This window comes from Nicotiana sylvestris, chromosome 6 (genome assembly GCF_000393655.2).
Source record: "Nicotiana sylvestris chromosome 6, ASM39365v2, whole genome shotgun sequence".
NCBI classification, from domain to species: Eukaryota; Viridiplantae; Streptophyta; class Magnoliopsida; order Solanales; family Solanaceae; genus Nicotiana; species Nicotiana sylvestris.
In genome coordinates, this window is record NC_091062.1 from 148,999,155 (window position 1) to 149,143,333 (window position 144,179).

Below are 144,179 nucleotides of genomic sequence, written 5' to 3' on the forward strand. Positions count from 1 at the left end.
GCCAACGATTCCTATTTCGTAGGAAAGTTCAATCTCAGTCATCCCAACTTCTGAGTCATCAACTGTCGAGGAAAATAGGATTCTGCGGCTCCGCATGATGGAAATGTGGGACGCCTGGGCCAATGGAAAAGAGCCACCAAGTGCGATCCCTGGATTCCCTGAGCTTTTTCCTAGGGCAAGTGGGACCTCCAACATCCCCACCAATTATCCAAATACCCCATTGGGATTTCCTACCATCTCAACCTACTTTACTGGAACACCTTCTGAGTCTCGCCCCCAGGTGTTAGCTTCCGGAGCGATTTCAAACATATTCACTGCTCCACCTTGTTCATCCACGGCACAACCTGTATTACCCAGGCCTAACTTCGATTCATCATCCTTCACATTTCAAGCACCACCTCTTCCATTAGAACCTAGTCAGTTCACTACCAATGCTTACCCTCAGCCGTCTCGGTACGAGTTTATCGCAGGACAGGAGAAAGCCGAGAAAACGCCTGAACAAGAGGAAATGACCAGAAAAATGAGAAGCATGGAGCAAACTCTCAAAAATATACAGGGTCTGAGCAGGCAAAAAAGCGTATCTTACGCTGACTTGTGCATGTTCCCACACGTACATCTGCCCTCGGGTTTCAAAACTCCAAAGTTTGAGAAATATGACGGGCATGGGGACCCCATAGCCCACCTCAAAAGGTAGTGCAACCAGTTGCGGGGAGCGGGCAGAAAAGAAGAACTTCTTATGGCTTACTTTGGAGAAACTTTGACTGGTATTGCTTCTGAATGGTATACGAATCAGGAAGTATCTCGTTGGCACATTTGGGACGACTTGGCTAGGGATTTTGTTAGGCAGTTTCAATATAACATCGACATTGCCCCCGACAGGAATTCATTGTCAAATCTAAAGAAGAAGCCTTCGGAGAGCTTCCGAGAATATGCTGTCAAATGGCGCGAACAAGCATCCAGAGTCAAACCTCCCATGGATGAAATAGAAATGGTCAGCGTTTTCCTTCAAGCTGAAGAGGCTGATTATTATCAAAACATGATGTCTGCAATGGGAAAGCCGTTTGCTGAAGCCATCAAAATCGGTGAAATGGTGGAAAATGGTTTAAAAACAGGGCAAATCTTGAGTCAGTCTGCTATAAGGGCCACCTCCCAAGCAATCCAAGGCAGGTATGGAGGAGGAGCAAACCGAAAGAAAAAAGGAAGAAGCAACAATGGCAACTTCGAGTGTAAGAAAACCCCATCCGTCCAGATTTCATTTCTCTGAAAGACCCCCGCAACACTACTACCCCCATCAAGATGCGGCCTATGCTATGAACCTTCAGCCCTACACAGTAATGAATGCACAACCATATATTAGGCCACAACAACAATTTTACCAAAAACGAGCTCAATTTCCAAGAAATCAACCTCATCACCAAGCTCAGTATAATCCTCGACCTCTACAAAATAATCTCCCCTACAACGCCCGCACTCGAGAGACGCCCAGGAAAATGGACTTCACACCTATTGGTGAATCATATTCCAACCTTTTCCCCAAATTGGTCCAAATGGGTTTGTTACAACCCGTACCCCCAAATAGGCAAAACCCAGAGTCACCCTCTTACCAACCTGGTGCCCGATGTGCCTATCATTCTGGAGTGGAAGGACATGACACTGAGAGCTGTTGGACTTTGAAAAGGGTTGTTGAAAACCTCATAGAACAAAAGCGAATAGTGTTAAAGGACGAAGACATTCCTAATGTGACCAACAATCCGTTACCGGCTCACAACAATGGACCGATTATTGGGATGATCTGCGAAGATAAAGAGTTTGATCCTGTCTTGAAAGCCATCATTGCCATCGCCAACTTTGAGAAAGAGCCCAAGACGTATGCAAAAGGTGGAAAAGAAGAGTAAAACCCCCCTCAAAACACAGAAAAAGCAGTGAAAACAAAAATTGAGGTAGTACCCTCGAAAGATACTGTCCTTTATGTCCCCCGAGGTTCGAAGAAAGGACAAGTGACATTGAGCCCTCCAAGAAGGTTTGAGCTGAACAAAGGATCTAAGATGTATGTGCCCAAAGGGACCTATGCGGAACGGGGGCCAATAATTTCACCAAGGCTGAATGAGCCCGTGATTATTGGACGCGCGCCGCAGAGGCCCATGACGGATCCTACTACCGTCCCATGGAATTATAACAAGGCGGTAGTAACCTACAAAGGAAAAGAAATCCTGGGAGAAGTGAATGAAACTAACCCAACTGAGAAATACCTCAACCTGGAGGAGTTGAATGATTCTACAAAGAAGCGTTTCCCACTCAAGAAACCGGTTAGCGCTGAGGAAGCGGAAGAGTTTTTCAGGAAAATGAAAACTGCAGACTACGAGATAATTGATCAACTCCGAAACTCTCCCGCTCAGGTCTCGTTGTGGTCTCTATTGATGAATTCAACTGAGCATCAAAAAGTGTTGATCAAGACCCTCAATGAAGCTTACGTCCCAATTGAAACTACCGTGGAACAGCTAGAGAGGATGGCAGAAAGATTTTTCATGATCAATCAAATTTCCTTCAGCAAAAATGATTTGCCCCCGGAAGGAGACGCTCACAACAAGGCCCTCCACCTAACAGTTAAATGTGAAGGGTACTATGTGAAGAGGGTCATGCTGGATGGCAGGTCCGGAGTGGATATCTGTCCCCTTTCGACTCTACAAAGAATGGAGATCGAAACAGGGAGAATCAGGCCCAACAACGTATGTGTTCGTGCCTTTGACGGCATCAAAAGGGACACCCTAGGCGAGATCGATTTGATTTTGACTATTGGACCTGTGGATTTTGAGGTGACCTTTCAGGTCCTAGATATGGATACTTCTTACAATTTCCTTCTAGGAAGGCCCTGGATTCATGCGACGGAAGCCATACCTTCTACTCTCCACCAGATGGTAAAATTTGTACATGAAAATCAAGAGATTATAGTCCACGGAGAGGATGAGCATTCAATTTATCGAGACCCGTCGGTTCCATGCCTCGAAGCTAAGGAGGGTAGTGAACACATAGTCTATCAAGTTTTCGAGGTTGTGGTCGCAGACCAATGCGAAGAAGGAAGCCCCTACCCTCAACCTTTTCTCTCAAAAGCGTCAGTTATGGTTGCCAAGGAAATGATCAGGCATGGTTATAAACTGGGAAAGGGACTCGGGGCATCATTGCAAGGTATCACCGAACCTATCACATTACCTGTCGCCGAAAAGTTCTTCGGTATTGGTTTTTATGCTGAAAAAGCTGACGTGATGTGGGCAAACCAACGGAAGAGCAATGGTTGGGTATTATCTCAGCCAATTCCCCTTCTTTACAAAACATTCGTCAAACCCAAGTACAATGAAGAAAGAGAGGATGAGACCTTCACGACCGAGGAAATTGAAGAAATCTGTGAGGTTATGAGGCAAATGATGTACGAAACCCATATGGTTCAGCCGGGAGAAGGCTCGAGCACCGCTGAGGTGCTTTACCCTGGTGCCAAATTGCAAAACTGGAAGGCTACTCCGTTTCCGATCAAGCGGGAATCCTGGTAGACCAGTCTTGCCACCTTTTCTGCATCACGAGTTATTTTGGGGTGTAACTCGAATGATTTCCTTTTAGTTTCCTGTCCTTAAATTCTGATGTAAACCCTATTATCTTCAAAATTCAATGAAATAAAATAAATATTTCATCTTTTATCTTATTTATTCTCTCTGATTTTTTTTTATTTTTCTGTTTTATTTCTTTCAGTTCTAATAATGCGGCTTTAAATAACATGACATGCTTGCGGACTTCATGCCCGGATTCAAACATGCGATCTAACTGCGAAATAATGAACCAAGAAATGGAATACGACGAAGAAGAGGCTTTTAAGGAAATAAATCGAGAATTGGAACACTTTGAGAACAAACCTAAGCCGAATCTGAATGACACCGAACCAGTTAATTTGGGAACTCCTGAAGAAATCCGAGAGACCAAAATAAGCATTCACACGGACGAGAGAACGCGAAACGCGATAGTTCAACTCCTTGTTGAATTTAAAGATGTGTTTGCTTGGTCATACGATGACATGCCAGGATTAAGCGTTGATCTAGTGGTGCATAAATTGCCAATTCACCCTGATTGTCTTCCAGTTCAACAAAAGCAAAGAAAGTTCAAAACTGATGTTAGTGACAAGATTAAAGAAGAAATCACCAAGCAGCTAAAAACGGGAGTAATTCGGGTAATCCAGTACACCACGTGGTTAGCGAATGTTGTTCCAGTGCCGAAAAAAGATGGGAAAACTCGGGTCTGTGTGGATTATCGAGATTTGAACAGAGCGAGTCCCAAAGACAATTTCCCATTGCCCAACATCCATATCCTTGTTGATAATTGCGCCAAACATGAGATCCAGTCTTTCGTAGATTGTTACGCTAGATATCATCGGGTGTTGATGGATGAAGAAGACGCTGAGAAGACTGCATTCACTACACCATGAGGCACTTACTGTTATCGGGTTATGCCATTCGGTCTGAAGAATGCTGGGGCAACTTACATGAGAGCCATGACTGCCATTTTTCATGACATGATGCATCAAGAAATAGAGGTGTATGTGGATGACGTGATAATCAAGTCCAGGACTCGAGACAATCATATCCAAGACTTGAGGAAATTCTTCGAGAGACTGAGAAAGTACGACTTGAAGCTGAACCCGGCCAAATGCGCCTTCGGAGTCCCATCAGGCAAGCTTTTGGGTTTCATAGTAAGCAGGAGAGGTATAGAGTTAGATCCAACAAAGATAAAATCTATCAGAGATCTACCTCCCCCAAGAACGAAGAAAGACGTGATGAGTCTGTTGGGCAGGTTAAACTATATCAGTCGATTCATTGCCCAGCTAACTAGCACGTGTGAGCCCATATTTAAGCTATTAAGGAAGGATGCAGTGATCAAATGGACGGCTGAATGTCAAGAAGCCTTTGACAAGATCAAAGAATATCTTTTAAATCCCCAGTTTTGGTCCCGCCAGAGCCAGAGAGACCCCTGTTCTTGTATCTGACAGTCTTGGAAAATTCTTTCGGTTGCGTCCTCGGGCAACATGACATAACCGGAAAGAAGGAGCAGGCGATCTACTACTTGAGCAAGAAATTTACCGGCTACGAGGCCAAGTACACTTTGTTGGAAAGAACGTGTTGTGCTTTAACATGGGTTGCCCAAAAATTGAGACATTATCTTCAAACTCACACTACTTACCTCATAAGCAGGCTGGATCCTTTGAAGTATATATTTCAGAAACCAATGCCTACTGGAAGACTGGCCAAGTGGCAAATCTTGCTTACTGAATTTGACATAGTCTATGTCACCCGTACGGCAATGAAAGCCCAGGCATTAGCAGATCATTTGGCCGAAAATCCGGTTGATGAGGAATACCAGCCATTGAGTACTTATTTTCCAGATGAAGAAATAAATACCATAGAAGTGGTCTCGGAAAATGCTCACGTTTGGAAGATGTTCTTTGATGGGGCCGTAAATGCCAAAGGTGTAGGAATAGGGGCAATCTTGATCTCACCTGCTGGTCAACATTATCCGGCTACAGCTAGGCTTCGTTTCTTTTGCACGAACAATACAGCTGAATATGAAGCCTGCATCATGGGCATGAATATGGCGATTGATCAAGATGTTGGGGATTTGTTGATTATGGGGGATTCTGATTTGATTATCCGGCAAGCCCAGGGTGAATGGGAAACTCGAGATGTCAAGCTTATTCCTTACCGGCAGCACGTAGAGGATCTCAGCAAGCGGTTCAGATCAGTAGAGTTCAGGTATATCCCGCGATGTCACAATGAATTAGCCGATGCACTTGCCACTTTAGCTTCAATGTTACCTTATCCAGGCAACGCCCACATCGATCCCTTGGAAATCCAAATCAGGGAAAGACATGGTTACTGCAACGCCATCGAGGCAGGACCAAGTATCCAGCCATGGTACCAGGATGTTAAGAGGTTCTTGAAAACACAAGCATACCCTGAACATGCTACTGGAGATCAGAAGAGAACTATTAGGCGGCAGGCAAGTGGATTCTTTTTGAGCGGGGAGATATTGTATAAAAGAACCCCTGATCTCAACTTATTAAGATGTGTTGACGCCGAAGAAGCAGGCAGGATCATGCATGAAGTACATGCAGGGGTGTGTGGACCTCATATGAACGGGTACGTTTTGGCAGAGAAAATCTTGCGAGCCGGATATTATTGGATGACCATGGAAAAGGACTGTTTCAGCTTCATTCGAAAGTGTCATCAATGTCAGGTGCATGGAGATCTGATTCACGCACCTCCCACGGAACTGCATCCCATGTCTGCACCTTGGCCATTTGTTGCCTGGGGTATGGATGTCATTGGTCCGATTGAGCCCAAAGCTTCAAATGGACACAGATTCATATTGGTCGCTATCGACTACTTCACAAAATGGGTCGAGGCTGTCACTCTCAAATCAGTCACTAAGAAAGCCGTGGTGGATTTCATACATTCAAATCTTATCTGTCGTTTCGGTATTCCTGCAACTATAATCACAGATAATGCAGCAAACCTGAATAGTCATTTGATGGAGGATGTGTGTGAACAATTCAAAATAACGCATAGGAATTCCACTCCTTATCGGCCCAAAGCCAACGGCGCTGTTGAAGCAGCGAACAAAAACATCAAAAAGATTTTGAGGAAGACAACCCAGAGTTCCAGACAATGGCATGAGCAGTTACCTTTCGCCCTACTTGGATATCGCACTACAGTACGCACCTCAGTAGGGGCAACCCCATACTTGTTGGTTTACGGGACCGAGGCTGTAATACCGGCAGAGGTAGAAATCCCTTCTCTCCGGATCATTGTTGAAGCTGAAATTGAAGACAGTGAGTGGGTCAAAACTCATTTGGAACAGTTAACGCTGATCGATGAAAAGCGAATGTCTGCGGTTTGTCACGGGCAATTATACCAACAAAGAATGGCTCGTGCTTACAACAAGAAAGTGCGACCCAGGAATTTTGAAGTAGGTCAACTGGTGTTAAAGCGCATTCTTCCACATCACCAGGAAGCGAAAGGAAAATTTGCTCCTAATTGGAAAGGTCCATACATCATCAGGAAGATATTGCCTAGGGGAGCATTATATCTAGGTGATATTGAAGGAAAAGATCCCGACACAGCTGTGAATGCAGATGCAGTAAAAAGATACTATGTTTGAACTTGCTCTGACGATGTTTTTGAACAGTTGAGAGGACGAAGGCTTTCATTCCCGCTACCCAAACACTCAAATCCTTTGCTAACCTTTTGAGCCATTTACCTTTCTTTCATTACCTTCTTTGAAACCCGGAAGTGAAGTCCTAAAAAAAAAAAATTCTTGAACTACGTTTGACTTGATTCCGAAAGGATACGTAGGCAACCTCTCTATGGGGTTCAGTCACACCAAAACCAAAATATAATTCTCCCCAAAAAATTTAAACTGGGGCAGACATTATAATAATTCGGCGATAATCCCGCCTGGACGGTTCCAAAGTTGTAATTCGATCCAAGTTCTTTTGACCCCAAACATGTTACAAGTCCTTCTGATCAATCGGCAAAAGTTTCTTCAAAATCAAAAAGGCGCAGTTGCTCAGATCCGACACAGTCAGGATGAGAGAATCAAAATGAGAGAGTCTTATTGGTGAAAACCTATGGGCACCATAAGGCGATGGCGAGCAGAGAAATCAAAATGAGAGAGTCTTGTTAGTGAAAACTCATGACGAGCACTATAAGGCGACCGTGAGAAAAGAAATGAGAGAGGTCGGCTAGCGAAAACTCGCAAAGAGCGCTGTCGGCCGAAAGAGGATTTCACCACAGAAGGTTCTGGCAAGGTTCCCTGGTTTGGAAACATAGATCCGTTTGGTTCGTGAGAAAATATAGGTTCGTGAGAGCCAGGCATCTAGTCCAAAAAGCAGGTTATGTCAATTTAAAGCCAGCATGGACCAAGATAAGTCTTTCTTTTCCCAAAAAAGACGCTTTTTTTTATTTTAAAAAAAATTCATTTTTTTTTCTCGTTCTTTGTTTACTTTTCTTTGGATTCCTTTTCGGTTTAACCCTAAGCCCCAAAACATGCTAGAAAGAAAAGGTGGCAGGACCGGTTTCACAGGGCTCTGTTTTGGCAAGAGGTGGAGAACATACCCGACCTCAGTGATGCGTCAGTCCAATCCCGACTGATCATGGCGTTTGATTACCTCAAAATCCCTAAGCAGAGTGAGACGGAAGAAACAGAGCCGTACACGCACAAATCAGCGTGAAATCCTGAAATATTGAGTCTTATCAGTTTGAAAAGGAGGTTGCCTTGGAAGCCAATCAATGGCGAATTTTCTCAAAACAGAAATGAAGCTTGGGACCAAGAAAAACAATGAAGGCCACAAAACCGACCACAATTTCAAACTGACAATTTTTCTTTGTTTAGGAAAATTGAGACAGGTGCGATCCAAAGCAACCGTGCAAGAAGCAGGTGTAGCCCAAAAAAGAAATGAAGTGCACGAGCGTTGAAACAGCTTTGCAGCAAGAAAACGACCAAAAGGAAGTTTACCCAGAATTCTTTCATACATTTTGATAAATAAAAGGGCATAACCCGTGGACCTCCCTGGCATAACCCAGGGACCTCTTTCCCTTTTTCGGTATAACCCGATGATTTCCCTGGCATAACCCAGGAACCTCTTTGAATTTCCCGGCATAACCCGTGGACCTCCCTGGCATAACCCAGGGACCTCTTTCCCTTTTTCGGTATAACCCGATAATTTCCCCGGCATAACCCGAGGACTTTCTCCCTTTTCCGGCATAACCCGATGACTTCCCTGGCATAACCCGAGGACTCTATACCTTTCCCGGCATAACCCGTGGACCTCCCTGGCATAACCCAGGGACCTCTTTCCCTTTTTCGGCATAACCCGATGATTTCCCTGGCATAACCCAGGAACCTCTTTGAATTTCCCGGCATAACCCGTGGACCTCCCTGGCATAACCCAGGGACCTCTTTCCCTTTTTCGGTATAACCCGATAATTTCCCCGGCATAACCCGAGGACTTTCTCCCTTTTCCGGCATAACCCGATGACTTCCCCGGCATAACCCGAGGACTCTGTCCCTTTCCCGGCATAACCCGTGGACCTCCCTGGCATAACCCAGGGACCTCTTTCCCTTTTTCGGCATAACCCGATGATTTACCCGGCATAACCCGAGAACTCTTTTCCTTTCCCGGCATAACCCGATGACTTCCCCGGCATAACCCGAGGACTCTCTCCCTTTTCCGGCATAACCCGAGGACTCTCTCCCTTTTCCGGCATAACCCGATGACTTCCCCGGCATAACCCGAGGACTCTTTTCCTTTCCCGGCATAACCCGATGACTTCCCCGGCAAAACCTGTGGACCTCTCTGGCATAACCCAGGAACCTCTTTTCCTTTCCCGGCATAACCCGATGACTTCCCCGGCATAACCCGTGGACCTCCCTGGCATAACCCAGGGACCTCTTTTCCGGCATAACCCGATGAATCTTCCCGGCATAACCCGTGGACCCTTTCCAGCATAACCTGGCAATTCTCCCAATTTAGGGCTCCGGTCCTTAAGTTGAACAGGTTTCTATTTAGTCAGCATTAGGGCTCTAATCCCTGAACTGAGCGTTTTTTTTCCTGTTAGCCGACATTAGGGCTCCAATCCCTGAGTTGAGCAACCTTCCTCTAGCCAACATTAGGGATCCAATCCCTGAGTTGTGCACTTTTACCTTTTGCGATATTAGGGCTCCAATCCTTGAGTTGCGCTTTGTAGACTAGGGTTTTTTCCAATCCCCTCATCAGTGCTGTAAATTTTCATGACAATTAACTCACGAAATTTTCCTAGTGAAACTGGGGCAGAAATTTTGTTCGTTTGTTTTGTTGTCTCAGCGGGTCTGACCCTGAGGTGCATGGATCGAGACGACCTACGGGGTGAGTCTCAATCCAGAATAAAGAAAAGAACAAAAGAACAAAAGAAAAAAAGAAGAAGATGTTCCCACATATTGGAACAAACAAAGGGCAGGTCGCTCAAAAATTGGATCAAATTCCCGAGCTCCGCCAATCCCGTTTCATTCAATACTGCAGAAATAAACAAACGCCTACAACTTGCGAGCATCAAGATTCGGATCGAAGTCTACAAGCAGAATTAGCTGAGACCCAAGATCAAGTTGCAAAAGAATTATAGATAGGAATCTTGTAACTAGCGGTTGACAGGCATAAGTAGTTAGTTCAGTTTCAATTTCCTTTGGTTGTAATAAGGAGGTCAGTAAAGCAGTAGTGGCAACAGCAACAGCAGTAACAGCAAGCATTGCAATCCCATGGTAGTCCCAGCTACCAAAATTTCCCGAACTACATTGACCTGATTCCTGTTTAGCCCAGGATATGTAGGAAACCTTTGAAGCAAAGGTTCGGTCAAATATTTTTCAAAAAAAATGCTTCACACGGAGTGCTCGGATGGGCAAAAAATCGCTCGCTTTATCTTTGCACGAAAACCCTTCATGTCTCCGGGCAAAGAGGGGCAGCTGTAAGCACGTGATTTTTGCCCTATATGAGAATTACTCCCAAAAAAAATAATAAATAAAATGATTTTTTCTTTGGTGTGCAATTTTGTGATATTTTGAATAATTATTTGTATTTGTCTGTGCGTGTTTATTTGCTAAATTAATAAAAAATACAAAAATATGTCGCATTTTGCATGTAGGATTTAATTCTACAATTGTTAGTAATTAAATTTGTTTTACAAAAATTAAAAATTACAAAAATAGGCATCGTTTGCATTTTTAGCATTTAATGTCCAAATATACAATTTTATGCTTAATTAATACTTAATTGTGCGTTAATTGTTATTGGGAGTTAATTTGCGCCTTTATAACTTAATTTAGTTCTTAATAATAGTTTAAGTATTTTTATAATTTAGTTTTAGAAAAATAAAAGAAGAAAAGAGAGCGAAAATATAAAGAAAGTCGGAATTGGGCCTCTTCTTCAATTTCAAGCTATAGGCCCAAAAAATGGCCCAATCTTCCCTACGACCCAGTCCATTTCGAACTGGGTCGACCCAGTCCATAACCCAAAAAACCCAAACCCCTTTGTCTTACATTTTACAACACAAAACAAAAGAAAAAAAGAAGAAAAAACCCTAAAAACTAAGGAAAGCCATCTGCCCCCCTCCCCTTGTCTTCTTCTTCTCCATCTCCAAAATAGTGAGCTGCCATGGCTACCCAGCAGCCACCCCCCTTCGTCGAACACCACCCAAGCACCGTCCAAACACCACCAAATGACACAACCTCTTTCGCGACCCCAACACCAATCACGCCGGAAAAACCCTCGACCAACGAAGGAGAAACCCCATCGTTGCGGCTTCCTTTCCTCCGACCAGCTGTTCCTGTTCCGAGCACGTCGAGCTGCTGCCATGGTTGACCAGCTGCTCCTGTTCCGAACACGTCAACTGTTGCCCGCGACGAGCTGCGACGAGCAGCCATGAGTGTTCAGCTGCGACGAGCTGCGACGGGCAGCCATGAACGTTCAGCTGCGACAAGCTGCGACGAGCAGCCATGAGCGTTCAGCTGCGATGAGCTGCGACGGGCAGCCATGAGCGTTCAGCTACGACGAGCTGCGACGAGCAGCCATAAGCGTTCAGCTGCGACGAGACTGCTCCAAACGGATGATGATTGCTCCAGCTTCGGCGTAGACTTGGATACCATTGCACCACCTCAATATCGAGCAGTTGTCCGTCGACCTCCCCGTCGACTTGGTCGCCGCTGCTTCTCCTTTTCCTCCAGTGATGCTGCGTCGAACCCCCATTGTTACTGTTGCGACGTTGCTTCAGTCAAGTTCTTAAAGTCGTTTGTTCGTCGTTAAGTTCGTTGTTGAGTCCGGGCAGATTTATTCCCATTATTGAGGGTTATCGAAACAGTCTATACAATCGAATTCGTCGCTGTTCATCTCCGGTGAGTAGATTTTTGAGTTTTATTTTGTCCGTATTTTGTTTTGATATTTTCGAATCTAAAATCGGCAAATGTTTGTTTTGTTCATGTTTATGATTAGATATTTGATTTTTGGTCTTGTTCATGTTCATGTATTTTTGTTGAATTAATTTTCAGATTTCAAATGGAAGTTAATTAGTTATTTTTCATATTTATTTCATGTTTGTATTGTTGTTTAAGTGAACGTTTATTATTGTTTAAGTGAATATTTGTTAGTTTGATGTTTGTTAGATTCAAATTGAAATTTAATTAACTATTTCTTCAATTTGTTTCATGTGTTTATGTATTGTTAGAAATTGTTAATATTGTTAAGTTCAAGTTTAAGTTCATAATTGTTTCTTCGTCGATCTTGTTATTTGTCTAAAGAATTTAGTTGTGTTAGAGAAATATGTTGGTTTAATCGTTTAATCCGTCATGTTTGTTGTCTTAAAATAGATTCATTCATGTTCATACTTTGTTTGGATGATCTTGAATCCGAATTTTGTATAGTTTGATTTCTTGTTTACCATTTATGATTATTGCTTGAATTGTTCTCATAATCTTGTTTAAAGTTTAATATAAGAATTGTTTGTTGTAATGTTGTTAGAGTTGATTTTAAGTTCAATATGATTGAATTTAGAAATCTTCATACTTTGTTTGTTGTTGTTGTTGAATCCGAAAATAGGATTGTTTGTTGCTAAAATATTGTTCAATCAAATTTTAGTTGTTCTTTGTTGTTCAATTCGTGTTCATGTGATTTGTTGTTGAAATGTTGTTAAAATCGTGTTCATGTGATATTGTTGTTATGATGTTCATCCATGTTCATATTGTTGTTTGAACATTGTTAGAAATTGATCATATTGTCTATATTTTGGTTAAGTTTGATTAATTGATGTGTTATAGCTGATGGGTAGTTTGGTAAATTTGTAGTACGTTCAGGGGTAGTTTGGTAATTTCAGTAAGGTCGGAGGGGGTAGTTTAGGAATTGTACATTTTGAAATTGTTTATTTGAAGCATGGGGGACAAAATGAAATGGGGTGGGTTGTGATATGATTATTTAATATAAAGGGGGGACAAGATTTGAATTAAAGGGGAATCTTGCATTATTTTAAATAAAGCATTGGGGGACAAAATATAATGGGGTGGTGTGATATGTTTATTTAATGTAATGGGGATGAGTGGGAAGATAATGAGTTTGGTAGAGAAAATGGGTTGATTTTAATTGATTAAAAGATTTATGGGTTGGGGGATATATAGAGAGGTCTTGAATCAGATTTTAAAAAAAAAAGGAGATGGAAGAGGAAAAAAATTCCGAAAAAAAAAATACTAAGATTTTAGAAAAACAAAAGAAAAACATTCAGGAAATTCAAAAGAAGAAGAATATACACCTGATATATAGTCCAAATATTCTGAGATACGGATTGAGAAATTAAGGGTTAAACACTAACTAGTCTTTCAAAGTTCTGAAAAAGTTTCCCTTTGCTTCTGTCCGTTGGTTGTTGTTGTTTCCGGATTTTGTCTTGATTTTAAAATCTGTCACTAAGTTTCTTGTCGTTGGTTGTTACTAGTTGCTGGGATTGTTGTTGTTGTATGCTACTGAATTTCTGCTGATCTCTCACTTTTATTTTGCTTCCAATATCAGGTACACAACTGACACGCTGATTATTGTAAACTGAAACAGGAAGCATGAATACAAAAAAATGAAGAATTGAAGTTCTAAATTTATTTTGAATTATATTCTTAATTTTATTTGTATATATAAATTATTTAGCTTGCAAAAAATCGGAATCATGTAGCTATTTAATGTATATATAGTGGAACATCCAACGATAGCTTAACGGATGAACTATCTATATATTGCTTAAAAATAAATAAATGGTGTAGTAACTCCGTCTAAGTTAAAAATCAAACGAATAGACCATTTCGGAACTTGTAAGAAAATTGTTTAGTTAAATAATATTGGTTAATTCCAGCATGTAATTGTTTTAGGATTAAAATTAGATTGCCAAGTAAATAAATAAATGGTGTAGTAACTCTGTCTAAGTTAAAAATCAAACGAATAGACCATTTCGGAACTTGTAAGAAAATTGTTTAGTTAAATAATATTGGTTAATTCCAGCATGTAATTGTTTTAGGATTAAAATTAGATTGCCAAGTTTTTTTTCTTAATTTGACAAACTGAGAACATGCCTAGTATAATATAATTAGGTAGTACTACGTGAGCCTGTGCCCGTATTGGCAACAGACTGCTTTGCTTGTATCATTTTTTTTAGAATTTACGAATCATATTCGAAACTCAACTATAACAACTCAAGCATGTAAATAAATTAAGACCTTTTCTCTTTCATTTTCGTAGAGACAATTTTAATAGAAAATGTAGGCACTTTAGGATTATCCTGATAAAAATAAATGAGATGAGCCTCGCCAAATAAAACGCACAAATTGAGGGGCCCTCGATAAATGTTTAATTAAAATTACTTAGACTTCGGGATGAGCCGTTTAGCAAAATTCCACGGCCTTACCCAGAAATAATAATACGATAATTGCTTCAGGCGTGCATTTTAATAATCTTACCTTCTTAAATTCGGGTGCGCATTTATGTGACCCAAATCCAAATCTCAACGGAGTCGGAATGTATTAACAACCATGGGCGCATTGATTGTGACATGGTTCGAAATGCATTTTTACAATGTTGCAATTCCATAAAAAATAAATAATAATAAAAGCGGTTTTAAACTTAATGAAAGCACATAAGTAATAACATGTAATAAATCAGATATCTAGCCATTATAACAATTTAAGCGACCGTGCTAGAACCACGGGATTCGAGAGTGCCTAACACCTTCCCTCGGGTCAACAGAATTCCTTACTTAGAATTTCTGGTTCGCAGACTTCATTTGGAAAGTCGAATATTTTCCTCGATTTGGGATTCAAGATAAACCGGTGACTTGGGACACCAAAAGTCAAACCTTTCCCAAGTGGCGACTCTGAATTAAATAAATAATCTTATTTCGAATATTGTCACTTAAATTGGAAAAACTCTCTCGCGCATTCAACCCTTCGGGGCGGGCACGTTAAAAGGAGGTGTGACACATCTTCCTTTAATTACTGACGGAAGGTACTAGAAAAGATCCTTCCTTTTCAGAATTTTATTTTCGCACTCATCGAAAGGAGTAAGATAAAAGTTGGCTAAATGAGAAAGTTGAAGCTCTGCTTTTGTAATTCTTCCTTCTACAACATATATGTATTGAAATTATTTAACTGTCGTTACTCTATTAAGTTGATAAATAAATTGGTTGTTTCAAGAAAAGCAGAGAAATTAATAGTCCAACAAACTTATGCACAAGCTTGCTCTATGTAATTATACCTTATCAGGTCCTAGGCAGATATTTAGATTAGACCATTATGAAAAACATAAAAGATAGAAAAGGAGAGAAGAAAAAGGAAGTGGCCAAGTAGCTATTATATTATTGTAGTGATAACAAATAAGAGTAGTATTATGTAGGATCGCATAGAGGTGTTTATAACACGCAGCGGAAGATAAAAGTAATCCTAGGCAGAAATTTTTGTGTTTAAAATTTATTTACATATCAAAGATCGGATCTAAGACGTACCTTGTGAAGAGAGTCTCGTTTTTAAATTTCTTCGATAGTGCGAAGACTCTATGTGTATCCACACCGAGACTGGTCCTTGCTATCAACTCCTTGATCAATGAACCCCGTGAACAAATTGAATGAAAATATTGTGTTGAAATTTTCTCAAAAATCTCAACTCCAAGGTAGAAGAACAAGAAACAATTTTATTGTACTAGTATTTTCTATCTTGGTTTTATATTGCACTATTACTTTCTCAAAGTAATTTTTCTTCTCAAGAATAACTCTCTTGATTTCTTTACAATATGTATAAGATCTATGCCTCACTAATTCTTAATTAAGACCCACACATATATATACATAATTTCCATTGGAAAATACAAATCACATGTCTTATGGTAAATAAAAACATGTAACTTATTTATGGAATTCAATTCTAAATTGAATTCTACAACTTAGTCAATATTTTAAAATAAAAATATGTAACACATTTACGGAATTCAATTCTAAATTGAATTCTACAACTTAGTTACCATTTTAAAATAAAAACATGTAACTCATTTATAGAATTCAATTCTAAATTGAATTCTTCTTATTAATATTTTCCTATTAAAAAATTATCTCCCATATCAAATGGGTTGAAAATTGTAGACAAAACCATAAGGACTTTCCATGTTAATTAATCCAATTCAAAATTTGATTTACTAACAAGACTTTATTAATATTTTATATAACATCTTTTATATAAAATAAGTGCTATATATATATATATATTTTAACCAAGAGATATAATAACTAAATTTATTTGACTAATTAAATTCTTTAATTTAATTATCAAATAATAAAGCAATTAACCCTTTAGCAAAGATCAGAATATTCGTTAGTGTGCGACCCCATAGGTTCAATACTAAGCCAGTAGTAAATTGATCACATCAATATACTAATCAAGGGTGGCGTCTAGCAACACTCCTTAACGATCGGATAGCATGAAGTATACAATTTACTCTCAAGAACCTGTAGAAGAATAATGTATTGATTCCTACTGTCATTATAGCTCTGGGTCACCCTAGGATATGGTTCAACTGTCAAATCCTAATAAGCGATCAACTATGTGTTCATGTCAAAATATAATCAACCATTGAATGACCTAAGAAACTCTTTTCTTCTTTCATTCAATCGCCCTGGCCAATGCCTTAATTTCGTCGATTATAATTCATGACAACATGGAGCTTAAACTCATTACCAAGAGTTGACAGATTCCATCTTGATCAATCACTAATTCTACAAGTATTTAATCATACCCAATATCTTTTCAACTATCGCCCTAGGGCCATAGGTGTCTAGTACCAAAGTACAATAAATAACTTGTCAATTGCTATAGTGATATCAGGTCAAGGGAAATTCTTACATCACATTCTTCCATATAATATCCCATTGACAATTTATGGTAATTCTAACCATTAAGAATTATCCAATGAGTTTGTTCAATGATCATATCTCTATAAGCATCATCTATCTATGTGATTTAGTTAATGAGATCAACTAATCTTTATCCTATAAAGATGATCACATAGATATTGATCTAACCAGATTATAATGTCCAAATTAATAATCCTATGATCAAGAACAAAATTTAGATTAAATTATAAGAGACTTCACTCTCATTATCATGATCTCCATCACAATGTCAAATCTCAAAATTTAATCAAGGTCCTTATCAAATTAATCGAGAAATGAATAACAATGATAAAAGAATATCAAATGGCATATATATATTTTATATGAAATAACGTTCACAAAAAAATATGTTCAGATCATCAAATATGACAATGGATCTACGGCATATCTAATATATCCCTAACAATCTCCCACTTGCACTAGAGCCAATCGCTTTTGTACTGCATTCCCAATTTCCACTTGTGCTTGTCAAACTCCTTTGCTCCAAGAGCTTTAGTGAATGGGTCTGCAGCATTTTCTTTTCCATTAACCTTTTGAATCTCGACGTCGCGACGTTCAATGATTTCTCTTATCAAGTGATACCTCCGCAGAATGTGTTTGGAATTTGGTGTGATCTTAGTTCTTTTGCTTGAGCAATGGATCCAGTATTGTCACACAACAATGGAATTGCACCCTTTATTGAAGGAACCACACCAAGTTCAGTTAAGAACTTTTTCATCCATATAGCTTCCTTAGCAGCTTTACTAGTTGCTACATATTATGCTTTAGTTACTGAATCAGCTACTGTAGCTTGTTTGGAACTTTTCCAACTCATTGCACCACCATTTATGGTGAATACATAACCAGAAATAGATTTGCTATCATTTCTATCTGAAGAGAAACTTGCATTAGTATAACCTTCAAGTTTCAACTCAGAATCTCCATAAATGAGGAATTGGTCTTTAGTCCTTCTTAAGTACTTAAGAATGGTCTTGACCACCTTCCAATGTTCCTCACCGGAATTTGCCTGATATCAGCTAGTCACTATTAGTGTATAAGCCACATCGGGACCACTACTAAAAAAACCAGGGTTTAGCGACGGACAAAATCTGTAGCTAAACAGAAAAATCCGTCGCTAATCTCATTTAGCGACGGATTAGCGACGGATTATCAAAAGATTCTTCTAGCAACGAGCATTTTAGCGACAGATTAGCGACGACGTTCGTAGCTAAATCCAATTTTTTTTGTAGTGGACGTGTACATGTCATGGTATACATGATAGCTCCCACTACACTAGCGTATGGGACCCTACTCATGCGTTCTCTCTCTTCAGATGTTTTAGGACAATCCTCCCTACTGAGAGTAATTCCAGTGTCTATCGGTAGATAACCTCTTTTGGAATTATCCATGTTATACCTTTTCAAAATGGTATCAATATACAAAGACTGGGAAAGTCGAAGAAGCTTCCTCGATCTATCTCTATTGATCTTTATTCCCAATATATAAGCTGCTTCTCCCAAGTCTTTCATGGAGAACTATTCAGATAGCCAAATCTTGGTACTTTGCAGTGCCATCATTCCCTATGAGAAATATATCATCAACATATAATACTAAGAATATAATTGTGCTCCCACTAACCTTTTTGTACACACAAGGTTCTTTTTCGCATCTAACAAAATTAAACTTTTCAATTGTCTTGTTAAAGCAAATATTCCAACATCGAGAAGATTGCTTCAGTCCATAAATGGATCTTTGTAGCTTGCAAATTTTATTATGATCAGACGGAGATATGAAACCTTCAGGTTGTGTCATATACACATCCTCTTCTAGCTCACCATTAAGGAAAGTTGTTTTCACATTCATTTGCCATATTTCATAATCATAGTATGTCGCTATAGCAAGTAGAATACGAATTGATTTGAGCATTGCCACAGGAGAGAAAGTCTCATCATAGTCGATTCCTTCCTTTTGACGATATCCCTTGGCAACAAGACGAGCTTTATAGGTCTCCACCTTTCCGTCTGCTCCAATCTTTTTCTTAAAACCCCATTTACACCCTATAGGTTTTATATCCTTTGAAGGTTCAACTAAATTCCATACTTTATTTTCCTTCATGAATTCTATTTCAGATTCCATGGCCTTTTTCCATCTCTCGTAGTGAGAACTTTGTATAGCCTCTTCATATGTCTTAGGGTCATCATCATTACGATCAACCTCACTTGATACATCATCTTGTACCATAAGATTTAATCTAGTTGGTACATGACGTTCTCGGGTAGACCTTCTAAGAGGTACTTGTACAACTTGTTCACCTTGTGCTGGATTTGATTATTGTTCAATTTGGTTTGGAACTGTTTCATTAACATGTTCTTGAACTTCAACCATTGAAGATGACAACTTCCTTGGCAACTTCAAAACATCCAATAAAGGTTCTTCAACTTGGGTCTCATGATCTTTATTTTGTGTTGATTCATTAGTTTCCTGAACTTCATCAAGTTTTATATCTCCACTATAATTTCCTTCCAAAAGAAATTTCCTTTCCAAAAAGGTTTCTCCTCTAGTCACAAACTCTTTATGGTCAGAAGAGTGATAGAAATAATATCCCATTGTTTCTTTGGGATACCCAATGAACCTACACCTATCAGATCTTGAGTCAGGTTTATCAGACTACAGTCTCTTAACATAAGCTGGACAACCCCAAACTTTAATATGTTTAAGGTTAGGCTTACATCCTTTCCGTATCTCATATGGTGTTGTAGAGACTGACTTAGTGGGAACTTTATTTAGTAAGTATGTTGCTGCTTCCAAAGCATATCCCCATAAAGTTATTGGAAGATCAGTGAACCCCATCATACATCTCACCATATCTAATAAGGTTCGATTTCTCCTTTCATACACACCATTATGTTGTGGTATTCCTGGAGGTGTCCACTGTGAGAGAATTCCATTCTCTTTGAGATACTTAGTAAAATCTTCACTAAGATACTCTCCACCTCTATCAAACCTTAGTACCTTAATACTTTTACCCGTCTATTTCTCAACTTCACTACGTAACCTTTTGAACATTTCAAAAGATTTAGATTTGTGTTTCATAAGATATACAAATCCATATCTTGACATATCATCAGTGAAGTGATGAAGTAAGAATATTCACCTCTAGCTTGCATTTTCATGGGCCCACAAACATCTGTATGAATTAGTCCCAATAATTCAGTAGCGCTTTCTCAAGTTCCAGTAAATGGAGATTTGGTCATTTTTCCTTTGAGACAAGATTCACAAGTTGGATATGATTCAAAATTATATTTGTCAAGGTACCCTTCCTTGTACAACTTGTTAATTCTTTTCGCTCCAATATGACCAAGCCTACAATGCCAAAGGTATGTATGATTTACTTGATCATCTTTTTTTCGCTTAAGACTTGAAACATGCATAATCTAATTCGCACTTACATTAGGTAAGACATAAACATCATGTTGGAGATAGTCATTCACATATAAATTATCACCATAATAAATAGAGAAAATACCATTGCCTATATTTATGTAAAAACCATGTTTGTCCAACATAAAAGCTGAAATTATGTTCGAAACAAATTTAGGAACATAATAACAATCATCTAACATAAGTACTTTGCCCGAAGGCATTAGTAAGAAAATTGATCCAACAGCTATGGCTGCAACTTTTGCACCATTTTCAACTTGTAGATTAATTTCTCCATTCTTTAGTCTCCTACTTATCTTGAACCCTTACAACATATTACAGATGTTATAACCACTGCTAGTATCTAGTACCCACAGTGAAGAATTAGTAGTAGCTAAAGAAACCTTGAAAACATTTTTCATTAATGTCTCACCTTGTTTCTTGTCCTTTAAAATTGCAAGATACTCCTTGCAGTTTCTCTTCCAATACCCTTTCTTCTTATAGTGAAAACATTCATCATCATATACTGACCGCAAGATAAAATCTTTACCAAGCTTGTACCCCAACTTCTCATGTTCTTCGGCAAGAACAATCACATGATTGACAAGGGGTCCAACCGGAGAGTTTTCAATGTCCAACTGTATATCAACCATTTTCTTAAGATATTCAATAATTGCAGTTGGATCCATATTCTGATGTATCCTCTGGAGTTCAAAACTCATAGAAGCGAGAATAATGTATTTAATAGTAAGGCATTCTTCCAAGTGTTTCTGATAAACCTTGGTGTCTTGAACATCATTCTCTGGTGGGATTATCTTTGCAGGCTTATCGATCATATTAATAAGCTTTTCATGTATGAGAACAATTCTCAAATTTCTATACCAGTCATCAAAGTTTGGTCCTACCAACGTGTTGGTCTCAAGTATTTCACGCAGTGATATAATAGAAATATTGAGAAATCTAAAATATTGAAAAGAAAAGGCAATAATATAAGACCATATTTACATATATCATAAAGATATGGACTTTTATCTAAATGATATTTTCACTAATTATTTTAAACTGTTTACCCTCATTATAGTTTAAGAAATCTTTATTTCTATTAGTGGAGTAAAGAAATCCTTCAACAATATGTATGAGCCCCTTGGAAGTCAAGTCGTTTCTCACATATATCTTAAAGGTAGGTACTCTTACCAATTGTATCCCTATATAACTTCCTTAAATAACTCTATGTCAAATAGTCCACTGGTAGTCAGGTCGATCCTATTAGAATAGTTGAGTTCAACCATCATGATAGCAAAGAACTTATTAAATTTTATACTCCCACGGGTAGTCCAGGTGTCTAGTGTAAAATTGAATAATTCCTTCAATCCATAGATCTAATGCAAATAAACAATTTTAACATATTCTCGAACTATAAGTCTCCTGGTAGTCAGGCCGCTCCTTATAAACAAGAGATAAGTAAAATTATTTACTTTGATGGATAGCTCTATAATAAAATATCTTATATTTTATTATTCAAGAACTCAAATTTTACTAAGAGGGAATTGTTGCTAAAACAACTTTTAATAACATGATGATCAAATCTTTCATAGTACATGAATTTGGTTTAAGTTGTCTACATGCTTTGTCCTAAATTAATTTACATCACATGTAATAAATAATTCAAAATCATATGCCGAACAAGCATGTGACATAAAAACGAAATTCAACATACTTCTAACATGTTTATCTTATATATCACATATATCACATAAAATAATTCATGCCAGAAACTTATTATTAGTTAATACCTCATAAACTAATAATAATTTAAATAACTGTATAATCTAACAACCTATTATAGATTACCGTCGTATCTTATACGAAATTTTAAATTCAAGTTACGAACTATCTCAGTAGTTTAACTTTTATGAATACATATTTTATTCACAATAAAATAATATCAATCCATGCATTCAAACAATTTGTCTAGTGCACAAGACACATGTATTATAGTTTGAACTTTTCAAATATAATCAAAAAATATTTCATAAATAAATTTTAAACACGAGAAACCATGGCTCTGATACCACTGTAGGATCGCATAGAGTTGTTCATAACACGCAGCGGAAGATAAAAGCAATCCTAGGCAGAAATTTTCGTGTTTAAAATTTATTTACATATCAAAGATCGGATCTAAGACGTACCTTAGAGAGTCTCGTTTTTAAATTTCTTCGATAGTGCGAAGACTCTATGTGTATCCACACCGAGACTGGTCCTTGCTATCAACTCCTTGATCAATGAAACCCCATGAACAAATTGAATGAAAATATTGTGTTGAAATTTTCTCAAAAATCTCAACTCAAAGGTAGAAGAACAACAAATAATTTTCTTGTACTAGTATTTTCTAACTTGGTTTTATATTGCACTATTACTTTCTCAAAGTAATTTTTCTTCTCAAGAATAACTCTCTTGATTTCTTTACAATATGTAGAAGATCTATGCCTCACTAATTCTTAATTAAGACCCACACATATATATACATAATTTCCATTGAAAAATACAAATCACATGTCTTATGGTAAATAAAAACATGTAACTTATTTATGGAATTTAATTCTAAATTGAATTCTACAACTTAGTCAACATTTTAAAATAAAAGCGTGTAACTCATTTATGGATTTCAATTCTAAATTGAATTCTTATTATTAATATTTTCCTATTAAAAAATTATCTCTCATATCAAATGGGTTGAAAATTGTAGACAATATCATAAGGACTTTCTATGTTGATTAATCCAATTCAAAATTGGATTTACTAACAAGACTTTATTAATAATTTATATAACATCTTTTATATAAAATAAGTGTTATATATATATATATATATATATATATATATATATATATATATATATATATATATATTAACTAAGAGATATAATTTCGTTTTTCTATTCTAAATAGAATATTTTTGTTCACAATATTAATTATATCCTCTGTGCTAGCGAAGAATATAATATTATTTTATTTGGACTAATAACTAAATTTATTTGACTAATTAAATTCTTTAATTTAATTATCAAATAATAAAGCAATTAATCCTTTAACAAAGATGAGAACACTCGTTAGTGTGCGACCCCATAGGTTCAATACTAAGCCGGTAGTAAATTGATCTCATCAATATACTAATCAAGGGTGGCGTCTAGCAACACTCCTTAGCGACCGGAGAGCATGAAGTATACAATTTACTCTCAAGAACCTGTAGAAGAATAATGTATTTATTCCTTCTGTCATTATAGCTTTGGGTCACCCTAGGATATGGTTCAACTGTCAAATCCTAATAAGCGATCAACTATGTGTTCATGTCAAAATATAATCAACCATTGAATGACCTAAGAAACTCTTTTCTTCTTTCATTCAATCGCCCTGGCCAAGGTCTTAATTTGGTCAGTTATAATTCATGACAACATGGAGCTTAAACCAATTACCAAGAGTTGACAGATTCCATCTTGATCAATCACTAATTCTACAAGTATTTAATCATACCCAATATCCTTTCAACTATCGCCCTAGGGCCATAGGTGTCTAGTATCCAAGTACAATAAATAACTTGTCAATTACTATGATGATATTAGGTCAAAGGAAGTTCTTACATCACATTCTTCTAGAGAATATCTCATTGACAGTTTATGGTAATTCTAACCATTAGGAATTATCCAATGAGTCGGTTCAATGATCATATCTCTATATGCATCATCTATCTATGTGATTTAGTTAATGAGATCAACTAATCTTTATCCTATAAATATGATCGCATGATATTGATCTAACCGGATTATTAATGTCCAAATTAATAATCCTATGATCAAGAACAAAATTTAGAGTAAATTATAAGAGACTTCACTCTCATTATCATGATCTCCATCACAATATCAAGTCTCAAAATTTAATCAAGGACCTTATCAAATTAATCAAGCAATTAATAACAATGATAAAAGAATATCAAATGCCATATATATATTTTATATGAAATAACGTTCACAAAAAATTATGTTCAGATCATCAAATATGACATTGGATCGATGGCATATCTAATATATCCCTAACATATTAATCTTTCTAATTAAATTGGACCTACTAGCTTTATCAAATTAAAGCTTCTGATGAATCAGAAACCAGCATCACCCTTGCAAAGTCACGATCAATTAACTCCTCTAAAACATTGCATAGTGGCAGTTGCTTGTTGCTTAGGAGCCTAAGGAGTATGACGACTGTGAACCCATGTACTTTTCCCGTCCCCCTTTGCTGCAAAGTAACAGCTATTAGAAAATTCAACACATAAATCCCTTAATCATCTTTTGTCACAAGATCATAGTATACCATGCAAATAGCCAGCGATCAACGGGGAGAGGAGTCATGGCTCTTAACATATATTGTTGCATTCTATCTGAAGTAGTATAATTGAAATGAAATTGTCCTGCCAGAATTACTTGCCCCATCTACACAAGCAGTTGACAACCTCTGTGTTCATATGAACAATGGATTTATTTGTAGCTAGAACCTATCTATTGTTAATGAATTTAATAAACTTAGGCATGTAATTGCCTTTTATGTGACTTGTAGTGTATATATATCTTTATACTCGTCAGCCTATATTAGTTAATCCCGGAAAACTAATTATATTGAACTCTATTCTTAAGTACCCTTTTTGGTTTAATTCAGGTAAACATCTGATTACTTGTGTGGAATCTTTGCTTCATTTTCTTTAGTATTCTCTAGTCCAATTAAATTGCTAGGGAAAGATGTGCTTAAGTGCTAGCAGTTGTCAAAATTATTAATATTTGTTTTAATGCAAAATCACTAATATTTGTTTCAATGCTTTTGTGCAAAATAATGTTGAAAAAAAAGAAGAAGAATTATCCCAAAGTGCATATGTTGATGGAGAAACTAATTCAGCTAGCGAGCTTTCTCAATTAAGTGAAATGGATATTTGGGTGCTATCAGTTGGTGGAAAGAAAAAAGGAAGAATTGTAGGTCTTGGCTCTTTGGGTCGATCTGTAAAAGTACCTAAGCAAATAACATCTGATGTGTCGGAAGAAGTTGATGATCGGATTAGAGCCCAAGTTCATGCATTAAATGTTGAGTTATATAATCAGTTGGAAGAAGCACAACACCAAAATGAAGAGATGAGGCGCCAAAATAAAAGATGAGACGCCAAAACAAAAAAAATGAGGAAGGAGTTTGGTGACACAAATGAGAAATTAGCAACACTGATAAGGCATGTGGGTTACCCGGCATCATCTTCCAATGCACAACCATCATCTTCGGAAGACAATCAAGATTCATCGAGTGATAATGATGATAACAACAACTCGGTAGATGAGTATGATTATGATTGAGATACTTGGTAGTACTATTTAAGATTTCCAGTTTAGACTTTTAAGTTTTTTCATTTAGGAATTATTCATTATTATTTATTAAATTATGGATCATTTTTTGGCTATATATTATTTCAGATTTGTGCAGAGTTGTTTGTTTGGAAAAAAAAAAGGATGAATATCATACGTCCATTGATTGTGTAGAATATAATTTGGGACTAAATACAAACAAATTTACTTTTGAAAAATGTACAGGTTACTTATTTATTTTCATCAGGAAGTGCCCTGAGCGGATCAATCTTTGTTGGGATTTTACTTGCAAATATAGAGTACATGGGGATTTTGTTAGAAATTCTCCTGCAGAATTATCACATCAAATTCCCACGAAATTCCCTTTTTCACGAAATTTTTATTGAATATTTCCTGCAAATTTACTTGGAGGTTTTGCTGCGGAATTACATGCAAATATTTGCCCATGAAAATCCCTAGGAAAGCTCCTTTCTTTCACAATTCTTTACCAAATTTACTTACGATTTTTTGGTATTTTTTGCGAAAAAATCCGCAAGTAAGTTACATATGGATTTAACATTCCCAGATAATGCACCTGCGGCCAATTTATCCCCAGGTAACGTACCTGGGGAATTTAAAATTCGCAGGTAATATGTGACGACCCGACCCGTCGTCTCATGAGTTACTGTCTCGTTCATCCCATTTTCTGCTTCCTCATGTTTCATTATCGGTATTGGGTGCATTAGAATTTATTTGGAGCGATTTTGATAAGAAATGAGACATTTAGTCTCTTTTAAGAAGGCTTAAGTTGGAAAAGTCAACCGGACGTTGACTTATGAGTTAGAGGGCTCGGATATGAATTTCGACGGTTCGGTTAGTTCCGGGAGGTGATTTGTGACTTAGGAGCAGGACCGGAAGTAATTTTGGAGGTCCGGTGTTGAATTAGGCTTGAATTGGCGAAGTTAGTATTTTGGCAAATTCCGGTTGATAGGTGAGATTTTGATCCGGCTGTCGGAATGAAATTCCGACAGTTGTTGTAGCTTCATTGTGTCATTTGGGATATGTGTGCAAAATTTCAGGTCACTCGAACATCGTTTGGTCGGGTTTTTGATCGAATGTGTGTTTTAGAAGTTTTAAAAGAACTTAGGCTTGAATTCGATATAATTTGATGATTTTGGCGTTAGTTGAGGTGTTTTGACGATTGGAGCAAGTTTGGATAATGTTTTAAGACATGTTGGTGCTTTTAGTTGAGGTCTCGGGGGCCTCGGGTGTATTTCGGAAGGTTAACGGATCGATTAAGCACGAGAAAAATAAAGTTGCTGCATTTTTTTACATCACTGTAAACAGTAGTCATGAACAGTGTCCCTGAACAGTGCCCGTAACAGTATCCGTGAATAATGCCGTGAACAGTACCCCGTAACAGTCCGTGAATAGTGCCGTGAACAGTACCCCGTAACAGTATCCGTGAACAGTAACACGGGTGAACAGTAACACGAGTGAACAGTAACACGGGGTGAACAGCAATTCCGAAAAATTCTGGGCAGAATGTTTACATTTCATTCGCGAAAAACACCCCATTTCTCCACCATTTTTAGTCATTTTGAGAGCTTTTGGACGGGGATTGAAGGAAGTTTCAACTAAGATCGATTGGAGGTAAGTTTTATGAGTTAAATACATGATTTTATTGAAGAATCATCCTAGAAATCCATGAAAACATAGCCAAATTATAAGAAATTAGGGCTTGAGATTGAAATTCTAAATTTGGGATTTGAGGGGCCAAATGGACTCCGATTCTTGTGAATTTGGTATGTATAGACTCGTGGAGAGATAAGGAACATTTTGATGTAAAAATTTCTGGATTTCAAGACATGGGCCCGGGGCTCGGGTTTTGCAAATTTCGTGATTTTTGATATTTTTCGAGTTTTTTCGATTGGCTTATATTCCCTTAGCCTATTGTGATGTATTCGTTGTGGTTTTGGCTAGATTCGATGCGTGAGGAGGTCGATACGAAAGGAAAGGGCATCACGGAGTAGTATTTGGCCGGCTAAAGGAGAGTAATAGATGTAAATGATGTCCTGAGGGTTTGAAACCCCGGAATTTCACATCATAACGCTATATTGAGGTGACTTGCACGCCGGATAACGGGCGTGGGGTAGAGCACCGTTGGGGATTGTGACTTGGTCCGTCCCGAGAGATATTTTACTACATTTTTGGTTGAGACGTATACTTTATTATTGTGAATTGGGCTTGTTGTCATGTTTGGGGCCTTGTACCGACCTGTAGAACCCTTAGGGGATTTTTGACTGGTTTTCCTCACTTATTTTGTTAAAGAATTTATATCCTCAGTCATGTTTCCAATTGTAGGCTTCTTGCCAATTATTTGAATCCTTCAGGGATTGATATCACTGCTTTCGCATATTTTGCATATCATTTGACCTCAGTCCAAGGTTTTAAATACTGTTTTGCAAACTCAGCCATCTTTCTAAGATTTGAAAACTTAAATGATATTTCTAAATGATATTTCGGGCTGAGAACTACTGTTTTACAAATGCCCAAGGAGCTTATGATGATTTATGGACTGAGCATGGAACGGGCTGCGCGCCGCAGCAGTGTTATATTGATATTGAGGCCGAGAGCCTGGTTGATTACATTGATATTGAGGCCGAGAGCCTGGTTGATTACAATTATATTGAGGCTGAGAGCCTGGGTGATTATACTGAGATTGATATGAGGCCGAGGGCCAAGATTTGATGCCACGAGATGGCTTGATATTGCGCTTAAGCTGTAGGAGCCCCTTCGGAGTCTGTACACACCCCCAGTGAGTGTCGTCGACGATAAATAAATTTAGATGGCTCGGGCTGCACGCCGCAGTGGGTACCAGAGGGTACCGTCATATGCATTGCATTGCACTCATGCATTTATTCTTTATCTGCATTATCTGCCATAATAATAATGTGCTCTTATTTAATTGACTGGTTGCTTTATACTGTTCTGAGCCTGAGGGGCTGATACTGTTCTGAGATACTGAGCCCGAGGGGCAGATTTCTACTTATTATTTTGATACTGAGCCCGACGGGCAGATTTCTAATTATTATTTTGTTACTGAGCCCGAGGGGCAGATTTCTACTTATTATTTTGATACTGAGCCCGAGGGGCAGATTTCTACTTATTATTTTGATACTGAGCTCGAGGGGCAGATTTCTAGTTATTATTTTGATACTGAGCCCGAGTGGCAGATTTCTACTTGTTGTTTTGATATTGAGCCCGAGGGGCAGATTTCTACTCGTCATTTTACTGCCAAATTACCTGTTTTACTGGTTTAAAAGAAATTTCACATGATATTTCACTGAATTGTTATTTTAAATGATTTCACTGCTTCTGTATAGAATGTTGTGTGCCTTAACGTGTTTTCTTACCTTCAGTCATTATTTATATTTATTACTCACTGGGTCGGAGTACTCACATTACTCCATGCACCATGTGTGCAGGTACAGGTATTCCTGAGGCATAGAGCGAGTTTTCTGCTGTTCAGTTTTCATCGGAGTTATCGAGGTAGCTGCATGGCGTTCGCAGACCCGTTTTCTCCCTTATCTTCTGTTATTTATGATATCTTCAGACTTTGTTCCTAATTCCATACTTTGTAGAATTTTAGTAAACTCTGTAGTAGCTCATGACTTGTGACACCCCGGTTAGGGCTGAGTTGGGTTGGATTTCCGTATTTTATCTATACTTTCCGCTATTGGATATTATTAAACCATGTTTATACTATAATTGTGCTAAATAATTGTCTTAAAAGAATGAATTGGGTTGAATGGCTAGCCTTGTCTTCATGAGAGGCGTCATTACGACCAGGTTTGGGAATTGGGTCGTGACATAATAGTTACCCACGACCTTTATTCCTGCAGATTCCCGTTTGTATGAAAATCCCCAGGTAAATATTTTACCTGTGAATTTTACATTATAATCCCTTAAAAAATCCCCATATAAATGGCACTTTTCTTGTAGTGATACCTCTGTACCTCTTCAGGGTCGATATCAGAACCGGTCTCGTAACCGTCCTCATCAATACCTTGTGCCCTCTCCTCGGCCGTCGAAGGAATGACGACCACCCTCGAGGACGAAGGCTCGCTCGCTAACATGGAATCAGCAGCCTTAGACGGCCCTCCAGTTCCATCTCCGCCCTCGGGTGAAGACGACTTTTCTGCAACCTCCACGAACAAAAGCATCTCAGGTGGAATGGCGTCACTCTCCAGCACAGCAGTGGTCGACTCATGATCATCCCTCGATGAATCTACTGCTCGAGTAGTTCTATCTCCCACATCCACTATTCTTCTTTTGTGAGGAACCAGATCTCCGTCACTTGGAGACGACTATCAAGTGCACCATAGGAGAAACCGGGGTCTCTGCCACAGAAGCCGCTGATGGTCGGCTAGAACTAGTCAGCGTCGGGAGTTGAAATGCGGTCGGCTGGGTAGGCCTATCCGCAGCCACAACGAGAATGGAACCTGTGGTAGTACTTGATTGGCGAAATGCCGAAGTGGGGGACCTTGCCCTTCTCGAGGTCCTTCGACCTAACACCAAAAAACAAAAGGTTAGGTCGACCATCCGCAATAAAAAAAAAGGAAAAGATGTGGCAACCCAAAGGTCGAAACGATTGAAAACTCACCCGTTGTCGAAGGCTTGGGGCCAAACTTCTTGAAAAACGTCGGCCACTCGCGGATCCCCATAGTATGAGGCAAAACCTGGCTGACCCAGTCATGGATGTCCGCAACCAACGAAGTGGGCTCTTTCTCGGCTGAACACAAAAAAACATAAATAAAAATGGAGCGACCACACTACTACCGAAACAATGAAAGTAAACGATATGTACTTACGAGCAAATTTCCACTCTTCAGGAAAATCGTTAGCATTCCTCACCACGTCCTCGGTCTTGACATATAAAAAGTTATACCAGAATCGACGATTAGTCTTATCATCCATTTTCACCACCAAACTCTTGCCTCCATAATGACGGAGATGTAGCATCGTCCCTCTATGAAAACTGGGCACATGGACGTGCATCACACGGTGGATAGATATTCCGTAGTTGGCCAGTTCCGCATACTTCGTCAACATGAGAATGAGTTTATAAATATAAGGGTAAAGTTGGGACGGGCAGACACCGTAATAATGGCAGAAGTCCTCCGCCAATGAAGGAAGATGAAGTAAATAACCTACAAGGAATGGACACAAATAGAATACACAGTGTCCAGGGCAATGACTTTGTACCACATCATCACCGGTCGGGATGAGGTCGATATGGTCTGTGATTCGGAATTTAGCCCTAAGTTCAACAAGGGCCGCCACATCCATATCAGAGCTAACTGGCTCAGGATCATCTTCAGGCCGCTTCGAGAAGTCCGACCTAGCCTTCTCCGAGCATGGAATTATTTCATTCACAGTGGGGAAGCTTTCATCCTCTACAACAATGGCTTCTCTTTCATCATGAGAGGGCATGTCCACCGTCAATGGAACTAGATGAGAAGTTCCTTCAGGGTTAGAAGATGCACTAGCCATCTTTTGTCACGAATATGAGAAGGGACTGCAAATACGAAAGGGGTGATAATGGCAAAGATTGTTGAATGAAGGGGAGAAATAAGGATGCAAGAGCTCTGAGAAGAAGAGGGGAGAAGTTGAATGTTTGAAAATGCAGCAAACAAAACGGGAGGTTCTCATCCCTATTTATAAGAATACAGGCACCGTAATCGAGGATGCAAAGTGCCGCCACATTAATTTCGAAACAGAAGGAGCGCCGGAAACGACGTAACATATCGAGAACATGTGCTATAATGACACATGATGTAATGATGTCATTCCAAACTGAAGTAACGGTCGGATGTGGCTAGCTAAGCGCCACATTATCACCATGTTGTCAGAACGTTACTATTCGACCTGCACGCCGAAACTTCTCGAGCTGCAACTAGCGAAGTCCGCCCACCAAGGTCGTCCAAAAAACAACCTCGATAGACAGAGGGACTAACTGTATGGGTCAAAATCTGACTAAGAAAACTTAGCACAAGGAGAAATCACTAAGAGGCGATTAGGCAGGGTTCGAATGAACGACTAAAGGAATTCACTGTCGAACTGTTAATTATGGCCGACGCCGAATGCTTAAGTCAACAATAACGGCTAATTTTATAATAAGATATTTGAGAGAATATTCCATTGGATATTCTCTGTGTCTATACTTTAGGTCAGATTAAGGGTATGTACCATACTTTATATAAATAGAAAGGTAGGGAGAAGGTGAAAGGTATGTAATATTCTATATGATAAGAACTCTCTTGAAAAGTTGACTCTCTAGTAAAATACAAACATTGTCTTTCTATAGAGATTCGATTTGTTGTGTCTTATACATTTCCCACATCAGATTCGAGAAAGTATCCAATATTCTTTTAGTCATTTGTCTTACATCATTGTCAGAAAGAGGAATCATCCACCTCATTCAATATTGGATGAATCATTCTCTCTATTTACATTTAGTGTCATTTATTGTATTTATTACTTATTATTGTTCCTATCCCATTAACAACCATAACATTTAACGTGTATTGCATTAAATTCATTTTTATGTGGCCTCGCGTTATCCACACAAATCTATTTTAGATCCATGGTTATTATCTTTAACTAGGATTAGCCCTAATCTTTTCATTTAATTAGTTTAACAAAGAGTATATACTTTTTGGTCAAACAGGGAGTACGGTTGAATTGTACTTATATAGACAGTCACCTAATTAAAAACTTCAACGATCTTGAATATGTCCATTTAAATATATTTATTGAAATACAACATAATATCCAAATTTTTGATGAGCACTACATCAATCACATCTAATCTTTTACTTTGAAACTAACGAAGATTGCTACTCCACGTTAAAGTCAAAAATGTTGAATTTGCTATAATAATTAATTTTTGGGGGAATTTGTATTTTTGTAATCGATTAAGGGTTTTGATGCACATCGCTCAAGAGTCAATTCAGAACAATTTACAGAGAATGGAGCAAGTAAGAAAAAGGGGGAAAAGAAAAAAAAAGAGTGAATGGGAAAATAGATAATGGAATAAAAGCCTAGTTAATTGGAAAAAAGCTACCAAAAAAAAAAAAAGAGAAGAAGCAAAACTAGTCAACAGCGGCGAGAAAGCAGCAAAGAGAAGTACTACTTATTCAGCCACACAGCTCAATTTGGTATTGTAATTTTGCTTGCTCGTTTAGTCTACATTGCGATTCTTGGTAAAGTAATTCTATTTTTTTAATTACTAGAAAATGTTGAGTATTTCATATACCGGATGACGTTGTGTCTAAAGTAGCAACGGAATGGTAACCCCAAATTCTTTATATTTAACACATTCAAATTAGAATTGTGCCGTATCATAATAAAATATTATTTTTTTAAACTCGTAAATATTAAGATCAAGCACTACTATGAATGATCGCTCTAAATTGTATATAGACAATCAACTTATTATAAATTTCAACGATCTTGAATATGTCCATTAAAATACATTTATTGAAATACAACATAATATCCATATTTTGGATTTTGAGCACTACATTAATCACATCTAATCTTTTACTACTTTGCAACTAACGAAGATGTTACTCCACGTTAAAATAAAAAATGGAATTTGCTATAATATTTAATTTTAGTGTAATTTGTATTTTTTTAATCGATTAAAGGGATGCACATCACAGAAATGAAATAAGTAAGAAAAAAGGCGAAAAGAAAGAAAAAAAGAGTGAAAGGAAAAACAAAGGATGTAATAAAAACCTATGTCAATTGAAAAAAGCAAAAATAGTCCACAGCGGCGTGAAAGCAGCGAAGAGAAGTACTACTTCTTCAGCCACACAGCTCGATTTGGTACTGTAATTCTGCTTGCTCGTTTAGTCTACACTACGTTTCTTGGTAAAGTAATTCTATTTTTTTAATTACTGAAAAATGTTGAGTATTTCATATACCAGATGTCGTTGTGTCTAAAGTAGCAACGGAATGGTAACCCCAAATTCTTTATTTTTAACACATTCAAATTTGAATTGTGCCGTATCATAATAAAATATTATTTTTTTAAACTCGTAAATATTAAGATCAAGTACTACTATGAATGATCTCTCTGAATTGTATATAGACAATCAACTTATTATAAATTTCATCGATCTTGAATATGTCCATTAAAATACATTTATTGAAATACAACATAATATCCAAAATTTGGATTTTGAGCACTACATTAATTACATCTAATATTTTACTACTTTGCAACTAACGAAGATGCTACTCCACGTTAAACTAAAAAATGGAATTTGCTATAATATTTAATTTTAGTGGTAATTTTGTATTTTTTAATCGATTAGAGGGATGCACATCACAGAAATGAAATAAGTAAGAAAAAAGGGGAAAAGAAAGAGAAAAAAGAGTGAATGAGAAAACAGATGATGTAATAAAAACCTATGTCAATTGGAAAAAGAAAAAATAGTCCACAGCGGCAGGAAAGCAGCAAAGTGAAGTACTACTTCTTCAGCCGCACAACTCGATTTGGTATTGTAATTCTCCTTGCTCGTTTAGTCCACATTGTGATTCTTGGTAAAGTAATTCTATTTTTTTCATTACTGAAAATGTTGAGTATATCATATACCAGATGACATTGTGTCTAAAGTAGCAACGGAAAGTAACCCCAAATTCTTTATTTTTAACACATTCAAATTTGAATTGTGCCGTATCATAATAAAATATATTTTTTAAACTCGTAAATATTAACATCAAGTACTACTATGAATGATCTCTCTGAATTGTATATAGACAACCAACTTATTATAAATTTCAATGATCTTGAATATGTCCATTAAAATACATTTATTGAAATACAACTTAATATCCATATTTTGGATTTTGAGCACTACATTAATCACATCTAATCTTTTATTACTTTGCAACGAACGAAGATGCTACTCCACGTTAAACTAAAATATGGAATTTGCTATAATATTTAATTTTAGTGGGAATTTTTTATTTTTTTTAATCGATTAAAGGGATGCACATTAGAGAAATGGAATAAGTATGAAAAAAGGAGGAAACAAAGAAAAATAGAGCGGCGGGAAAGCAGCAAAGAGAAGTACTACTTCTTCAGCCACACAGCTTGATTTGGTACTATAATTCTGCTTGCTCGTTTAGTCTACATTGTGACTCTTGGTAAAGCAATTCTATTTTTTTAATTACTGGAAAATGTTGAGTATTTTATATACCAGATGACTTTGTGTCTAAAGTAGCAACGGAATGGTAACCCCAAATTCTTTATTTTTAACACATTCAAATTTGAATTGTGCCGTATCATAATAAAATATTATTTTTTTAAACTTGTAAATATTAAGATCAAGTACTACTTTGAATGATTTCTCTGAATTGTATATAGACAATCAACATATTATAAATTTCAACGATCTTGAATATGTCCATTAAAATACATTTATTGAAATACAACATAATATCCAAAATTTGGATTTTGAGCACTACATTAATCACATCTAATCTTTTACTACTTTGCAACTAATGGATGCAACGACCCGCTGGTCGTTTTGCCCTCTAGGACCCCGTTCCCTTAAATAAAATTTTCATAACACTTTATCATATTATTTTGATCCTAGTAAGTATCAAGTCGACCTCTCGTCTCTACTTCTTCGAGATTAGACGGGATACTTACTGGGTACATATTATTTATGTACTCATACTACACTTCTGTACTTAATTGTACAGGATCTGAGGCATGTATATCTGGTTAATAGTCTGGTGCGCGCCCCTGATTTAGTGATCAGGACTTCCACGGTGAGCTGCTTCCTTCCTATGTCGTTCAGCAGCCGGATGGAGTCTTTTCTTACTTTTGTTGTCTTTTCTATCTCAGATAGTAAGATAGAGACATTCTTTTGTATATTCTACTAGATGTCTATACTTGTGACACCAGGTCTTGGCACACACATTAGTAGACATTTATTCTGGGTTGTATAATCGGGTTATATACATTATTGATTACTCCTGGTTTTAAATCTAAATTGGAGCATCTGCTTTACTTGTTTCTGATAAAAGTAATATAAGAATTTAATTATGTTTCCGCGTTGGCTTGCCTGGCAATGGTGTCGGGCACCTTCATGACCTATTACGGAAATGGGTCGTGACAACGAAGATGCTACTACACGTTAAACTAAAAAATGGAATTTGCTATAATATTTAATTTTAGTGGGAATTTTGTATGTTTTTTATTCGATTAAAGGAATGCACATCACAAAAATGGAATAAGCAAGAAAAAAGGGGAAAAGAAAGAAAAAAAAGAGTGAATGGGAAAACAGAGGATGTAACAAAAACCTATGTCAATTGGAAAAAGCAAAATAGTCCATAGCGGCGGGAAAGCAGCAAAGAGAAGTACTACTTCTTCAACCACACAGCTCGATTTGATACTGTAATTTTGCTTGCTCGTTTAGTCTACATTGTGATTGTCACGATCCAAAATCCACTAAGGATCATGATGGCGCCGGACACTACTGTCAGGCAAGCCAACAACAATTTACTAGTAATTTCTCATTTCTTTTATTTTGAAATCATTCCTTTAAACAACTGAATAATAAATAATAAACTCCACTAAATAAATGAGGTTGTCTTTACAAAATTTAACTACTGAAAAATCGTGTGATCCTCCTAGAATCCGTTGTCACAAGTGCTTGAGCATCTACCAGTGAATGAAATAAAATACAGTGACTGTCCGAAATACAAATAGACAAAAATGAAAATACAATACAATACTGTAACGACCCGACCGGTCGTTTTGAGCTTTTGCACTTTACACACCTGTTCTCGGGCATGGCTTGCCCCGTGTGATGTATTATGACTTATGTAAATCGTTGGTTTTGGTATTCAGGGTAATCGGAATGAATTTAGAGGAACAGTTCTCAGTTGAAGCATGAAATTTGAAATGTTTGACCAAGTTTTGACTTTTTAGTATTCGATCTCGGATTTGGATTTCTATGATTTGGTTAGCTCCGTTAGGTGATTTTGGACTTGGGAGCGCGTCCGGGATGTATTTTGAAGGTCCATGGTAGATTTAGGCTCGAATTGGCGAAATTGGAAATTTGGCGTTTTCCGACCGGCAGCGAAAATTTTGATATCAGGGTCAGAATGGAATTTTGAAAATGGGAGTAGGTCCGTTGTGTCATTTCTGATGTGTGTGAAAAATTTTAGGTCATTCGGACATGGTTTGGTTGGGTTTTTGATCAAAAGCGAAATTTGGAAGTTCTTGAAATTCTTAGGCTTAAATTCGATGTGATTTTGGTTTTTAATGTTGTTTTGAGTGTGTCGAAGGTTGGGACGAGTTTAAATAAGGTTATGTGACTTGTTTATATTTTTGGTTGAGGTTCCGGGGGCCTCAGAATGATTGCGGATAGTTTTCGGGAAGGTTGAGCTTAAGAAAATGTAGTTGATGTTGTTGCTTCTGTCATATCCACACCTGCGGATTAGGGACCGCAGGTGCGAGCTCCGCAGGAGCGGAAGAAAGGCGCAGGTGCGAGGAGGACCGCAGGTGCGGCTTGTTAACCGTATCTGCAATACTGCAGTAGAGGTGAGGCGACCGCAGATGCGGGAGCTGGTGACTTAAGTTTAAACCGCAAGTGTGGCTAGTTTGGCGCAGATGCGGCCCGCAGATGCGCAATGGGGTCCACAGATGCGGACGTTCTGGGCAGAATATATATAAAGGCTCCTTCGCGATTTTCAGTCATTTGTTCATCATTTTTGTGCGATTTTGGAGCTCCAAGCTGCGATTTCAAGAGGGAATCAAGTGTTGATGATGAGGTAAGCTACTTGGGCTTTGTATCTTGTGTTTATGATGATTATTTCATTGTTTAATCATGAAATTGTAGGAAAAATTAGAGAAAGAGTTGGTGAAATTAGGGCTTGAGATCTGAGAGTTAAATTGGGAATTTGAGGGGTCATTGGACTCCGATTTCAGTGTTCTTGATATGTATGGACTCGTGAGAGGATGAGGATTTCATTGATGTTAATTTTGTCGGATTTTGAGTTATGTGCCCGGGGGTCGGGTTTGAGCAATTTTGGGATTTTCGATGTAAATTGGATAATTTCAAGTGGACTTTGTTCCCTTAGCATAATTTAATGCTTATGTACTGATTATGGCTAGATTGGAGCATCCGGAGGTTGATTCGTGAGGGCAAAAGCATTACGGGCTAGAGTTTGGATCGGATCGAGGTAAGTAATGATTGTAAATACTGCCCTGAGGGTTTGAAACCCCGGATTTCACATCTTTGTGTTGCTTTGAGGTAACGCACATGCTAGATGACGAGCGTGGAGTTGTGCACTATCGGGGATTGTGACTTGGTCCGTCTAGTACGACTATTAAGTCGCGTATATGATTTGAAATCTTATGATATTCCATGTTCTAGAGATTTGATATCATATTTTGGGTTGTATGCCATGTTTGGGGCCTTGTGCCGACTTGTTGAGACCCTTAAGGGCATTTTTACTATTTTTCCTCACTCTATTTGTTTTGAAAGCATATCCTCAGTCATGTTTTTGCTAGGTTATTGTTTAAATTGGGTTTTATCACTATATTTCTTAAAAATATGAAAGTTGTTTGGGCTGAGTTCCCTGTTTTACGGATGGTCCGAGTGATCGTGAGGTTGATGACTGAGATAGACCGAGAGTCTAATTGTGAGGTTAATGACTGAGAGAAGCCGAGGGCCTGGTTGTGAGAATTATATAATTATGGATCAGGCTGCATGCTGCAGCGATATATATACTGGATCGGGATGCGCGCCACATCGATATAGCGCTTGGGCTGAAGGAGCCCCTCCGGAGTCTGCACACCCCCAGTGAGTGTCGTCGACAAGATATATGGATCGGGTTGCACGCCGCAGCGGTTACTATATGGTACCTGTTGAGCGTGAGTGCTGAGTGTGAGTACTGATTGGTCAGAGTTGAGTCACGAATGACTGAGAGGCTAGCCCGAGGGGCGATAGAGATATACATGCATATGAGTAATGTTTTGCCTGAGAGGCCTGTTTATGAACTTATTGATTTTTACTCCTCTTTAAGTGAGTTTCTATCGAATATGTTGATTTATTGACTGCTTTCACTCATCTTTATATTGAGCCTCTGTCAAAAATGTTGAATTAATGTTTTTAAAAAATTTTCATTAAACTGGGGTTTATGAGATGTTCAGAACTTCATCACTGATTTGATTTTTGTTATTTCTACAGAGATTTTCTTTTTCTGAGGTATTTATGACTCATTTTTTGCCCGAGGGGCCAATTTTGGTTTTCACCTCTTTTATTATAAATGGTATTGAACTCCTACTGAAACCGTTGGAAGGTGTTTTAAATGATTTTTACCAAAAGCTGGATTTTAAATGAGACGATTGACTCGTATTTTGATTTGAAGGCATGTTGTGCTTATTGAGTTTAACATAAATGTAGATTCATTGTTTCCTACTACTCAGTCTTTATTTACTCTTATTACTTACTGGGTTGGAGTACTCACATTACTCCCTGCACCATCGTGTGCAGATTCCTGTATTTCAGAACCCGGTAGCGGGTGTTGGTTGCTTAGACGCGGAGTCATCAAAGTTAGCAAGGTGGCTGCACGACATTCGCAGCACTGCTTCCTTCCTTTCATTTTCATTTCTATACTTAGTACATTTTGACTGTTTTTTCTGTATTCAGACCTTGGTAGATGCTTATGGCTAGTGACACCCCGATGTCGGGCTTGCATGTTATTTCCGCACTGTTCATTCAGACTTATATTATGAAATATTGTTTAATTAAAGGTTTTAAAAAAAAGACTCTTAATAATTAAAGGGTTAATATGGATGTTGTGTCGGCTGGCCTTGTCTTCACGAGAGGCGCCATCACGATCGGGCCAGTTTGGGGTCGCGACAAATACTTTGAAGGAGACTCTGCTGGCTACAGACGTCTCGATAAATGCAACTCACCTAAGTCCCCGTATCAACCATGTTTCAATGCCACTCATAAACCTGTGCAACAAAATGCACAGCAAGTGCAGTATGAGTACGAAAACAACATGTACCCAATGAGTATCCCGTCTAATCTCGAAGAAGTAGAGACGAGAGGTCGACTTCGACACTTACTAGTGGTCCAATAATGTTATCTCAATAATATAGTAAATCGGTGATTTTTATAAACATGATTGTAATTCAGTGGAATGAAGCAAGTAAGAAATACTTTCTTTTATAGAAAATTTCCAAATTCCTTTTCATCGTCTAGACAAATATTCTCAAATCGGGAAAAGGCAATAACAACTTCAATAAGTTTCAAGTCAAGCAATGCAAGCATGTGCAAATCATGCCGAGGTCGTATGGCCCGATCCAATAATATTTAAACTGTGCACTGCCAGAGGGTCGAATGGCGCAAACCATAGATGCATCTATTTAATCTACCGAGGCATTCGGCCCGTTCCAGAATATAAACACGCACAGACAATCAATCAAGAAGTCATCAGGAAACAATTATCCAAAGAAAACCACTTCCCTTTTAACAATTTAGAAAATTGAAGTTTAATTCTTTTTTAAAAATCCATTTACCAATTCGATAGGATTTTAAGCAATTCAAATGTCAATAAGATTACAAATATTCCAAGTATAGCATGTTTTTGGGTCCTAGACTACCCGAACGTAATCATAATAGTAGTTATGCACGGAATCTCGTCACCTCGTGCGTACGTAGCCCCCACAAATAGGAGCACCTAACCAATTATTTCACTTATGGGGACAATTCCCTCTTACAAGGTTAGAAAGGAGACTCACCTCGATCCGAAGATCCATAACGAGCATTTCCACGCCCTTCCGAAGACCCAAATCGATGTTAAATGCTCCAAAGCTAGCCAATAATTATGTAAATCCATTAATATATGATCAATTACTCATTACAATCCAATTTAAGCACGTCCTAACCCCAATCGAAAAGTTGACAAAATTGCCCTCGAGCCCACGTGCCCGGATTCCTAAATTATTCGAAGATAAACTTTATCCATAACCTCACAAACTCAAATATATAATATACTCTCAATTTCATACCTAAAATCGTGGTCAAATTCCAAGAATATCGATTGTTTTCTAGGTTTTCCCTCAAACCCCAAGTTTCTACCAATTTCCATGTCCAAATCCGTATATAATAATGTATTAATCTAAAAACTTGCATAAATTACTTACCTCATGCTTGGTGGTGAAAATGGCATCTCAAAGTTGCTTCAAAATCGGCTCCAATGGAAGGGATGGGGTTGAAATGAACCCAACTCCCGATTTAAAAGAACCTCTCTACCTCTAGCATTTCCGCACCTGTGGTCCCTTGACCGCTTCTGCGGTTCCGCAAGTGCGGCCTTTGCGGTTTCTCACCAGGCCCCCATTTTCTCTTCTGCACCTCAACCACCGTAGGTGCGGTCCCGCTTCTGCGGCTACATGACCGCATTTGCGGTCTCTCCACTTCTAGTCAAAAATGTATATGCACCCCTACTAGCCGCTTCTGCGTCTCCGCACCTGCGGCCCTAGTCTCACAGGTGCGGTTACACCAGCAACCAGCAACTTCAGCCCTTTCTAAAATTCCATTTTCGATCTATTAACCTCCCGAAATCCACCTGAGGCCCCCGGGACCCCAACCATTCACAAAACACATTACGGACTTGCTTGAGGCCTCAAATCATATCAAACAACGCTAAAACCACGAATCACACTCCAATTCAAGCTTAATGAACTCTAAAATTTCAAACTTCTGCTTTCAGTGTTTAAACCTATCAAATCACGTTCGATTGACCTAAAATTTTGCACACAAGTGTGTCATTACGGACCTACTCCAACTTCCGGAATCAGAATCCGACCCTGATATCAAAAAGTCCACTTCCGGTCAAACTTCTCAAAAACCTTCAAATTTCTATCTTTAGCCAAATGACTCCAAAATGACCTACGGACCTCCGAATTCACTTCCTATCGCGCTCCCAATACCAGAATCACCATACGGAGCTACTCCCAGACTTGGAATCCCAAATGGACATCGATAACACTGAAATGCACTTCAACCCAAACTTATGAAATTTCTTCCAAAATGCTGACTTCCACAATAGGCGCCAAAATGCTCCCGGGTCATCCAAAACCCGATCCAGGCATACGCCCAGGTTTAAAATCATCATACGAACCTACTGGAACCTTCGGATCCCGATTCCAAGGTCATTTACTCTGAAATCCAATCTTAGTCAATTCTTTCAACTTAAAACTTCCGAAATGAGAATTCCCTTTCCAAATCAACTCCGAATTCCCCGGAATTCAATTCTGACTATGCCTACAAGCCATGATACCTGAAGTGAAGCTACTCATGGCCCCAAACTGTTGAACAACGCGCTAGAGCTCAAAACGACCGGTCGGATCGTTACATTCTCTCCTACTTAAACATACGTTCATCCTCGAACGTGCTAAGAACTGTGTTGGGGTTGTTCAAAATCACTGTTTAACACCTCGAGCACCTACCCGTGCTACCACAACTCAGTTGGTCACCCTAGCCCGATCAATATGAAGATATCCTTTTTCACTTAAGTAAATAAGCCTTAGAGCCCAATTCCATCATCCGGAATTCTCTGACAGGCCTGTTCCAACATACGCTCATCGTATTAATAACTACACATAGCACCAAAACATGACTGCATGCCTTAGCTGAATTCACAACTTGCACCACTTTACTCACAAGACCACAATAACATTCTCTGATCAAATTAATCAAAATTCCACGAATCTGATGCTCTCATTGCACCTCATGACCTACATAGGTCTTGCTCTAACTCTTACAATACTGCCACGACGGAAGAGATGTGTAGAAATTCATAACCGACTATTGAATCAACAAATCATTGGGTCTATACTCCCGACAAGAACCATCACCTCATTCTGAACCAAATAATGGTCTTAGCTCCTTAATATACTTCATATAATCAGATTGCACTGATCCTAAATCCAATGATCTCGTCTCACCCAGTACAAACTGCTCAGGCAATAAGCCACCCCGGACATGATCAAAAGCCTCATATGATGTCGCAATGTGCCGATAGGCTACCAATTCGAATGTGATACAAAGGAAAATGAACTCTGGAAAGAACTACTCAACTCACGCACTAATATGGACTTTCCTTAGAAAATGGGAAACAAAACATACAAAAATAGCATATAGAAAACTGTACTCAACATCACACTATTGCGGCGCGCAACCCGATCCAAATAACATACCCATGGCGGCGTGCCACCCGATCCACACATAACACTTACCTAAGGAGATGCACATCAAGCTAAATTGTTCATTACAATAAAATACCAAATTTCGGTCACAAGCACGCTAAGTGCATCATACATACCTGAGGGACATATAGCGCTAAAAGCTACAAAACTCAAGCACAACTGACGTGCGATATACGATCTGAATCTCAAGAGCCATTTTGCTCATATAACATCATCTCTACGCGGAACCTCAACACATAAGCAATTCACCAAGACGTCTTACAACTCACACGGCATAATATATCATTACATGAGATGACTGACGACGAAATATCACCCTGACTACTCTCCCATAAGGAGCACATTACTGAAATGAACACATCTGGCCTAATATAGAGTCTATATTCACATTTGAATTCATCCACAGACCTCAAGTTGATTCTGATCGCACTGAACTAGGCTAACAACCTTTCAAAAGTCCATAATAACACATAAGAACAACCATCATAACCGGGGCAATCCTCTACGGTCCACAACCCAATAAGTCGAGTGCCCTCCAGACATAAATTCTCAAATTAGTGATATTACCACGATCTTCATACTTGATTTAAATCTTTAATCAATCAAGTGACTACATGCCACACTTATACAATCTTCCTATGGGGCATGCTCCCACGACCTTCCGTAACAAACAACAAGTATGTGTATCCATACCACCAGCCGCACTAACGCTGAGAAAGCATTCAAGAATCCATAACCAAGATGCAAAGCCTCTTTCACAAAACACCGATCTCAGGTGACGCTGAGGACAATACCAACTTACTTTAGACATCGAAACTCCTTTCCTGCTCATCCGAGCCCATGACATCCTTGTCAACACCGAACTGCAACCTTGATCCTTACTTCAATTTTCATACCACTTACTGCACCCATCATGCCAATATGCGATAGAACACGATTTTCATTATAACTCCGGAACCACTAATAGGTTAACACCTCATCATATAAAACTTTTCACTTAACTCACTTCAGGAGAACTATAGCAATACACAGGTGAATTCCCATAACAGTGGAATATGCAAATCTTCAAGTAGTGGTCAAAGCCACCGTAGCCCTTCCAGGATCCGCCTACACAAAACAGGCCATAAAGTGGAATACTTCTGAATAACATCAATTATAGTGGCCGATAAGCCTCACACGTACCGCCACAAATCACTTGCATAACTTGATCACATTGAAGGAACTGATCACTACCACCAATATGCCAATTCATCTATGGCTAATCAATATGTCTTCTTCCAATTTATCCTTGATTGTCGTAGAAATAATAATAACTCCATTCAACACATAACACACCCCATCCACACTCATCCCGAATGACCTTGAATCACGAGACCACGTTGCCTCCAATTCCGTGAATTATTTCATACCTCCCAAATATTACACTGCAAGTCAAAACATTATAGAACATTCTGGGCCTCTTCTCATAAGCTTGCTACAAAAGCTTGATTCTTAACCATATCTATAGGCTAGAAATCATTAGGCACCACACTTTACCCCTTTAAATCCACTAGGATCGTTGTTGAGAGTCACCCGCTCTGACTTAGCCCTGAATATAATTAACTCCATGAATATTCTAGCACATTAATACCATCTCGACGAAGCACCCGGCAGAATCACTTTCCTTGAAACCCGCATCTATACAAGGCATAAATCCTGACTCCTTCACCAAGTCTGAGCATGAGCCAATAAGGCCAACCATAGCACACCTTTAACAATTCCTTTGCTCAATTTACCAGTTATGTTCTTTTTCCGTAGCTGAAATAGCCCATCAATATGCTAATAACTAGAAACCTCGCATGTAGTTAACCATGCAACCCAATCATAGGCGGTGGGACTCTCCCACTTAGCTTGAAGCCACTATTACACAACTCTGGAATTCACCAGGATTCTTTATCTCTTATTGATATAACCTTGCGCAATCAACCGTCAAAATTCTCGAAATCTTTCTATAAAGCCCCTTTTATACTCTGAATTATCAACCACATCCGCACGATCGATCACTTTGCTGTATAAACCATAGAATTCTTTGCATAAGCCTCGCCAACCACGCGACCGCTAACCTGCTCACACGGAATAACCCACTTGTGGAAATCACTTTCCGACATCCTCCAACACTGTTGCACGGGGTACAATCAAAGCCCATATGCAACTCCGCCACTCTCCCACTTTGGCGGAACTCACCCCCTTTAATCGACTACTCGACCTTTGCCTCTTATACCTAGCCTTTTAGAAATTTTGACCACCGCCTGACACTCCCCACATGTCCTTCCTCATCCTTTGTTGCTCAGTTGTTACCTTAAATAAAATCTATCTTCGTAATGCTTGAACCCACGAACCCCTACTAACTTTAAATCTCCCCGAGTCATCTTTCTTGGACCATCAACACTAGACATACCGATTCAATCCTGAACCACCACACATTGCGATCTTTGACAAACGCCTCTATTGATACCCAATTTTTCACTGTATATTTTTAATATGCAAAATACTCTCAAAATAAAATTTATGTGCATATATAGGTATGTCCCAAGGTTTTATTATTTTTATCTTAATTTCTAAAGATTTTTAAATCAATTTATTGCCATATTTTATCAAGAAAAACCTAGTAATTATCCCCAAAATATTCATTTTAGGTGATTCATTTATTGGATTCTCATATTTATATTACAATATATCTAGAATAATTTTTACATATTTTTACAAATTTATTTAGTATTTTTAAAGCTAGATTGCATATAATTGCAATATTGGCCTCTTTCAAGATTTAATTGTAATTATATTTATAAAATCAACTCCAGTATTTTTACTTTGATAATTATGTATTATTAATCATTTTAGTACCTTTAATATATTTCCAGAAATTAGTTTACTATTTTTTATAAAATAAATAAAGGAAACAATGGCTATTTAAATGTTAGCCCATTTGCATTTCAATTTTAGCCAGATTTGACACCCCAATTAAACCCAATTTCAAATCCAATTACCCGGCCCAAATCCTAAATCTACCCAACCCACTACGCTTTAAAATAACCCTCCCGGATTCCCCTTCAATCCAGGCCGTTGATCAAAATGATCAACGGCCACCCTTAACCCCTTCCTTTTTTAACCCGACCTAACCCCTAAACCTAATCCTTTCCTTCCTGTAGCCGCCTTGAATCCCCCCTTTCTCCCAGTTCTCTCTCATGCTCCCTTCAAACCCTAACCGCCTCCCTCCGCTTCCACCCTAAAATCACCGGAATCCATGGCTTCCAAGGCCATTGAAGTCCTATACCAGCCTCTTATAACTCCTACACGCCTGGTTACTATAGTTTTAAGGCATGACACTAAAGAAGCTTGGCCCAGACTTTGTTCGATTCAAATTCTATGGCCGTCTCCGACCTTGCTCCGGACAGCCATGGCTATTCGAGCCTAATCTCGACTTCTCCTACTTAGATCAATGACTTTCCAAGCCTTTCTCACCATCTGGGTTCTTCTGAAACCCTAACTTTTGAGGTTTTTCTGATTATCTGTTCTAGATCCGTGTTTTCCCTAAACTTTCAAAGGCTTTCTCAAAGTTTCTTTCAAAACTCTGCTTTCAAAACCATAATTTTTTCCGATTTAGGGCTTTGGCAAGATATTTAGAAGTCTCTCTAATCTTTAGCATGTTCTACTGTGTTTCTTATGTTGTTCTTCTACTATGTTTCTTATGTTGATTCTTCTACTATGTTTTAAAGTCTTAGGTTCTTTCTTAGGGTTTTTAATTTTATTTTCTTTGTTGATATTTTGGCCTCATTCTCTTGTCTTTCATCTCTACACTCGATTGTTGGCAAAAACCCTAAGATTTGGGGTTCATTCGAGTTTTGATATTATTTGCTATGTGACTTGTTTTTTCCTCATCTCTGAACTTGTTAGGTTTCAAAACCCTAATTTCTTTGAACGTGTTTGAGTTTCTGAAGTTGTTTCATCTGTTGCTCGACTGAATTTCAAAATCTTTTGTTTCTTTATATGATTTTGAATCCCTGCTAAACTCTTCTAAGGTCTTTCAACTGGACCCTCTACATGCTATTTGATACTCTCTCCCTTCTCCGTTGCTGGGTTACTAAAACTGACCTATATGACTAACATGTTCCTATAGCCCACTACTTACTGATTTTGCAATTGCATGACACTTTTCATTTTCCTAAATTCAGCCTCGCATGCCTAATACTTGTATGCTCTTTATATATGCTGAGCTTCCCCTCTAAAATGACTTTCAATTTTTGACTGATTTCAGACCTCTTTGGGTAAGTTTGACTGATTCTTTCCTTATTTTACTAATTTCCATGTTTCTTGGTTTGATTTGAAAACTTTCCTTAGCCTTTCTTACTTGGTTTATTCATGAACCAGTAATTTCGAATCTCTGACTCCTTGATTTACTATGTACTGATTGATTCTTACCTTATTTGTTTAACCGTGTATTTCAAAGATCCTTCCCTTAATTAAACTCCTATGTATTTACCCCTAATTGTCTACTTTGCACAAGATGCTTATTTCATCTCTTTCGTTAAATGATTTATGTTCATTACCGTTTAAGTTTGAACTCCTTAATTAAAGGAAGTTCTTCTACTTATTGATTTTAATTGGTACATGGTTATTTTCTTGCCTTATTCTCTACCTGTTTTCAAACTGTAAATACCATGCTCTTTCATTGACACAAACACACGAACACTCTTAGTTTTTTGAACCCACACTCATATTCAAAAGCACTCTCTTTTGTTACTTGTATTGTGGCCTGTTTTCTTCTAAGTACTACTACTGTTGTATTTTGCTTCTTTGAAACTGGTATTTCCTGATTAAGGTTTTCAGCAACCACAACAATGTGTTTCTTTAATACCTTCACTTGCATGTCTGCCTATTGCTTATGTTTAGTTCGGAATTTACTTTAGCATGCTATAATTTCCTTCCTATTATGAATCCCAAACCTCTTACCCTAATGTGTTTGATGCTAATGGTTTGTTTGAGGCATGAAAGTATTAAGTATTATTGTCTATGGCTCAAACTTGATTCCCCTGGAATCGTAACCTCCATGTCACTATCATATGTTGTGTATTCTTGTTGATTTGTAAGCATAACAGCACTATCTATTGTTGTGCATGCCCAGAATTAGCTAAATGTATAAACACATAGGCTCTCTACAACTTCCCTATTCCCATGAACCCCTTTTGTGTACTTGTTTGTAGCTGTTTCCCTCTCCTTCACCCCTTTAGAACTTTGTTCCTCACTTGCACTCTCTCTTAGACTTTAAGTTCTGCCCCCCTCTTATGAGCCTTGCCTTGGGACACTCCCTCTGAACTTGGACACTTGAGGGCTAGCCCTTCCACACTGCACTTATCCCCATTCTGATAATGCAATTTGGGTGTGAGCATTTCCCGGAGTCCCATTGAGGCTCTTAGGGAACTTTGACACACTCAGATTGGAGAAAGGCTTTGGATCAATGGTCTTTGAGTTGGGTCTATCATGTAACTCAGAGAGGAAGTCAGAACCAGGCTTCCTCTGGTTATACTTTTTTTACTTTTCCTGATGTATTTTTATTTATTCTGGTTTGTAATAATTTATAATAAATATTTGGGGCTGGTTAGTGAAAAAGGGTGGGTAACTATGTATGCAAAGGGTAGAAATCATGACTAGAGGACTACTATATTCCTTCATATTCAACCTCATATAAAAACCACGTCTATAGGATTCTGCATATTCAATTACATCTAGAAATCATGTCTATAGGGTTCTGCATATTTAACTTCATATAGAAATTATGCCTATAGGATGTTCTGAATTCTGCATGTTCAAACTTCACTTAGAAATCATGTCTATAGGATTTTGTATATTTAATTTCATATAGAAATTACGCCTATAGAAATGTTCAATTCTGCATAAGGTTTAAAACAAGGTCCGCATTTAGATACCACGTCTACAAGGTCTTAAAATCAGTAACGCCTAGAAAGCATGCCTATAGGAGTTTCTAATAAAAGATCCGATTTGCCTCACTCAGTGTTAGATATAAAACCATGGGGTTCTACAGTCGAGGCAAGAAGAAAAGGCAAGGGTAGGACCGACGAAACTGTTGACGCACAGGGTATGATAAGAACTAGTAGAGTTTATACCCTTGAACATCTAGCCGAGTCAAGCAAGCAGGCCTCCAATTGGCTGCCCATCATTGAAACGGGTCCAGATGATCTTTGGAGAAAGATACAGGCCAAGGAATACTCGGTCATCGACTAGTTGAACAAAACACCGGCGCAAATCTCCATACTTGCTTTGCTACAAAACTCAGAGGCACGCAAGAATGCTCTGTTGAGGGTGTTGAGTGAAGCCTACATACCTAGAAACATTACTGGCGGAGAAATGGCTAACATGGTCGGACAAATATTGGAGAGTCACAAAATTACTTTTCATGAGGATGAGCTACCGCTTGAAGGATTGGGGCACAACAAAGCACTGCATATCACTGTGCAATGCGAGGATTATTTTATCACTAGGATCCTGATTGATGGGGGTTCCAGCCTCAACATTTGTCCGCTGGTAATGCTTAAGAGGCTGGGTAAGGGACTGCACGGGATAAAGGATGGAGCCATCAATGTGAAAGCTTTCGACGGTTCCCAAAGGTCCACTATTGGGGAAATTAGTCTATGTTTGCAAATGGGGCCAACTTGGTTCGATGTCGATTTCCAAGTGATAGACCTGCCGACATCTTACAATCTATTTTTGGGACGGACATGGATCCATACCGCTGGGGCTATAGCATCAATACTGCATAAGGCAGTAAAGTTTGAATGGAACAACCAGGAAGTGATCATTCACGGTGACGGTAGTAACCCCATATACAGTCGTCAGACCATTCCGTCAATCAAAGGGAGAAAGAAGCTAGGTGGAGAGACTTACCATCACATTGAACGAGTGAATGCTGTTGACAAAGACAAATAATGGGACAACAAGATCGAGAGTATACTGAATTGGTGTGGGTACGAGCCTGACAAAGGGCTCGGCAAGAATCTCCAAGGAATTGCTAAGCCTAGAAAACTCAAGAAGCATGGCACTACATTCGGTTTGGGATGTGAGTATACCTGGGAGGAATTCAACAGTTGGTCGCCACCATGGCATGGTCCTTACTATCCGCTGGAGTAGCCAATACCACATTTAGAGCAGACTTTCCAACTGGCCGATATTATTTATGGGTCAGAGAAGAGTAATGCTGTATTTTGGCTCGGGCCCGGGCCTTAGTGGGCCTAACGGGCCGGGCCTCGCGGTCCCGGGCTTCGTGGTCCTGGGCTCTGGCGGTCCCGGTCTTCGTGGGCTTAATGGGTGGAACCGGCCCGTGACGGGCCTAAGCCCACATGGTCCTGTGCTTAACGGGCCGGGCTCGTGGGCTTCGCGGGCCTAGCGGGGGTTTTTTTTTTAAAGGCAATTTCTTGTAGTATCATGGCTATATTAAAAATATATATGTAGTATATATGTATATCTAATTATTAAAGTGCTTGACGAAAAAGAAAATAACAAAACAATAGTAAAACACTAAATTGTCATGCATAATATATTTTCTTGTAGTATATTATATTGTATCTTATGTATATATATTCTCTTATATATTTTCTTGTAGTATATATATTGTATCTTATGTATATATATTCGCATAATATATTGTATCTTATGTATATATATTGTATCTTATGTATATATGTTCGCATAATATATTTTCTTGTAGTATATATATTGTATATTATGTATATATTTTCGCATAATATATTTTCTTGTAGTATATTATATTGTATCTTATGTATATATATTCTCTTATATATTTTCTTGTAGTATATATATTGTATATTATGTATATATTGTAGCATAATATATTTTCTTGTAGTATATATATTGTATATTATGTATATATATTCGCATAATATATTGTCTTGTAGTATATATATTGTATATTATGTATATATTTTCGCATAATATATTTTCTTGTAGTATATTATATTGTATCTTATGTATATATATTCTCTTATATATTTTCTTGTAGTATATATATTGTATATTATGTATATATTGTAGCATAATATATTTTCTTGTAGTATATATATTGTATATTATGTATATATATTCGCATAATATATTGTCTTGTAGTATATATATTGTATATTATGTATATATTTTCGCATAATATATTTTCTTGTAGTATATTATATTGTATCTTATGTATATATATTCTCTTATATATTTTCTTGTAGTATATATATTGTATATTATGTATATATTGTAGCTTATAAATAATTCTAAGTATAGACAAAGAAATATTGCGAAAAGAAGCTCATGGGTAGAAGCAATAAATTTTATTACCAAAAAATGGCATATCTTTCTTAGTCATCCTTCCCCCAATGGAATGAGCACAACAAGGTACTAATACCACCATTAGAAGGAAAAAAACTAAGGAAGATGTGCCAAAATACAAGTTACATATTATTCTATGTATTATCTCTAACAAATCTCATAAATCCTTCAAGGTTCGGAGGAGGTTGCGTTGGTGGTGGTGGAAAAGAAGCTTGTTCATCACCACTTCCGGGCGAAGCCGAATCCTCCGCAAGTTCCGCTATCATTTCTTCATAAGCTTCATCTATCGCCGGTTGTGCTTCTGCAATTCCAAAGTTTCTTCTTTCCGAGCGGATCCAATCTCTAAACAATACTGATTTTTCCAAGCTATCCCTCATAGACGCTCTATGATCACCTATTTGCAGTCTTGCTTGACTGAAAGCGCTCTCTGATGCAACAGTTGAAGCTTGAATTGATAAAATATCCCGAGCCATCCTTGCAAGAACAGGAAAATGTTTTTCCCTTGCCTTCCACCATTCCAAAAGATCAAAAGAGCCGTCTGGATTCTCCTTTTCAAGTCCCTGAGACAAATAAACTTGAAGCTCATTTAGATGTGAAGTTTCATCATAATTTTCACCTTGAGACCCCCTGAACTCCGTCCAAGATTTAAGAGCTTTTAAGCCCGCAACTCTTTTAGAGGATTGTGAGCTAGACGAAGTAGGGGTTGGAATAGTTGGCCTAGCATGCTCTAAGGCAAGTTGATAAGCATTATAAACTGTTTGAGCGTTAATCTTAATTGAAGCTTTTGCATCTGCAAGTGTCGCAATTTCCTCATTTGAAAGATCTAAAGCCTTATAAATATTTGAATACCAAAAATGAGGACCTCCCAATTTCATTGTAGGATTTAGCATTGCAGCAAGACCATAAATAGGAGGGATAGGAAAAAAATATTTTTTAAACTTTTGTTTCATTTCATTTATAGCAAGTTCATAAATATCCCCACCCTCACTAAATTCAACAAACAAATCAGATAGTGCTGCAATATAAACTAAACAGTTTGAAATAGTAGGATAATATTGCCCAGAAAATGCATTTGTAGCAATTTGAAAATGTTCTAAAAAATCTAAAAGAATTTTAACATTAGTCCAATCTTGAGTGGTAAGCATTTCATCATCATCCTCACCACCTACCCGAGAATTAAACGTTGCATTAATTGGGTTTCTATATTCATATGCTACTACTAAACTTTCGTACATACAATTCCATCTAGTCGGGCAAGGTTTAGGAACCTTTCTTTCTCTAAGGCCATATTCATCACATTTTTTAAAATACTCTCTAAGTCTACTTCTACGGTTTGAATAAAAAAGCCAATTAAGAGCCATTCTAACCTTTTCAATTTCTATGTTTAATATTCGCATACCATCACCGACAATTAAATGATAAATATGACAAATACATCTAACATGGAAAATATTAGTAAATGCAGGATTTAGTGTTGTTGTAAGCATGCCTATAGCACTGGTGTTACTAGAAGCATTATCCATTGAAATTGCCATTATTTTATCGCTAAAGCAAAAATATCTACAAATATCTGCAACAGTGTTAGCTATAAACTTACCTGTGTGACGCGAATTAATTATTCTATATGCAATTATGCGTTTTTGCATTATCCATTCCTCATCTATCCAATGACTTGTAACAGTTAGATAATCACAATCATTACCACTTCTACCAATATCAGTAGTAATAGAAATCCGATTAGGTATATGAGTAAATAAATACCGCAAATATTGTTCATATTCATGTTTGAATTTATAAATATCACTCTTAACTGTTGCGCGAGGCCAACCTTTATAAGTAGGATTAAAAACTCTTCTAATATAATGAACCCAATTAGGATTAGATGCAAAAGTATAAGGTAAGCACATAACAGTAATCATCTTTGCTAATTCTTCACGATCTCTATTTGGATCGTAATATAAAATACCTCCGGTGACAGTGTTAATTCCTGGTTGAACTAGATTTGAACCTGTACTAGGGTTAACCGCAGAATCTACACTTGTCCCCTCTAGTTGCGCTTTCATTTGAAAAAATCTAGCCTTATCTCTAGGGTGTGTTTTTATGTGCCTAGTCAAACTACCCGTGCCGCTACGGTCTCCAGTATATTTATGCACCATTAATTTCCCACAAGTTTTACACTTAGCCTTATTTTGTTCTCTTACTTGAGTAAAAAAATTCCAAACTAATGATGTTTCTAGGCGTTTAGCAGGTTCTCTATTAAAAGTAGGAGTTTCTACAGGTGGGTCGACCGGTGCATCAGTTGGGTTATTAAGAGGACTAGTAGGTGTATCATCTAAATCCGGTGCTTGGGTTTCATCATCATCCTCATTTTCCTCATTATTTTCTAAGATGGTTTCATTAGGATAAAGAGCATTCATAATTTCATCATCTAATCTATCACCTGGTGCAACATTATGATAAAATTCACTATCGGTAAATTGAAAACAAGGGTGATCACTATCAAGAATTACGGAAGGAGGAGGACGTCTAGGTTGGCGACTACTTTCAACTTGCTTATCTTTTCTAGGTCGGGGAGCCGGGGGAAGGGTAGTTGGTTGGCCACTACTTTCACCGGTTTTATCTTTTCCTTTACCAAACATTTTTTTCAAAGTAAATGCCATATTAATTATAATTATGCAAACTAAACCACACAAAAATATATTCTAAAAACGTAAGAGTTGAAACGAGTTTACCGGATTGCCGAACAACTTCTTGAAAATTGAAAATCGTTGAACACTTGAAAACTTCAATTCAACAACTTCACAATTTTTCACGAAATTTCAACAATAAATTAAGTAATTGTAGTAGAGAGATTGAGAGAGATTGAGAGATATTGATGAATTGGTGAATAAAAATGAAAGAATGAGGGGGTATTTATAGTTGAGAAATGGGGAAAAGTGTAATTATATAAAGTTTGGGGTTAAAATAAAGTTTGGGGGCCAAATGGCCATTTTTTAAACTTAAAAACGGTCATATTTTCAGCCCAAACGGCTAGATTTTAAATATGGCCGTTGGAGAATTTTAAATTTTTTTTTTAAAAAAAAAAATAGCCGTTGGGCCCGCCAGGCCCGGCAGGACCGGCCCAGGCCCGCCTGATGGTCCCGGGCTAAACGGTCCCGGGCTCGTGGGCTCAAACTTGAAGACCGGCCCGTGACGGGCTCAGGAGGACCACCAGGACCAGCCCAAGATGTTGAAGAAGGACGTCGCTACCAAATGGACTGATGATTGCCAAAAAGCTTTCGACAGAATCAAGGAATACCTACCAACACCACCAGTCTTAGTTCTGCTTGAGCCAGGTAGACCCTTATTACTCTACCTTGCAGTATTGGATGGAGCATTCGGTTGTGTTCTGGGGAAGCATGATGAAATGGGGAGGAAGGAGCATGCCATTTATTACCTTAGTAAGAGGTTCATCCTGTACGAGGCTCGGTATTCTTTGTTAGAGTGCACCTACTATGCTTTGACTTGGGTAGCTCAGAAGTTGAGGCACTAATTCTGTGCCTATACTACATATCTCATATCAAGAATGGATCCTTTAAAATACATCTTCCAGAAGCCATGCCCACTGACAAGCTAGCCAAGTGGCAAATCCTGTTGAGTGAGTTCGACATTGTCTACATGACTTAGAAAGCAATCAAGGGTTAGGCATTGGCAGATCACCTTGTTGAAAATCCCGTAGATGGAGAATACGAACCCTTGAAAATGTATTTTCCTGACGAAGAGGTATCATTCATAGGAGAAGACATTGCAGAATCCTGTGATGGTTAGAGATTATTTTTTTGATGGAGCAGCAAATTTCAAAGAAGTTGGCATAGGAGCAGTCCTAGTATCAGAAACCGGTCAACATTATCTGGTGTCCACCAAACTCAGGTTCTCGTGCACCAACAATATGGCCGAGTACGAAGCCTGCATCTTAGGGCTCAAAATGGCTATTGACATGAACATTCAAGAGTTGCTAGTGATCGGAGATTCGGACCTACTTATACATCAGGTCCGAGAAGAATGGGCAACCAAGAACTCCAAGATACTCCTGTATCTGCATTATGTACAGGAATTGAGGAAGAGGTTCATAAAGACAGAATTCCAACATGTTCCCAGGGTCCAGAATGAATTCGCCGATGCATTGGCTACCCTGTCATCCATCATACAACATCCGGACAAGAACTTCATTGACCCCATTCCGGTAAAGATCCATGATCAGCCATCTTATTGTGCTCATGTTGAGGAAGAAGCAGACGGAAAGCCTTGGTTTCATGATATCAAGAAATACTTGGCGAAAGGAGAATACCTAGAACTTGCAAATCCTACTCAGAAACGCACCCTGCGGAGGTTGTCCAACAATTTCTTTCACAGCGGAGGGATCCTGTATAGGAGGACTCCTGATTTGGGGTTACTAAGGTGTGTCGACGCAAAGGAAGCATCTAGGCTATTAGAGGAAATTCACGATGGGACTTGCGGTCCACATATGAATGGCTTTGTCTTAGCAAAGAAGACACTCCGAGCTGGTTACTTTTGGATGACCATGGAGACGGACTACATCCAGTATGTCCAGAAATGCCACTGCTGTCAGATACATGCAGACATGATGAAAGTACCTCCAAGAAAGCTTAATGCAACAAGCTCACCATGGTCGTTCACCGCTTGGGGAATGGATGTTATCGGACCAATCGAACCTACCGCTTCCAATGGGCATAGGTTTATCCTAGTAGCAATTGACTATTTCACCAAATGGGTTGAAGCAGCATCTTACAGAGCAGTAACTAAGAAAGTTGTGGCAGACTTTCTTCGCGATCGCATCGTTTGTCGATTCGGGATTCCGGAGTCAATCATCATTGACAATGGTTCCAAGCGCAACAGTGACTTGATGAAGGCCATGTGTGAAACCTTCAAGATCAGACACAAGAATTCTCCAGCCTACAGACCTCAAATGAACTGAGTAGTAGAAGCCGCCAATAAGAATATCAAGAAGATATTGAGGAAAATGATAGAGAAGCATAAACAGTGGCACGAGAAGTTATCGTTTGCTTTACTGGGATATCGTACCACAGTTCGCACATCAACCGGGGCAACCCCCTATATGCTAGTTTACGGTACAAAGGCTGTCATTCCTGCTGAGGTAGAAATTCCCTCCCTAAGGATCATACAGGAAGTTGAGCTCGGCGATGCAGAGTGGGTGAAGAGTCGTTATGAGAAGCTGGCTCTTATCGATGGAAAGATAATGAATGCAGTTTGCCATGGTCAACTTTATCAAAACAGAATGTCCAGAGCCTTCAACAAAAGAGTCAAGCCGAGACGGTTCACACCAGGGCAGCTAGTGTTAAAGAAAATTTTTCCGCATCAAGATGAAGCCCAGGGGAAATTCTCTCCCAACTGGCAGAGTCCATACATGGTTCACCGGGTTCTGATAGGAGGAACCCTCATACTCGCAGAAATGGACAGAGAAGTCTGGCCGAAGCCGATCAATTTAGATGCAGTCAAGTGTTACTATGTGTAATCTTTATGCTTTCCTCATATAATGTAATTTGAACTACGCCTGACCTGATTCCCATTTAATAGGGGATACGTAGGCAACACTATGGGTTCGGTCACAATTCAATAAAACTTTTATTTCCCCCCGCAATTGGAAACTGGGGCAGAATTTTGAGGAGGACCCTCAAATTTCCGAAGTTAATTTCCGCCAATCATCGCTAGCAGCAGTCGAAAGCATCAATCCATTAAACTGGGGTAGAATTTTGATGAGGACCCTCAAAATTCTGTAACAAGAAGGGTTGTAATGTCTTGAACCACGTCGCAGTCGTTGGTTCATCTAAAGAAAACTATTCTTAATTATGTATTTATGTATGCCTTTACTAAATCATGCATGTTTATTGCCAAAATTGTCTTGTTTAGCAATGCTACCCCAATGATACGTACAGTATTACCAGATCAAAGCTGAGCAGGTCAAGCAGAGCCAGCGGGGATACGAACTAACCTCCCCCTTTACAAAACTCACGATTTTTATTTGGATGCAGGCACTTGAGTTGCAAAATCATCAAATATACTATACACTCATGAGACTCACATTGCTCAGAAATACAACTCTCAGAACCGTTGCACTTACTCACAGCTGCTATATGCACGCAGTGTCCCCAGCAGACACAATATCCCCAGCAGTCGCAATATCGCAATCTGCTATCAGCTAAGAAAATTCTATTATTATTTGCCTTTTTACTTCCTGCATAAGGCTACCATTCTGCCTTCCTAGACTAAGCTCTATCTCCATCTGCATTCTTTCATTGCATAAGGCTACCATTCTGCCTTCCGAGGTTAAGCTCTACCTCCATCCGCATTTCTTGCATTGCATAAGGCTACCATTCTGCCTTCCTAGACTAAGCTCTATCTCCATCTGCATTCTTTCATTGCATAAGGCTACCATTCTGCCTTCCGAGGTTAAGCTCTACCTCCATCCGCATTTCTTTCATTGCATAAGGCTACCATTCTGCCTTCCGAGGTTAAGCTCTACCTCCATCCACATTGCTTGCATTACATAAGGCTACCATTCTGCCTTCCGAGGTTAAGCTCTACCTCCATCCGCATTTCTTGCATTGCATAAAGCTACCATTATGCCTTTCGAGATTAAGCTCTACCTCCATCTGCATTTCTTGCATTGCATAAGACTACCATTCTGCCTTTTGAAGTTAAGCTCTACCTCTATTTGCATCGGCTGAAAGATCGCCACCTTATTTACATTCGCATCGGCTGAAAGATCGCCACCTGATTTACATTTGCATCGGCTGAAAGATCGCCACCTTATTTACATTTGCATGGCTGAAAGATCGCCACCTTATTTACACTTGCACGGCTGAAAGATCACCACCTTATTTACATGTGCACGGCTGAAAGATCGCCACCTTATTTACATTTGCATTGGCTGAAAGATCGCTACCTACTGCATTGCATAGGTTGAAAGATCGCCAGACACTGCATCTCATGGGCTGAAAGATCGCCAAATTATCCGAAGGTGTCATTGTTCGAAGGCATCATTCTCATAGTCCGAGAACACCATTTCATGGCCTGGGGACCCCTTTTATCTTTTGCATAACATTATTCAAAGGCATCATAGTTCGGAGGCATCATTCTCATAGCTCGAGAGCATCATTTCATGGCCTGTGAATCTTTTATTATACGTTTCATGGCCCAGGACGTCATGGTCTAAGGACGTCATCCTAACCATCCAAAGATAACTTTCATGGTCCAACGGGAATTTGTATCATGTTTAAATTTACGCACAATATATGCTTCTATCGCTTACTTGCAGGTAAACCAGCAAGCAACGACCACCTCATCAGGAGCGATCCTGTTCCAGTTCTCACAGCCCTGTCAGGTTTCAAACCATTCACCCCAACCTGAATATTGTGTCCGTTCTTGAAAAGTCTCCATCGACATATTCCGCCGATGGATCTCGTACAATATACGGCCTGATTTCTGTAAAACCAGGGATATGTAGGCAGATCAGAAACCAGATTACGGCCTAAGTCTCCTCGAACCATTTCGTTCGCTCAAAATTGGCCATCATATCTTTACCCGACAACTCTTTCATCTTTCCTGGGTAAAGAGGGACAGATGTTGATACCCAATTTTTCCCTGTATATTTTTAATATGTAAAATACTCTCAAAATAGCATGTTTTTGCATATATAGGTATGTCCCAATGTTTTATTATTTTTCTCTTAATTTTTAAAGATTTTTAAATCAATTTATTGCCCTATTTTATCAAGAAAAACCCAGTAATTATCCCTAAAATTATTGTTTTGGGTGATTCATTTATTGAATTCTCATATTTATATTATAATATAGCTATCATAATTTTTGCATATTTTTACAAATTTAGTTAGTATTTTTAAACCTAAATTGCATATAATTGCAATATTGGCCTCTTTCAAGATTTAATTGTAATTATATTTATAAAATCGACTCCAGTATTTTTAATTTTATAATTATGTATTATTAATCATTTTAGTACCTTTAATTTACTTCCAGAAATTATTTTACTATTTATTATAAAATAAATAAGGGTAAAATGGCTATTTAAATATTAGCCCATTTGCATTTCAATTTTAGCCAAATTTGACACCCCAATTAAACCCAATTTCAAATCCAATTACCCAGCCCAAATCCTAAATCTACCCGACCCACGACCCTTTAAAATAACCCGCCCGAATTCCCCTTCAATCCAGGCCGTTGATCAAAATGATCAATGGCCACCCTTAACCCCTTCCTTTTTTAACCCGACCTAACCCCTAAACCTAATCATTTCCCTCTTGTAGCCGCCCTTAAATCCCCCCCTTTCTCCCAGTTTTCTCTCAAGCTCCTCTCAAACCCTAGCCGCCTCCCTCCGCTTCCACCCTAAAATCACCAGAATTCATGGCTTCCAAGGCCATTGAAGTCCTATACCGGCCTCCTATAACTCCTACACGCCTGGTTACTATAGTTTCAAGGCCTGACTCTAAAGATGCTTGGCCCAAACTTTGTTCAATTCGAGTTTTATGGCCGTCTCCGACCTTGCTTCGGCCAGCGATGGCTATTCGAGCCTGACCGCGACTTCTCCTACTTAGATCAATGACTTTCCAAGCCTTTCTCACCATCTGGGTTCTTCTGAAACCCTAACTTTTGAGGTTCTTCTGATTTCTTTAGATCTGTTCTAGATCCGTATTTTCCCTAAACTTTCAAAGGCTTTCTCAAAGTTTCTTTCAAAACTCTGCTTTCAAAACCATAATTTTTTCCGATTTAAGGTTTTGGCAAGATATTTAGAAGTCTCTCTAATCTTTAGCATGTTCTGCTGTGTTTCTTATGTTGTTCTTCTACTATGTTTCTTATGTTGATTCTTCTACTATGTTTTAAAGTCTTAGGTTCTTTCTTAGGGTTTCTAATTTTATTTTCTTTGTTGATATTTTGGCCTGATTCTCTTGTCTTTCATCTCTACACTCGATTGTTGGAAAAAACCCTAAGATTTGGGGTTCATTCGAGTTTTGATATTATTTTCTATGTGACTTGTTTGTTCTTCATCTCTGAACTTGTTAGGTTTCAAAACCCTAATATCTTTTAACGTGTTTGAGTTTCTGAAGTTGTTTCATCTGTTGCTCGACTGAATTTCAAAATCTTTTGTTTCTTTATATGATTTTGAATCCCTGCTAAACTCTTCTAAGGTCTTTCAACTGGACCCTCTACATGCTATTTGATACTCTCTCCTTTCTCCGTTGCTGGGTTACTGAAACTGACCTATGTGACTACCATGTTCCTATAGCCCACTACTTACTGATTTTGCAATTGCATGAAACTTTTCTTTGTCCTAAATTCAGCCTCGCATGCCTAATACTTGTGTGCTCTTTATATATGCTGAGCTTCCCCTCTAAAATGACTTTCAATTTTTGACTGATTTCAGACCTCCTTGTGTAAGTCTGATTGATTCTTTCCTTATTTTACTAATTTCCCTGTTTTTTGGTTTGATTTGAAATCTTTCCTTAGCCTTTCTTACTTGGTTTATTCATGAACCAGTAATTTCGAATCTCTGACTCCTTGATTTACTATGTACTGATTGATTCTTACCTTATTTGTTTAACTGTGTATTTCAAAGATCCTTCCCTTAATTAAACTCCTATGTATTTACCCCTAATTGTCTACTTTGCACAAGATGCTTATTTGATCTCTTTCGTTAAATGATTTCTGTTCATTACCGTTTAAGTTTGAACTCCTTAATTAAAGGAAGTTCTTCTACTGATTGATTTTAATTGGTACATGGTTATTTTCTTGCCTTATTCTCTGCTTGTTTTCAAACTATAAATACCATGCTCTTTCATTGACACAAACACACGAACACTCTTAGTTTTCTGAACCCACACTCACATTCAAAAGCACTCTCTTTTGTTACTTGTATTGTGGCCTGTTTTCTTCTAAGTACTGCTACTGCTATATTTTGCTTCTTTGAAACTGGTATATCCTGATTAAGGTTTTCAGCAACCACAACAATGTGTTTCTTTAATACCTTCACTTGCATGTCTGCCTATTGCTTATGTTTAGTTCGGAATTTACTTTAGCATGTTGTAATTTCCTTCCTATTATGAATCCCAAACCCCCTACCCTAATGTGTTTGATGCTAATGGTTTGTTTGAGGCATGAAAGTATTAAGTATTATTGTCTATGACTCAAACTTGATTCCCCTGAAATCGTAACCTCCATGTCACTATCATATGTTGTGTATTCTTGTTGATTTGTAAGCATAACAACACTCTCTATTGATGTGCATGCCCAGAATTGGCTAAATATCTAAGCACATAGGCTCTTTGCAACTTCCCTATTCCCATGAATCCCTTTTGTGTACTTGTTTGTAGCTATTTCCCTCTCCTTTACCCCTTTAGAACTCTGTTTCTCACTTGCACTTTCTCTTAGACTTTAAGTTCTGCCCCCTATTGTAAGCCTTGCCTTGGGACCCCTTGATCTCCCTCTGAACTTGGACACTTGAGGGTTGGCCCTTCCACACTACACTTATCCCCATTCTGATAATGTAATTTGGGTGTGAGCATTGCCCGGAGTTCCATTGAGGCTCTTAGGGAACTTTGACACACTCAGATTGGAGAAAGGCTTTGGATTGATGGTCTTTGAGTTGGGTCTATCATGTAACTCAGAGAGGAAATCAGAACCAGGCTTCCTCTGGTTGTACTTTTTTTACTTTTCCTGATGTAATTTTATTTATTCTGGTTTGTAACAATTTGTAATAAACATTTGGGGCTGGTTAGTGAAAAATGGTGGGGTAATTATGTATGCAAAGGGTAGAAATCATGACTATAGGACTATTATATTCCTGCATATTCAACCTCATATAGAAACCACATCTATAGGATTCTGCATATTCAATTACATCTAGAAATCATGTATATATGGTTCTGCATATTTAACTTCATATATAAATTACCTATAGGATGTTCTGAATTCTACATGTTCAAACTTCACTTAGAAATCATGTCTATAGGATTTTGTATATTTAATTTCATATAGAAATTATGCCTATAGAAATGTTCAATTCTGCATAAGGTTTAAAACAAGGTCCGCATTTAGATATCACGTTTACAAGGTCTTAAAATAAGTAACGCCTAGAAATCATGCCTATAGGAGTTTCTAATAAAAAATCTGATTTGCCTCACTCAGTGTTAGATATAAAACCAGTAGTAATGGTTGCTATCGTTTGCAGAACTTGTAATCAATTCGTTTAAATTCTGCCTCTCTCTTTCAATAATCTGAATCCCTCACTTAGCAAGTTTAACGAGTATGCATTCAAACAGTTCATTTTGATCCTTGCTGTTTCATTACTTTCTGAATCCAATAGATACCATGCTTATAGGATCCTTGTCCAACACTTAGGCAAGCCCTAGGGTAATAAATATAAATTGAATCTGCTTCTGTTAATAATTACAACCAGCAGGCGGGCCTGATTCAGACTTCTTATCTGAGTTATGTGATAAGCTGAAACTGTCTCAACAATTTCCTCTCACTCGTCTTTAATACTTTTTAAATCCGACCTAAAACAGTACGTGTAAGTCATGCTAATTGTCGCACCTCCTTTTCGCCGCGCCCGCGGGGCGCGTGGGGAGTTTTCTCCAATTGAAGGACAGTCGAAACGGGATTTGTTTATTTGTTTCAGAGTCGCCACCTGGGAATTTTAAGGCGTCCCAAGTCACCAATTTTAATCTCTGAATCGAGGAGAATATGACTCTGTTTATTATTCTGCGAACCAGAAATCCTGAGTAAGGAATTCTGTTAATCCGGAAGAAGGTGTTAGGCATTTCCGAATTCCGTGGTTCTAGCACGGTCGCTTAACTGTTTTTATTATTGACTTAATTATCTTGAATTTTGTTAAATACTTTTTGTTACGTGATTTTTCTACTGCTTTTACTTATTATGATTAAGGACTCTTCTTTGAATCGAATTACGCGTACGTATATTCGTGTTACAAATTTAAAAATGCGGAATTGTGTCACGCGTACGTGTACCCAATAACTTTTGATAATATATTAAGCAATCATTTTTCCGAGATTGTGTTGAATCAAGAATATTTGTTTTTCTTAAATATTGAACCGCACATCGCGGGTTTTTATGAAATTAACTTGACGCCTTAAAAAATCCTTTTATTAAATATTCGCTCGGAATTGCGCGTACGCATAATCCGAATTTTTGCTTTTTTAAAAAAAAATATAATCAAGGTACGCGAACGTATCCCTAATTGCGCAAAAATATTTTGCAATGATATTAAGGATTTTTCCACAAATTATTTGTTGTATCTACACATTTTATATGAAAATGCTAAGAAATTCATATTAAAGGGGTGTCTTTAAATTCTTTTAAAAGAAATTCACAAAAAAGAATTTATGCTGCCTGTTGACTATAATTTCCGAGTATTAATTATGTTCATCCCAAGACTATTCAAACTCTCATTGAAAGGATAAAATATGATTAACACTCTTTGTGACAATTATAAAACATATATATGCCAACGAATGAATTGTATATAAAACTGAAATGAATTATAAAGGAAAGAATATTTTTAAGAACTTTTGTTATTATTAATTAGTGCAAGTTCTATTCTAATTACCATTGATATAAAGTTTTGCAATTTATATCTTACTTTTATATACTTGTTTTGATCCAATAGACGAAATTGACTTAATTAATTATGCCTATGATTGAATTATATATGTAATCAAACCCATTTGATTCTAGATCTATATGAATCATTACAACCATTAACTTTCGAATCGTACAAGTTCATAAACCCTTTTATTATTAAGAACGAGAACAAGTCTAACTGACTAAATAAAAATGAATATTGCATACAATATTACTTATCATATTTGACATCATAAACATAATGGATTATACTAACTCGTCTTTCAACTATAGATTATGAACACAACCAATGTTATACCAAAAGATAATTAATTGCAATCAATCATCATCTAGCTTTAAACAACATTGAATTAACTAACAAAATAAACTGATAGCATATTTTCCTTGATATTTCAGAATGTTCTATACCTGACTAACAATGTCATAGAACTTAACTAATAACCAACTTTCTGTCATATTCTTTACCTTAACAATTCAATCATAACTATACTTCAATGAAAATTTAGAAAATTAATCTTATTACAACACTTATACAGTCTTCAATGAAGGATATTTAAATTACAATCATCCTATCAACATATATTTCTTATTTGATCAAGAAACAAAACTGAATTTTTAATTAAAAAGCTCCAATGAATAACAGACATTATTACAATTCAAACTTCATTTATCTGTCATGCTAAAACTCTTTCCAACATAGAATTTAAAAGGATATATACCTGAAAATGAAGGTAGAAGGAGTAAATTTCAGCAGTAGCAGCAATAACAAAATCAGTAGAATATACCCATGACACAGCAAGTCTGAATAAGACCCGTTGAACTAGATGAACAGTGACAGAGACTTAAGGAAATTTCAGATTTTCTGAATAACATTCACAGGCAAACAACGGACAGATTCCAGAAAGAATGCATTTCAGATTTCAGTTTCTTTCTGTTGCGGATTCCTTATTTCTGATTTTTTTGTTTCAGATTGTGTGTGTGTGTGAATGTTCTCTTTTCTATTTCTCTTTCTGTTTTCTTCCTCTCTTTCATTTTAAACAAAATCTGAGTTCTTTTCCTTTCTTCAGAATCTTAATCCTAAAAATCTCTTCCTTCTCCTTTTCTTTTTCTTTCTTAAAATCTTCTCTAACTCCCCCCCCCCCTTTTCCTGAAATCTGCCCCTGTATTTATACAGGTATGCCTCCTTCCTTTTTGTGCTGCCTGGACCCCCTTTTATCTTTTAAAAACAGAAAATCATATCTAAAATCTGCTTTTAACTACTTTAAATCCCATTGAGTGAACTTTTTCCTGATTTCCAGCATTCCATTACCCTTTGTTTCCCATTATCTCCTAAATTATAGCCACTAACATTCCATTATAAGCACACTATTATTATTATATTACCCTACTGTTTCATTTCTCAAATACTCACTGAAAATCCCTTAATACTACTGTTATTACTGCCCCAGACCAAAATTGCTTAAACCTTAACCAAATTATCTGAATTAAACCTGTTTAGCAGCTAATAACCAAGTCCTAAATCAAACAAACATTCTGTCTATTCAATGATAGCTAATTGATCCAACACCCAATGTCTAATAGCTAATGGACAAAACTAAATTCAGATTTGAACACTGAACTTGTACACAAACATTTTAACAATACACAGAACTTAACAGAACAAAATCTGAATTGAAATTGAATTTAGCATAAGTGCAGGGGTATTGACAGTATATGCATTACCTGAAACTAACTGCCCAGAAATCAATACATACACAACATCCATTTGACGGACTCATTGATTTACAAACAAACATGATTTAAAAGACTAATTAACTAACTATCTATAACAATTGTCAACAAACAATAGGTAGACAGATTGTTTCAATCAGTATTTATCATAAACGAGAATTCATAATATAACTAATCGACGAACTTAATCGAGTCGATTACATACATTGTAAATAATCACAACCAATAGAAACAATTCACATTCGGATCAAGTAAATAGGTAGGAGACGGAAATGACAGAATTGATCAAAACAAATATGAAAAATCAAAAAGCTATTGACACAGACAACAATACACTTAGAATACACAAAATAATAGAAAAATACCTCTGAATTTTAAGCAGACTCGAACTCAACTCGGCTTCGGATTTTTTGTTTGAAATCAAACAGACCTTAGTCGAAGTATTTTCCACTGAAAATACTTTGACTAAGGTCGATTGAACCTCAATCTTTTACTTGAAATCGGAAAAAACTCCAAGACTGGAAATTTTTAGGGTTTCATGTTCTTGGATCTTAAATCCGAACATTTCTGGGCAGATTTGTAGGGAACCAAACATGATACGAGGGTGAGGGTAGCCTAGGGGTTATTTGGTGTTAATTTGAAACGGATCTGAGTCTGTTCTTGTTTGGTCCGAATCTTCAAAAGAAGATTCGAGAAGTTCCGAACTGATTCGAACCAAACAAACGATAGATCCATATTCAGGGTGACTAGGGGAAGCTGTGGTGTCGATTTGGGACTGTTAGGTCTAGATCTGAACTTGGCTCGAATCTTCAAATGAAGATTCGAGAACCTCCAGGGAGATTCGAACCAAGCAGGTAACATATTCGGATAGAGGGTGTTCAGGGGGTCCTAGGGTATTAAGTTGGTGACCGGCGGCGTTGATGCTGCCGGGTTTCAGACGGTGGAATCCTGGGGCGGCTAGGGTTAGGAGTGGGGGTTTGGGGGACGATGATTAACAGTGTAGGAGGGGGGTGTTCAGTTAGGGGCCGGGTAGAGGCTTGGGATTTATATAGGGGTGGGGTGGACTGGTATCGTCCGTTGGATCAAGTAGAATGGATGGTTGAGATCTACTCACTTAACCAAACGGTGTCGTTTGGTTTAAGTTAGGGGACGGGTTGAACCGGGTATTGGATCGGGTAAGGGTCTTGGGTTAGGGTGATGAGATCTTGGCCGTTGGTTGGATTTAATCCAACGGCCCTTGATAAGGGGTAACCAAACGACGTCGTTTGATTCTGCTTTGAATTGGACCGGACATGGTCATTTGGATTGGGCCTGATTTTGTTTAGAAATTTTGGCCCAGATCCGTTTTTGCCCATTTAATTCCACTCTCTTTAATTTCCAATTTAATTCTTCAATTATTAAAAATCCTAATTAAAATTATAAAAACAAAAAAAAATTACTCCTTCAAAATATTAATCAACCTTTAACAATTTAACACATAGACAAAATATTAATCACATATTGAAACATTAAAATTAGAACAAACGCATATTTTTGTAATTTTATTTAAATTAACTTAATTAAATGCATACTTAAATCCTAGATGAAACATGTATTTTTATTTTAATTTTGTTTAATTATAACAAAGCAAACATTTTACGGACATAAACAAATATTTAACACCACGCAAATTCAGAAATTACACAGTAAAAGAAATTTATTTTGATTTATTTTGGAGTAGTTTTTCGTAAGGCAAAAATCACGTGCTCACAGCTGCCCCTCTTTGTGCGGAAACTCGAAGAGTTTTCGTATAAAGATAAAGTGAGCGGACACGAACAATTTTTGCCCGTTCGAATACTCCGTGGGAAGCATTTTTTAGAAAGATTTGACCGAACCTCTGCTTCAAAGGTTTCCTACATATACTTGGCTATAAAGGAATCAGGTCAATGTAGTTCGGGAAGTTTTGAGTAGCTGGGACTACCGTGGGACTGTGATGTTACTGCTGCTTCGTGCTGTTTTTACTGCTTGCTGACCTCCTTATTACACCTTACTTTAAAGAAAATACCAAATTAAACTAGATTATGGTACAGGAATTATAAAATTCTTATCTAGATCATGCTTTTGTGTTTCTTGTTGTCTTGATATCTTGGTGACTCTTGGGCATTTGGCTTATTCCGTATTCTTTTTCACTATGTCCCGTATTTTCTTTTGGGACCCTTGTTGTTTCTTGTTGGGGATTCTGTTGAACTCCTCTGCTTTATTGATTCTAAGTGTGCTCCTTTTTCATATGAGCAGGCTTTTGATTTCAACATTTCGATTTCATTCCCTCGTTCTTCAAGTGGGTGCCTTGACTGCTTCTTTTCTTTCTTCATCCTTATTCTCCAGGTGGACGCCTGACTTCTTCAATTTCTTTATCCTCATTCTTCAGGTGGACGCCTGACTCATTCAATTTTCATCCTCATTCTCCAGGTGGACGCTTGACTTCTTCAATTTCTTTATCCTCATTCTCCAGGTGGACGTCTGACTTCTTCGATTCTTTGTCCTCATTCTCCAGGTGGACGCCTGACTTCTTCCTTTCTCATCCTCATTCTCCAGGTGGACGCCTGACTTCTTCTTTTCTCATCCTCATTCTCCAGGTGGACGCCTGATTTCTTCAATTTTCATCCTCATTCTCCAGGTGGACGCCTGACTTCTTCTTTTCTCATCCTCATTCTCCAGGTGGACGCCTGATTTCTTCAATTTCTCATCCTCATTCTCCAGGTGGACGCCTGACTTCTTCGATTCTTTGTCCTTATTCTCCAGGTGGACGCCTGACTCATTCAATTTTCATCCTCATTTTCCAGGTAGACGCCTGACTTCTTCAATTTCTTTATCCTCATTCTCCAGGTGGACGCCTGATTTCTTCAATTCTTTGTCCTCATTCTCCAGGTAGACGCCTGACTTCTTCTTTTCTCATCCTCATTCTCCAGGTGGACGCCTGACTTCTTCTTTTCTCATCCTCATTCTCCAGGTGGACGCCTGATTCATTCTTTTCTTCTTCAGGTATTTCCTGACACAAATATTGTATTTGCCCCTGTTTTAAATCAAAGAAAACTTCGTTAGTTTAAAGCAGGGTGGTTGGCTGGGGTATTCTTGCCGATGGTGATGCTTCTCTTTGTTTCTCTTTGTTGCTTTAGAATGGTTGAAAAGACTGTTTTGTATTTGTAATTGATTCTCGACTATAGGATTTCCCTCTGTATGTTTTCCTTTAAAACCTTTTTAACTGTAATCATATGTCCCTTCTGACTTTGCTGATCCACTTTTGATTTCACCTTTCTTATACCCATATCTTTTATCTCCCACCTTTCGTGGTTGTATTTTGTAACCTTGAATCTTGGTAGCATACCTTGGCATTCCTTCTTGTTTGTTTGGAATAAAACTTATCTCAAAGCTTTTAGAAAAGTAAGATTATTAGTGACGAAATACGTTGATTTCGACAATTATAAAAAGAAAAATCCAATTTTGGATGACTGTTTGAGAAAGAATAAAAACTTATCTGATTGGAGTTACTGGCACCAATGATCAGGGTATGCATTTCGGATTAATCAACCCAGTCTTTTAATCAATCTCCTCTCAATTGTCTTATTTTCGTTTTTTCCCCCAAAATTTCCATAATCCAACTTCATTTTTCATTTCACAAGCCTGTTGGGCTTGTAACATCTCAAAGAGTTTTTACCGATAAACCTTCCTCATTTGTTCATTTCTCATTTTATTTTTGCCTTATGGTGCCTACAAAGGTTTTCACCAATAAGACTCTCTCATTTTTACCTTTTATCTCAACTTCTGTCGCCTTATGGTGCCCGTTTGGGTTTTCACCTATAAGACTCTCTCGTTTTTACTTTCTTTCCTTGTTTGTACTAGAATGTTATGAACCATCTTCATTAGCATTTTTTCTAAGATTGGTCGGAAGGTCTTTTGGTATGGAGTTAGAAATGGAAAAACTTGAACAATTTTGGTATGTGTTTAAAATTACAACTCTTGGAATCTTTTCTTATTCCTAATACAATTCTTGCCCCAGTTCCTTGATTGGGGTTACTTAATGTTTCTTTTTGTGCACATTTTATGTATGTTGTGCACCCTATGACCGAGCCGTGAAGCGCCTACGTATCCTTCTTTTGAGGAATCAGGTCAAACGTAGTTCACCACATAATAGTGAAGATTTTGATCTTTTTTTTTATTATTTATTCCAAGAGAGGGTAGGAAAGAAACAAGTATGGCTCAAAGGGGAAGCAAATGGTATAGTGTTTGGATAGCAGAATAAATTGCCTTTGTCATTTCAATCTTCGAAATAGTGCTAAATACAAACATTCAAAAAGTTATGCATAATATCTCTTTACCGCGTCAGAATTGATCGCCATATCTATGCATTTGCCTTCAATATCTGTTAAACATAGTGCACCATTCGATAATACTCTGGTCACAATGAATGGTCCTTGCCAATTCGGAGCAAATTTGCCTTTTGCTTCAACCTGATGTGGAAGAATGCGTTTCAGCACATGCTGACCTACTTCAAACTTCCGGGGACGCACCTTTTTGTTGTATGCTCTTTCTATTCTTCTTTGATATAATTGACCATGGCATACTGCGGTCAATCGTTTTTCGTCAATCAAGTTTAACTGTTCTAGACGGGTTTTGACCCATTCATCATCATCAATCTTTGCTTCGGCGATGATCCGAAGGGAAGGAATCTCAATTTCTGCAGGAATTACTGCTTCAGTGCCGTATACCAACAAATAAGGAGTTGCTCCTACTGAAGTGCGAACAGTAGTGCGGTATCCCAATAATGCAAATGGTAATTTTTCATGCCATTGTTTTGAACCTTCTACCATTTTCCGAAGTATCTTCTTTATGTTTTTGTTGGCTGCTTCTACTGCTCCATTCGCCTTGGGCCGATATGGGGTAGAGTTACGATGTGTAATCTTAAACTGTTGACATACTTCTTTCATTAAGTTGCTGTTAAGATTAGCACCGTTATCTGTGATGATCACCTTCGGGATTCCGAATCGACATATGATATTTGAGTGGACAAAATCGACCACAGCTTTCTTGGTCACTGATTTGAATGTCTTGGCCTCAACCCATTTGGTAAAATAATCAATAGCTACCAGAATGAATCTGTGTCCATTGGATGCTGCCGGCTCAATTGGTCCAATCACATCCATGCCCCAAGCAACGAAAGGCCATGGTGCCGACATTGTGTGCAACTCGGATGGTGGAGAATGAATCAAATCTCCGTGTATTTGGCATTGATGACACTTGCGCACAAAATTGATACAATCTCTCTCCATGGTAAGCCAATAGTAACCAGCTCGGAGGATTTTCTTTGCCAACACATATCCACTCATGTGGGGTCCGCAAACTCCTGAATGTACTTCAGACATGACAGTTGTAGCTTGTCTGGCATCTATGCATCTTAATAATCCAAGATCTGGTGTTCTTTTATACAAAACTCCTCCGCTTAAGAAGAATCCATTTGCTAATCGCCTAATGGTCCTCTTTTGATCTCCTGTGGCTTGTGCGGGATATATCCCCATTCTGATATACTCCTTGATGTCGTGGAACCATGGTTCACCATCAAATTCTTCTTCAACCATATTGCAATAAGCGTGTTGATCGTGGACTTGAATATGTATCGGATCTACATAAGCTTTGTCCGGATGGTGCAACATTGATGCCAGGGTAGCCAATGCATCGGCCACCTCATTATGGATTCTTGGAATATGTTGGAATTCCACTGATTGAAACCGCTGACAAAGATCATGTAGACATTGTCGGTATGGTATGAGCTTCAAGTCTCGGGTTTCCCATTCTCCTTGAATTTGATGTACCAAAAGATCCGAATCTCCCATGACTAAGATTTCTCGGATACCCATGTCTGCGGCTAGCCTTAACCCCAAAATGCAAGCTTCATATTCAGCCATATTATTGGTGCAATAAAATCGTAATTGAGCCGTAACAGGATAGTGATGCCCTGTTTCAGAAATGATTACAGCTCCTATTCCGACTCCTTTCATGTTAGCGGCTCCGTCAAAGAAAAGTTTCCAACCAGGTTTTTCAATTTGTTCCGCCTCATCGATATGCATTGTTTCCTCATCAGGAAAATAAGTCTTCAACGGCTTATATTCCTCATCGACCGGGTTTTCGGCTAAATGATCGGCCAGTGCTTGAGCCTTCATTGCAGTTCGAGTCACATAGATGATGTCGAATTCTGTGAGTAGTATTTGCCACTTTGCAAGTCTTCCTGTTGGCATAGGCTTTTGAAAAATGTATTTCAATGGATCCAACCGAGAAATGAGGTAAGTGGTGTAGGATGACAAATAGTGTTTCAATTTTTGAGCTACCCATGTTAGGGCGCAACATGTCTTTTCCAGATGAGTATACTTAACCTCATAAGCTGTGAACTTCTTGCTAAGGTAGTAGATGGCCTGTTCTTTTCTGCCAGTGAGGTCATGTTGCCCCAATACACAACCAAATGAATTTTCCAAAACCGTTAAGTAAAGAATCAAAGGTCTTCCGGGCTCTGGCGGGACCAACACGGGTGGTTTCGACAAGTACCCTTTTATCTTATCAAACGCTTCTTGACACTCATCATTCCATTTGACCGCAGCATCCTTTTTCAACAATTTGAAAATTGGCTCACAGGTTGTCGTGAGCTGAGCAATAAACCTGCTGATGTAATTTAACCTTCCCAACAAACTCATTACTTCAGTTTTGTTTCTTGGGGTGGCAGTTCTTGGATGGCTTTGATCTTTGATGGGTCTAGCTCGATGCCTCGTCGACTGACTATGAATCCCAGCAACTTTCCGGATGGAACTCCAAATGTGCACTTGGCAGGGTTAAGCTTGAGGTTGTACCTGCGAAGTCTTAAGAAGAACTTCCTCAAATCCCCAACGTGGTCGGCCTGATGCTTTGATTTTATGATCACATCGTCCACGTATACCTCAATCTCCTTGTGTATCATATCATGAAACACTGTGGTCATTGCTCTCATATAGGTTGCTCCGGCGTTCTTTAAACCGAATGGCATTACCCGGTAGCAATAAGTTCCCCATGGTGTGATGAATGCCGTCTTTTCTGCATCTTCTTCATCCATTAGAATTTGATGATACCCGGCATAACAATCCACGAAAGACCCTATATCATGCTTGGCACAATTGTCGATCAAAATATGGATATTGGGTAATGGGAAATTATCCTTTGGACTTGCTTTGTTGAGATTGCGATAGTCGACGCATACTCTAATTTTGCCGTCTTTCTTTGGCACAGGAACGACATTAGCCAACCAAACAGGATATCTAGTGACTCGAATGACCTTTGCTTCCAATTGTTTGGTGATTTCTTCCTTAATTCTCATACTCATATCAGGCTTGAATTTTCTCAGCCTCTGCTTGACAGGAGGCACCGTTGGATCGGTGGGCAATTTGTGAACCACTAAATCAGTGCTCAGGCCCGGCATGTCGTCATACGACCATGCAAAAACATCTTTGAATTCTATGAGTGCTTTAATTAACTCTTCTCGGATCTTTGGTTCGAGATGGACACTTATTTTAGTTTCCCGGACATTACTCGTGTCCCCTATATTGACGTCCTCGGTATCACTCAAGTTAGGTTTGATTTTTTCCTCAAAGTGAATTAACTCTTTACTAATCTCTTCAAAAACCTCATCTTCATCATATTCTGATTCATAATCACAATATATTTCTTGAATTAATATTTCGGAACCAGATTGATTTTTAAGACTGGGCTGAGGATTCCTCATGCATGCCATATCACTAGAGCCAGCGTAAAAGGAACTGTACAAAAAAGAAGAAAAAGAAAAGAAAGCTATTAGGAATGATAATAAAAAGGAAACTGCTTTTTATTGGATGATGAAAGATAACAAGGTTTTGCACACTTCAAACCAACTGTAAGATAAACTTTGGGATTACAACCTTGAAATAACCCAAACAAACTGAAAGAAAATCAAAATAAACTACCAAGACTCCTTTCGAATTGGGAGAGGAGTGGCTTTCCAATTATTGAGCTTTGTTTCTGGCCCAACGAATTGAACTTCTGCGTTGCTACACCCTTCTCCGCTTTCCAACATATTCACATCACTAAACAATTTCTCGAACCTTTCAATTAATTCCTTCTCAGGATTGACCCGGGATTTAGGAATTGTTGTTATCGGGCGATTTTTAGCGCCGGTCTTGACAAAAGACTTTGACAGATGTGGTACTGGTTTTGGAAGAACCCATGCTTGGTGTTTCAACTTCCTGGCCCTTATTACGTCATTGGCGGTAGGTGTGAACCCTAAACCGAATGTTCCCCAGTTCTCGGGGAGAGATACTGGTTGTACAATTCCTTGCAAAGATAAGCCCAGACCTTTGCCGGGTATAAAGCCATTCTTCAGCATTTCATAAGCTACCATGACTGATGTAGAGGATACCTTTGGATTCGCAAGGTATTTTCCTTCTGGAATTTTCTCTACCGACACTGTGTCTGACACTTGGTATACCCATGGTCCTTGGTCAATTTCTGCTCCCTCGACTGGTACAATGGTGCTGTTATGAGCATTTAAATTTTCTTCCCCATGCACGACTATTTCTTGATGGTCCCATTCAAACTTGACAGCCTGATGTAGTGTTGACGGGACTGCTTTAGCAGCATGGATCCATGGCCGACCCAATAACAAGTTGTAAGAAACAGATATGTCCAACACTTGGAATTCCATTGTGAATTCAACTGGCCCTATAGTTAGTTCCAATACTATGTCGCCAAATGAATCTCTGCTTCCACCGTCAAATCCTCGTACGCAGATACTATTCTTCTGGATCCTCTCCTCTTTAATTTTTAATTTGTTTAAAGTGGAGAGAGGGCATATGTTTGCACTGGACCCATTGTCAACCAATACCCGGGTTACTACGGAGTTTTCACATTTCACGGTGAGGTAAAGAGCTTTGTTGTGCTCGGTACCTTCCACAGGTAATTCATCATCAGCAAATGTAATTCTGTTTGTCTCAAAGATTCTGTTGGCTATTTTTCCCAAATGATTTACAGAGATCTTTTCAGGAACATGAGCTTCATTCAGGATTTTCATCAACGCCAGACGGTGTTCCTCTGAATGGATTAGTAATGACAACAATGAAATTTGAGCGGGGGTCTTCTTTAATTGATCCACAACAGAATAATCATGTAGTTTCATTTTTCTTAAAAACTCCTCTTCCTCTTCTTCCGTCACGGCTCTCTTTGTTGGCATTGGATTGTTTTTAATTTTTCTCAGCTCTTCGGGAGTAAAACATATTCCCGAACGAGTCAAGCCTTGTACCTCGCACACTTCTTCCTTGATTTCTTTTCCCTTGTACATTACAGTCACTCGTTCGTAGTTCCATGGGATGGCTTTGTTGTTGATGACTGGCAGCTGGATTACAGGTGCAATAATAACCCGATCTGTACGTGCTCCTTCCACGAATACAATGGGTTTGTTAGCAACCCCTGGTACTATCACTTTCGGCCTTTCTTGTCTTGCGGCAACTTTGCTTGATGATACCTCATTGACTATCATAGACGGTTCGTCACCATTCTTGTTCTGCTTAGACACCGGCTTCTCCCCCATTAACTGTTTATCTGGCTTGGTTTCATGAGACTTGATCATCATGACAGTTTGTGACGGCTTCTTTGTCTCTCCATCAGCTTGTATGATTTCTATCATGTTAGCCTCTTGATGGGCTGGCATTGGATTTCTATTGATATTTGGAGCTTCGGGGGTTTGAACCTCGATTTTATTAGTATCAATCAGCTCTTGTATTGCATTTTTCAAATGCCAACATTTCTCCGTATCATGGCCTGGTGCACCGGAGCAATATTCACAGCTAATGGTGTAATCCAGATTCTTTGGTGGAGGATTGGGTAGTTTGGATTGTATTGGTCTCAGCATGTCTAGCTGTCTCAACCTGTGGAACAGACTAGTGTAAGATTCTCCCAATGGAGTGTAAGTTTTCTTTTTCTGTTCCCTTTCTCCCCTGAATGCTGGCCTAGGCTTGAAACCTGGTCCGGGATAAGCTCGGGGGTAAGTATTTGGTGTGACAGGAGCACGCCAATTGGTGTGAACAGGTGGCTGATTGTATGCTTGAGCATGGTTAATGGCAAAATGAGGCTCTGAAGGGTGATAGTAGTGTTGGGATGAATCATGGTGGTAAGCTGATTGGCGAGGTCGTTGCTGATTATAGTAAAGCGGTGAACCTCTGGGTCCCGGCCAAATTCCTGAATCAACTACGGCTGCTTCCTCCCTCTTCTTTCTTCCGATTCCTCCTACCCCGCCTTGAATAGCTTGAGTAGTTGCCTTAATTGCTGAATAGCTCATGATTTTATTTGTCTTGAGGCCTTCTTCCACCATACCTCCCATCTTCACTACCTCGTTGAATGATTTTCCAACCGCTGAAACCAAGTGGGCATAGTAAGTTGGTTCCAAGGCTTGGAGGAAGTAGTCTACCATTTCGCTCTCCTTCATAGGAGGATCCACTCTTGCTGCCTGTTCTCTCCACCGAAAACCATACTCTCTGAAACTTTCATTGTGTTTCTTCTCAAATTTGGTCAAAGATAATCGATCTGGGATGATTTCCAGATTGTATTGGAAATGGTATGCGAATGCCTGTGCCAGGTCATCCCAGGTGTACCATCTTCCATGGTCTTGGCGTGTATACCACTCCAAAGCTGATCCGCTTAGACTTTGACTGAAGTAAGCCATCAATAATTCATCTTTTCCCCCAGCTCCTCGCATCTTGCTACAGAAACCCCTTAAGTGGGCTACTGGGTCGTCGTGCCCGCTGTATAGGTCAAATTTGGGCATCTTGAAGCCAACTGGCAATTGTACATTAGGGAATAAGCATAAATCTTTGTATGCTACACTGACTTGCCCACCTAATCCCCGCATGTCTCGGAACGACTGTTCTAGACTTTTGACCTTCCTGAACATCTCTTCTTGTTCAGCATTTTTGGCTGGCTTGTCAATTTCGGTTGGGAGATCAAACCGAGGAGCAGTTGAATTGATTTCGGAGGCTTTGAAGGTGGGCTCCGGGGGGTAATATTGGTTGTCTTGGGCCTGAAATGTAGGCTCACTAGGAGATTTGTGAAATGTAGCAGGGGGAGGTGCTACGAAAACAGGAGTCATAGGTGGAGGAAGGTACGGAACTGGTTTTGGAGGTGGAGACTGTGGTGTCTGAGAGGTGGTGCCTCGGTAGTGCTGATAAATGGGGAAACTTGGGGATAATTCAGTGGTGATATTATCCTGAGTTTGGATCATTGATGGAGCAGGGTTATTTGGGTAAGATGGGGGTAACTGTCCTGTAGACCAAGCTTGGTACATTTCAGCCATTTGCTGCTTGAGCTTAAGCATCTCTTCTTTCATTTTCCCGACATCCATCTCTTCTATCTCCATACCTGTGTCAACATCTGGGATAGACATACTTTCGGGTATTGGTCCTTTTGATCTTGTGTGATAGTGATAATATGCCAGTATACTCTTTAGAGAAACTAACTGGTTGAATTCTGAAAATGAACAAACTTGTTAGTTTTGAGAGTTTAACACATATATAATCACACGTTGAGATGCAATGCTCCTAGACAAATAATCCCTTTCTATTATGCATTCGCTCGGTTGCTTGTGTCGTCCCAGCTTTCTTGAAATTGAAAAATTGTCATTCGCTTTTATTTACTATATATATCTTTATCGTGGTGGTCGAATCTTAAAGATTGCCTACGTATCATGTCTCACATGAATCACACCTTGCGTAGTTTGGACTGAAGGCAATCACTTTTATTAATTACACAAACATGGAATTTCATTTGAAAATTTTAAGAAAATAGCTTGAAATACACACACTTAAATCAAAATAAAAGATACAATTCATAACATCTCACAACATGCCCCACTTTCCACTTTTGTTCTCTAATATTGGATTATCTGCTCAATGTGGGGCTTGACCTGGATGGCCTCCCAGCGTACGATACATCCTTTCCAACTCCATTGCTAGATGACGAGCAAAAGTGGGCGCATGCTCTGTAAACCTTTCATAATCCATTCCTTGGCAGTTTACATAACTTTGAGATGTGAAGACTGCCAGGTCGTGGATTTGTGCCCTGAAACCTTGGAGACGTTGGTCTTGGTCTTGCAATTGCTGCTGACGAGTGGTGGCTATGTCTCTAACACGGTTTTCACGATCTAAAGCTGATTCTATTAGAGCTCGGAGTCTGGCCTGCTCTAATCTTGCTTGCGATCTTTCCCTGTCGAGGTCTGCTTGTTGATATTCTCTGTTGCATCCAATAGTTTTTTTCCTTCTTGAATTGAGCCTTGTCTTTTTCGGATTGCCTATCTTGGCGTTCCTTGTTAGATCTGGCTTCTTCATTTAATTGTTGGATCCTTTCTTTTGCTTTGCTCAATGCCCTTTCGTTTTCCGCAAGCATGGAATCATAATCTTGCATTTTTTCGAAGAGGTTGGCGATGGTTTTTTGATCCTTCCAGCTCCTCTTTGGCGTTTCAGAGACTCTTTTCATTTTTTGGAACCGAGCATGAAGATTTTCATTCTCACAAGCTAGACTCTTTTTCTCGCCTTTGGCTTCTTGTTCTTGCAAATCTTTCTCCAAACTGAGGCTTCTTAGATTTTCTTTTAGGGCATGGATAGTGGCTTTGTACCCTTTTTCTTTTTCTCCCCAGATTAACCGCTCTTGGATTTTATCATTGAAATTTTGAACATGGGGTCTTTTTGTTGGCCTTTTTAGCTCAGGTTCTGGTACATCATCCACGCGAGACCGCTTTTCGAACCACCTTGCATATCCAGGATTTATCTCACCCTTGGTAGTGTCTAGGACTTGAGTATCACTTTTCAAGTATCGGCACCCATTCCACATTTGCTGAAGTAAAGCTTCGGGAATAGTGGCTTCTGGGTGTAATTCGATTACTTGCATACTCAAATCTTCCTCATCAGGAACTATTTGATATCTCCCTAGTTGCCTTAGGACTCTTAGTGGTGCATACGGCTGAATGCTTCTCAATCCCAATAGTAGTAGATAACTATTTGAGGTTGACATATGTATTACTTCTCTCATCGGGAGCCATCCCAGAGTCCATTCAATTTGATTTGCCGTTAAAGCCTTTAGATGAGATACCCATGCTTCTATCCCTTCTGGAGCTTGATAATTTTTTGTTCTTTCCTCATAGCTCTCGATGCAATTAGCTTTGTTCGACCCATACTGTATGATCTTGGGTTGTTGTTGGAGATGTTCAATCACCCACATTTGCAACAAAATTTTGCATCCTTCGAAAACTTTCGCTCCTGATTTGCATAAAGTCAAAGCCCGATAAATATCTGATAGAATGATGGGGACAAGGGTGTGATTTTCTTTAGTGGTGAGGATTTGCACAACTTTTGCGGTGCGAATATCAATTGTTCGCTCTTTATTTGGGAAGACCATGACTCCTAGAAAAGCCACCATGAAAGCAAATCGACGGTGCATCTGCCAAGTGTCTTTGTTTTGCTTATTAGTAAGGCCTTTCTCATGAATTTCGAACCCATCTGACTTTCCAAACCTGGAATACAAAAAATTGAAGGAACAACATCCATTGATGACATTGCTTTTCCTGATTTGACTGCTGATGTTCAGAAGACCGAAGAATCGATGTATTGAAGGAGCCTTTGTGAATATCAAGCTTTGATTTCTTAAACTTCCGTCAAAACCAACATAGCCAGCTATTCTCCTCTAATGTAGGAGTAAGCTCGAAGTCAGAGAAACGAAAAACATTGTGAACAGGATCCCAGAAAGTTACTAATGCCGTAATCAGATCATCCCGAGGCTCAACTTTCATAATGTCCGTGAGATTTCCCAAATGCTTGACGACCCATTTTTGACCGTCTTCGCCTAAATCATACCACCACATTTGAAGCTGACATAGAAATTCCTCCGTACTTGTGGATGAGGGGCTTTGTGTAGTGCTCATTTTGTATCTGAAAGTTAATTTTAATAAAGTCAAAATTTATTTTGGAAAAATTTATGCTAAAATCATTTTCGAAATTTTTCTTTTATTTATTGAATATCTTTATTTCAAAATTTAAAACTATATTTTTTCGAAATTTTTAAAGCAACCCATTTTATTCCTTTCTTCTTACCAAGATTTTATTTAAGCTGGTCAACAAGCATGTTCGAGGCGAATGAATGCACAAATAACAAGTAAGATGCATCATGATGGTCTTTTAATTTTGGGTTCACCTGTCCTAGACAGACCCAACCCCTGTGTTGAGTCTCCAAGGCCAAATGCATATGATGCAAATATTCGTTCCTACTAGGGATCCGGTACATGGCTAAGTTATTCTAAGTGTAAAACCTTAGGTTGATTGTTCTAAACCTGGCTTACCCAAACGGACAGTTTGAGCCGAAGCGGGGGCAACGTACCGGGAGCACGAAAGTCTGCCCGGCCTAGTTACTTGTCCCAACTCCGTCTTATTTGGTACGACTCTAACAGAAAGGTGGGTCACGCGCACGTGTACACCATAAATTCAGAAGACTCAGAGAGAAGGGGGTTTTCGTAGCAGTTGTATATATATTCATAATTCAAATAATATTAAAGCGGTAAACAGCAACATTTAGCATATTAGCATATAAACAGTTGAAAATCTCATAGTAAATAAAGCCAATTAACACAGATATTTTAAGCTCGAATTCTTTAAACCCTGAACCAGTGGTTCTGGGTTACAGTTCACGATCTAGTCCCCAGCAGAGTCGCCAGAGCTGTCGCACCTCCTTTTCGCCGCGCCCGCGGGCGCGTGGGGAGTTTTCTCCAATTGAAGGACAGTCGAAACGGGATTTGTTTATTTGTTTCAGAGTCGCCACCTGGGAATTTTAAGGCGTCCCAAGTCACCAATTATAATCCCTGAATCGAGGAGAATATGACTCTATTTATTATTCTGCGAACCAGAAATCCTGAGTAAGGAATTCTGTTAATCCGGAAGAAGGTGTTAGGCATTTCCGAATTCCGTGGTTCTAGCACGGTCGCTTAACTGTTTTTATTATTGACTTAATTATCTTGAATTTTGTTAAATACTTTTTGTTACGTGATTTTTCTACTGCTTTTACTTATTATGATTAAGGACCCTTCTTTGAATCGAATTACGCGTACGTATATTCGTGTTACAAATTTAAAAATGCGGAATTGTGTCACGCGTACGTGTACCCAATAACTTTTGATAATATATTAAGCAATCATTTTTTCCGAGATTGTGTTGAATCAAGAATATTTGTTTTTCTTAAATATTGAACCGCACATCGCGGGTTTTTATGAAATTAACTTGACGCCTTAAAAAAAATCCTTTTATTAAATATTCGCTCGAAATTGCGCGTACGCATAATCCGAATTTTTGCTTTTTTTTTTAAAATATAATCAAGGTACGCGAACGTATCCCTAATTGCGCAAAAATATTTTGCAATGATATTAAGGATTTTTCCACAAATTATTTGTTGTATCTACACATTTTATATGAAAATGCTAAGAAATTCATATTAAAGGGGTGTCTTTAAATTCTTTTAAAAGAAATTCACAAAAAAAATTTATGCTGCATGTTGACTATAATTTCCGAGTATTAATTATGTTCATCCCAAGACTATTCAAACTCTCATTGAAAGGATAAAATATGATTAACACTATTTGTGACAATTATAAAACATATATATGCCAACGAATGAATTGTATATAAAACTGAAATGAATTATAAAGGAAAGAATATTTTTAAGAACTTTTGTTATTATTAATTAGTGCAAGTTCTATTCTAATTACCATTGATATAAAGTTTTGCAATTTATATCTTACTTTTATATACTTGTTTTGATCCAATAGACGAAATTGACTTAATTAATTATGCCTATGATTGAATTATATATGTAATCAAACCCATTTGATTCTAGATCTATATGAATCATTACAACCATTAACTTTCGAATCGTACAAGTTCATAAACCCTTTTATTATTAAGAACGAGAACAAGTCTAACTGACTAAATAAAAATGAATATTGCATACAATATTACTTATCATATTTGACATCATAAACATAATGGATTATACTAACTCGTCTTTCAACTATAGATTATGAACACAACCAATGTTATACCAAAAGATAATTAATTGCAATCAATCATCATCTAGCTTTAAACAACATTGAATTAACTAACAAAATAAACTGATAGCATATTTTCCTTGATATTTCAGAATGTTCTATACCTGACTAACAATGTCATAGAACTTAACTAATAACCAACTTTCTGTCATATTCCTTACCTTAACAATTCAATCATAACTATACTTCAATGAAAATTTAGAAAATTAATCTTATTACAACACTTATACAGTCTTCAATGAAGGATATTTAAATTACAATCATCCTATCAACATATATTTCTTATTTGATCAAGAAACAAAACTGAATTTTTAATTAAAAAGATCCAATGAACAACAGACATTATTACAATTCAAACTTCATTTATCTGTCATGCTAAAACTCTTTCCAACATAGAATTTAAAAGGATATATACCTGAAAATGAAGGTAGAAGGAGTAAATTTCAGCAGTAGCAGCAATAACAAAATCAGTAGAATATACCCATGACACAGCAAGTCTGAATAAGACCCGTTGAACCAGATGAACAGTGACAGAGACTTAAGGAAATTTCAGATTTTCTGAATAACATTCACAGGCAAACAACGGACAGATTCCAGAAAGAATGCATTTCAGATTTCAGTTTCTTTCTGTTGCGGATTCCTTATTTCTGATTTTTCTGTTTCAGATTGTGTGTGTGTGTGTGTGAATGTTCTCTTTTCTATTTCTCTTTCTGTTTTCTTCCTCTCTTTCCTTTTAAACAAAATTTGAGTTCTTTTCCTTTCTTCAGAATCTTAATCCTAAAAATCTCTTCCTTCTCCTTTTCTTTTTCTTTCTTAAAATCTTCTCTAACTCCCCCCCCCTTTTCCTGAAATCTGCCCATGTATTTATACAGGTATGCCTCCTTCCTTTTTGTGCTGCCTGGACCCCCTTTTATCTTTTAAAAACAGAAAATCATATCTAAAATCTGCTTTTAACTACTTTAAATCCCATTGAGTGAACTTTTTCCTGATTTCCAGCATTCCATTACCCTTTGTTTCCCATTATCTCCTAAATTATAGCCACTAACATTCCATTATAAGCACACTATTATTATTATATTACCCTACTGTTTCATTTCTCAAATACTCACTGAAAAATCCCTTAATACTATTGTTATTACTGCCCCAGACCAAAACTGCTTAAACCTTAACCAAATTATCTGAATTAAACCTGTTTAGCAGCTAATAACCAAGTCCTAAATCAAACAAACATTCTGTCTATTCAATGATAGCTAATTGATCCAACACCCAATGTCTAATAGCTAATGGACAAAACTAAATTCAGATTTGAACACTGAACTTGTACACAAACATTTTAACAATACACAGAACTTAACAGAACAAAATCTGAATTGAAATTGAATTTAGCATAAGTGCAGGGGTATTGACAGTATATGCATTACCTGAAACTAACTGCCCAGAAATCAATACATACACAACATCCATTTGACGGACTCATTGATTTACAAACAAACATGATTTAAAAGACTAATTAACTAACTATCTATAACAATTGTCAACAAACAATAGGTAGACAGATTGTTTCAATCAGTATTTATCATAAACGAGAATTCATAATATAACTAATCGACGAACTTAATCGAGTCGATTACATACATTGTAAATAATCACAACCAATAGAAACAATTCACATTCGGATCAAGTAAATAGGTAGGAGACGGAAATGACAGAATTGATCAAAACAAATATGAAAAATCAAAAAGCTATTGACACAGACAACAATACACTTAGAATACACAAAATAATAGAAAAATACCTCTGAATTTTAAGCAGACTCGAACTCAACTCAGCTTCGGATTTTTTGTTTGAAATCAAACAGACCTTAGTCGAAGTATTTTCCACTGAAAATACTTTGACTAAGGTCGATTGAACCTCAATCTTTTACTTGAAATCGGAAAAAACTCCAAGACTGGAAATTTTTAGGGTTTCATGTTCTTGGATCTTAAATCCGAACATTTCTGGGAAGATTTGTAGGGAACCAAACATGATACGAGGGTGAGGGTAGCCTAGGGGTTATTTGGTGTTAATTTGAAACGGATCTGAGTCTGTTCTTGTTTGGTCCGAATCTTCAAAAGAAGATTCGAGAAGTTCCGAACTGATTCGAACCAAACAAACGATAGATCCATATTCAGGGTGACTAGGGGAAGCTGTGGTGTCGATTTGGGACTGTTAGGTCTAGATCTGAACTTGGCTCGAATCTTCAAATGAAGATTCGAGAACCTCCAGGGAGATTCGAACCAAGCAGGTAACATATTCGGATAGAGGGAGTTCAGGGGGTCCTAGGGTGTTAAGTTGGTGACCGGCGGCGTTGATGCCGCCGGGTTTCAGGCGGTGGAATCCTGGGGCGGCTAGGGTTAGGAGTGGGGGTTTGGGGGACGATGATGAACAGTGTAGGAGGGGGGTGTTCAGTTAGGGGCCGGGTAGAGGCTTGGGATTTATATAGGGGTGGGGTGGACTGGTATCGTCCGTTGGATCAAGTAGAATGGATGGTTGAGATCTACTCACTTAACCAAACGGTGTCGTTTGGTTTAAGTTAGGGGACGGGTTGAACCGGGTATTGGATCGGGTAAGGGTCTTGGGTTAGGGTGATGAGATCTTGGTCGTTGGTTGGATTTAATCCAACGGCCCTTGATAAGGGGTAACCAAACGACGTCGTTTGATTCTGCTTTGAATTGGACCGGACATGGTCATTTGGATTGGGCCTGATTTTGTTTAGAAATTTTGGCCCAGATCCGTTTTTGCCCATTTAATTCCACTCTCTTTAATTTCCAATTTAATTCTTCAATTATTAAAAATCCTAATTAAAATTATAAAAACAAAAAAAAATTACTCCTTCAAAATATTAATCAACCTTTAACAATTTAACACATAGACAAAATATTAATCACATAGTGAAACATTAAAATTAGAACAAACGCATATTTTTGTAATTTTATTTAAATTAACTTAATTAAATGCATACTTAAATCCTAGATGAAACATGTATTTTTATTTTTATTTTGTTTAATTATAACAAAGCAAACATTTTACGGACATAAACAAATATTTAACACCACGCAATTTCAGAAATTACACAGTAAAAGAAATTTATTTTGATTTATTTTGGAGTAGTTTTTCGTAAGGCAAAAATCACGTGCTCACACTAATTACGTGCTTCTTTGTTTAAGGAGGTATATCTGAGCCTTTGTTTGTTATATGCTTTCCCCCAATTTGCAATATGTATTTTGTATGTCGCCTTAGAGTTTTTTTACCTTTGAAAACTACAAATAAGCCTAATATCCCTCCCTTTTAGGATTAGTAGTCCCAATGCCTCCGGGACTGATAGGATTGGGGCGGGTAATAGCATGCAATAAGTATCGAGACCAATCTGCGCTTTAAATACCTTAATGGGGTGGGAAGGGTAGATATGGATATGATGACCACGCAATAATGTCACGTGTAGCCCTTCATTGAGGAGTGATTACCGGAAATTGTGTGGGGTGATCCATATTGTTAATAAACCTAGGACCCCTTTCCCTTATTTCTTTATTTCTTTTATCATTTCAACTCCTTCGCTAAAAAAAATTAGCTTTCTTTGCTCTTCCAAACTTTGTTTATTTGCAAACCATTATATGAAACCCCTTCTTATTTTAGCCCTATTTGTCTACATGTTAATTCACAATAATTGTCTGGTCTGGAACCACACTAGTGGATTCTGAGGGGTGCCTAACACCTTCGCCTTGGAATAATTTCAAGCCCTTACCCTAATCTCTGGTTATTCAAAATCAAACTCTTTTGGTGTCTTAATGCACCCTAATCATTAGGTGGCGACTCTTAAAACGCAAACCCAATTCCCAAAAGGAATGACTTGTCCCTCCAAATGTCATAAACTCGATTTCGCTCTAGAAAAAGTGGGCGCGACAGCCTCTCCATTATTATTTCACAATATCTCGCCCCAAAGGCGAATTGAAAAAAACCATAACACCGGTAATCTCAACCTATTCAATCGAGGACGCCGATACCACGTCACAGATGAAAATTCCACCACGCTCAAAAATACCAAGTCTCATTACTCCATCAAACCAAACTTGAACGTCTATAGGCCAATCGTCTCTCCTTCGCCGGAAATGAAATATCAGATCTCTGAATCGTGCACTGAGTAGACTTCCTTTCAATTCATTCTCCGCCCTAACACATAGGCAAGTATCCTGCCATCAAGTCAATACTGTGCGATAACCAATCGTGTGTATCATAGCAACCTGTGCATAGCCTCCAAGCTCTTAGAAGCACAACTACCAAGCCGAAACAATAGAAAAGTCCTTCTGCAAGGCGACGACAATAGCCCAACCAACTATACCGGGAGAAACATCCCGCACCACATCTGTAGTACCATTACAGTTCTTCAATTATCGATTTATAACAAGCGGTTCGCATCGCGTAAGATTGAGTAGGAAGGAAACAAGGGCATAAGCCTCAAGGGATCAAATCGCACGATGAGGAATCAAGAAGGGAAGTGCTCCTAACAGCCTTGTAGCCTCTCGACGCTAAGTACAGACGTCTCCGTACCGATCTGCAAGACACTACTAGACTCGCTCATGACTCGTGAGACCTAAGGGAACCTAGTGCTCTGATACCATGTTGTCACGATCCAAAATCCACTAAGGGTCATGATGGCGCAGGACACCACTGTCAGGCAAGTCAACAACAATTTACTAGCAATTTCTCATTTTTTTGATTTTGAAATCATTTCCTTTAAACAACTGAATAATAAATAATAAACTCCACTGAATAAATGAGGTTGTCGTTACAAAATTTAACTACTGAAAAATATCGTGATCCTCCCAGAACCCGGTGTCACAAGTGAATGAGAATCTACCAGTGAATGAAATAAAATACAGTGACTGTCCGGAATACAAATGGACAGAAATAAAAATACAATACAATACTCTGAAGGAGACTCTGCTGGCTATGGACGTATCGATAAATGCAACTCACCTAAGTCCCCGTATCAACAATGCCGTTATGCCACTCATAAACATGTGCAACAAAATGCACAGCAAGTGTAGTATAAGTACGAAAACAACGTGTACCCAGTGAGTATCTCGTCTAATCTCGAAGAAGTAGAGACGAGAGGTCGACTTCGACACTTACTAGTGGTCCAATAATATTATCTCAATAATATATTAAATCGGTGATTTTTATAAACATGATTGTAATTCAATGGAATGAAGCAAGTAAGAAATTCTTTCTTTTATAGAAAATTTCCAAATTCCTTTTCACCGTCTAGACAAATATTCTCAAACCGGGAAGAGGCAATAGCAACTTCAATAAGTTTCAAGGCAAGCAATACAAGCATGCGCAAATCATGTCGAGGTCGTACGGCCCGATCCAACAATATTTTAACTATGCACTACCAGAAGGTCGAATGGCGCGAACCATAGATGCATCTATTTAATCTACCGAGGCGTTCGGCCCGTTCCAAAATTTAAACACGCACAGGTAGTCAATCAAGAAGTCATCAGGAAACAATTATCCAAAGAAAACCACTTCTCTTTTAACAATTTAGAAAAATGAAGTTTAATTCTTTTTTAGAAATCCATTTATCAATTCGATAGGATTTAAGCAATTCAAATGTCAATAAGATTACAAATATTCCAAGTATAGCATGTTTTTGGGTCCTAGACTACCCGAACTTAAACATAATAGTAGCTACGCACGGATCTCGTCACCTCGTGAGTACGTAGCCCCCACAAATATTAGCACCTAACCAATTATTTTACCTATGGGGACAATTCCCTCTTACAAGGTTAGAAAGGAGACTCACCTCGCTCCAAAGATCCATAACCGCCATTTTCACGCCTTTCCGAAGACCCAAATCGATGCTAAATGCTTCAAAGCTAGCCAATAATTATGCAAATCCATTAACATATGCTCAATTACTCATTACAATCCAATTTATAGCAATTCCTAACCCCAATAGAAAAGTTGACAAAATTGTCCTCGGTCCTACGTACCCGGATTCCTAAATTTTTTGAAGATAAACTTTACCCATAACCTCACGAACTCAAAAAAGAGCTCTTCAACCACTTGCGGCAGTATTTCCAAATCTATTTAGTATGGAGATCTTGGCACAAGAAGGAGAACTGTCATTATATATCAATCTTTTGCTCTGGCTGCTATTGACTTGACTACATTGTCTCACTGAGCAGTATATAATTTACTCTCAATTTCATATCCAAAATCGTGATCAAATTCCAAGAATATCAATTTTTTTCTAGGTTTTCCCTCAAACCCCAAGTTTCTACCAATTTTCATGTTTGATTCGTATATAATCATGTATTAATCTAAAAACTAGCATAAATTGCTTACCTCATTCTTGATGGTGAAAATGACACCTCAAAGTTGCTCCAAAATCGGCTCCAATGGAAGGAATGAGGTTGAAATGAACCCAACTCCCGATTTAAAAGAACCTCTCTGCCTACAGCATTTCCGCACTTGCGGTCCCTTGACCGCTTCTGCGGTTTCGCAGGTGCGGCCTTTCTACCGCTCCTGCGGTTTCTCACCAGGACCTCGTTTCCGCTTCTGTGCCTCAACCACCGCAGGTGCGGTCCCGCTTCTGCGGCTACATGATCGCATATGTGGTCTCTTCACTTCTGGTCAAAGCCCCATCTGCGCCCCTCCTAGCCGTTTCTGCGGCTCCGCACCTGCGGCCCTAGTCTCGCAAGTGAGGTTACACCAGCAACCAGCAACTTCAACCCTTTCTAAAATTCCATTTTCGATCTGTTAACCTCCCGGAATCCGCCCGAGGCCCTCGGAACCCCAACCAATCATGCCAACCAGTCCCAAAATACATTACGGACTTGCTCGAGGCCTCAAATCATATCAAACAACGCTAAAACCACAAATCACACTCCAATTCAAGCTTAATGAACTCTAAAATTTCAAACTTCTACTTTCGGTGTTTAAACCTATCAAATCATGTCCGATTGACCTCAAATTTTGCACACAAGTCATATTTGTCATTACGGACCTACTCCAACTTCCAGAATCTGAATCCGACCCCGATATCAAAAAAGTCCACTACCGGTCAAACTTCTTAAAAACCTTCAAATTTCTATCTTTAGCCAAATGACTCCAAAATGACCCACGGACCTCCGAATTCACTTCCGATCGCGCTCCCAATACTAGAATCACCATACGGAGCTACTCCCAGACTCGAAATCCAAACGGATATCGATAACACTGAAATGCACTTCAACCCAAACTTATGAAATTTCTTCCAAAATGCTAACTTCCACAATAGGAGCCAAAACACTCCTGGGTCATCCAAATCCTGATTCAGGCATACGCCCAAGTTCGAAATCATCATACGAACCTACTGGAACCTTCAGATTCTAATTCTGAGGTCGTTTACTCTGAAATCCAATCTTAGTCAATTCTTTCAACTTAAAGCTTCCGAAATGAGAATTCTCTTTCCAAATCAACTCTGAATTCTCCGGAATTCAATTTCGACCATGCCTACAAGCCATAATACCTGAAGTGAAGCTGCTCATGGCCCCAAACTGTTAAACGGCGCGCTAGAGCTCAAAACGATCGGTCGAGTCATTACAACGATTCTTGGTAAAGTAATTCTATTTTTTTAATTACTGGAAAATGTTGAGTATTTCATATACTAGATGATGTTGTGTCTAAAGTAGCATGAATATATCCATCAAAATACATTTATTGAAATACAACATAATATCCAAATTTTGGATTTTGAGCACTACATTAATCACATCTAATCTTTTACTACTTTTCAACTAACGAAGATGCTACTCCACGTTAAACTAAAAAATAGAATTTTTTATAATATTTAATTTTAGTGAAAATTTTGTATTTTTTTAATCGATTAAAGAGATGCACATCACAGAAATGGAATAAGTAAGAAAAAGGGGGAAAAGAAAGAAAAAAAGAGTGAATGGGAAAACAAAAATAGTCCACAGCGGCGGGAAAGCAGCAAAGAGAAGTACTACTTCAGTCACATAGCTCAATTTGGTATTGTAATTCTGCTTGCTCGTTTAGTCTACATTGCGATTCTTGGTAAAGTAATTCTATTTTTTTAATTACTAGAAAATGTTGAGTATTTCATATACTAGATGACGTTGTGTCTAAAGTAGCAACGGAATGGTAACCCCAAATTCTTTATATTTAACACATTCAAATTTGAATTGTGCCGTATCATAATAAAATATTATTTTTTTAAACTCGTAAATATTAAGATCAAGTAATACTATGAATGATCTCTCTGAATTGTATATAGACAATCAACTTATTATAAATTTGAACGATTTTGAATATGTCCATTAAAATACATTTATTGAAATACAACATAATATCCCACTTTTGAATTTTGAGCACTACATTAATCACATCTAATCTTTTACTACTTTTAAACTAACCAATATGCTACTCCACGTTAAACTAAAAAATGGAATTTGCTATAATATTTAATTTTAGTGGGAATTTTGTATTTTTTTTAATCGATTAAAGGGATGCACATCACAGAAATGGAATAAGTAAGAAAAGGGGGGGGGGGGAGAAAAAAGAGTGAATGGGAAAACAGAGGATATAATAAAAACCTATGTCAATTGGAAAAAGCAAAAATAGTCCACAGCGGCGGAAAAGGATCACGAGAAGTACTGCTTCTTCAGCCACACAGCTCGATTTTGTACTGTAATTCTACTTGCTCGTTTAGTCTACATTGCGATTCTTGGTAAAGTTATTCTATTTTTTTAATTACTGGAAAATGTTGAGTATTTCATATACCAGATGACGTTGTGTCTAAAGTAGCAACGGAATGGTAACCCCAAATTCTTTATTTTTAACACATTCAAATTTGAATTGTACCATAATAAAATATTATTTTTTTGAAACACATAAATATTAAGATCAAGTACTACTATGAATGATCTCTCTGAATTTTATATAGACAATCAACTTAATATAAATTTCAACGATCTTGAATATGTCCATTAAAATACATTTATTGAAATACAACATAATATCAAAATTTTGGAATATTGAGCACTACATTAATCACATCTAATCTTTAACTACTTTGCAACTAACGAAGGTGCTACTCCACGTTAAACTAAAAAATGAAATTTGCTATAATATTTAATTTTAGTGGGAATTTTGTATTTTTTTAATCGATTAAAGGGATGCACATCGCAGAAATGGAATAAGTAAGAAAAAAGGGGAAAAGAAAGAAAAAAAGAGTGAATGAGAAAACAGAGGATGTAATAAAAAACTATGTCAATTGGAAAAAGCAAAAATAGTCCACAGCGGTAGGAAATGATCAACGATAAGTAATGCTTCTTCAGCCACACAGCTCGATTTGGTACTGTAATTCTGCTTGCTCGTTTAGTCTACATTGTGATTCTTGGTAAAGTAATTCTATTTTTTTAATTACTGAAAAATGTTGAGTATTTCATATACCAGATGTCGTTGTGTCTAAAGTAGCAATGGAATGGTAACCCCAAATTCTTTATTTTTAACACATTCAAATTTGAATTGTGCCATAATAAAATATTAGTTTTTTTAAACTCGTAAATATTAAGATCAAGTACTACTATGAATGATCTCTCTGAATTGTATATAGACAATCAACTTAATATAAATTTCAACGATCTTGAATATGTCCATTAAAATACATTTATTGAAATACAACATAATATCCAAATTTTGGATTTTAAGCACTACATTAATCACATCTAATCTTTTACTACTTTGCAACTAACGAAGGTGCTACTCCACGTTAAACTAAAAAATGAAATTTGCTATAATATTTAATTTTAGTGGGAATTTTGTATTTTTTTAGTCGATTAAAGGGATGCACATCACAGAAATGGAATAAGTAAGAAAAAAGGGGAAAAGAAAGAAAAAAAGAGTGAATGAGAAAACAGAGGATGTAATAAAAATCTATGTCAATTGGAAAAAGCAAAAATAGTCCACATCGGCGGGAAAGGATCAACGATAAGTAATGCTTCTTCAGCCACACAGCTCGATTTGGTACTGTAATTCTGCTTGCTCGTTTAGTCTACATTGCAATTCTTGGTAAAGTAATTCTATTTTTTTAATTACTGAAAAATGTTGAGTATTTCATATACCAGATGTCGTTGTGTCTAAAGTAGCAATGGAATGGTAACCCCAAATTCTTTATTTTTAACACATTCAAATTTGAATTGTGCCATAATAAAATATTATTTTTTTAAAACTCGTAAATATTAAGATCAAGTACTACTATGAATGATCTCTCTGAATTGTATATAGACAATCAACTTAATATAAATTGCAACGATCTTGAATATGTCCATTAAAATATATTTATTGAAATACAACATAATATCCAAATTTTGGATTTTAAGCACTACATTAATCACATCTAATCTTTTACTACTTTGCAACTAACGAAGATGCTACTCCACGTTAAACTAAAAAATGAAATTTGCTATAATATTTAATTTTAGTGGGAATTTTGTATTTTTTTAATCGATTAAAGGGATGCACATCACAGAAATGGATTAAGTAAGAAAAAAGGGGGAAAGAAAGAAAAAAAGAGTGAATGGGAAAATAGAGGATGTAATAAAAATCTATGTCAATTGGAAAAAGCAAAAATAGTCCACAGCGGCGGGAAAGGATCAACGAGAAGTACTTCTTCAGCCACTCAGCTCGATTTGGTACTGTAATTCTGCTTGCTCGTTTAGTCTACATTCCGATTCTTGTTAAAGTAATTCTATTTTTCAATTACTGGAAAATGTTGAGTATTTTTTATAGTTTCTCTATCTTTTTCTCTTTGAGTTGGTAAGTTGTGTTTAGTCAACTGCAAGTTTATCTTTCTTTTTTATCTCTGAATGCATGTACTTTTGTAAACAATATTATCCAATTTTTCCCTCTCGGTAGAACTTTAGGATGAATCAGGTTATTCTTTTGTACAAAAATCATACAATTATTACCTGTTGTTATATGAAAAATCCGAAAAGAGTGGTTGAAAGCTAAAAGGACTTGAATTGTTTTAGTTTTTTAAATGATGTCAAAGACATGGCAAGGAAGAAGTCATATACACAGCTAGGAGCAACGAATTACTCATTTAGTGGTTTGTTGTTGATTATAGAATGTTCTATTTGAATGATTTTTGAAATAAGTCGTTGAATTACTTATCTATCTATATCTATCTATATTATATTAAAAGCACGAAGGCCCTTAGCGAAATGTTGTTTCCCTTTTTGCCCTTTAAAATAGCTTTTAGATTGGACAAAATTGTAAACTTATAATTTAATTAATTTACTACTACTATTTAGGACTAATTTGAAATCAATTAGAATTTGGGTTATTAAATATTTTCCTTATTTGAACTATGTACAAACTCCTAATATTTAGGATAATACGTAATATTAATTATAATACTTTTCCTTTTAACATGTAAACACTAGCCTTAACATTAAATAGTTCTTTATTTTAGGTACAAATATCTGTTTAAACTTGTATTTGAATAACGATTTCCTTATGAAATTAATTACATCTCTATGATGATGTCAACGTAATGTTACGGTTGAAATCTATTAATAATAACTAATTGAGGTTAACTTTCTAATTTCCTATACATTAATTTCTTGAATCTCTATGTTGAAATGGCCTCAAGGAATTGATTGCACTTGAATTTCTATCTTGAATTGAGGTTCAAACCGTTTGTGGTTGAAAGCTAAAAGGACTTTGAATTGTTTTAGTTTTTTAAATGATGTCAAAGACATGGCAAGGAAGAAGTCATATACACAGCTGGGAGCAACGAATTACTCATTTAGTGGTTTGTTGTTGATTATAGAATGTTCTATTTGAATGATTTTTGAAATATGTCGTTGAATTACTTATCTATATCTATCTATCTATATATATCTATACTATATTAAAAGCACGAAGGCCCTTAGCGAAATGTCGTTCGCCTTTTTTACCCTTTAAAATTAGAGTTCAGACTAGACAAAATAGTCTTTTAAATATTATCCTAATATTTAAAAATATTTATTTAATTATCTCCCTAATATTTAGGAATTGACATTTAATTGTTTCCTTTATATTTAGGAATAATCATTTAATTATTTTCTTAATATTTAGGACTTCGAAATTAATTAAAATTTTAGATATTAAATCACTCCTTATTCAAACTATATACAAAACTTCTATAATCGAAGAATTTAAAATAAAGAAAAAATTTAGCTTTATAAATTCTTTCCTTTTAAAATTCATTACTTCTAACACCAAATATTTTAGTAATAACTCTTAGCTAAATATTAAAAACGATTTTACTTAAATATTCTCTTACCAAATGTTTGGAAGTTAGACCCTAGATGTCGTATCAATTTAAAATCTAAGAACTAAAACAAATTCAATTTAAGGAATTTATTTAATAACAAGACAATACTTTAGAATGGAAAAGAATGATTTTATTAACATAATTTTCTATTATATTTTGATTAAATTAAGTAATATGATATCTTATTTATTAAATGCAAACTGAGATATATTATTCTTAATTTCTTATGGATTATACAAAGTTCAACTAAGAGATTATCATAGTTGAATAGCAGTGAATAATAATATATTTTTAATTATTTTATTACTTTCATATTAAATTAAAATTAAGAAATTCAAATTATGAGGAATAATTGGGGTCATTACTTATTTTCCTGAGTAAAATATATGATTAATTGGGGTCATTACTTATTTTCTTAATATTAAGAACTTTTAAATTAATAAAAATTTATTTATTAGATTTTTTCTCACTTAAACTATGTAGGAAATTATTTATCTATCTATACTATATTAAAAGCACGAAGTCCCTATCGAAATATCGTTTTTACTATTTAAAAGTTAATTTTACACTAGTCAAAATAGTCATTTCATTATTTTCCTAATTTAGGACTTCAAATCAACTAGAATTTTACTAGCGAAGATCCTAACAATTAGGACTTCAAATTGAATTAAATTTTAACTTATTAAATCATTCATTATTTGATCAGTTTGTTATAAATATTCTTTTGGAGTTTAGTACATTCCATTAAAGTTTTTTTAATTCTTAGCCTATGAGGTATATAATAGTATTTCTTTCTCTCTAACAACTACAACAATAATATCCCAGTATAATCCCACAAGTGGGGTCTAGGGAGGGTAATATGTATGCAGACCTTACCCCTACCCTGAGGGGCAGAGAGGCTGTTTCCAGGAGACCCTCGGCTCAAGAGAGCAACAAGAGACGATATATTAGTACTATCAATAGACTCATAATAAAATAACATAAAATACATAACATAAAATAACAAAATAACAGCAATATAAGAAATATAGGAAATACGAAAAGGATGAAAAGTATACTAATATCCAACAGATAAAGCCCTGCATCAGTAGCTGATCAATAGCATCCTAAGACTAACTCCTAACTGGCCAGTCTCACTCTAGTGCGCTGTAGAAATATTCACAAATATTTCTTTCTCTCTAAATTATCAATAATTGATTGCCTAAAATATGAAACATCCATCAACAATGCATGTTTGCCTTTTTTCTGTTAACATTTTAAGAGTTTTGATTATCTCAACTTTAAATTTCTAGAAGACTGAACTAAAATGATGCTAATTTAGAAATAAATTAAGCTACAGCCATACTATGCGAATTTGTAACTACAATTCATTTTTTAAACTTAAGATAAACTAATGCATTTGGAACTCTTGAAATAACTATATATTTGTCATCCTCCCCCCCCCCCCCATAATTTTAAAAAATTGACCTCAATAATGTGAACTCTTGAAATTTTAAAGTTGTCAATAGCATAGTGCATTTGGAGTGAGTTTAGGATAGTATTAACTTTTATTTGGTATTGGATGAAAGTGCAAAGTAGGGAATTTAGACTTAGATCAATAGGAATCTAGAAATTTTTTTTACACAAGAAGAGATTCATTTGGCTTGTCTATAATTTTGATTAACTTTGAATGAACAGTTTTTTTTTTTTTTTTTGTATAATGACATTATGAACGTAGAGTTTACAAAGAGTTGTTAGATGAAATAACAACCCACCATATTTGTATCTTATATAATAAAATATTTATAATTATAAATACTATAGAACTAATTACATTAAATTCTTTCAGAAATGTTGAATTCAACTATATATTGCATCAATGTAATAATATTTATTTTTATCATTTAAACATATATTGCATTTAATTTAACCTCCATCGCTATTTTTCTATAATTCATATATATTTTATATTGATTAACGTGATGCACACGTGCAATGCACGTACACTAAAACTAGTTATTATAAAAGTGGGAAGTCCTTAACTAAAAGGTTAATTACTAAAATACCCTTTTAATCTAATTACCTTACTTAAAAATTAAAATAAAACTTCTCATTTGAAAAGGTGTCTTAGATGCCTTTTAGGAAATGACTGTTGGATTTTTTCAAAATAAAACAAAGGAAATAATTTGAAGAAAAAAAAAACTGAAAAGTTGAGAAACACAAATATAACTAAAGAAACGGTCCAAGTATGCGATTAAAAGATATGGTGAGGCTAAATTTATTTGCTATACAGGCCTGAATAATTTTCTAATCAAAGAAAGTAAGAAGTGCTGAAAATTATATTGTTTCCGTACAACATGATAAAAATAGGCCAAATATATAGACAACCCATTAAATTTGGCTCAATTTTTTATTTTGGTATTTTAACTTAGCCTTGTTCTATTTTGGCTCTCCAACCCCATTTCTTTTGTTCCACTTTGACACAAAAGCTGACTAGATTCCGTGTGTGATTTGCCTCATCCTTGTAGGCGCGTGAGAGCCATTTTTTAAGCCAAATTTCATACTTCCAACGTAGAGGGCGGATCTAGAATTTAAATCCTATGGATTCAATTTTAATGTTTTTAACATTGAATCCATTATATTTTTAAAGTTATGGGTTTATATCTATTTATTTATTTTACAATTTTAATGAATTTTTACATACAAATTTTTACTCCGCATCAAAAGTTATGGGTTCAGTTAAACCCGTAGTTATTACTAAAAATATATATATAAAAATATTTTTCCACGAGAGGGGGGCAGAAAAAACGAAAAAAATAATAATTTGAAATTACAAAAAGAAATTTTTTTTTGAGGGGGGGTGGGGGTAGCAGCTGGGTATTTGTCCGTGCTGCATTTTTACCTTGGATAAAAGTTTTTGTGTCAAAGTGGAACAAAAGAACTCATTATATTTTTAAATGTTATGGGTTTATATCTATTTTTTTACAATTTTAATGAATTTTTATATACAAATTTTTACTCCGCGTCGAAAGTTATGGGTTCAGTTACCCGTAATTATTATTGAAAATATATAAAAAAAGAAAATATTTTTTCCCCGGGATGTGGGCAGAAAAAATGAAAAAAATAATAATTTGAAATTACAAAAAAAAAGTAAAAAAAAAAAATTATTTTGCGCGGGCAGGGAGGCAGTGGGGTGGGGGTGGGGGTAACAGCTGGGTATTTGCACGCACTGCATTTTTACCCGGGAGAAATTTTTTTGTGTCAAAGTAGAACAAAAGAAATGAGGTTGGAGGGTCAAAATTAAACAAGGCTGAGTTAAAATGTCAAAATAAAAAATTGGGCCAAGTTTAATGGTCTGTATATGTATTTACAAAGATTCGGAATCATGAATGAATAATTTTCTGAAGAAAACGAAGTCAACAATTATATGTATGTGGTAATATTTTTAACAAGATTTTCTGTTCTTCTTTCTACTCCTTAGTCTTTTGACTTCTTCTCTTATAAAATTGGAGATAAGAAAGCAAATCAATGGAGGAGTTCATCATACATCAAATATTTTTTCTTCGATCTGTTATTTTCCTCCATATACAACGTACGGCGCATTTTTTTCTCATGTCAGTAACTTCTTATTGTTATCATTATCAAATATTTTCCCATGTGATAAATTGAAGAACTTAATAAAATGAACTTATTATAGGGAGGGAAGTTATAAGAAGATGTTTATTGGTGGACTAAATCCAAGAATAGATGATATAAGTGATCCTTAATTTAAAAATAACTACAAAAGAAAAAATCGCTGTAATATAAAAGTGAATCGATTAACAAGCTATTTATCATTTTTTTAGTGCAAAAATGCAAAAAACATTACCATTTTAAGTGAAAATAAATTAGTAAAAAGAAATCTAATACAATCAAACCTCTCTATAACTGCCTCGTTTGTTCCTTTTCTTGGCCGTTATAGTGAAGTGCTATTATAGAAGGCATATATTATAACATAACATAAAAATCGATTCTGATAAAAACTTAACTTTTATAACTATTGGTTGTTATATAAAGATGTTATAGAGAAGTCTTGCTATATATGAAAGAAAAAAATACAACAAAATTAAAATCTCTAAATAGAATATTTTTATAAATACAAAATTAGAGTACTTTTGTAACTACTCTTTTTTCATTTTGGTGGAAGCTTTCTTTCTATGTCCAAGCACAGAACTATGCATTCAGATTTCATTTTTCGACACTGCTTTTTTCTTTTCTAATATCTTGGAAATAATTCTTATAATATTTCAAATAGATTAAAGATATAGGATACTTTGCATTTTGTGCATTTTCTGATGAGGGGAAAAAAGACATCCTTGTAAGTTACCTGATCATTTTAGTATTTAAGAAGAGATAGCTTTCCTAGACAATTCAGAAAACCTAAATCTTCATGGACGTTCTTGCTAAATCAAAAAAAGAAGCTTGATAACTTATAAAATTAAAGCAATGAAATATAAAGCTTGAATAAATTTTAAGTTGAGTATATGGATTGAGAGTGATTGAAGACCTATCCGATAGTATTGACCAACAATCATTATTTTCTTGTACTTATACTTTTGTCTTCAACTTTTTCTCTATAACTGAAACATAATTTTCAAAAGTATATTTATGTGATCTTTGAAAATAATTATATTTATTCCGACAGAATACACACGCAATGCGTGTGCCCAGAAGTTAGTACTAATAAAATAAAAGAAGAAATAAGTCTTATGCAGGGTCTATTTGAAACAGCATCTTTATCCTCACAAGGCAGGGGTAAGGTCTGAGTATAATATCGGGTATGTTATCTTTGAAATAGTTGTCTGAATGATTGAACTTCTATTTATTTATTTTTAGGAAGTTACTGTCGAGATAAATAAATATATCGAGAATGGGAGTAGATCAGCCTCATCCAGTTCTAACTCCAGCTCTAAACCAACAGATTTACCACCATCTCCAAAAGATCATAGTGATACTGATCTCAATCATTTTGCTATTTTGAACTTAGCTAATGGCAAGGAGGACTCTGAGAAAGCCAAAAGTGAGTATCTAATTCTCTTAAATGCTTCAATTGATGTCGCAAGGTTCATTTTAAAACATGGATGGTCATTTTTGGCTGATGATGAGAAAAAACTTTTGGAAAGAGAAGGTAATTTTGAGGCGCTCTTGCAATTTTACGGGCATCACATTGTTCATGATGTGGGAAGAGTTATACTAGAAAATGCTGAAATGCATCGAACCATGATTGCCCCAAGTTTCCTGAAAGACATTGTGAATGCTTGTGCAAAGGAAACTATTAATTAAAACCATTGTTGAAGACTTAAATGGAGATTATTTTGGATTATTAGTCGATAAATGGGAGGGTATCTGTGATGAGGAAGAAGTGACAATTGTTTTGCGGTGTGTTGACAAAAAGGGTATTCTGATGGAACGTTTCATTGGTATTATTCAAGTTATTGATCAATCTGCACGATCTATGAACGAAAAAATAGATTCTTTGCTCACTGAGTCTATCTAAGATGCGTGCACAAGGTTATAATGGAGATACTAACATGCAAAGAGAGATCAATGGTCTTAAGACATTGATTTTGCAAGATAACCCGTCGGCGAATTGCACTCATTGCTTTGCCCAACCACTACATTTCACACTTGTAACCGTTGCTAAAAGACAATGTGATGTTGGTCGATTTTTTGCTATACTCACTTTTGAGCTGAATGTGATAGGAGCTTCTTTTGAGCGCCAAACTATTTCACAAGAAAATCAAGATGAAAAATTGAAAGAATTGCTTAATTTTGGTAAAGTTCTGACTTGGCGAGACCCAGTCAGAAGTATGAGTTTGAAAGATTAGGTGATGCTCCTTTGGAATCTCATTTTAAATCATTGCTTCGCATCATTACTATATTTTCATCAGTTGTTCATGTGTTAGAAGTTATTGCAAGTTTACGCTCTCCTGACCGAATGGGGGCAGAAGATCTACAATCATTTGAGTTTGTTTATATGCTGCACTTCATGTTGAAGGAACTGGCGATCACAAAGGAGTATAGTTTTACAAAAAAAAAAAAGATCAACAAATTGTAAATGCGATGAAACTTGTTGGCATGGCAAAGAGACAATTGCAAAAGATGAGAGATGGTGAATGGAAACAACGTCTGATGGATGACGTCTCTTCATTTTGTGTCAAACATGACATTTTAATTCCTAAAATGGACGTTCTTTATGTTTTACCTGGAAGGTCTACCATCACATATTCACATCACTTGCGCGTGGACTATTGATTCACAGTTGCAGGAGCTTGACTAGTGCTTTGATAAAGTGAGTAATGATTTACTTCTTGGTATGGCTAGTCTGAGCCCAATAAATTCTTTTGCTAATTATGACAAGGACAAGATAATGAGATTAGCGAAATATTATCCAAATGAATTTGGTGACAACAAGCTTCAAGAACTCAGTAGCCAGCTTGATGATTACATTGTTTACATGCGACAATCTGACAATAAGTTATCAAACTTGAAAGGACTTGGTGATCTTTCCAAGATGTTGGTTGAAAGAAAATTGGATTTAATACGTGTATTGGGAAAAATTGTATTTAAATATAAAGGTAACGTGTCGAATATGTGTCGAAACACGTGGACTAGTCAAATGGTCAAAGAATTACAACTAGCCAAGGGGCACGAGTTGCAACAGATAAGAGCAAATGCAGAGGAAGAGGCACGGGCAGGAATACAAATAATCCAGCACCCATACCTATCTAAATCATTTATGTCAGAGAATCAAAAGGAATGAATCTGACAATAGAAAAGAGTGCAAATACGGCATTTAATAGGCATTAAATGTGGAATACGTTAGAGAGTTTGTATTAAATATAATGATTATGTAACGTAGCATTAAATGTCTTTAATTACTCATAATAGCCTCATTATGATTTGGACAAAACGTATATCTCCAAGATATCTATAAAAAGGAGACATCTGATCAATTATAAGGACACAAAATACTATTGATATAAACTTTGGTTTACTTGTTTTTCTCTTTATTACTCTCTTGTTACCTAAATTACGTCTTTCTATACACTCTTTTGATTATAAGTAACCCGTGTTCTTCTAAATTCTAGCTTTGACTAAAATTTCATTTTTTGGTTAAACAAATTGGTTCTGTTGCCGGGAATCTGATAATCTATTTTCTTTTCGCTTAATTTTCCTTGTTGCATCAACTATGTCGAACAACAATGACAACATCCAAGGAAAACAAGAAAACCAGATAAACCAACAACTTCAGAGAGACCCTCAGGATAATAACGCAGTGATTATTTCCCCACAAGGCTCTCCTCGGCGATCTCGTGAAGGCACTCCTGAGGGATCTCATACTGATGGACAGGCTCAATTCGAAAATGTTGAAGCTATGGATGAGGCTTCGCAAAAACTTATTACCGCACAGGTCAATAAAGCTGTTCAGGCCTTGGTTAGCCAGTTACCTGCTGCACCCCCCCCCCACACCTACTCCAAATAACAACACTCTGGAGAACCCTCGTTCCGAGCTTGTTAATTCAGGTAGCGGTGGAACCCCCAGTGAATTGCAGGATGGAGAACCAGGTAATTTAGTTAATTCAAATTTACAAAACTTGGTACTAACCTTGCAAAAACAGCTCAAGGAGCAAAGTGAGCGCATAGAGCAGATACCCGGGGTGCCGCCCATAATCAAAGGGGTAGATATGGATAGATATTCACAACAACCCTGGAAGCCTAGTGCTGCTCCACTTTCAATTCCAAAAAAGTTCAAAATGCCTGATATTCCAAAATATGATGGAACGACAGACCCACGAGATCACGTGACTGCATTCACGACAGGTGTAAAAGGCAACGATTTGACTAAGCAGGAGATTGAATCAGTATTAGTCAAAAAAATTGGTGAAACGCTCACCAAAGGAGCGCTAACATGGTATTCTCTTTTACCCAAAAATTCTATAAATTCTTTTGATGAGCTTGCAGATTCTTTCATCAAAGCACACTCGGGAGCTCAAAAAGTAGAGAAAAGAATGGAGGATATTTTCAAAATCAAGCAAGGGGACTCAGAACTGCTTAGAGAGTTCGTGGACAGATTCCAACGTGAAAGAATGACATTACCACGTGTACCAGATAATTGGGCAGCTATAGCTTTCACAAGCAATTTGAATGAAAAAAGCTCAGAAGCTACGAGGCGACTCAAAGAAAGCCTTTGTGAATTCCCAGCTACAACGTGGAATGACGTTTACAACAGGTATAGCACGAAGCTGAGGATAGAAGAAGATACTGTTCCACGACTTCAAAAATAAGAAAAGGTAAGTTCGAGACGTGCGGAGACCGAAAAAAGATCCGATAAGAACAGGTACAAGCCTTACATGGGACCTGCGGGAAAGACTCACGATCAAAGCAGGATAATCAAAGGTACGATCACAGATCAAGAAACAAAGAATCAGGTTCTTCATCAAAATTTAGGAACGAGCGAAATAACTATGAGTCACGAGATGATGATAGAAATTTGAAGGCGAGATTCGTTGATTACAACTTCAACGTCAGCACCTCCGAGCTCGTAGATGTTTTGAAAAGTATGGGAGATAAGGTATGGTAGCCAAAGGAAATGAGATCGAACCCAAACAGGCTCAACCCTGACCATTGGTGCGAGTTTCATAATGACCACGGACATAAAACAGCAGATTGCAGGTTTTTGCAAAGTGAAGTTGATCATTTATTAAAACAAGGGTACCTTACTGAGTTGTTCAGTGAGAAAGGTAAGCAAGCTTACATGAAGAACAGGAAGGAGCCTCCAAAACCACATTCTCCCAAAAAGAACTGTCAACGTTATAAGTGGGGGTGAAGACGTCAAGTGTATATCATATATAGTAGCTAACAAAATTTCCAAAGTAACAATTACCCAAGGGAAACGGGTGCGGCATATTTTATAGGAAGACAACATTACATTCAATGATGTAGATGCAGATGGCGTATTAACCCCTCATAACGATGCATTGGTAATATCTTTAATTATATATGATACTAATGTGAAACGAGTTTTGATTGATCCAGGTAGTTCCGTGAACATTATTTTACTAAGAGTATTACGTGAGATGCAAGTTGAAGATAAAATGATACCAAAGGCGCATACTCTATCTGGATTTGATAATTCTAGTGTCCTCACGAAAGGAGAGGTAACACGCACCACATTCACTGAAGGAGTCGTTAAAGATACAAAGTTCGAGGTGGTAGATATAGAGATGGCTTACAATATGATTCTTGGGAGACCATGGATCCACGAAATGGATGTTGTTCCTTCAACCTTGCATCAAGTTATTAAATTTCCATCGTCATGGGGAATCTGTCAAATTCGGGGAGATCAACATACAGCCAGGGCTATCAACTCTGTTGCAGATACAAGCACGAGAAATGAAGGTAAATAACAATCATAGAAGACAGTTGAGGTCACCACAACACAAACCTCAACTGAAGAAGGGCAAACAGATGTAGATTTAAGGCCTAATACCATTCAAGAACCAGAAGAGAATGAAAATATCAAAACAACAATAGAGGAATTAGAGCCTGTCGTGTTATTTGCTTAATGGCCTGATAAAAAAGTCTATGTTGGAGCCAATCCTAGCCAAGGTATGAGAGGTAAGTTAATTGAATTTTTGAAAACTAACATGGATTGCTTTGATTGGTCCCATTCTGACATGACAGGAATACCCCCAGAGGTGATGACCCATAAACTAAATGAAGATCCATCGTACCCTCCTGTCAAGCAAAAGAAAAGAAAGCAAGGAACTTTCAAGAATCAGGTGATTCAGGAAGAAGTCCAAAAATTGCTAAAAATTGGTTCTATTCGTGAGGTAAAATATCCTAATTGGTTAGTTAACACTGTTGTAGTTCCTGTGAGCACGTGATTTTTGTTTCACACGACAATCGCTCCAAAAAGAAATAAAAAATAATAATTGGCCCTGCTGTACAATTTTGGATTTCTGTGCGGCACCTTGTTGATTTATTTGTGACTTCGGCCCATTTTTATTTATTTACTTTATTAAAATAAAATTCAAAAAATATATGTGTCCTGCATAATTCGAACCGTAATCCGGTCGTTAAATAGAAAATCATGAATAGGCATCTTCGTCCGTGATTTTATTTGGTTTGACTTTACCCGTTTTTAGTGTGTGTGCAAATAATTGTATTGAGTGTGTATTTAATTTTAATTTGATTTTTTTGGCTTAGTTTTGTTTTAAAATAAATAAGAAAAAGGAAATAAATAAATAAAAAAATATAATAATAAAAAATAATAAAGAAAAGACCCCTTCCCTTCCGGACTTGGGCCAATTTTAACAAAATTGGCCCAAACAAACAGCCCAAGACCCAGGCCTGCCCGGTCCAGGCCACCTGATGCCCAGGACGTCCAAACGACGTCGTTTGAGTCGTGCCTGATCTGGGCCGTTGATCTCAGAGTGATCAACGGCCAAGATCAATTCCCCATAACCCATCAATAAACCCGACCCATTCCACCCGGACCAACCCAAACCCCTTACCCTCGAAACGACACCGTTCCACTTAAGCCATCAGATCCAGACCGTAGATCTAAATTGATCTAACGGTCGAGATCCGCCTACTCATTCCATATATAAGCCCTTAACATACCCTACCCCCCTATCCAAACCCCAGCCTTCGTCGTCTTCACCACAACCCCCAAACCCTAGAGCCGCCCTTGTATCCCCCACCATGAAAACCGGCGGCATGAACGCCGGTGACCTTCCCCTTAACACCCTAGAACGCCCTTGCCATCCTGAACCCAAATCTATCAACCATGTAGTTCGAATCCCTCCCACCTTCTCGAATCTTCATTTGAAGATTCGAGTCAAAACTCGATCTACTCAGTTTAACCCCAGTTTCATACCAGACACTCCCCAGACCCCCTCGTGACCAAACCATACTTGGTTTGGTCCGAATCTGATCAGGGAGGCATGAATCCCAGATCTGAGTTTTGGAAATTTTGTGTTCCTCCGTCACTGGTCCAACCGAAGAGATTAAGGTCTAATAGACTTTAATCAAAGTGTTTCTCGTCTGAGAAACACTTCGTTTAAAGTCCGTTCAGCTTTAAGAAAGGCCTGACCAAGTCCGAGTTAAGGTTTTGATCTTTTGCGGTTTAAGGTGAGTTTTCTTTCTTTTCTTAGTTGTTTTGGTTCGTTTGATTGTTGTAAGGGTCTGTTCGTTTTCTGTTTATGTCCTTGACCTCTATCAACTGTGCTTCAACCACTTTGCCTGAACCTCCTGTTTGCTTGTCTAAATCCCCCCCTCCTATTCTGATAAGGCATTATGTATTTGTTTGTGCAAGTAGCTGATTTTCGAGTTTGGACTGACTAGTTGACTCCTCGAATGTATTTTTGCTTAGTCAGTATAATTCGAACCATGTATCGATACTGTTTAAATGTCTGATTTTTGGCTACGATTGTGTATGTTAATGCTAATATAGTCGAGTCGACATGTGTCGTCAATTAGTTTCAACTGTCCGAACAATAACAAATCGAGTTGCTTCTGTTGAACATTTGCCTGAATCAATTAAGAACCAAGTCCTGTTAATTATAGTCGTTAATATGATTTCAAAAACCTAAGGCTTGGTCTGTAACTGAAATCTGAGTTGATGGCATGTGCACTTGTGCACGGCATGTGCATTGTGCACAGCCTGTTTTCCTGCATAAAAGGGCTTTTGATTTTAAAAATGGTTTGACAGCATATGCTGTCAGATATATTCTACTGCCCATATTTGCTTTTGGTTAATAAAATGGGAAAGTTTAAGGCTGCCAGGGGAATTATGGGTTTTTATATTTAATTAGCTACAGTGGGACCTGGGGACACAGGGAGGGAGACAGAGATATACAGAGGGATTAGAGATAGTCATATAGAGAATTAGAAAAGGGGCTGATGGAAGAAGAGAGGAGGAAAAGGGATACCATCTGATATTAGAGTAATACACAGAGAGAGGGAGATTGATAGATACAAAGATTTTGATACACACACACACACACACAGATAGAGATTGATAATAAAGGGAGGGGAATACACTGATAGAAGAGGGATTTGATAAGAAAACAGGAAAAGAGAGTTGTCTGAAAATACACGGACAAAAATAGAACAAAGAGAGGCCTAACACAAAAAAGGGGAACTGCATTTTTCTCATCTTTTGTTTTGATTCTCAACTGGTTTGATTGTGCATGTTCCATATTGACTTATCCTGAGTCTTGTTTGAGATTACTGGTTGTGTGAAGTGTCAGTCCAGTTCTGGACCCATTCTGGTTAAAATCTGATTCCATATTGTTGGGAATTTGCTACATTCTGCCATCTTTCATTGGTTCTAAGTTGCATTCTTGCACTGGGTTTTGCTTCTATTTGGTTACCTGCTGTTGCTGCTGCTATTTGGTTTCCTGCTGCTGCTGACCTTTCTGCTTCATTTCTTCTTTGCATTTCAGTATTCAGTGTTCTCCAGGTACACATTTCAGATCCAATTTTGGTGTTAACTGTAACAATTCAAAAGCATGAAATGAAAGGAGTTCTTGAAGAAGATTTAGATGTCTGTTTCGTAATGTTTGTGATATACTGATTTCTGTTGTATAAATTGATTAGCTTGATTCAGTAATGAAAGATTAGTTAGATAATACTTAATCAAGTTTAGCCTCTTGCATCTTAGTTCATAGTTGTTTGCCAGTACAAGATGCAATAGTATAATATGTAGAATGCATGGATAATTGACATAGAATTTTCGACCGGATTCCTGTTTAACTATAATGAGATGCATACAATAGAGAACTTCGGTTTTACGCAATGATATTTGGTGTTATTTTTTTAGTTTTCCTTTATCAGCACCCGCTAGGCAGCATATAGCAGCGCATTCGAATCCCCATTAGTAATAAGACGTAGTAGTTAGTTCCTTTAATCCAGCCTAAATAAGTCTAGTTAAATTCAATTCAAGAAAGGTTTTGGACGCACGTATAGCATTGGGTCAATCTCGAATGTAACTTCTTTGTCCAATTGAAGCATGTCTCACAAGGTATGACGCCTCTCCACTTTGTAAATAACTAATCAGAAATTGACAAGAATCCAGATTAGGCAAAGGCTTATAATTGAATTAGCATGTACCTTTTCTTCTAGTTTTAGAGACAAATGCATTAGAAATGTAGCCACTTTAGGATATCCTTTCTAAAATAGAGATGAGCCTCGCCAAATAAAAATGTAAAATTGCGGGGCCCTCAATAAATAACCATGATAATTATTTAGAATTCAGGATAGGCCATTTAATAAATTTCATGGCCTTCTACAAAATAATAACGCGTTAGACTCTCTAGGCGCGGCTTAATTAAATCATATTCTTAAATTCGGGTGCACATTGATGTGACCCAAATCCAAATCTCAACGAAGTCCAAATGTGTCGACGATCACGGGTGCATTGATTGTGACGTGGTTCGAGATGCATTTTCACGACGTTGCAATTCTATAAAAAATAAGTGATAATAATAAAAGCGGTTTAAACTTAATAAAAGCACATAAGTCACAACATGTATTTAAATCAGATATTTAGCCATTATAACAATTTAAGCGACCGTGCTAGAACCACGGGATTCGGGGGTGCCTAACACCTTCCCTCGGGTCAACAGAATTCCTTACTTAGAATTTCTGGTTCGCAGACTTCATTTGGAAAAGTCTAAAATTTCCTCGATTTGGGATTCAAGATAAACCGGTGACTTGGGACACCAAAAGCCAAACCTTTCCCAAGTGGCGACTCTGAATTAAATAAATAATCTCATTTCGAATATTGTCACTTAAATTGGAAAAACTCCACCCGCGCATCTAACCCCTCGGGGCTGGGGGCGCGCAAAAAGGAGGTGTGACAGCTCTGGCGACTCCGCTGGGGATTTTGAACCCAGAACCACTGGTTCAGGGTTCAAGAATTCGAGCTTAGAATAATTGTTGTATTTGGCCTCACTATCTGATATATATTACATGTTTTGACATAACATACTAAATGTTGTCTTTTACCGCTTTGATATTATCTGAACTGCATATAAACTGTGCCGAACCCTTCTCTCTTCACCTCCGGGGAGAAGCTCGCTGGTCGAGACTCCTTATTCTGTTAGTGTCGATACCTGGAATAAGAAAGAGGACGGATAAGTTACGAAGCCGGACGGCCTTTTGGTTCCCGGTAAGTTGCCCCTCCTCGACTCGAGTTGTCCGCTCGGGTACACAGTCTAGAACAAATACCAAGGTTTAAACCTAGTATAACTCGACTTCATGCCGGATCCCTAGTAGGAACGCTTATTTGCATCATGTTGCATTTGACTTAGGGGACTCAACACAGGGGTTGGGTCCGTCTAGGACTAGCAACCTGAAATGAAAAGACCATCTTGTTGCATCCTATTTGTTTCCGCGCATTTATTTGTCTCGGACATGCATGTTACCTGACTTTGGAGTATTTGAAAATAAAAATAAAAAATATCAGTGTATAGGACTAATTTTCTACTTTGAAAAATAGCAATGCCCAATTACCGTCAAAACGCTGTTGAAATTTTGCAATAATAAAAGGTGAAAATGTTTTATTTACTAAAAAAAAACAACAAAAGATAGAAAAATAGTCTTTTTGTAAAGTTGTTTGTTGAAAAGGAAAGAGTTTTGTTCTAAAATAATTCGGTTAATTGGGCCGAACTACGCGGGTCTGATTCTCACCGGATGTGAGATACGTAGGCAAACCTCATCGGTTCCGGCCCCAATTTTCAAAATCAAAAAAATATATATATTTCCCTTTAGTTCTTTCTTTATAAATTTTTCCTTGGAAAACATAAAAAAGAAAAGAAACAAAAAAAATAATATAGAAGTTTTCTTAAACTCAAATAAAAATAGCCTCTTTCTTTCTGAAGTCTTTCATGTGAAATAATGTAATAAGAATTAAAAACCAGCAATAAAAATCCAAAAAAAAATACTCTTTGCTTTTAGTCTCTCTTTTGTAAAATGTTTTTTTAAAAAAATAAAAAATATATATATTTGAAAATTTGAAATTCCGAAATATTAGGATTTTTCTTTAGAAGTGATTTTGTAAATAAATAAAACTCAGAATTTCACATCATTTTCTTAAAAGTCCCTCTTTCAAAATTTAAGGGGCAACATCATATACATTCTTTCTTCCGTAGAAAAGGTAAAACAAACGAAAAAAAATCAAAACAACCAAACATATTTTCTTTTCTTAATAAATTTCCAGAATTCAAGTCAAAAGCAAATAAATTTTAGAAGTATTTCTTTAAAAAATAAAACAAAAATCAAAATAAACAAAATTTTCTTTCTTCTTTTAAAGTATTTCTTTCAAAAAATTCCAAAAAAAAAAAACAAAAAAAAATTGAATAAGTGAATAAACAAAGAATAGTCAAATCTTTTGAGCCCTATGCTAAATGAGCACTTACTTCTTTATTTTTGTTAGTTTCGAACTACGTAATGATCTGATTCACGTAGGCATCGTGATTCGTAGGCAATCCTCATCGGATCCGGTCGCATTTCTTTTACTGCAAAATAAAAAAAATAATATAAAAAAAAAATTAAAAAGGGGAAAGAACTAATAAGAGGAAAAATGCCGGCATGACGCATGCTCTCGTAGCAAACATATAGTAATCCACTTAACTGTATAGGTGCATCATGCCCAACGTGAGATTAACTATCTGTTATTTGCTGCAAATTAACCGTGCGCTTGTCGATGAGTATATTCAGGGTTTTTGAAAAGACGGTTGGTTTAGTGAAAGTCTGGCCTCGCACTCATACTTCACAAGGTCAAAGAGAAGTGTTCAACTACCTGTTGTTAGGACCAGAAGCAGTACTCACACTTACTTCACCAGGTCAAAAGGAAGTGTGGAAATGTCTTCAGAAATTCCATCGCAAACAATCCCGATTTCCGAGGAAAGCTCGATCTCAGCCGTCCTTACACCTGAATCCGCAACTGCGGAGGAAAATAGAATCCTACGGCTCCGCATGCTGGAAATGCTGGACGACTGGAATAATGGGAAAGAGCCGCCAAGTGTCGTCCCCGGATTCCCTGAACTATTCTCCAGGTCAAGTGGGACTTCTAATATTCCCATAAATTACCCTGCTACCCCATTTGGGTACCCAGCCACCTCCGCCTTCTCTGCAGGATCACCTTCTGAGCCTCATCCCCGAATGTCGGCCAATGATGCAAGCATGAACATCTTTACTGCATCGCCTTGCCCAGCTACGGCACAGCCTGCCACGTACAAGCCAAGCCTTGACTCATCCTCTTTTACATTCCAAGCACCGTCGTTCTCAATGGAACCAACTAGGTTCGCTACCAGTACTAATCCTCTACCGCCTCAGTGCGAGCTTGTACCAGGGCAGGATCAGAACCCCAGAATTGTAGAACAAAATGAGATGGCCAAAAGGATGAGAAGCCTTGAGCAAAGTCTGAAGAATATGCAAGGATTGAGCGGGCAAAAGAGCGTCTCTTACGCCGACCTATGCATGTTTCCTCACGTACACCTGCCAACGGGTTTCAAGACCCCCAAGTTTGAGAAGTACGATGGGCACGGTGACCCCATTGCACATCTTAAGAAACACTGCAACCAATTGCGGGGAGCCGGCGGAAAAGAAGAACTGCTAATGGCATATTTTGGAGAAAGTTTGGTGGGAGTCGCTTCGGAATGGTATATGGACCAGGACATATCTCGCTGGCATATATGGGATGATCTTGCCAGAGACTTCGTAGGGCAGTTTCAATACAATATCGACATCGCACCAGACAGAAATGCTTTGTCAAACTTAAAGAAGAAACCCTCGGAAAGTTTCAGAGAATACGCCATCAAATGGCGTGAGCAAGGGTCAAGGGTAAAACCTTCCATGGACGAGATAGAGATGGTCACTACATTTCTCCAGGCTCAAGAGTCCGACTATTTCCAAAACATGATGTCGGCCATGGGAAAGCCTTTCGCAGAAGCAATTAAGATTGGAGAGATGGTGGAGAACGGTTTGAAAACAGGAAGAATTTTGAGTCAGGCAGCCATAAGGGCAACCTCCCAGGCCGTCCAAAGCGGGTCTGGATGAATGGCAAGAGGGAAGAAAAAAGAGGAAACATCCATGGCGGTATCAGAGATGGGAGAATATCATAATCCCAGGCTTTGTTCTTCGGAAAGAACCTCGCAACATTATTTCCCCCACCAAAATGCGACCTACGCTCCTCAACCCTACATGGTCATGAGCACCCAGCCTTATATCCAGCGGTCACAACCAGTCAATCGGGGGCAGGCCCCACATCCTAGGAATCAGCCTCCTCACCGAAACCACTACAATCCTCGACCTCCTCCAAATAATTTCCGTCCTCGGGAACCACCCAGGAGACCCAACTACACACCAATCGGTGAACCCTATTCCACCCTATTCCCTAAGCTTGTCCAAATGAATTTGTTGCAGCCCATACCACCGAACGGGCAGAACCCGGGATCACCATCATATCAGCGGGGTGTCAGATGTGCATACCATTCAGGGGTAGAAGGGCACGACACCAACGACTGTTGGACATTGAAACAAGCTGTGGAGAATCTGTTAGACCAAGGGAAGATTGTGTTGAAAGACGAGGATATCCCAAATGTCACCAATAATCCGTTGCCCGCCCACAACAACGGGCCGATAGTTGGGATGATTTGTGAAGACGAGGAAGTTGATCCGGCACTTAAAGCCATAATTGCTATTGCTGATACAGAAAAAGGACCCAGGGTAACTCCGGAGCAAGAAAAAGGAATAAGTGATGTATTCAAGCAGGCCTCCATGGTATGGGGGACGATCAAACAACCTCGGCCGAACGAGCCAGTGTTTGTCAGACGCATACCACAGGAACCAAAATACAACAAAAGAGGGAGATGATGAGGTGTCCCCGCTCGACGAGAGCGAGGAAATATGTGAGGCGACAAGGGAAAAGCTATGCGAAATACACATGGTCTAGCCAGGAGAGGGTACTAGCACCGTTGAAGCATCGTACATGGGACCAAGCACCTAGTTTCAAAACTAGAAGGCTACGCCGTTCTTGATCAAACGGAAGTCCTAATGAACCTGTCTTGCCACCTTCTCTGCATCACGAGTAACCCCAGAGGGTGGCTCGGATGTTTTTCTTCAGTTTCATGTTTTTAATTTCCTGAATGTCAACCTTTTTCCTTATCTTCCCCAAAATGCCAAGAAATGAAATCGTGCTTGATTACTCACTTTCTTCTTCTATGTTTTCTTTTGTGTTCTCTTCAATTCTGATAAATGCAGCTTTAAATAACATGACATGTTTGAGGACTTCATGCCCAGATCACGAGAACTCCGATCAGATTTCAAATAATGAGTCAAAAATTTGAGATATAAAGGATTTGAAAAATAGGAACAACTAAAGAAAATTGGTTCATGGTTTGGAGAATGTCCGTCACTAAAACAGAGTTTAAGAGCAGTAAATGGGTTTAGACCCGTACAGAATGATAACCTTAATAACTGCGGTTTGTCACGAGCAATTGTACCAAAAAGAAAGAAGGGTCCATACGTCATCGAAAAACGTTACCAAATGGAGCATTTGTATCTGGGCGACGTCGGAAGAAACGACGTCAGCCTTGCTTGGAAAGCAAGTGCAGTGATATGTCTAAATCACTCTGGCGATATCTTTGCACAGTTTTGAGATGACGAAGGCTTTCATTCTCGCTACCCAAACACTATCAACCCTTTGCAAAACTCATTTGAGCTGGTTACTCTTCTTTGATTACCCTCTTTGGAACCTGAAAATATTGTTGAAAATAAAGTGAAAAAAAAAAAAAAAACAAAACAAAACAAAAAAAACAAAACAAAAACAGAAACAAAAACAAAAAAAAACAAAAAAACAAAAACAAAAATCCAAAAAAACAAAAGTGTGCCTGAACTACGTTTGACTTGATTCCGAAAGGATACGTAGGCAACCTCTCCTTGGGGTTCAGTCACACCAACAATAAATCCAGGAATTCCCCCGAAAGTAAAACTGGGGCAGAAGTTATAATAATTCGGCAATAATCCCACCCAAAAGTTCCAAGTTGTAGTTCAATCCAAATTCTTTTCACCCCAAACCTTTTTTAAGTCCTTCTGATCAATCAGCAAAGCATTTCAAAATAGGAAGATGGAATTATTTGGGTCCGATACAACAAAATGAGGAGAATAAAGATGAGAGAGTCTTGTCGGTGAAAACCTTTGGGCACCGTGAGGCGACGAGAGAAGAGAAATTGAAATGAGAGAGCTTGTTTAGTAAAAACTCGCAAGGAGTACTAGCAGGCGACAGTAAGAAGAGAAATGAGAGAGGTCGACTAGCGAAAACCCGCAAAGGGCGTTGTCGGCCAAAAAGATGATTCCACCTCAGAAAGTCCTGGCAAGGTTCCCGGGTTTTTGAAAAAATATAGATCTGTTTTGATTCATGAGGAAATGCAAGTTCTCGGAGGTCGGGCATCCAGTCCAAAAGGCATGTCATGTCAGTTTGAAACTGGCATACACTCCAGATAAGTCCCTCTTTTCTCCCCGAAAGGGGCGTTTCTCTTTAAACTCATATGTTCTCCTTTACATAGTTTTCTTTGAGTTCTTTTCGATCTAACTCTTAATTCCGTAGTAATCGCAAAGAAAGGTGGCAGGACCGGTTTTACAGGGCTCCGTTTGGCGAGAGTCGAATAAAATGTACAACCTCGGTGGCGCGTCAGTCCCATCCCGACTGGCCGTGATAGTTGATTTGCTTCCAAAACCGACAAATCCCCACAGGCTATCCCTTGTACAATTCCCCAAAGAAGTCCACCCCAGCACATCCCCAGCAAGTTTGCTACAAAAAAAAAATCCCCACAGAGTCTCCCTAATAAAATCCCCACCAAAAATCCCCAAGCAGAACGGGACGGAAAAGCCAAAGCCTTATAAGACAAATCATCACAAAATCTGGAAACGCAAGTCTGAGTAGTCCAAAGGTTTTCGCATGTGAAATCCAATCAATAGCAGAGTTTCTCAACAAGAATTGGGCCAAGACAGAGCAATTGGAACAATCAAGGCCCCCAAACCAACCGCCGTTGTCAAACTAATAATCTTTCTTTGTTTAAGAAAATTGAGACAGGTGCGACACAAAGCAGCTGTGCAAGAAGCAGGTGTAGCCCAAAAGAGATAAAGCGCGCAAGCATTGAAACAACCCTGCAGCAGAAAACGACCAAAGGTAAGTTTCCCATAATATTTTCATGCATTTTGATGGATCTCCCTGGCATAACCCAAGGAACTTTTCCTACCCAAAACCCCCGGCATAACCCGATGAATCTTCCCGGCATAACCCGATGAATCTTCCCGGCATAACCCGATGAATCTTCCCGGCATAACCCGATGAATCTTCCCGGCATAACACGATAAAACTTCCCGGTATAACCCGATGAATCTTCCCGGTATAACCCGATGAATCTTCCCGGCATAACCCGATGAATCTTCCCGGCATAACCCGATGAATCTTCCCGGCATAACCCGATGAATCTTCCCGGCATAACCCGATGAATCTTCCCGGTATAACCCGATGAATCTTCCCGGCATAACCCGATGAATCTTCCCGGCATAACCCGATGAATCTTCCCGGCATAACCCGATGAATCTTCCCGGCATAACCCGATGAATCTTCCCGGCATAACCCGATGAATCTTCCCGGCATAACCCGATGAATCTTCCCGGCATAACCCGATGAATCTTCCCGGCATAACCCGATGAATCTTCCCGGCATAACCCGATGAATCTTTCCGGTACAACCCGATGAATCTTTCCGGCATAACCCGATAAATCCTCCCGGCATAACCCGATGAATCTTCCCGGCATAACCCGATGAATCTTCCCGGCATAACCCGATGAATCTTCCCGGTATAACCCGATGAATCTCCCCGGCATAACCCGATGAAGCCTCCCGGCATAACCCGATGAATCCTCCCAGCATAACTCAATAAATCTTTTCGGCATAACCCGAGAACCTTTCCATGCAATCAGCATTAGGGTTTTAAACCCTAAACTGAATTTTCCTTTTAGTCAGCATTAGGGTTTTAAACCCTAAACTGAACTTTTTCCTTTCGGCCAGCATTAGGGTTTTAAACCCCAAACTGAGCTTTTTCCATGCAATCAGCATTAGGGTTTTAAACCATAAACTGAATTTTTCTTTAGTCAGCATTAGGGTTTTAAACCCTAAACTGAATTCTTCCTTTGTTCGGCTTTAGAGTTTTAAACCCTAAACTGAACCTTTCCCCAGCTAGGCAGTATTAGGGCTCCAACCCTGAACTAAGCATGCATATCCTCTTTCATCAATTTTATGAACTTCCTGGTAAATAATTAACGAAATTTTCCTAGTGAAACTGGGGCAGAAAATTTCGTTCGTTTGTTTGTTTTTTCCCGCAGGTCTAACCTCGAGCCACACGGATCGAAATGACCCACGAGATGAGTCTCGACTCAGAATCAAAGAAGAAAAAAGACAAAAGAAGACATCCCGAGATATCAGAGTGAATGGAGAGCAGATCGACTCCAACATTTGACTAAGGTCCTAAACCCTGCCAATTGCGTCTCACTCAGTATCCCAGAGGTTAAACAAGTCGCCGCAACTCGCAAGCATCAAGATTCAGATCGGAGTCTACAAGCAGAATCAGCTAAGACCCAAGATCAAGTCGTAAAAGAATCATAGATAGGAATCTTGTAACTAGCAGTTGACATACACATAAGTAGTTAGTTCAGTTTCTAATTTTCGTTTGGTTGTAATAAGGCGGTCAGTGACGCGGCAGTGACAACAACAACAGCAGTAGCAGCAAGCATTGCAATCCCATGGTAGTCCCAGCTACCAAAACTTCCCAAACTACATTGACCTGATTCCTGTTTAGCCCAGGATATGTAGGAAATCTTTGAAGCAAGATTCGGTCAGATCTTTCAAAAAAAAATGCTTCATACGGAGTGGTCTATAGGCAAAAATCGCTCATACACGCTCACTTTGTCTTTGCACGAAAACCCTTCGTGTTTCTGAACAAAGAGGGGCAGCTGTGAGCATGTGATTTTTGTTTCACACGACAATCTCTCCAAAAAGAAATAAAAAATAATAATTGGCCCTGCTGTACAATTTTGGATTTCTGTGCGGCACCTTGTTGATTTATTTGTGACTTCGGCCCATTTTTATTTATTTACTTTATTAAAATAAAATTCAAAAAATATATGTGTCCTGCATAATTCGAACCGTAATCCGGTCGTTAAATAGAAAATCATGAATAGGCATCTTCGTCCGTGATTTTATTTGGTTTGACTTTACCCATATTTTAGTGTGTGTGCAAATAATTGTATTGAGTGTGTATTTAATTTTAATTTGATTTTTTTGGCTTAGTTTTGTTTTAAAATAAATAAGAAAAAGGAAATAAATAAATAAAAAAATATAATAAAAAAAATAATAAAGAAAAGACCCCTTCCCTTCCGGACTTGGGCCAATTTTAACAAAATTGGCCCAAACAAACAGCCCAAGACCCAGGCCTGCCCGGTCCAGGCCACCTGATGCCCAGGACGTCCAAACGACGTCGTTTGAGTCGTGCCTGATCTGGGCCGTTGATCTCAGAGTGATCAACGGCCAAGATCAATTCCCCATAACCCATCAATAAACCCGACCCATCTTACCCGGACCAACCCAAACCCCTTACCCTCGAAACGACACCGTTCCACTTAAGCCATCAGATCCAGACCGTAGATCTAAATTGATCTAACGGTCGAGATCCGCCTACTCATTCCATATATAAGCCCTTAACATACCCTACCCCCCTATCCAAATGCCAGCCTTCGTCGTCTTCACCAGAACCCCCAAACCCTAGAGCCGCCCCTGTATCCTTCACCATGGAAGCCGGCGGCATGAACGCCGGTGACCTTCCCCTTAACACCCTAGAACGCCCTTGCCATCCTGAACCCAAATCTATCAACCATGTAGTTCGAATCCCTCCCCACCTTCTCGAATCTTCATTTGAAGATTCGAGTCAAAACTCGATCTACTCAGTTTAACCCCAGTTTCATACCAGACACTCCCCAGACCCCCCTCGTGACCAAACCATACTTGGTTTGGTCCGAATCTGATCAGGGAGGCATGAATCCCAGATCTGAGTTTTGGAAATTTTGTGTTCCTCCGTCACTGGTTCAACCGAAGAGATTAAGGTCTAATGGACTTTAATCAAAGTGTTTCTCGTCTGAGAAACACTTCGTTTAAAGTCCGTTCAGCCTTAAGAAAGGCCTGACCAAGTCCGAGTTAAGGTTTTGATCTTTTGCGGTTTAAGGTGAGTTTTCTTTCTTTTCTTAGTTGTTTTGGTTCGTTTGATTGTTGTAAGGGTCTGTTCGTTTTCTGTTTATGTCCTTGACCTCTATCAACTGTGCTTCAACCACTTTGCCTGAACCTCCTGTTTGCTTGTCTAAATCCCCCCCTCCTATTCTGATAAGGCATTATGTATTTGTTTGTGCAAGTAGCTGATTTTCGAGTTTGGACTGACTAGTTGACTCCTCGAATGTATTTTTGCTTAGTCAGTATAATTCGAACCATGTATCGATACTGTTTAAATGTCTGATTTTTGGCTACGATTGTGTATGTTAATGCTAATATAGTCGAGTCGACATGTGTCGTCAATTAGTTTCAATTGTCCGAACAATAACAAATCGAGTTGCTTCTGTTGAACATTTGCCTGAATCAATTAAGAACCAAGTCCTGTTAATTATAGTCGTTAATATGATTTCAGAAACCTAAGGCTTGGTCTGTAACTGAAATCTGAGTTGATGGCATGTGCACTTGTGCACGGCATGTGCATTGTGCACAGCCTGTTTTCCTGCATAAAAGGGCTTTTGATTTTAAAAATGGTTTGACAGCATATGCTGTCAGATATATTCTACTGCCCATATTTGCTTTTGGTTAATAAAATGGGATAGTTTAAGGCTGCCAGGGGAATGATGGGTTTTTATATTTAATTAGCTACAGTGGGACCTGGGGACACAGGGAGGGAGACAGAGATATACAGAGGGATTAGAGATAGTCATATAGAGAATTAGAAAAGGGGCTGATGGAAGAAGAGAGGAGGAAAAGGGATACCATCTGATATTAGAGTAATACACAGAGAGAGGGAGATTGATAGATACAAAGATTTTGATACACACACACACACACACAGATAGAGATTGATAATAAAGGGAGGGGAATACACTGATAGAAGAGGGATTTGATAAGAAAACAGGAAAAGAGAGTTGTCTGAAAACACACGGACAAAAATAGAACAAAGAGAGGCCTAACACAAAAAAGGGGAACTGCATTTTTCTCATCTTTTGTTTTGATTCTCAACTGGTCTGATTGTGCATGTTCCATATTGACTTATCCTGAGTCTTGTTTGAGATTACTGGTTGTGTGAAGTGTCAGTCCAGTTCTGGACCCATTCTGGTTAAAATCTGATTCCATATTGTTGGGAATTTGCTACATTCTGCCATCTTTCATTGGTTCTAAGTTGCATTCTTGCACTGGGTTTTGCTTCTATTTGGTTACCTGCTGTTGCTGCTGCTATTTGGTTTCCTGCTGCTGCTGACCTTTCTGCTTCATTTCTTCTTTGCATTTCAGTATTCAGTGTTCTCCAGGTACACATTTCAGATCCAATTTTGGTGTTAACTGTAACAATTCAAAAGCATGAAATGAAAGGAGTTCTTGAAGAAGATTTAGATGTCTGTTTCGTAATGTTTGTGATATACTGATTTCTGTTGTATAAATTGATTAGCTTGATTCAGTAATGAAAGATTAGTTAGATAATACTTAATCAAAGTTTAGCCTCTTGCATCTTAGTTCATAGTTGTTTGCCAGTACAAGATGCAATAGTATAATATGTAGAATGCATGGATAATTGACATAGAATTTTCGACCGGATTCCTGTTTAACTATAATGAGATGCATACAATAGAGAACTTCCGTTTTACGCAATGATATTTGGTGTTATTTTTTTAGTTTTCCTTTATCAGCACCCGCTAGGCAGCATATAGCAGCGCGTTCGAATCCCCATTAGTAATAAGACGTAGTAGTTAGTTCCTTTAATCCAGCCTAAATAAGTCTAGTTAAATTCAATTCAAGAAAGGTTTTGGACGCACGTATAGCATTGGGTCAATCTCGAATGTAACTTCTTTGTCCAATTGAAGCATGTCTCACAAGGTATGACGCCTCTCCACTTTGTAAATAACTAATCAGAAATTGACAAGAATCCAGATTAGGCAAAGGCTTATAATTGAATTAGCATGTACCTTTTCTTCTAGTTTTAGAGACAAATGCATTAGAAATGTAGCCACTTTAGGATATCCTTTCTAAAATAGAGATGAGCCTCGCCAAATAAAAATGTAAAATTGCGGGGCCCTCAATAAATAACCATGATAATTATTTAGAATTCAGGATAGGCCATTTAATAAATTTCATGGCCTTCTACAAAATAATAACGCGTTAGACTCTCTAGGCGCGGCTTAATTAAATCATATTCTTAAATTCGGGTGCACATTGATGTGACCCAAATCCAAATCTCAACGAAGTCCAAATGTGTCGACGATCACGGGTGCATTGATTGTGACGTGGTTCGAGATGCATTTTCACGACGTTGCAATTCTATAAAAAATAAGTGATAATAATAAAAGTGGTTTAAACTTAATAAAAGAACATAAGTCACAACATGTATTTAAACCAAATATTTAGCCATTATAACAATTTAAGCGACCGTGCTAGAACCACGGGATTCGGGGGTGCCTAACACCTTCCCTCGGGTCAACAGAATTCCTTACTTAGAATTTCTGGTTCGCAGACTTCATTTGGAAAAGTCTAAAATTTCCTCGATTTGGGATTCAAGATAAACCGGTGACTTGGGACACCAAAAGCCAAACCTTTCCCAAGTGGCGACTCTGAATTAAATAAATAATCTCATTTCGAATATTGTCACTTAAATTGGAAAAACTCCACCCGCGCATCTAACCCCTTGGGGCTGGGGGGGCGCAAAAAGGAGGTGTGACAGTTCCAAAGAAGAACGGTAAGGGGCGGGTTTGTGTAGATTACACAGATCTTAATAAAGCCTACCCTAAAGAATCTTTTCTACTACCACACATAGATCAATTGATTGATGCAACTGCAGGTCACGAACTATTAAGTTTTTTATATGCATATTCAGGTTATAATCAGATTAAAATGGATCCGGGAGATGAAGAAAAAACTTCATTCATAATAGACAGGGGGACTTACTGTTATAAGGTAATGCCCTTTGGTCTGAAGAATGCAGGTGCAACGTATCAGAGGTTAGTTACCAAAATGTTTCAAGAGCATTTAGGAAAGACTATGGAGGTATATATAGATGATATGCTTGTTAAAACTCAGTATTCAAAAGATCACATATCACACTTATCTGACACATTTTCAATTTTGCGCAAATTTAATATGAAGTTAAATCCCAAAAATGTGTGTTTGGCGTTGCATCAGGCAAGTTTTGGGGTTTTCTAGTTTCTAACCGTGGTATTGAAGTAAATCCTGCACGGATCAAGGCCATTGAGGAAATCCCTGATATACTTTCAAACAAGAAAGAAGTTCAAAGATTAACAGGGAGAATTGCAGCCTTGGGAAGATTCATTTCTAAATCATCAGATAAGTGTTTCAAATTCTTCTCAGCCCATAAGAAGTAGGATCATTTCGAATGGAATGAGGAATGTCAAGAGGCACTCAGGAATTTGAAAACGTACTTATCAAATCCACCTTTGCTGGCAAAACCAAAGGCTGGGGAAAGACTACTTATTTACCTTGTTGTTTCAGAAGTTGCGGTAAGAGTTGTTTTGGTCCAAGAAGAATAAGGTAAACAATCCCCTATCTACTATGTTAGTAAATCTTTGTTAGATGCGGAGACGCGGTACCCTCAGTTAGAAAAACTTGCACTTGCATTAATCAATGGCATCTAGAAAGTTAAGACCTTACTTTCAGTGTCATCCTATTGCTGTAGTAACTGCCTACCCTTTACGTAATATATTACATAAGCATGAGCTATCAGGTAGGCTAGCTAAGTGGACAATAGAGTTGAGTGAATACGAAATCATGTACCAACCTAGAACTGCTATAAAATCACAAGTATTAGCTGATTTCGTGGCCGATTTTAGCCAAGAGATGAAATTAGAAGCAGAAAAATAATTACAAGTATTCAATGGGGCTAACCCGTGAACTTGGACTTTATTCACTGATGGCTCATCTAATGTAAAAGGTGTAGGTTTAGGGATTGTCTTGGTACCACCTACGGGTGAGACCATTCGACAAGCTATTAAATGTCACTCTATAACTAACAATGAAGCCGAGTATGAGGCTATAATTGCAGGTCTAGAATTGGCACGAGAGCTTGGGATAAATCAGATTATAATTAAGAGTGATTCGCAACTCGTGGTTAATCAAATGCTGGGGACTTATGCAGCTAGGGAAGCAAGGATGCAACAATACTTATAAAAGGTACGGGAATTGATAAAGCAATTTCAAACTTGGAAAGTTATACGGATACCAAGGGATGAAAATGTTGAAACAGACGCCCTAGCTAATCTTGCATCTGCAGCTAATGTGGCAAGCGATGCAAACACCTCAGTTATACATTTGTTTCATTCAGCTCTCGATCCTAATAAGAATGAGGTAAATTTTAATAATTTAACTTTGGATTAGAGGAACGAAATTATTGCTTTTTTGCAGTATGGTACCATCCCTGATAATAAGAAGAAAGCTCATGCGCTGCGAAAGAAGGCTGCTCGGTACTGCTTAAAGCAAGGCAATCTGTATCGTAAAATATTCGGTGGTCCCCTAGCAAGATGCCTCGGACCTTCACAAACGGAGTATGTAATGAAAGAAATACACAGGGACATTGCGGGAATCACATAGAAGGAAGGTCATTGGTAAGAACCTTAATTAGGGCAGGTTATTACTGGCCTAAAATGGAAAAAGAAGCAGAAAGTTTCGTGGCCAAACGTGATAAATGTCAAAGGTACGGTAACAATATGCATAGACCTGCAGAATTATTACATCCGATCATTGCCCTATGGCCATTTATGAAATGGGGAATGGATATCGTGGGTCCATTACCACAAGAAAAAGGACAGGCAAAATTTTTGCTCGTACTCACTGATTATTTTACTAAATGGGTGGAGGCAGGAGCATTTAAACAGGTGCGAGAAAAGGAAGTCAAAGATTTTCTTTGGCGGAATATCGTATGCCGATTCGGTGTACCAAAGGAGATCGTGTGTGATAATGGTCCTCAATTTATTGGAGCACAAATCACAGAATTCTTTCAAAGTTGGCAAATTAAAAGGATTACGTCAACACATTATCATCCGGAGGGTAATGGGCAAGCAGAATCAACGAACAAGATTATTATCAATAATTTAAAAAAACGATTAGAGGAATCAAAAGGTAACTGGCCCGAATTGTTACCTGGAGCTTTATGGGCATATCACACTGCAAAAATAAGTACAGGAGAAACACTATTCTCATTGGTTTATGGAGCTGAGGCTTTAATTCTAGTTGAGATAGGGGAACCAAGTACGCGGTTCACACAGGCGACACAAGAATCTAATGACGAGGAGATGCGGGTCAATCTAGATTTACTCGAGGGAGGAGAGAAGCTGCATTGATAAGAATGGCAGCACAAAAGCAAGTCATAGAACGATATTACAACCGAAAAGCACGCCTCAGATTCTTTAAAGTGGGGGACTTCGTGCTTAAAAAGGTTTTTCAATCCGCAAAGGCAGCTAACGCGGGTAAATTAAGTCCAACATGGGAAGGACCCTATAGAGTTCGTGATATTGCAGGCAAGGGAGCATATGAGATGGAGACAATGGATGGCAAGATACTACCTTCACATTGGAATGTTATTCATTGAAGAGATATTATTTTTAAGGAATACCCACGGTCAGGTGTCACACCTCCTTTTTACATACCCGAGAGGGTACAAGGAGTTTTTTCCAATTAAAGGACAATCGAAAGGGGATTTATTTGTTTATTTCAGAGTCGCCACTTGGGAGATTTAGGGTGTCCCAAGTCACCAATTTTAATCCCGAATCGAGGAAAATAATGACTCCATATTACAGTCTGCGTACCAGAAATTCGGATAAGGAATTCTGTTAACCCGGGAGAAGGTGTTAGGCATTCCCGAGTTCCGTGGTTCTAGCACGGTCGCTCAACTGTTATATTCGGCTTGATTATCTGATTTTATACAAATATGAACTTATGTGCAAATTTTAACTTTTTTACCGCTTTCATAATTATTATTTTTTTTTACATGGAATTGCAATGTTGTGAAAATGTATCTCGAACCGCGTTACAATCAATGTACCCGTGGTCGTCGACACACTTTGACTCCGTTGAGATTTGGATTTGGGTCACATCAATGTGCACCCGAGTTTAAGAAAATTAAATTATTAAAGGCGCGCCTAAAGCGACTAGCGTATCATCTACTTTGGGTAGGGCCGTGGAATTTTGCTAAACGGTCCATCCCGAAGTCTAAGCAATTTAAAGCAAGTATTTACTGAGCGCCCCGCAATTTGTATTTTTATTTGGCGAGGCTCATCTTATTCTTATTTTTAAGGATAAACCTATAGTGACTACATTTCTTCTATTAAGTTTGTCTCTAAAAATAAAAGAAAATTTCTCAATTAATTACGTGCTAAAAAAAACATAACTTATTAGTTATTATTTTACGGCTAATGTGAATGGAAAATTGCGATTGAGTTTGTACAAAGAAAAATTGATTTCATTCTATATTCTATTATTCAATAATACTGGAACATGAGATTGACACACCATAATATCAAAACAAATTAACTAGCATTTAATTAATTTAAACTAATATTATTAGATGAAGAAGTTATACATATGCAACCCCATTACTCATTAATTAGTCAACTACATTTTTATACAAAGAAAGAAAAAATTCTATTCAAACACGAATCTAAACAGGAAGAATTCAACAGGAACAAAGCCTGATTAATATTTCATTTCTCTTCAAGCCGAGAGTATTCAAACGTGTACCTGGAAATGGAAGTACAAGAACAAAAGAAGGAGGAGTCAGCAGCAGTAATAACACATCAACAGCAGATTCAGCAACAAAATCCCACAGCAAATAACATCAACAAAACCCAGCAATAACCAGTGTAACAATGGTCAGAACCAAACTGAAAAATCCCGGAAAGCCTGACTGAAAAATTCAATAGCACTAAACGCAATCCACAGAAAGCAGTAACAAAGTTTTAATTTCAGTAGTAAAGAAAAGGACCTCACTTTCAATTTTTAGCTCTCAAAGACTGACTTTTAATTCTGAAAAATTAGCTTATTTCTCACTTTGAAGTTCTGAAAATTTTCTTCTCTCAAAATTCCAGTCCCAATCCCTTTTTTTCCAGTCCCCTTCTCTATATCAACTCCCCTTATTTATAGGCTAGAACTAAACATTATTTATTCAAAGCTTTTCACTTTCAGCCTGTATATTCCCTCTCATGTGCATCTATACACTTTTATCATTAATCTCATGCTTATTTTCTGATTTTCCACCCTTAAAGATACCAGACAGGGTGTATTCTGCACTACTAATTCCCTTTTCATTAAATAATTCATTAATTATACACTGAATATTAACTGGCAGGCTACTAACACTAATCATTTTAAATCTTTTAACACCCAAAAATACCCCTGAAAAATCCCCTATTATTATTGCCTTGCCCTCACTCTTAGCAATATGTATTTAAACCTCTCGGATTTACAACTACAGCAAATCACTACACAGCTACAACCAATCCTTAAGTCAAATTCACACAAAATGATTCAAGCATCAAAACATAACAACGAAGTGATTCATGCTGTATTCGTCCAAACAAAGCAGTCATAAACTAACTATTCGACGAAGTTGTTCAAATCGAATGTAGCTTATAACGCACACTCAAACAAACAGAAGAAAAATCTTGACCAAATAAAAAGGTCTTGAAGAAGAAGGAGAACTAATGAACAAAACAAGATTACAAAATAACACTTTAAACAAAGAATCAATAATCCGAAAAATAGAATAATAATAAATAAAAAAAAAACAAGAATAGGAACAACATTTAAAACCAAAGCCATAACAGAAAATAAATAAAAATGAACTAAATAATCTTGAAAGAAAATCCTAAAACTTGAACGGACTGTTTTGTGGACGTTGAAAAAGGACGAAGCAGCAGCTGGACGTTTGGACTATGGCGGATTAAATGGAGGGACGAGGGTGGTGATCGTGAGAGGGACAGCAGCGGCAGCAGCTGGACTCGCTACTGCCATGGTCGACGGGGCAGCAGCAGCGTCAGGTCGCGAGGAGCAGCGGCAACGTCAGGTCGTAAGGAGCAGCAGCAGCAGCACTGCTCGCTGCATGGTGGCGACGCGACGGGGAGCAGCTGCGATGACAGTGGTCGTGAGGAGCAGCTGGAGGTGGTCGACGTCGTTTCTTCTTCTTCAAAAATGAAGAAGAAGATGAATAGTTGCAAAACTGTTCTTTCTTTTCCTTTGGTCCGTGCATGTGCATCCCTCTTTTCTTTTCTTTTGTTTTCAAACGTAGGTCCCCTTCCCCTTTCTTAAAATATTGTTGGCTTTTAAAATTCTTTCAATCTCATGTTCTGTCCCCCCTTTCCCTTTTTAACAACCTTTTGCTTTGAAAATTCAATCCCCTTCACGTGTTGTCCCCCTTTTTCCTTTAAACAATTTTCAGCCTTTTCAATTTTTAATTCCCTCCCCCATGCCATGCTTTGTCCATATATCAAAGGACATGGACCCCATGTGTGTAGGGGTCCAAGACATGTGTCCCCCATGCGCGGTGGGATTCGGATTATTATGGGTCAGGTCCGAAAATTAGGCCTAAAAACGGGTAGTTTAAACCCAAATATTATTCTTTGCACGGACCCGAGAATAAAAACACGATGTTATTCATTTAGTCCTATGTAAGCAAAATACTACCAAATAAGACTATTTAAAACAAAACTATTTCTTTCTGTTTTTTTTATAATTTTCGAAATTATACAACGATAAAAATATAAAGTACTATTTCTATATTTTTTAAGTTTAAAATGACTACAAAACATTAATAAAACTATATTTTTTATAATTTTCGAAATTATATAAAGTATAAAAATAAGGTACTTTTTTGTATTTTTTTCAAGTTTATGAGAAATACATAAGCTAAAATTTACATATATATTTTTTGTAATTTTTCTTTTGCGACGAAATAAGGTAAAATAGTCAAAATAACTATATTAGACTCAATTCAAATATTAACGTTTTGTAGCCCTCTTTTTTTTCTTTTTTTTTCTTTTTGATAAAACTAAAATTCTAAATTGAGCTACAAACTAAATTAACTCCAAAAATACTAATTAAACTCCTAACAAAAATTATCATACACAATTAAACACCAATTAAAACAAAATTGCATAATTTGACATTAAATGCTAACAATGCAAAATATTCCTATTTTTGTGACTTTCATTTTTTTTTTTTTTTGTAAAACAAACTTAATTACTAACAATTGTAGAATTAAATCCTACATGCAAAATGCGACATATTTTTGTATTTTTTATTAATTTAACAAATAAACATGCACAGACAAATACAAATAATTATCCAAAAATGTCACAAAAATTCTCAAAATTGCACACCAAGGAAAATCATTTTATTTTGAATTTTTGGGAGTAATTCTTTCAAAGGGCAAAAATCACGTGCTTACAGCTGCCCCTCTTTGCCCGAAGACACGAAGGGTTTTCGTGCAAAGATAAAGTGAGCGATTTTTGCCCATCCGAGTACTCCGTGTGAAGCATTTTTTTAAAAAAAGATTTAACCGAACCTTTGCTTCAAAGGTTTCCTACATATCCCTGGCCAAAGGGGAATCAGGTTAATGTAGTTCGGGAAGTTTTGGTAGCTGGGACTACCGGGGAACTGTGGTTCTGCTGTTACTGCTGTTGTATACTGTTACCACTGCCTTACTGATCTCCTTATTACACCGTATCCAAAAGAAAACAAGAAAATCAGAAGCTAGGCTAGCCTATGGATCACAAGATCTTATCTATTTTCAACTTGTCTTTGCTGCCTTGCTTTCTTGTCGGATTGTGTTTCTTCCGCCGCTTCTTTCTTCCGAAAACCTGGGGATGGCATTGACCTTTTGCTTTTCTGAATCCCAGTCCTCACTATCTTGTTCGGTCCGCTGGGATATGACTCCCTCCACTAAACTTTCAGAGGTTTTTCTGGGGATACAGCTTTTCTTCATCAAATTTGTTATGTTGGGCATAATTTAATGTTCACAGGCCGCTTCTTTCAAGACGCGTCTTTTCTTTCTTTTGACTCATGCGCTTGAACTTGTGTTGGGACCTCTTGTTGCAACCTTCTGCTTTCCGGTGCTGGGGATTTTTATTGTTTCCTGCTGGGGATTCCTGTTGTAGTCTTCTACCTTCCGATGGGTTACTGATTTCAAGATCTGCAGTATAAGACTCAAAAGTATTCCTCTCGCTAAACATGTGGGTGCCTGAATGCATAAATATGAAATGTATGCCCGCATTATACTGGTGGGCGACCTAGAACAGAAATAAAAAGACAGAAAATGTATTCCAGCATTATACTGGTGGGCGACCTAGAACAAAAATGTATTCCCGCATTATACTGGTGGGCGACCAAGAACAAAAATGAAAAGACAGAAATGTATTCCCGCATTATACTGGTGGGCGACCTAGAACATGAAATGAAAAGACAGAAATGTATTCCCGCATTATACTGGTGGGCGACCTAGAACAGAAAGTATTCCCGCATTTTACTGGTGGTCAACCTAGAACATGAATGTATTCCCGCATTTTACTGGTGGGCGGCCTAGAACAGAAATGAAAGGACAGAAATGTATGCCTCTGTTATATGGGCGGGCTCCCAACTTCAATACTAACTTAGGAGTAAATGCCTCTCCTATGGGTAAAACTAAACTTAGGAGGAAATATCTCTCCTATGGGTAAAATAAACTTTAGGAGGAAATGCATCTCCTATGGGTAATAAAAAAACAAACTTAGGAGGAAATGCATCTCCTATGGGTAAAAAAACAAACTTAGGAGGAAATGCATCTCCTATGAGTAAAAAAAAATTTAGGAGGAAATGCATCTCCTATGGGTAAAACTAAACTTAGGAGGAAATGCGTCTCCTATGGGTAAAACTAAACTTAGGAGGAAATGCGTCTCCTATGGGTAAAAGTAAACTTAGGAGGAAATGCGTCTCCTATGGGTAAAAGTAAACTTAGGAGGAAATGCGTCTCCTATGGGTAAACTAAACTTAGGAAGTGCATCTCCTATTAAGCAAAATACTACCAAATAAGACTATTTAAAACAAAACTATTTCTTTCTGTTTTTTATAATTTTCGAAATTATACAACGATAAAAATATAAAGTACTATTTCTATATTTTTTAAGTTTAAAATGACTACAAAACATTAATAAAACTATATTTTTTATAATTTTCGAAATTATATAAAGTATAAAAATAAGGTACTTTTTTTTGTATTTTGTTTCAAGTTTATGAGAAATACATAAGCTAAAATTTACATATATATTTTTTGTAATTTTTCTTTTGCGACGAAATAAGATAAAATATTCAAAATAACTATATTAGACTCAATTCAAATATTAACGTTTTGTAGCCCTCTTTTTTTTCTTTTTTTTTCTTTTTGATAAAACTAAAATTCTAAATTGAGCTACAAACTAAATTAACTCCAAAAATACTAATTAAACTCCTAACAAAAATTATCATACACAATTAAACACCAATTAAAACAAAATTGCATAATTTGACATTAAATGCTAACAATGCAAAATATTCCTATTTTTGTGACTTTCATTTTTTTTTGTAAAACAAACTTAATTACTAACAATTGTAGAATTAAATCCTACATGCAAAATGCGACATATTTTTGTATTTTTTATTAATTTAACAAATAAACATGCACAGACAAATACAAATAATTATCCAAAAATGTCACAAAAATTCTCAAAATTGCACACCAAGGAAAATCATTTTATTTTGAATTTTTGGGAGTAATTCTTTCAAAGGGCAAAAATCACGTGCTTACATCAGGTATCACTATTTTAAATTTAATTTTTGAATTGTTAAAATTTTATTAACGATTTTAGATGATAGGCAAAAAGCTAACTCATACTAAATGATGAGTCACAACCTGTAAGGCACACGGAATAACCTAAAATTCCTGGCTTAGGGTTACAATTATTCTGATAGAAATTCATATGGGTTAAGCAGTCTTCATCTAAAATCGCACCTCCGAGTCCCGTATGTTTTTCCTTTTCAAGAAAAGGACCAAATGAGAGAATCTATCAAGTGCTCGAGGCTTCATGCTTCAACACTCAAACACTTGGGGGACTACATAATATACACAGATATGTGTATAAAGAAGGCAAAGAAGATTAAGAAAAATCAAGCCTAAAAGAGTCAAGTGCAGAGTAAAAGTCACAAGGTCACGAGATGAAGCCACGAGCTAAGGCCAAAGAAAAACCTCACTATAGTTAGGGTAAAGGCTATGTACTTAAACGGGTTATAAGAAAAAACCCTGTGTCTATTATTCTTTTTTTGAAAAAATCTGTTACAAGAAAAACAGTTACGAGAAGTTATAGATGTAATTCAAATACATGTAAAGTATTATTCAAAACTTATCAAAGTTATTTCAAAGAAACATGTGTGTGTTCCTATTTTTTTATCGTATGGTAACACCATTATGAAGTTGAGACGTCTTCTTCATTAAGTGTCGAAATATAAAAGGGTCCTCTTTTATAAAACTCATGTTTAATTTGTTAGTCATGAGATTAACAGAAGCATTTTCGAAGAACAAAAATGCGAATTATTCTATAAGTCCTTAAAAATAAAGGCAAGAATAAAGCAGACAAAAGTTTAAGATAATAACATGAAAAACTTCTTAATATCTAAAAACTGGAGACTAAGTATGAACTTAGTCGTAAAGCTATGAAATTGTTTATACAAATTTCTCCATAAAAGACTTGGGGACTTGCGTTTCCAAATCCAACCCTCAAATGAAACTAAGGGTTTGATTACAATTTTTCAAAATAAAAACAAAAAACAAAATCATTCAAATGATTAAAACTGATCACTGAGAAGTTTGCGGAACTAAAGTAGGAGCATCAATAGCAGTGGGCTCAATTTGGGCAGGTGCATCAACAGATGCGGTTTCAACTTGGCTTGCAGCAACAGGCTCGATTGGGCTTGAAAGAGTTGGGATACTCGTATCAGCTTCAACATTTACAGGAGCTTCAACCACGGGAGAAGGGAAGTCTTGAGTTTGCTGAGCTTTTTCAATGGTTTCATTGATCTTAGCTAACTCCAACTCCTGGTTGAAGTTTTCTTGGCCAGTTTCAATTAGGGTATCTCGACGTGAATTCAAAAATGCCCAACTTACCTCAACAGCAGATTTTTCTTCAAGGGTCTCATAATCCTTTTCCCAATCAGCAATCTCATTCTTTAGCTCTTCATTTTCAGCCAAGGCGGAATTGTAAGAAGCTTGAAGAGAGTCATAGGAGCTCTCAAAGCACGAACCTTATCAGCCGAGACTCGAAGGTCTTCTTGTGCTTGAGTTAAGATTTGCACGAGCTCCCCATCGTAAACTTCCTTTTGACTCAAAAGAGCCTTCAACTCTCTGTTCTCTTCACTGGCTTTAGATAGTTGCACTGAGAAGGAAGATTCGAGACGTTCTTTGTCTTTTTCTGCTTGGCTTGAGGAAGCCTTTGCAACCGCTAACTCTGAAGTTAAAGCTCGCACCTGCTATTCTAGGGTACTCTTGCCTTCTTGTAAATCTTCCATATCAATTTGTGCACTCTCAAATTGTTCCTTCCAATTGATCGCCTCCAATTGAGAATCACGTGCTACCTTCTCTAAGAGAGGGATTTTGCTCATCATTTCTGTGCCGATAAGATTGGCCTAAAAAAGGGAAAGGAAATAAGAATGTAAGAATCCCAAAGATAAAAAAAATTATAAGGTAAAGAAGGGAGAGAAGGAAAGTACCTTCAAAGTGGCATGCACGATATCATTCATTAGAGTCAGGGAACTATGACTCTCCAGCTTTGCTTTTTCAATTGGACTGATTAAAGGTTCCAGGCATACGTCTGCCTGACCTGACTTCCTCAAAAGGATGCTATCAGTAGGAACTTCAATGGTTACCCTCCTCATAGCGGCGCTTCTACTTGAAAAGCCCGCTTCTGTATGGTGAAAGATAGGAGGGGGAGTTATTGAAGGAGGAGCGGTAGAGGAAGTGAAAACAGTAGAAGAAGGAACAGAAACAGCCGGGGCTGGTAAGGAAGGAATCACAGGCACGGAAGTTGAGAAAGGAGATAAGGGTATTTCATCTAAAACAGGCCCTAAACTTCCACTGCCAAAACCATTAAAGAAAAGTTGATCAATAGATTCATGGGTATCATGGGGAGTGACGTCATCATCAGGAATTATTATTGGGATTTCGACAGGTTCGGTAAGAGGAACAGAAAGACGAGGGGAAACTTCAACTTCGTTATCAGAGACGATGCCCCTCCTAGCTCGTGGCCTCGTCACCAAGGAACCCCCATCTTCCTCTTCTTCAGAGTATCCTTCTTCAACAGTTTTCCTTTTTGCAGAAGAAGAACCCAAGACTATTTCTCGGGATCTTTCTAAAGAGATACGGGTTCCCAAAGAGACACGAGAGGCCGCAAATGCTTCAGCAGTAACTCCTCGAATAGCAAATCCTGATAAAAAGAAGGATGAAAGTTAGAACCATAAAGAAAAATATATACATGCGTGAAAAATAAAATAAAAAATCTTACCATGAGTCTTTACTTTCCAACCGTAACGGTTAGAAAGTGTTTTCCAAGACCTACCATCTATTGGTATGGCCTTCAACAATTTATCTACCCAACCACGAAAATTGGGAATATTTTTCACCACTCCCATGGTTGCTAAAAAAAGGCAGGAGCAAAAATTAGAGAAGTTGATAAACTTGAAGGAAAAAGTTACGAGATGGATAAAAGACTTACGTGCAAAATTCCACTTCTCTGGGAAGGGAACGTTATTCTCACCCACTAAACCAACAGTGGGGGCAGCAACAAATCGGGCGTACCAGCCACGGTCTTTGTCATCTTCAGGGCTCACTAAACCCTCTTACTCCTGGCCACTAGATTAAAAACGCCATTACGGAAAAGTCTAGAGGAGTAAAGATGAATCAGGTGAGGGAAAGTAAAGGAGACGTCAGCCAAATTGGTTAAATGCCTCAAACAGGCAACATCCCTCCATATGATTGGGTCAATTTGACCCACACATACATTAAAGAAGCGGCAAAATTCAAGAATAACTAGGTCAATAGCTGGTTTGAACCCTAAAGTGAAAGGGTATGTATAAACAAAAGAGAACCCAGTCAAGTAAGAAGTAATTCTCTGATTTGGATTAGGGATAATAATGGGAAAATCATTACTCCAATGGCAGTCTTTGCGAACTACAGGAGTCAAAACTTCTGTAATTTGAGTGGGGTAAGTGTCAGCACGGTCTAAGGCGGAAACCTGGTTTCTAAGAGATTCCCTATCATGGTAAAAAGATAATTTTGTAGGGACTATCTCCTCTACTAAAGGTTCACGTAATGGTTCAGAAGGTTCTTTATCCCTAGAAGAAGATCTGTGAGAAAGGGAACCTCTGGTTTTGGAAAAAGGACCAGAACTAGGAGAAGGTATAGACAAACCACCACCGCGAGTAGACCCTAAGCTACGAAGTCTACCTCCCCTTTTATATCTAATGGGGCATTAGGGAAGGTATCAATAATGGGAACTCTCCTAGGGTTAGGATTTGGTGAAGACATGGCAAAGGAGAAGAATGTGAGGGATTAAGTGTTCAATAAGCTTTATGTGATAAAAGACAAGGAGAGAAGTTATATTTATATTAATACGCCACCGCCAAAGGTAAAAGTGCAGTGATGGAAGGACCATAATAATGATAACTGGCACTTCGTGAATAGTGGAGCCGTAAAAAGTCTTGAAAAAGGGTTGCAAAACTGCAGAACTAATGGAAAAAAAGACACGTTTACGGAGCATTAAATGGAAGCGACAATTGAAAGGTCAATTTTGTCATAGCATTAATAGTGACAAAAATTCTCTTTTAATGAAATCCACTTCCCAAATATTCAAACTGATGAATAAATGGAAAGTGGGGGAACTATCTGTATTGGAAAAAATTGTATTTAAATATAAAGGTGACGTGTCGAATACGTGTCGAAACACGTGGACTGGTCAAATGGTCAAAGAATTACAACTAGCCAAGGGGCACGAGTTGCAACAGATACGAGCAAATGGCAGAGGAAGAGGCACGGGCAGGAATACAAATAACCCAGCACTCGTACCTATCTAAGTCATTTATGTCTGAGAATCAAAAGGAATGAATCTGACAATAGAAAAGAGTGCAGATACGACATTTAATAGGCATTAAATGTGGAATACGTTAGAGAGTTTATATTAAATATAATGATTATGTAACGTAGCACTAAATGTCTTTAATTACTCATAATAGCCTCATTATGATTTGGACAAAACGTATATCTCTAAGATATCTATAAAAAGGAGACATCTGATCAATTGTAAGGACACAAAATACTATTGATATAAACTTTGGTTTACTTGTTTTTCTCTTGATTACTCTCTTGTTACCTAAATTACGTCCTTCTATACACTCTTTTGATTATCAGTAATCCGTGTTCTTCTAAATTCTAGCTTTGACTAAAATTTCATTTTTTGGTTAAACAACATGGTCACTTAATTTGTAGTTGACTTTGATTCTTCCCGTTGCTGGTGCAAGTGTTGAAAGATCCTTCTCTTGTGTGAGAAACATCAAAAACGAAATGCGCAAAAAATTTGATGAAGAATTTTTCAGTGATTGTTTAGTGTGTTATGCGGAAAATGATGTATTTGAAAGTGTACCAGATGCTGCTATTATTAATCAGTTTCATAGTAGGACTCTGGCCGACAACAATTGATGTAGGATATATTTTCTGTAATGATAACGAATACTTATAACATTGTTCGACAACTATTTATATGTATTGACTAGTGATATGAGGAGCTCAATGTGGTGGTCATATTGATGGCTTGCTTAGTTGAAGTACAGTTTGCTAACTTTCTTTAGGCAAAGTGGTTTAGGAAGATACGTATTATCCTCCTTTAACTAGGCTTCACTATTTTTGGTAGTAGTAGTAGTTGGATGGGCTGTCTCTCTATCTATTTTCAACAACCTCTGTTCTCGGTCTGTCTTTTTTGGTGATTCTGTTTAGTAATATCAGTTCTAGTGACTTCATTAGACTTCTGGTTCCACTCTACATGTATATAAATTGACTTCCAATGAATTTACTCTGAATCATCAAGAAAGATGACCCTTTTTCGCCTACAATCTGGAATGGTTTGCTCATTGCTTATACCACCAACAACAATAACGACCCAATAAAATCTCACAAGTGGGGTCTTGGGGATAGTATGTACGCAGACCTTTTCTTTACCACGAGGGGTAGAGAGGCTGCATTTTCCGATAAACCCTCAGCTCAAAAAAATGAAAAGAGATAATATATCAATACCATCAACAAAAACCTCTGTGCTTATACCACCGGCATCATCATAAAATATAATGCTTGTGGCACTATGTTCCTGAAATGACGTATATCAAAAGTGGATGGCAAATGCGGTTAACTGTATACTATTATAATAGAAACAAAAGAAAACCAGCCGAGACAGAGATTATGATGTTGGAGATACAGTATCAACACATTTTCATTTGTAACTTGATGTGTATTAAATCCAATCTAGATGTAGGAAGTTCATTAAGGTAACCTAGATGTAGGAAACTCTATTAAGCAACTAACAGTAGGAAGCCAGAGTCACTAATTATACCTTCTAAACCATGTCCTCATTAAAGAAAGCTAAACAAGATACGCAAATCAAGAACTTGTCCTTTTGTTATTGGCAAAAGGCAAATTAAAAATTTATGCAATAACAATGCCATTCTGACCACTAAATCCAAAATAAATAAAAAAAGAAAGAAAAAAGAGAGAGAAGATCTTCTTTCAACAACATAATTTGAGCAAGAAGACAAAAATATTATTAAAAGAATTTTATTTCAAGTTTATATACATAGTCGGTGTAAGAAATATTTTTAGTGTATAACTTAAACTCACATTAAAATTTCCTTTAGAGATTATAACAGTGTCGCCACATCTTGATTCGAGAGTTCCTGGTCCTGTAGTCCATGTTTATTAATTACTCTACGTATCGAACCTTTTGAGTTTTCCTTAAAATTTATCCCTTCTTAAGCAAGTGAAGTACTTTCTATTAGGACATGGAATACTAATATCTTTTCTCTTTTGCTAATAAAATATTACTTCCTCCCGTCCATTTTATTTGATTTTTTGATCTTTTTTTGTCGTCCACAATATTACAAAGAAGGAATTAACTTCTTTTTTTTTAAAGCTTTCTTTGGAGTAAAGAGTCTAGGAGTATTTGTTGTATTTTCAATGAACAAATTAAGGTTAATATAATCAATTTTATTGTTGATTAATGATAAAAAATGAATTTCTTACTACGTGAGAACAACAAAAAAATCAATTAAAGTGGATGAGAGGGAGTGATATCTAATATCGATACCAGGTTAAATGTCTTTAGACCAACTTTTAATATCACTTATGCACGGAAATTATCACTTGTGAATACTTTTAATTTTATTCTATAATCAGATAATTGTATTACGTAAGAATTTTTTTGCGATTAAAATTTTTGTTACTTTTGGGTATAAATTTTGTTATAGTTATTAACATGAGATCATATACTTGCAAAGCACGTTTTCGATGAACGATTAGATAACAAGTCTAAACGCCAATTTTAAGTGCTTTTGTGTTGCACTCTTTAATTAGACCATTTAAATATCCTCTCTATCACGTGGTATAATTTTACTAAGTATAACTAGTATTAGTAAATCATTTCAAATTGCAATGTATGTTATTTGAATCATGTACAAATAATATTAAAATATATATCTCTCAGATAAAAATTATATAACATGAGAATTTAATTATGAAGCAGGATATGAAATTATTTATCAAATCTCGTAGTAGACAACCAATTTTTTTAATATATATTTGTAGCAATCTAACCCCTTGATTTTAGTACTTGCATTTCGTTCCGTTGTCGATATTAAAGAATACTAAACATGTCATATTGTGATCTGTCTTGTTCGAGCACATTGGATCATATTATTTTAATAAAATTCTTACAATCACTTTATTTTTATCAGGAAGTCAAATATGTCTTATTCATCACATCATTTTTACATAAATTCTTTTTTTTGTTCTTTTCTTATAGTTATTGTATTATTTAATATTTCATATTATTATACCATCATATAATTTTTTGTTAGCTTATAATTAAATTAATGTCTTGCTTATTATCCTTTTAATAGTATGTGATAAAAAATAAATGTTTTATTCTCAAAATTTGATATATTTTTATGCTTTTATCCTCTTATTCATAATATTTTAATCATTTAAATTTGTCAGTAATATTTTTAAATATAATTAATTATTTTATTTTATCTATATTAAAATTAATTTAAAGTATAAGTATCCTCACACTACCTCTATTTTCTTTTTAATATACATTCTCTTCCTACTATAAATATTAATTAGTTTTATAGTAATATTTTACCTATAACCAAAATAATGTCATATTTTATTTTAAATTGTAACTTTTAATTAGTCTAAAATATTAATACATAAGTTATTTGATTATCATGTTCCAAATGTATTGAGTTCTCTTATAATTAATTTTATATTATATGCAGTTAAATTTTCTTTCTTTTTTAGCTATAAGATAAAATTTAATTTTAATTTTAATTTTTATTATTAAGATTACCAATATTAAAAATTTATTTTGTATTTTTAAAAATTTATTTAATCATAGAAAAAAGTTCTTAATTTTATGAACACATTATTTCTAAATATTGTAATAATATTTTTACTATCATTTTAATTTTTTACGTAATATTTTAAAAAATAAATTCATCGCAAACTCAAATAATTCTTATCATTTTATTTTCTAAACTGGACCACATTTTCAAAAAATTATGCTATGCATTCAAACTCAAACTAACTATACTCGATTCAGATATTAATCATAGTCTAAAATATTAATATATAAGTGATTTGATTATCATGTTCCAAATGTATTGAGTTCTCTTATAATTAATTTTGTATTAGATGCAGTTAAATTTTGTTCTTTTTTAGCTATAAGATAAAATTTAATTGTTAATTTTCATTATTAAGATTACCAATATTAAAAATTTATTTTGTATTTTTTAAAATTTATTTAATCATAGAAAAAAAATTCTTAATTTTTTGGTCACCTTATTTCTAAATATTGTAATAATATTTTTACTATGATTTTAATTCTTTACGTAATATTTTCAAAAAAAAATCTCATGTCAAACTCAAATAATTTTTATCATTTATTTTCTAAATTGGACCGCATTTTCAAATAATTATGTTATGCATTCAAACTAACTGCACTCGATTGAGATAATCACAGAAAAATATTTTCTTAATTGTTTGAACATATTATATCTAAATATTGTAGTAATATTTTCACTGTCATTTTACTTCTTTACATAATTTTTTTTCTTTTTTAGTTTGAAGATACAAATTTAATTTTTGTAAAATTACCTATATTAGAAATTTATTTAATAATTTAAATTTTATTTTTTATTATTATTATTTTATTTTCATAAATAAAACTTCAATTTCGTGGTATTATTCATAATTTGAGCATTCGCATCATAGTTTTAAGAACTTTCTAATCTTAAATTCAAATAGTCTTTTCTTTTCATTTCTAATAGTAAATCTCTAATAAGTTAATATAATTTTCCTATTTTTTAATCTAATATATAGTCTTATTATGTTTTATGTGGATTTTCATTAACTCGTAACTTTATTTAATATTATTCTCAACTACTTTTCTTTAATAATATAAGATAAATATATAATTTTTTAATTATAAAATAAATATTTATTTTGTTTCAAAAATATTACTCGAAAAGTTTAAATTATTTAAAATTTAATAATATTTTTAAGTATTGTATATTTAATTTATTTTATTTTCTAAACTTATGATTTATAAATGTCCTTACATTATCTCTAATTTATTTTTATTGTTCAATATTTTTAGTTTTTTATTTTACTATTAGACTTGAGTTATGTGGACTTATATTATGACTTTTCTTATCATAATATAAAAAAAATTCTCATATCAAATTTAAATAAGTTTTACACTTTTTCCTATGATAAAAAATCTTAGTTTTTTTCTATTTATTCTTTATTATTGATTTTATATTATTCAATACCTAATATTATTACATTGTCATGTGAATTTTTATTAGCCTGTTTGAATTTAATATCTATTTTTACCACACTCATTCTAATATAATATAGATAAAAATTAAAATACTTTCTCATCTCAAATTCAAATAATTCTTATCATTATATTTTCTTAATTGGACCATATTTTCAAAAAACTATGGTATGCTGTCAAACTTAAACTAACTAAACTTAATTCAAATATTAATCATAGAAAATTATTTTCTTAATTGTTTGAACACATTATATCTAAATGTTGTAGTAATATTTACCTATAAAATATTCGTTTGTACGATTTATCAATATTAATATGAATTTATTTTTCTTGTTATTAAAATATCTTTTGCTGATTATTTAATTTTTCTCTTACCTTATAATTAATTTGTATACTTTATGTAAGATCTTATTTTGCTGCTTGAATTTATTTAGTTTTTAAACTCAATAAATCTTTAATATCTTAAGTAATTTTTAGTTTTATTTTATATTTTAACTTACTCCAAAGTATAAATAGTCATAGGTTATCTCAATTTACGTCTTTATATATTTTTTTTTCTATTATAGTTTTTAATTAATTTTTTACCTCCATATTTCTAGCTAACATAGAAGAAAATCTATGAGTGGATCAATATATAAATATAAATATAGATATAGATATAGATATTGATACAAATATACATATATATTAGATTTGTCTAGATCTATTTAGATTATGTATAAGATTCATTAAACTACTTCAATTAATTATGTTTCTATATATAACTTTTAATTATTAATGTTATCCTAAAATTGCCAAGTGGCTTCATTTTAACTTGCCACTTGGCTTAACCACAATGCATACTACTCTCCTTTTAATATAATACTAGTATAGTACCCGCGCGATGCGCGAGCACAAATATCAAATTATAATTTGAGTTATTGGAATTACCTTAAAATTTACAACTTCCAGATAAGATGTTTCTTTTTATTTATATTTTTATTTTATATTTGTAACAATCCAACTCCTTGATTTAGTACTTGTATTTTATTTTGTGGTCAATATTAAATAATACTAAACATATCACGTTTGTGATATGTCTTGTTTGAGCATATTGTTTAACAAAATTCTTACTACCACTTTATGTTTCACCGCAAATTCGAATAAGTCTTATCCTTCTACATTTTCACTCAAAACAACTCTTTCTTTAATCTTTGCTTCTAGTTATTGCATTATCTATTACTTAATAATGTTATATTCATGTAATCTTTTATTAGCTTACTAATTGACTTGATATCTTGTTTATTGCCCTTTTGATAAACATATATAAATATAAATTTTTTTATTCCTAAAAGTTAACTTATTTTTGTACTTTTATCCTCTTACTTGAAACTCTTTTTTCATTTAAATCTTTCAATAATATTTTTGAGTATTATTTAATTATGTAATTTCCTTATACTTAATTAATTCAAAGTATAAATATTCTCACACTATCTCTATTTTCCTCTTTATACATCCTCTTCCCTACTATAAATTTTTAATTAGTTTTTTACATTAATATTTTACCAATAAACAAAATATATAATATCACGTTTTATTTTAAGACTTTGAATTAGTTTAAAATATTAATAGATAAGTGTTTTCTTATTATATTTTTAAATCTATAAAATTTTCTTATAATTTTTTTGTATCACGTGTTATTAAAATTTCTTTCTCTTTTAACGTTAGGATACAAATTAGACTTTAATTTTCATTCATAAAATTAGCCACATGAGATATTTATTTTGTATTTCCTTAGTTTTAATTTGTTAACCAATTTTTAGTTTTTTATCTAGTAAAATTTTAATTTTGTAGTCCTATCCATAGTTTGAGCATTTTCATCATAATTTAATCTAAAACTCAAGTTCAAATCGTCTTTCCCTTCTATTTCTAATATTAAATATTTTTTTATTATTGCTATTAAGTTACCTAATATGTAGTATTTTATTTTCTTATGTGGCTTTCATTAACATGCCTCTTTATTTAATATTATAATCTATTTATATCCTTTAATATTATTATATAAATTGATGTATGATTTTTAATATTAAAAAAAATATTTATTTTATTTAAAATTAATACTCAAAATTATGAAATAGTTTAAATTCATTAATAATATTTTAAGCATTATATATTTACTTTATTTTTTAAACTAATTCTTAGTATAAATAACCTCGCATTATCTCTAATTTATTAATATTTTGATATTTTTAAAAAAAAATTTAATCTATTAAACTTCAGTTATATGACCTTATCCACATCATGACCTTTTTATTTAAATAAGTTTTATCCTTTTTTGTTCTTTATGATAGAAATTTTGATTTTTTCTCTGTTTGTTTCTTATTTTGCTATTGTATATTCAATACTTAATATTATTAACGTTGTCATGTGCTTTTTATTAGTTTACTTGAATTTAATATCCACTTTTATCACATTCATTTTAATATAATATAAATAATAAATAAAAAATATTTCAATAGTAACTTTGACTCTATTGCTCATATTTTTAAATATGATTTTTCTTGTCATATTAAAAAAAAGTCTCATCTCAAATTCAAATATATCTTATTCTTCTATTTTCTCCATTGGACCACATTTCAAAAATCATCTTATACTTTCAAAATTAACCTAGCAATACTAACTCTAATTGTTGCAGCAATATTTTCAATATTATTTTAACAAAAATATTTATTTATGTATAAATGTTTATTTATTCGAATTGTAAACATTAATATAACCTCATTATATATATATATATATATATATATATATATATATATATATATATATATATATATATTTTACTATTTAATTATTTTTCCTACCATAATGGAATTATACACAAAATTTAATTAAAGATATCTATAATAATGTATATTGTTCACAAATAAGGTCAGATACAAAGCTTGTACTAAATAAAAAATTATTATTCCAACTTAAAATTAATGTGTAAGATACAAAATAAAAATTTAATTAATTCTTTCTCAAAAAAGGATACCTACCATAATTGAATTATATACAAAATTTTAATGAAAGATACCTACAGTAAAGTATATTGCATCCAAATAAGGTCAGATACAAAACTTGTACTAAATAAAGAATTATTATTTCAACTTAAAATTAATGTGTAAGATACAAAATAAAAATTTAATTGATTCTTTCTCAAAAAAGGATACCTAGCATAACTGAATTATACATAAAATTTTAATTAAAGATACCTACAGTAATATATATTGTACCAAAATAAGGTCAGTTACAAAGCTTGATCAATTAATTAAAATTCGTCGCTACCATAATTATACAAAACAAATGTTAACTAAATTATACTACTAATAGAGATTTGTATCATAATTAAAAAATAATTCTTATTGAACTACTACTTCCATTAATTATGTTTTCATTTATAATTCAAATTTTTAATGTTTTCTTAAAATTGTCAAGTGACTTTTTCTTAGCTTGCCACTTGGCTAACTTCATGCTTCACTACTCTCATTTTAATATAATATAGATAGATATACATAATATGTTCTTCTCTGTCTTGCTTGACTAATTTGTACACAAAAGACTTTGTCTTGGATTATCCTGCCTAACTGATAAATGAATAAATTATTTCTTCCAATCTGATATAAAATAGCCATGCAGCAATTCAATCATGACATGGACTCCTCTTAGGATTAAAAATTGATGGGTCCCGTGTCACTGAGGACAGCTGTGTATAGAATTATAATTCTACGATTGAACTTATTATATTTTAAAGTTATGGGTTTATATCTACTATTTATTGTAAATTTAATAATTTATATATATAAATTTATGTTCCGCATCGAAAGTACTGGATTCAATTGAATCCGGTAACTGTACGTTGCATCCCCCTCTGGTTAGTGACAGGGGCATTTTTGTTCACTTTATTAACGGTAGGAATAAATTTAAATGGAAAGTATAACGCAGGGTAAATATAAACGATTTCCAATTGTACATGAGTATATCTCGCCTTTTTCCAATATTCTAATAATATGTTTTCCAGAACCTTTTGCCACCTAACTTTCCTGTCTATTCTAACTTCTAAGGTTTGATTAACATAAGGAACAAGGGCCATTTCTAACGCGCAAATCTGGCAAATCTGACAAAACTGACTTATGGACTTAATTTCGTATATCGTCCCAACTTGTTTGACAGATTAAATTAATATACAATGCCTGTTAACTTTTTTTTTTTTAATGTTTGTGCGAATATTAACCTGTGGAAGCAAGCTAGTTAAATACCATTTAAGTTTACCATATAATATTTATCATATAATTTATCTATAAAATTACGTTATCTGTGCCGTGATTGTGCAACACATATTACATAAACTCTTATTTGATTGTAACAAAAAGTTTAATCATTATTTTTCACTACTAGAAATCCGGTAAATACCGACCAAAAAACCGACCAATTTTGGTCGGTTATGGCCAATTACCGACCAAAATGCGACCAAATACGCTTGGACGGTATTTTGATGGTCGTTTTAATATACCGGCCAAAGTTGGTCGGAAATTACCGACCAACGTTGGTCGGTCAATTAAATTCAAACATAAAATATTGCAAAAAAAACGACCAAAGTTGGTCGGTATTTTAATTATGTAATCAAAAGATTCATCACCTGGGAATTGAAACTGGGTGTGTACTGTGGCAAGATATTATTCAACCACTAGACCATTGGTGCATTTTGTTTTAAGATTGTCTTATTTTTTATTTATACTCTTTAATTGTATTGTCGCACGAAAATAGCCGACTAAAGTTGGTCGGTTTTATTAAAAAATAAAATTACCGACCAAAGTTGGTCGGTTTTTTAAAATGACAGACCGACCAAAGTTGGTTGACTTTTTTAATATTAATTTTATTTATTTTAATTGCAAAAACCGACAAAAGTTGGTCGGTTTCTTGAAAAATAAATTTTGCGGGACTCAAAAATAGTTTTCCGCATTTTTGTGCCAAAGAAAATCGATCAAAGTTGATTGGTTTTGTAAAAAAAATTAAAATATTTTGAAAAACCGACCAAAGTTGGTCGGTTTTTGGCCGATTTTTTGACCGACCAAAGTTGATCGATTTTTCTTGGTCGATTTTTGCCGAATTTCTAGCAGTGTTTAAAATTATTTTTATGAAAGGGGCAGAGAATAATATATAATCTTTATCCCGTGCTAATGATCTTGATAGTTAGTTGAATGACATGAAATTTTTAGTATCATA